The sequence below is a fragment of the Abramis brama genome (assembly GCF_963993115.1).
Source record: "Abramis brama genome assembly, contig: SCAFFOLD_68, whole genome shotgun sequence".
In the NCBI taxonomy this organism is placed as follows: domain Eukaryota; kingdom Metazoa; phylum Chordata; class Actinopteri; order Cypriniformes; family Leuciscidae; genus Abramis; species Abramis brama.
Genome location: NW_028155932.1, coordinates 53,682 through 197,860, shown reverse-complemented (window position 1 = coordinate 197,860; position 144,179 = coordinate 53,682). Strand labels below are relative to the sequence as shown.

General features: G+C 41.4%; 4 protein-coding genes across 6 annotated transcripts in view; 1 reads left to right on the top strand and 3 right to left on the bottom strand.

Annotated features, from left to right (window-relative positions):
* Positions 1-6,256, bottom strand: part of LOC311077260 (uncharacterized protein) — a gene marked incomplete at its 3' end in the record, with an annotated part of 12,740 nt that extends 6,484 nt beyond the window's left edge. Inside the window, exons 1-4 of the mRNA XM_084139092.1 lie at positions 5,896-6,256; positions 5,098-5,131; positions 3,150-3,238; positions 1,385-1,528 (exon numbers count right to left, since the gene is read on the bottom strand). Of these exons, the coding sequence (XP_083995218.1) occupies positions 1,385-1,528; positions 3,150-3,238; positions 5,098-5,131; positions 5,896-5,931 (303 nt within the window). The 5' untranslated portion in view covers positions 5,932-6,256. The remainder of the gene's footprint in view (positions 1-1,384; positions 1,529-3,149; positions 3,239-5,097; positions 5,132-5,895) is intronic.
* A 26,195-nt stretch (positions 6,257-32,451) lies between these two features.
* On the bottom strand, positions 32,452-133,334 carry LOC311077261 (stonustoxin subunit beta-like). 3 transcript variants are annotated; one of them, XM_084139094.1, is made up of 7 exons: positions 133,197-133,309; positions 74,717-74,829; positions 74,530-74,605; positions 58,084-58,176; positions 53,969-55,699; positions 33,368-33,406; positions 32,454-33,152 (listed from the first exon to the last, which is right to left on the bottom strand). In XM_084139094.1, the coding sequence occupies exons 2-7, from the start codon at positions 74,804-74,806 to the stop codon at positions 32,614-32,616; spliced, it is 2,568 nt and encodes an 855-aa protein (XP_083995220.1). In that variant the 5' UTR covers positions 74,807-74,829; positions 133,197-133,309; the 3' UTR covers positions 32,454-32,613. The 3 variants fall into 3 exon arrangements, with proteins under 3 accessions (XP_083995221.1, XP_083995220.1, XP_083995219.1); XM_084139093.1 differs by having other exon boundaries at positions 74,512-74,605; positions 133,197-133,308; XM_084139095.1 differs by lacking the exon at positions 58,084-58,176 and having other exon boundaries at positions 32,452-33,152; positions 133,197-133,334.
* LOC311077263 (E3 SUMO-protein ligase ZBED1-like) lies at positions 37,420-44,242 on the top strand. Its single transcript, XM_084139097.1, has 3 exons — positions 37,420-37,553; positions 37,632-38,715; positions 38,816-44,242. The coding sequence occupies exons 1-3, from the start codon at positions 37,428-37,430 to the stop codon at positions 39,139-39,141; spliced, it is 1,536 nt and encodes a 511-aa protein (XP_083995223.1). The 5' UTR covers positions 37,420-37,427; the 3' UTR covers positions 39,142-44,242.
* On the bottom strand, positions 65,300-67,198 carry LOC311077262 (putative nuclease HARBI1). Its single transcript, XM_084139096.1, has one exon. The coding sequence runs from the start codon at positions 66,914-66,916 to the stop codon at positions 65,891-65,893; it is 1,026 nt and encodes a 341-aa protein (XP_083995222.1). The 5' UTR covers positions 66,917-67,198; the 3' UTR covers positions 65,300-65,890.
* Positions 133,335-144,179: the final 10,845 nt, after the last annotated feature.

Sequence of the window (144,179 nt, the reverse complement as noted above, 5' to 3'; positions counted from 1 at the left end):
ACCATTGAGTCGAGTCATTGCTGATAGAGATATATGTCAAGAAATCCGATCAGACATGAAGCTGTGCGCTTAAAGAAACACAAGATTATAATATGAACAAAAGAAAAAAGATCGCAACACAGGTTTCTCATTTGCTCTGCATTCAGATATTATTGGCGCTTTTTTCGCAGAGACTCATAGCACGAGCGTGATCATCTGATGAGTGAATAACTGTTTCTTTTGACAGTCATCTAAGAATGGGGGGAGGTGGGCGGGTTGGATGAGCATCCCTATTGGACGAATCTATTGGTAATGACCATGAGCACAGTCTGTATTTGCATCAAGGCAGGCAAGAACCTGAGAGGTCTGATGATTCACCAAACACCGGTGGCATGCTTGAGGAAGGGACAAGTGGAGCAATGCAGTAGCAAGCATTTCAAGTTTCATGGTGCCGACTACAGAACCTGGTCAGACGGAGAAGGACTCACCCCATAACCTCCATGCAACACGAGTCCCTATACAAAGCAGAAAGTCTGAACAGCGTCAGGTTAAGTGACCTGCCGCTAAGTAAAAGGAGAGCCTTTAGTTGGATGAGGATGTAGAGAATATCCTAGAGAAGACATCGAGGGGCAATGGGAAACTCCAGACTATGTGCACACTCATAATGAACATGGGCACAGAATGTTTCGGTGTCACTGAAGAACAGGTCAAAAGTGATCTAGCTAAACCTATCAGAAGTATCTCCTCAGGGAGGACTGCTCACCACAGCACAGGACTGGCAGCGCCATGTTGACCTAGGAAGGCAGCTTCAGTTCCCAGAGAACATCGCATATCACACGGCTCAACCATCGGTAGCGAACATCGGTAGCGAAACCAAGTGGTTTTGATAGAACTAACTGTCCACTAAAGACAGGACTGAGGAAGCCAGCGAGTTAAAAAAGGCAAAATATGAAGAGCTCGTCTCAGTGTGTTGGAGCAATGGCGGGAGATCTCGGTGCGAGCCAGTTGAAGTTGGATGTCAGAGCTTTACTGGGAAATGAGTTCAGCAAACTCTAAAACTTCTTGGTTTTAAAGGGAAGAAGAGCTATCAAGAACATTCATGAGGCTTCTGAAGAGGCCTTGCAATGGGCGGATCCGTGGCTTTATTTTGGGGAATCTGTGGCTCACTGTCTAGGGTGCAGACTGAGCACTGTGACCTGGGCTCAAAATCTAACCCAGGCCCTCTACTGCATGCCAACAAATTACCAATTTGTGGGCCAACTGCTGACTAGAAGGGCCTGCTGACTGAAAACGGCAAGCTCAAAGTTATGATGTTGAAAAATGCCCCAAAGTTCACTTGTTTTACGAACATAAGAATGACCTAGCAACCAAAGGTACATAAACAAAAGCATTTAATACAACTAACCTTTGTTTTCATGCTCTGATATAAAAACATGGTCTTCTCCCGTTCATCATTTACAGTTTTTGTGTGCCCCTTCATGTAGCGTTCTTCACAAGCATTGTGATGTGCTCTAAGTTTCTGGAGGTGACCCAAGTGACAGCTTTGAACCTACAAAACAAACAAACAAAAACGTTTTTTGGAAGCTTTTCTTTTGCCATTTATGCTACCTCCAGAACTGAACCTTCAAATGAGGATTTATTGTTGACAGCAAACATTCAACCAGATGAGCCACAGGGGATCCCCTATATTCCACTGGACAACTCATAAAGAGCAGGAAAATAAAAGGATAAAATATAAAAAAACTCAAATTAGAAATGTCTTAGTTATGGATACAGTGTCCTGTAACACAATTGTGTTTGTCCGGTAGGGTTCAGTTGGTTGCCTGACACATACTTTTGCTGGCTTGGTGGTGCAGATTGCCTTTTATAATAGCTTGGTTGAGGCCTACTTCGAACGCTGACTGATTTAACCATTTAATCTAGAACTAATTCTTGAGATAAGGGACAAAACATGTCCTACACACAAAAGCCCTCTTTATGTTAAAAATAAAGAAATTAATCAAAATTAAAATACTTAAAAGTTCAATCTAAAGGAAATCTGGATACTCAGGACATTCAATGCTTTTAATTTCTTTAGTATTATTTTAAATACATGCGCTATGTTTGAAAAACACATGTAATTTAGCCTGTCCTCAGCATGAGGTCATAATGTAAAACTGCCAAACAAAGTGTTTAAAAATGCAACAAATTCAAAAATATCCATTTAAATTGAAAGACAGAGATATGTAATATATCAAACAATACAAATATATAGTTAGTTATAGTTAGTACATGTAGTTAATTAATACTACTCAGTATAATGTAACTACGTCACTTTAAAATAAAGTATAATAATTTTGGTTTTGCAACATGGGGAATTATTGTATTAATTTTATTTACATATATATTTGGCCTGATTAACATGCCTTATATACATCTTTACATCTACTGTCACCATGAATTCAAAATTTATGATTCTTATTTTTAATGGAATATTTTTATTATAAATAATTAATTCGTATCACCACAATAGCAAACCCTGATGTAATGGACTTCAAAGACAGAGTGAACATGTACAATGGCACTGCTTAATTAATGCAGGTCAGGCACAAATAAAATGTACGTAATTGTTGCTATTTATAGACAGACTACAGATACTTTGATTCACATTGGGAACATTTCTGTTGCTGCTACAGGGCGGCACATAATAATGCTTACCGTTACACAACCTAACATACACTTCTTGTGTTCTGTAAATAAATAAATAAATAAATACACGTTTTTCTCCTTTTAGTGGTACCGTGTGTCTTATTTTGGAACTGGAAGGATTGCTGTATAAAAATTAGTTAGTTGTCTTAATTTGTTGTCTTGTCAATCAGTTAGTCAGTCAGCTCCTTTACTGAACGCAATAATTACATTATTACAGACTTTACACTGCTGTTGGATGAATCAAATTAAAATAGTATGCTTTTTAATGCGTCTAACGAAGTTATTTCATTTTCAGAAAAACCTGTTCTCTTATATGGTTCATTAGCTGAGACCTTTGTCTAGAAATACATCAATTTATAATAATGTAGTATTAAATAATAAAAAGTAAAAACTAACTTCTAAAACTGTTTTGTCCCTTACCTCAACCATCAGTTATTTATATATATATATATAGTATATGTCTATCTGTGGATATAGCCTACCTTTGTCTTCTCTTCTGTCACATCATCTGTCACATCATCTGTCACATCATCTGTCACATCATCTGTCACATCATCTGTCACATCATTCACTGCAATGTAAATTACAAAGACAAAAAAAAAGTATTGTTATTTAAAATATTTTTCCATTTTACTTCCTCCTACTATAGACCTTATGCGACAGAGAAACAAGCGCACAGCATCTTTAGAATATTGTCTTTGAACTTCCGTTTTTGCGGTCGCTCTGTATATCTCTATGGCATTATGTCCAGGAGTAATTAGATTTTGACATGGATTTACTTAATGTAAAGTTAACGAAAGTTATCATGAGGATTGTAATGTTTAAAGCAGGTGACTTAACAAATGTAGAACGGGAAGATTTTAAAACAAGTCGTTCATTCATAAATACACAAGATCGCTGTGAAAATACAGACCGGAAGACAAAAGACAACGAGCGCAGCGCTGAAAAGGGGCGGAGCTACATAAGGTCTATAGCAGGGTTCACCAATCTCGGTCCTGGAGGGCCGCTGTCCCTGCAGAGTTTAGCTCCAACCAGCTCCAACACACCTGTTTGAAAGTTTCTAGTATGCCTATTGAGACCTTGATTAGCTGGTTCAGGTGTGTTTAATTGGGGTTGGAGCTAAACTCTGCAGGACAGCGGCCCTCCAGGACCGAGATTGGTGAACCCTGGTCTATAGCAGTGGTTCCCAAACCTGTCCTGCCGGCACCCCAACACTGCACATTTTCTTTGTCTCCCTAATCAAACACACCTGATTCAACTCATCAGCTCATTAACCCATGTGATAATGAGCTGATGAGTTGAATCAGGTGTGTTTGATTAGGGAGACAAAGAAAACGTGCAGTGTTGGGGTGCCGGCAGGACACTGGTCTATAGGGTTAGGCTTAATACATTTAAAATAAGTATCAAAATAAGGCTGATATCAATGATATCAAACCTATAGTTACCACAAATTTAATGTGAACTGTGACTTTTAATTTCATACAATGATAAAAAATTACAACAAAACAAACTTAACTACAGTACCCACTGAAATTGACAGTACACAGGACAACATGTTGTATTTACTCGACACGTACAGTTAAGTAATTATATCAATGTCCAGTTACTGAACCATTACTAACATGTCAGAGTTTAGGGATAATTGCCCAAATTTATTTAGCCATTAGAAATTAATTTTCACCAACGATGAATGCATGTAAAAATACATTTGTTAGATATCAGCGAGGTATTATCTTTATATCGAACATGAAAAGTACACTTTTGGTTTCACAATAACATGATCATATGGCTAGACATATTTATATTGTTTAATACCACAGTACCAAATCTTTTGTCCTTTGAAAGCGTTTCAAATGTTTAACAAAAAAGTAAAAATACTGAAATGTTTTTTTAAATGAACTTTTTCACTAAAATAAGCAGATATAATCACCTACTTGCCTTGATTTCTAACAGATTATCTGTTTTCTTTTTTAATTAAACTGTAAAGACAATGTACAGATCAAGTTATAACAAAAAATGTAAGTTTACAAAAATCAACCTTAGATTGTATTAATTACTACAATCATTCCTTAATTACTTAGTGATAATGTAGTGGCCTCTAAACTTCTATTTAAACTGACAGGTTATTAATTAAAACATTATTTACCTGTAAACAAAAGATAGCAGATTAAAAGATTGAATTTCATGCACATCCATGAACTTGGCATGGTGTTGCAAGAGAATGAAAGGAGGGCGCATGGGGGGCTATGATGGATATTTACTTTTCTCCAAGATTGTGCTTTTAAAAACCTTGGTTACTCTGTCTCATTAAGCTACATATATAAGCTTTAAGAATTAATCTATTTTAAGTAATAAATGACGCACTACAATTTGAAATACCACAAATGAGTAAAATGTGTTTTGTAGCCTACTATCTTCTCATTATCTCACCTGTGCATCCAGAGCTGCCATTCGTAACATTAGTCTGCAAGCACAAGTGTCATAGACAGTCAGACATCATGGTCAAACATCACATTACACTGTATTTAAAACTGCAATGGTACAATTTGACAATATATTAAAGTAATTGACATTGTAACATAAACCAAAACAATTTCATACTGAAAATAAATGCCATTTATTGTCTGGTCTTGAAAACTGCATTACAGAAGTAGAAAAAAAATTGTTCTGAATTTATTAAACTTCCCTCTTGCTTTTGTGAAACCCATTATTGATGTTTAGTGTGATAAAACGCATGAATCTCAGGCCTGGCCTCAGACTCCTCGTGGCTGCACGTTTAGGCCGCAAAAGATGAAACTCCTGGCCATCTTACATTAATGTTACCAACAGTGAGCTAATCTAGGTTAAGTAACAGGGACGCAAAATATGTCTTTCAGAAGTTACATAAAGACAACAACATTTTAAATTAGGCGAAGATTTAAAGCGGATTACCGCTAAAAATGCAGTCACCTATGCAATCCTATCTGTGGCCTTAAAACATGAGCTTAAGACTCTTAGGAATCTAAAGCCCTAATGGATATATTATTATTAGACTATCATTATTTTCATTTTGGTACATTAATCTATACTTTCTGCAAAGCTGCTTTGAGATTATGATTAATGTGAAAAGCGCTACAGAAAATAAAATGACGTGACATTTACGTTACGATATATGTGCAAACAATATGCAAGTTAAATAAACAGCACCATATTATTTTGAGAACCTTGTACAAAAGGTCAAAAACTTACTTTTTCGTCGGATGTCTCGTCTCCTCTCGTCTCCATCTCGCCGTGTCCGTCTCATCCCTGCCTCTCGAGCATCTGAGTGTGTCGCAGGTGTGAGACCCCCAGCAGAGTGGGGGAGGGGGAGAGGCGACGGTCGCGGTGGGGACTCGAACCTCAGGTTCTGTGTGATCTGGGTCAGCCATTACTGACACTCGCTCGTGTTAGACCCAGTAGAGTGGGGGAGGGGACGGTCACGGTGGGGACTCGAACCTCAGGTTCTGTGTGATCTGTGTCAGCCATTACTGACACTCGCTCGGCGCACCATCTATATATATATATATAGCTATGTTTATTACCCGCGCTTTTTATTTTTTCTTGTGCGGTTTTTGTATTCTTTTAAAAAATGATGTATGCACATATATGCTCTGATTATATAGTGTATAGGATATATGCTGTTATAAAAGAAATACATTTTCTGCTCAAATTCAGATATAATGTTTTTTTGTTAAGTACAAATAAAATGACAGAATGTAGATGTTAAAATACATATTAAATGTAATATTAAAAAAACAACACATTAATGAATGGAACCAATTTGGAACTATTAAACAACTCACAAAAAGATTAACATTCATAAAAATAAAAACTATTACAAGACCTTGTAATCAACAGAACAGATATTATTTTGACCCTCTGAGAGGACATCAAATAAGTAAAATAGGTTTGAAAGAAGTGAGGCTTGTCTTAAGTGAGACCACACTCTGGATACGAGGCCTCCACACACGCTAACGTCCTTTAGAAACTGTCTATACTGATTCTGAAACTCTTTAACTGCATTCTCCTCACGACTGTTAAAATAACAACAAACATCTTCACAGAAAGTGCTCTCCTTGCTCATACTGTTCAACACAATGACTGAAACCATGTATTGCTAGCACTTCTCCTGCTACTGCTTTCTCTTAAGACACACTGCTTGTTGTATTCCTCATTTGTAAGTCGCTCTGGATAAAAGCGTCTGCTAAATTAATAAATGTAAACGTAAATACGCTCACCTAAACAGCAGTTCGCCAAGTAGAGGAGAATGGAGAAAGACTTTATTTGCAAACTACATCAATTAACTGTCAATTCAAGTTAAAAATACTATAACGTGATTTAATTTATGGTAAGAATAACACATAGTAAAAATAAATCAAACGATGATGCGGTTTCTCCACACTGGGACACCCTTCTGGCTCAGCCACTGGTTCAGATTCTCCCACAATTACATGAAACTATTTACAATAACACCTAACTTAAACAGAAATAAGAGTGTGTTGTAGACATTTACGTTTGCATGTGTACTGCATACATGTACGTGCATACATCCATACACTGGTGTGTGTTAGACTAGTGATTATGACACAGTGCTCATCATTTCCAGGATCTGAGTTCACCTTGTCAGAGTAGCCATGATGATTTAGCACCTGTGGTCACCAGCATCTGGACCCAGAGGTCAATGTGCTGCTAGAGTTAGGGTTAGGGTTAGGGTCAGGGTCAGGGAGAGGTACTGGTCCACCACATCCAGATGCTGACAGCACCTCTGCTTCATGCCCTGCTGGCTCTATTATCTGCTCTGCTAACACGACTGTTGGTGATGGTCAGTCCTCCACTGTGGCCTTTAGCTGTTCCTGCTGCTCCTGCTGTGACACTGGGAACGGGAGCGCAGACGCTGGCACATGCTTACCTCAGCATCACAGGGGCATTAGCCATGTTCTTAGCAAGCGATCATTGCCCCACTTCTGCTTTACTAGCAGCACATCTGGATGCTGGATCAGTATTTCTACATCTGTTTATCTCTCACTCTGTGCTGTTCACTTCCTTCAGCTTCATGAGAAGAGCTGTGTCTGGCCCGTTCTCCCACACTGAGCGCTCTTCTGCTGAAGAGTCCTGCTAAAGCAGTGTCAGTCTCTCTCTGTTAGCTCAGGGCATCTAGTAAAGCACACGGTGTGGAAGACTACTGATAAACTGTGAGATATGAGGTATGATGAGGGTGTAATGTGCTGCTCTGTTAGCCTAGCGGCTAGCATTTACCAGAAAATAAAGGCATAAAAATAGTCTGTTAGTAGTTCTAACAGTTAGTAGATTTGAAATAACAGCAGCTGCCAATTTTAGAAACAAAGATTGTATATTGTCAGGGCCTGATAATTTATATATATATATATATTCAAGTTTATTAGTGATCTGTTGAAAGTGAACTCTTTGATTCTGTTTAATGTATGCAGAAAGGTAGAAGTGTATTCCAGAGTGGAAAAACTGTATTATCATTTACTGATCATGATTTAATTAGATTAGAATTAAATGATAATTACATATTACAGTAATTATATAATAATGTATTATAATTACATGAACAAAATCACTTTGGAGTGTTTTTAACCTAAACTGACAATTAATTGATGTAGATTTAGTAGATAATCCCCCCATACAACAGTCCACACAGAGGCGAGACTGAAACCCCGGAGCTGGCAAACCTCGTTTGATTTCTTTCCTATTGTCATCAATAATGAGTATATGAATATAGAAAGATCCCTGATAAATTACATAAATGGCATTTTTAACAGATCTGTTATATTCTAATCATTTGATTCCTTATGAGGAAATATAACAAAGAATTAGATTTTTTAAAGAATCTAAATTAAAAAAATAATATTCTGTTTGTGGCTCAGTCTATCCAGAATTTTCATTCTAGTGTATCAACAGTAAGTTTATTTAATTCTGTTTATTTTATAAATTAATATAAATAACTAAATAGTACACTAATATCTAGTATAAATACATATAATTAAAACCCCTATTAACTCATATCTTACTTTAGTGAAAATACTTTGTTTAATTTTATTATTGACCAATACCCCCAATAGGGCGCTAGAGAGTGACACACTTTTCCAGAACAATGTGACTCGTGGGGACGGCAATACTCTGTGTGACCACCAGGGGCGCATAGATACACACTCACACAGATTTTTGTCTTGAAAACGGTCTTCATGAGGACTTCAGAAAAAACTGCATGGGGCGTGTCCAGACACTGTCTGGGAGGTGCCTATGGGGCTTTGCCCGTGGGGACCTCAATTTAGGTCCCCACGGTGACACGAGTCCCCACGAGTCTGTGTGCATTCAGGTTGAAGTCCCCACCGGGATAGAAAAACAAGAACACTGATGTCTACATGAGGAAGACACACACCGTCACACACACACTGATGACTATATGAGGAAGACACACACCGTCACACACATTGATGTCTATATGAGGAAGACACACACCGTCACACACACTGATGTCTATATGAGGAAGACACACACCGTCACACACACACTGATGTCTATATGAGGAAGACACACACCGTCACACACACTGATGACTATATGAGGAAGACACACACCGTCACACACACTGATGACTATATGAGGAAGACACACACCGTCACACACACACTGATGACTATATGAGGAAGACACACACCGTCACACACACTGATGTCTATATGAGGAAGACACACACCGTCACACACACACTGATGACTATATGAGGAAGACACACACCGTCACACACACTGATGACTATATGAGGAAGACACACACCGTCACACACACACTGATGTCTATATGAGGAAGACACACACCGTCACACACACACTGATGTCTATATGAGGAAGACACACACCGTCACACACACACTGATGACTATATGAGGAAGACACACACCGTCACACACACACTGATGACTATATGAGGAAGACACACACCGTCACACACACTGATGTCTATATGAGGAAGACACACACCGTCACACACACTGATGTCTATATGAGGAAGACACACACCGTCACACACACTGATGACTATATGAGGAAGACACACACCGTCACACACACTGATGACTATATGAGGAAGACACACACCGTCACACACACACTGATGTCTATATGAGGAAGACACACACCGTCACACACACTGATGACTATATGACGAAGACACACACCGTCACACACACTGATGTCTATATGAGGAAGACACACACCGTCACACACACACTGATGACTATATGAGGAAGACACACACCGTCACACACACACTGATGTCTATATGAGGAAGACACACACCGTCACACACACACTGATGACTATATGAGGAAGACACACACCGTCACACACACACTGATGACTATATGAGGAAGACACACACCGTCACACACACACTGATGTCTATATGAGGAAGACACACACCGTCACACACACACTGATGTCTATATGAGGAAGACACACACCGTCACACACACACTGATGACTATATGAGGAAGACACACACCGTCACACACACACTGATGTCTATATGAGGAAGACACACACCGTCACACACACTGATGACTATATGAGGAAGACACACACCGTCACACACACTGATGACTATATGAGGAAGACACACACCGTCACACACACACTGATGACTATATGAGGAAGACACACACCGTCACACACACTGATGTCTATATGAGGAAGACACACACCGTCACACACACTGATGTCTACATGAGGAAGACACACACCGTCACACACACACTGATGTCTATATGAGGAAGACACACACCGTCACACACACTGATGACTATATGAGGAAGACACACACCGTCACACACACACTGATGTCTATATGAGGAAGACACACACCGTCACACACACTGATGTCTACATGAGGAAGACACACACCGTCACACACACACTGATGACTATATGAGGAAGACACACACCGTCACACACACACTGATGACTATATGAGGAAGACACACACCGTCACACACACACTGATGTCTATATGAGGAAGACACACACCGTCACACACACTGATGACTATATGAGGAAGATACACACCGTCACACACACACTGATGACTATATGAGGAAGATACACACCGTCACACACACTGATGACTATATGACGAAGACACACACCGTCACACACACTGATGTCTATATGAGGAAGACACACACCGTCACACACACACTGATGACTATATGAGGAAGACACACACCGTCACACACACACTGATGTCTATATGAGGAAGACACACACCGTCACACACACTGATGACTATATGAGGAAGACACACACCGTCACACACACTGATGTCTATATGAGGAAGACACACACCGTCACACACACTGATGTCTATATGAGGAAGATACACACACCGTCACACACACTGATGACTATATGAGGAAGACACACACCGTCACACACACTGATGTCTATATGAGGAAGACACACACCGTCACACACACACTGATGACTATATGAGGAAGACACACACCGTCACACACACTGATGACTATATGAGGAAGACACACACCGTCACACACACTGATGTCTATATGAGGAAGACACACACCGTCACACACACTGATGTCTACATGAGGAAGACACACACCGTCACACACACACTGATGTCTATATGAGGAAGACACACACCGTCACACACACTGATGACTATATGAGGAAGACACACACCGTCACACACACACTGATGTCTATATGAGGAAGACACACACCGTCACACACACTGATGTCTACATGAGGAAGACACACACCGTCACACACACACTGATGACTATATGAGGAAGACACACACCGTCACACACACACTGATGACTATATGAGGAAGACACACACCGTCACACACACACTGATGTCTATATGAGGAAGACACACACCGTCACACACACTGATGACTATATGAGGAAGATACACACCGTCACACACACACTGATGACTATATGAGGAAGATACACACCGTCACACACACTGATGACTATATGACGAAGACACACACCGTCACACACACTGATGTCTATATGAGGAAGACACACACCGTCACACACACACTGATGACTATATGAGGAAGACACACACCGTCACACACACACTGATGTCTATATGAGGAAGACACACACCGTCACACACACTGATGACTATATGAGGAAGACACACACCGTCACACACACTGATGTCTATATGAGGAAGACACACACCGTCACACACACTGATGTCTATATGAGGAAGACACACACCGTCACACACACTGATGACTATATGAGGAAGACACACACCGTCACACACACTGATGACTATATGAGGAAGACACACACCGTCACACACACTGATGTCTATATGAGGAAGACACACACCGTCACACACACTGATGTCTATATGAGGAAGATACACACACCGTCACACACACTGATGACTATATGAGGAAGACACACACCGTCACACACACTGATGTCTACATGAGGAAGACACACACCGTCACACACACTGATGTCTATATGAGGAAGACACACACCGTCACACACACACTGATGACTATATGAGGAAGACACACACCGTCACACACACTGATGACTATATGAGGAAGACACACACCGTCACACACACTGACGTCTACATGAGGAAGACACACACCGTCACACACACACTGATGTCTATATGAGGAAGACACACACCGTCACACACACACTGATGACTATATGAGGAAGACACACACCGTCACACACACACTGATGTCGATATGAGGAAGACACACACCGTCACACACACTGATGTCTATATGAGGCAGACACACACCGTCACACACACTGATGACTATATGAGGAAGACACACACCGTCACACACACTGATGACTATATGAGGAAGACACACACCGTCACACACACTGATGTCTATATGAGGAAGATACACACACCGTCACACACACTGATGACTATATGAGGAAGACACACACCGTCACACACACTGATGTCTATATGAGGAAGATACACACACCGTCACACACACTGATGACTATATGAGGAAGATACACACACCGTCACACACACTGATGACTATATGAGGAAGACACACACCGTCACACACACTGATGTCTATATGAGGAAGACACACACCGTCACACACACTGATGACTATATGAGGAAGACACACACCGTCACACACACTGATGTCTATTTGAGGAAGACACACACCGTCACACACACTGATGACTATATGAGGAAGACACACACCGTCACACACACTGATGTCTATATGAGGAAGACACACACCGTCACACACACTGATGTCTATATGAGGAAGATACACACACCGTCACACACACTGATGACTATATGAGGAAGACACACACCGTCACACACACTGATGACTATATGAGGAAGACACACACCGTCACACACACACTGATGTCTATATGAGGAAGACACACACCGTCACACACACTGATGTCTATATGAGGAAGATACACACACCGTCACACACACTGATGACTATATGAGGAAGACACACACCGTCACACACACTGATGTCTATATGAGGAAGACACACACCGTCACACACACTGATGACTATATGAGGAAGACACACACCGTCACACACACTGATGACTATATGAGGAAGACACACACCGTCACACACACTGATGTCTATATGAGGAAGACACACACCGTCACACACACTGATGTCTATATGAGGAAGATACACACACCGTCACACACACTGATGACTATATGAGGAAGACACACACCGTCACACACACTGATGTCTACATGAGGAAGACACACACCGTCACACACACTGATGTCTATATGAGGAAGACACACACCGTCACACACACACTGATGACTATATGAGGAAGACACACACCGTCACACACACTGATGACTATATGAGGAAGACACACACCGTCACACACACTGACGTCTACATGAGGAAGACACACACCGTCACACACACACTGATGTCTATATGAGGAAGACACACACCGTCACACACACACTGATGACTATATGAGGAAGACACACACCGTCACACACACACTGATGTCGATATGAGGAAGACACACACCGTCACACACACTGATGTCTATATGAGGCAGACACACACCGTCACACACACTGATGACTATATGAGGAAGACACACACCGTCACACACACTGATGACTATATGAGGAAGACACACACCGTCACACACACTGATGTCTATATGAGGAAGATACACACACCGTCACACACACTGATGACTATATGAGGAAGACACACACCGTCACACACACTGATGTCTATATGAGGAAGATACACACACCGTCACACACACTGATGACTATATGAGGAAGATACACACACCGTCACACACACTGATGACTATATGAGGAAGACACACACCGTCACACACACTGATGTCTATATGAGGAAGACACACACCGTCACACACACTGATGACTATATGAGGAAGACACACACCGTCACACACACTGATGTCTATTTGAGGAAGACACACACCGTCACACACACTGATGACTATATGAGGAAGACACACACCGTCACACACACTGATGTCTATATGAGGAAGACACACACCGTCACACACACTGATGTCTATATGAGGAAGATACACACACCGTCACACACACTGATGACTATATGAGGAAGACACACACCGTCACACACACTGATGACTATATGAGGAAGACACACACCGTCACACACACACTGATGTCTATATGAGGAAGACACACACCGTCACACACACTGATGTCTATATGAGGAAGATACACACACCGTCACACACACTGATGACTATATGAGGAAGACACACACCGTCACACACACTGATGTCTATATGAGGAAGATACACACACCGTCACACACACTGATGACTATATGAGGAAGACACACACCGTCACACACACTGATGTCTATATGAGGAAGACACACACCGTCACACACACTGATGTCTATTTGAGGAAGACACACACCGTCACACACACTGATGTCTATATGAGGAAGACACACACCGTCACACACACTGATGTCTATTTGAGGAAGACACACACCGTCACACACACTGATGACTATATGAGGAAGACACACACCGTCACACACACTGATGTCTATATGAGGAAGACACACACCGTCACACACACTGATGTCTATATGAGGAAGATACACACACCGTCACACACACTGATGACTATATGAGGAAGACACACACCGTCACACACACTGATGACTATATGAGGAAGACACACACCGTCACACACACTGATGTCTATATGAGGAAGACACACACCGTCACACACACACTGATGACTATATGAGGAAGACACACACCGTCACACACACTGATGACTATATGAGGAAGACACACACCGTCACACACACTGATGACTATATGAGGAAGACACACACCGTCACACACACTGATGACTATATGAGGAAGACACACACCGTCACACACACTGATGACTATATGAGGAAGACACACACCGTCACACACACTGATGACTATATGAGGAAGACACACACCGTCACACACACTGATGACTATATGAGGAAGACACACACCGTCACACACACTGATGACTATATGAGGAAGACACACACCGTCACACACACTGATGACTATATGAGGAAGATACACACCGTCACACACACTGATGTCTATATGAGGAAGACACACACCGTCACACACACACTGATGACTATATGAGGAAGACACACACCGTCACACACACTGATGTCTATATGAGGAAGACACACACACCGTCACACACACTGATGTCTACATGAGGAAGACACACACCGTCACACACACTGATGTCTATATGAGGAAGACACACACCGTCACACACACACTGATGACTATATGAGGAAGACACACACCGTCACACACACACTGATGTCGATATGAGGAAGACACACACCGTCACACACACTGATGACTATATGAGGAAGACACACACCGTCACACACACTGATGTCTACATGAGGAAGACACACACCGTCACGCACACTGATGTCTATATGAGGAAGACACACTTCGTCACACACACACTGATGACTATATGAGGAAGACACACACCGTCACACACACACTGATGTCTATATGAGGAAGACACACACCGTCACACACACTGATGACTATATGAGGAAGACACACACCGTCACACACATTGATGTCTATATGAGGAAGACACACACCGTCACACACACTGATGTCTATATGAGGAAGACACACACCGTCACACACACTGATGTCTATATGAGGAAGACACACACCGTCACACACACTGATGACTATATGAGGAAGACACACACCGTCACACACACACTGATGTCGATATGAGGAAGACACACACCGTCACACACACTGATGTCTATATGAGGCAGACACACACCGTCACACACACTGATGACTATATGAGGAAGACACACACCGTCACACACACACTGATGTCTATATGAGGAAGACACACACCGTCACACACACTGATGTCTATATGAGGAAGACACACACCGTCACACACACTGATGACTATATGAGGAAGACACACACCGTCACACACACACTGATGACTATATGAGGAAGACACACACCGTCACACACACTGATGTCTATATGAGGAAGACACACACCGTCACACACACACTGATGACTATATGAGGAAGACACACACCGTCACACACACACTGATGTCTATATGAGGAAGACACACACCGTCACACACACTGATGTCTATATGAGGCAGACACACACCGTCACACACACTGATGTCTATATGAGGAAGACACACACCGTCACACACACTGATGACTATATGAGGAAGACACACACCGTCACACACACACTGATGTCTATATGAGGAAGACACACACCGTCACACACACACTGATGTCTATATGAGGAAGACACACACCGTCACACACACTGATGTCTATATGAGGAAGACACACACCGTCACACACACTGATGACTATATGAGGAAGACACACACCGTCACACACACACTGATGTCTATATGAGGAAGACACACACCGTCACACACACACTGATGACTATATGAGGAAGACACACACTGTCACACACACACTGATGACTATATGAGGAAGACACACACCGTCACACACACTGATGTCTATATGAGGAAGACACACACCGTCACACACACTGATGACTATATGAGGAAGACACACACCGTCACACACACTGATGACTATATGAGGAAGACACACACCGTCACACACACACTGATGTCTATATGAGGAAGACACACACCGTCACACACACTGATGACTATATGACGAAGACACACACCGTCACACACACTGATGTCTATATGAGGAAGACACACACCGTCACACACACACTGATGACTATATGAGGAAGACACACACCGTCACACACACACTGATGACTATATGAGGAAGACACACACCGTCACACACACTGATGTCTATATGAGGAAGACACACACCGTCACACACACTGATGACTATATGAGGAAGACACACACCGTCACACACACTGATGACTATATGAGGAAGACACACACCGTCACACACACACTGATGTCTATATGAGGAAGACACACACCGTCACACACACTGATGACTATATGACGAAGATACACACCGTCACACACACTGATGACTATATGAGGAAGACACACACCGTCACACACACACTGATGTCTATATGAGGAAGACACACACCGTCACACACACACTGATGACTATATGAGGAAGACACACACCGTCACACACACACTGATGACTATATGAGGAAGACACACACCGTCACACACACACTGATGTCTATATGAGGAAGACACACACCGTCACACACACACTGATGTCTATATGAGGAAGACACACACCGTCACACACACACTGATGACTATATGAGGAAGACACACACCGTCACACACACACTGATGTCTATATGAGGAAGACACACACCGTCACACACACTGATGACTATATGAGGAAGACACACAACCGTCACACACACACTGATGACTATATGAGGAAGACACACACCGTCACACACACTGATGTCTATATGAGGAAGACACACACCGTCACACACACTGATGTCTACATGAGGAAGACACACACCGTCACACACACACTGATGTCTATATGAGGAAGACACACACCGTCACACACACACTGATGACTATATGAGGAAGACACACACCGTCACACACACACTGATGTCTATATGAGGAAGACACACACCGTCACACACACTGATGACTATATGAGGAAGATACACACCGTCACACACACACTGATGACTATATGAGGAAGATACACACCGTCACACACACTGATGACTATATGACGAAGACACACACCGTCACAACTGATGTCTATATGAGGAAGACACACACCGTCACACACACACTGATGACTATATGAGGAAGACACACACCGTCACACACACACTGATGTCTATATGAGGAAGACACACACCGTCACACACACTGATGTCTATATGAGGAAGACACACACCGTCACACACACTGATGTCTATATGAGGAAGACACACACCGTCACACACACTGATGACTATATGAGGAAGACACACACCGTCACACACACTGATGACTATATGAGGAAGACACACACCGTCACACACACTGATGTCTATATGAGGAAGACACACACCGTCACACACACTGATGTCTATATGAGGAAGATACACACACCGTCACACACACTGATGACTATATGAGGAAGACACACACCGTCACACACACTGATGTCTACATGAGGAAGACACACACCGTCACACACACTGATGTCTATATGAGGAAGACACACACCGTCACACACACACTGATGACTATATGAGGAAGACACACACCGTCACACACACTGATGACTATATGAGGAAGACACACACCGTCACACACACTGACGTCTACATGAGGAAGACACACACCGTCACACACACTGATGACTATATGAGGAAGACACACACCGTCACACACACACTGATGTCTATATGAGGAAGACACACACCGTCACACACACTGATGACTATATGAGGAAGACACACACCGTCACACACACACTGATGTCTATATGAGGAAGACACACACCGTCACACACACACTGATGACTATATGAGGAAGACACACACCGTCACACACACACTGATGTCTATATGAGGAAGACACACACCGTCACACACACACTGATGTCTATATGAGGAAGACACACACCGTCACACACACACTGATGTCTATATGAGGAAGACACACACCGTCACACACACTGATGACTATATGAGGAAGACACACACCGTCACACACACTGATGTCTATATGAGGAAGACACACACCGTCACACACACACTGATGACTATATGAGGAAGACACACACCGTCACACACACTGATGTCTATATGAGGAAGACACACACCGTCACACACACTGATGTCTATATGAGGAAGACACACACCGTCACACACACTGATGACTATATGAGGAAGACACACACCGTCACACACACTGATGACTATATGAGGAAGACACACACCGTCACACACACTGATGTCTATATGAGGAAGACACACACCGTCACACACACTGATGACTATATGAGGAAGACACACACCGTCACACACACTGATGTCTATATGAGGAAGATACACACACCGTCACACACACTGATGACTATATGAGGAAGACACACACCGTCACACACACTGATGACTATATGAGGAAGACACACACCGTCACACACACTGATGTCTATATGAGGAAGACACACACCGTCACACACACTGATGACTATATGAGGAAGACACACACCGTCACACACACTGATGTCTATATGAGGAAGACACACACCGTCACACACACTGATGACTATATGAGGAAGACACACACCGTCACACACACTGATGACTATATGAGGAAGACACACACCGTCACACACACTGATGTCTATATGAGGAAGACACACACCGTCACACACACTGATGACTATATGAGGAAGACACACACCGTCACACACACTGATGTCTATATGAGGAAGACACACACCGTCACACACACTGATGTCTATATGAGGAAGACACACACCGTCACACACACTGATGTCTATATGAGGAAGACACACACCGTCACACACACTGATGACTATATGAGGAAGACACACACCGTCACACACACTGATGTCTATATGAGGAAGACACACACCGTCACACACACTGATGACTATATGAGGAAGACACACACCGTCACACACACTGATGACTATATGAGGAAGACACACACCGTCACACACACTGATGTCTATATGAGGAAGACACACACCGTCACACACACTGATGACTATATGAGGAAGACACACACCGTCACACACACTGATGTCTATATGAGGAAGACACACACCGTCACACACACTGATGACTATATGAGGAAGACACACACCGTCACACACACTGATGACTATATGAGGAAGACACACACCGTCACACACACTGATGACTATATGAGGAAGACACACACCGTCACACACACTGATGTCTATATGAGGAAGACACACACCGTCACACACACTGATGACTATATGAGGAAGACACACACCGTCACACACACTGATGACTATATGAGGAAGACACACACCGTCACACACACTGATGACTATATGAGGAAGACACACACCGTCACACACACTGATGACTATATGAGGAAGACACACACCGTCACACACACTGATGACTATATGAGGAAGACACACACCGTCACACACACTGATGACTATATGAGGAAGACACACACCGTCACACACACTGATGACTATATGAGGAAGACACACACCGTCACACACACTGATGTCTATATGAGGAAGACACACACCGTCACACACACTGATGACTATATGAGGAAGACACACACCGTCACACACACTGATGTCTATATGAGGAAGACACACACCGTCACACACACTGATGACTATATGAGGAAGACACACACCGTCACACACACTGATGTCTATATGAGGAAGACACACACCGTCACACACACTGATGACTATATGAGGAAGACACACACCGTCACACACACTGATGACTATATGAGGAAGACACACACCGTCACACACACTGATGTCTATATGAGGAAGACACACACCGTCACACACACTGATGTCTATATGAGGAAGACACACACCGTCACACACACTGATGACTATATGAGGAAGACACACACCGTCACACACACTGATGACTATATGAGGAAGACACACACCGTCACACACACTGATGTCTATATGAGGAAGACACACACCGTCACACACACTGATGTCTATATGAGGAAGACACACACCGTCACACACACTGATGACTATATGAGGAAGACACACACCGTCACACACACTGATGTCTATATGAGGAAGACACACACCGTCACACACACTGATGTCTATATGAGGAAGACACACACCGTCACACACACACTGATGACTATATGAGGAAGACACACACCGTCACACACACTGATGACTATATGAGGAAGACACACCTGATGACTATATGAGGAAGACACACACCGTCACACACACTGATGACTATATGAGGAAGACACACACCGTCACACACACTGATGACTATATGAGGAAGACACACACCGTCACACACACTGATGACTATATGAGGAAGACACACACCGTCACACACACTGATGACTATATGAGGAAGACACACACCGTCACACACACTGATGACTATATGAGGAAGATACACACCGTCACACACACTGATGTCTATATGAGGAAGACACACACCGTCACACACACACTGATGACTATATGAGGAAGACACACACCGTCACACACACTGATGTCTATATGAGGAAGACACACACACCGTCACACACACTGATGTCTACATGAGGAAGACACACACCGTCACACACACTGATGTCTATATGAGGAAGACACACACCGTCACACACACACTGATGACTATATGAGGAAGACACACACCGTCACACACACACTGATGTCGATATGAGGAAGACACACACCGTCACACACACTGATGACTATATGAGGAAGACACACACCGTCACACACACTGATGTCTACATGAGGAAGACACACACCGTCACGCACACTGATGTCTATATGAGGAAGACACACTTCGTCACACACACACTGATGACTATATGAGGAAGACACACACCGTCACACACACACTGATGTCTATATGAGGAAGACACACACCGTCACACACACTGATGACTATATGAGGAAGACACACACCGTCACACACACTGATGTCTATATGAGGAAGACACACACCGTCACACACACTGATGTCTATATGAGGAAGACACACACCGTCACACACACTGATGTCTATATGAGGAAGACACACACCGTCACACACACTGATGACTATATGAGGAAGACACACACCGTCACACACACACTGATGTCGATATGAGGAAGACACACACCGTCACACACACTGATGTCTATATGAGGCAGACACACACCGTCACACACACTGATGACTATATGAGGAAGACACACACCGTCACACACACACTGATGTCTATATGAGGAAGACACACACCGTCACACACACTGATGTCTATATGAGGAAGACACACACCGTCACACACACTGATGACTATATGAGGAAGACACACACCGTCACACACACACTGATGACTATATGAGGAAGACACACACCGTCACACACACTGATGTCTATATGAGGAAGACACACACCGTCACACACACACTGATGACTATATGAGGAAGACACACACCGTCACACACACACTGATGTCTATATGAGGAAGACACACACCGTCACACACACTGATGTCTATATGAGGCAGACACACACCGTCACACACACTGATGTCTATATGAGGAAGACACACACCGTCACACACACTGATGACTATATGAGGAAGACACACACCGTCACACACACACTGATGTCTATATGAGGAAGACACACACCGTCACACACACACTGATGTCTATATGAGGAAGACACACACCGTCACACACACTGATGTCTATATGAGGAAGACACACACCGTCACACACACTGATGACTATATGAGGAAGACACACACCGTCACACACACTGATGACTATATGAGGAAGACACACACCGTCACACACACTGATGACTATATGAGGAAGACACACACCGTCACACACACACTGATGTCTATATGAGGAAGACACACACCGTCACACACACACTGATGACTATATGAGGAAGACACACACCGTCACACACACTGATGTCTATATGAGGAAGACACACACCGTCACACACACTGATGACTATATGAGGAAGACACACACCGTCACACACACACTGATGACTATATGAGGAAGACACACACCGTCACACACACACTGATGTCGATATGAGGAAGACACAAACCGTCACACACACTGATGACTATATGAGGAAGACACACACCGTCACACACACTGATGACTATATGAGGAAGACACACACCGTCACACACACTGATGTCTATATGAGGAAGACACACACCGTCACACACACTGATGTCTATATGAGGAAGACACACACCGTCACACACACTAATGTCTATATGAGGAAGACACACACCGTCACACACACACTGATGACTATATGAGGAAGACACACACCGTCACACACACTGATGACTATATGAGGAAGACACACACCGTCACACACACACTGATGTCTATATGAGGAAGACACACACCGTCACACACACTGATGACTATATGAGGAAGACACACACCGTCACACACACACTGATGACTATATGAGGAAGACACACACCGTCACACACACACTGATGACTATATGAGGAAGACACACACCGTCACACACACACTGATGTCTATATGAGGAAGACACACACCGTCACACACACTGATGACTATATGAGGAAGACACACACACCGTCACACACACTGATGTCTATATGAGGAAGACACACACCGTCACACACACTGATGACTATATGAGGAAGACACACACCGTCACACACACACTGATGACTATATGAGGAAGACACACACCGTCACACACACTGATGACTATATGAGGAAGACACACACCGTCACACACACACTGATGACTATATGAGGAAGATACACACCGTCACACACACTGATGACTATATGAGGAAGACACACACCGTCACACACACTGATGACTATATGAGGAAGACACACACCGTCACACACACACTGATGACTATATGAGGAAGACACACACCGTCACACACACTGATGTCTATATGAGGAAGACACACACCGTCACACACACTGATGTCTATATGAGGAAGACACACACCGTCACACACACACTGATGACTATATGAGGAAGACACACACCGTCACACACACACTGATGACTATATGAGGAAGACACACACCGTCACACACACACTGATGACTATATGAGGAAGACACACACCGTCACACACACTGATGACTATATGAGGAAGACACACACCGTCACACACACACTGATGACTATATGAGGAAGACACACACCGTCACACACACACTGATGACTATATGAGGAAGACACACACCGTCACACACACACTGATGACTATATGAGGAAGATACACACCGTCACACACACTGATGACTATATGAGGAAGACACACACCGTCACACACACACTGATGACTATATGAGGAAGATACACACCGTCACACACACTGATGACTATATGAGGAAGACACACACCGTCACACACACACTGATGACTATATGAGGAAGACACACACCGTCACACACACACTGATGACTATATGAGGAAGACACACACCGTCACACACACACTGATGACTATATGAGGAAGACACACACCGTCACACACACACTGATGACTATATGAGGAAGATACACACCGTCACACACACTGATGACTATATGAGGAAGACACACACCGTCACACACACACTGATGACTATATGAGGAAGACACACACCGTCACACACACTGATGACTATATGAGGAAGACACACACCGTCACACACACCTGATGTCTATATGAGGAAGACACACACCGTCAACACACACTGATGACTATATGAGGAAGACACACACCGTCACACACACTGATGACTATATGAGGAAGACACACACCGTCACACACACTGATGACTATATGAGGAAGACACACACCGTCACACACACTGATGACTATATGAGGAAGACACACACCGTCACACACACTGATGACTATATGAGGAAGACACACGACACCGTCACACACACTGATGACTATATGAGGAAGATACACACCGTCACACACACTGATGACTATATGAGGAAGACACACACCGTCACACACACTGATGACTATATGAGGAAGACACACACCGTCACACACACTGATGACTATATGAGGAAGACACACACCGTCACACACACTGATGACTATATGAGGAAGACACACACCGTCACACACACTGATGTCTATATGAGGAAGACACACACCGTCACACACACACTGATGTCTATATGAGGAAGACACACACCGTCACACACACTGATGACTATATGAGGAAGACACACACCGTCACACACACTGATGACTATATGAGGAAGACACACACCGTCACGTCACACACACTGATGTCTATATGAGGAAGATACACACCGTCACACACACTGATGTCTATATGAGGAAGACACACACCGTCACACACACTGATGTCTATATGAGGAAGATACACACCGTCACACACACTGATGTCTATATGAGGAAGACACACACCGTCACACACACTGATGTCTATATGAGGAAGACACACACCGTCACACACACTGATGTCTATATGAGGAAGACACACACCGTCACACACACTGATGACTATATGAGGAAGACACACACCGTCACACACACTGATGACTATATGAGGAAGACACACACCGTCACACACACACTGATGTCTATATGAGGAAGACACACACCGTCACACACACTGATGTCTATATGAGGAAGACACACACCGTCACACACACTGATGACTATATGAGGAAGACACACACCGTCACACACACTGATGTCTATATGAGGAAGACACACACCGTCACACACACTGATGTCTATATGAGGAAGACACACACCGTCACACACACTGATGACTATATGAGGAAGACACACACCGTCACACACACTGATGTCTATATGAGGAAGACACACACCGTCACACACACTGATGTCTATATGAGGAAGACACACACCGTCACACACACTGATGACTATATGAGGAAGACACACACACCGTCACACACACTGATGACTATATGAGGAAGACACACACCGTCACACACACTGATGTCTATATGAGGAAGACACACACCGTCACACACACTGATGTCTATATGAGGAAGACACACACCGTCACACACACTGATGTCTATATGAGGAAGACACACACCGTCACACACACTGATGTCTATATGAGGAAGACACACACCGTCACACACACTGATGTCTATATGAGGAAGACACACACCGTCACACACACTGATGTCTATATGAGGAAGACACACACCGTCACACACACTGATGTCTATATGAGGAAGACACACACCGTCACACACACTGATGTCTATATGAGGAAGACACACACCGTCACACACACTGATGACTATATGAGGAAGACACACACCGTCACACACACTGATGACTATATGAGGAAGACACACACCGTCACACACACTGATGACTATATGAGGAAGACACACACCGTCACACACACTGATGTCTATATGAGGAAGACACACACCGTCACACACACTGATGTCTATATGAGGAAGACACACACCGTCACACACACTGATGTCTATATGAGGAAGACACACACCGTCACACACACTGATGTCTATATGAGGAAGACACACACCGTCACACACACTGATGTCTATATGAGGAAGACACACACCGTCACACACACTGATGACTATATGAGGAAGACACACACCGTCACACACACTGATGACTATATGAGGAAGACACACACCGTCACACACACACTGATGTCTATATGAGGAAGACACACACCGTCACACACACTGATGTCTATATGAGGAAGACACACACCGTCACACACACTGATGTCTATATGAGGAAGACACACACCGTCACACACACTGATGTCTATATGAGGAAGACACACACCGTCACACACACTGATGTCTATATGAGGAAGACACACACCGTCACACACACTGATGACTATATGAGGAAGACACACACCGTCACACACACACTGATGACTATATGCACACTGATGACTATATGAGGAAGACACACACACCGTCACACACACTGATGTCTATATGAGGAAGACACAAACCGTCACACACACTGATGTCTATATGAGGAAGACACACACCGTCACACACACTGATGTCTATATGAGGAAGACACACACACCGTCACACACACTGATGTCTATATGAGGAAGACACACACCGTCACACACACACTGATGTCTATATGAGGAAGACACACACCGTCACACACACTGATGTCTATATGAGGAAGACACACACCGTCACACACACACTGATGACTATATGAGGAAGACACACACCGTCACACACACACTGATGACTATATGAGGAAGACACACACCGTCACACACACACTGATGACTATATGAGGAAGACACACACACCGTCACACACACTGATGTCTATATGAGGAAGACACACACCGTCACACACACTGATGTCTATATGAGGAAGACACACACCGTCACACACACTGATGACTATATGAGGAAGACACACACCGTCACACACACTGATGACTATATGAGGAAGACACACACACCGTCACACACACTGATGTCTATATGAGGAAGACACACACCGTCACACACACACTGATGACTATATGAGGAAGACACACACCGTCACACACACACTGATGACTATATGAGGAAGACACACACCGTCACACACACTGATGTCTATATGAGGAAGACACACACACCGTCACACACACTGATGTCTATATGAGGAAGACACACACCGTCACACACACTGATGACTATATGAGGAAGACACACACACCGTCACACACACTGATGTCTATATGAGGAAGACACAAACCGTCACACACACTGATGTCTATATGAGGAAGACACACACCGTCACACACACTGATGTCTATATGAGGAAGACACACACACCGTCACACACACTGATGTCTATATGAGGAAGACACACACCATCACACACACTGATGTCTATATGAGGAAGACACACACCGTCACACACACTGATGTCTATATGAGGAAGACACACACCATCACACACACTGATGTCTATATGAGGAAGACACACACCGTCACACACACTGATGTCTATATGAGGAAGACACACACCATCACACACACTGATGTCTATATGAGGAAGACACACACCGTCACACACACACTGATGACTATATGAGGAAGACACACACACCGTCACACACACTGATGTCTATATGAGGAAGACACACACCGTCACACACACTGATGTCTATATGAGGAAGACACACACCGTCACACACACTGATGACTATATGAGGAAGACACACACACCGTCACACACACTGATGTCTATATGAGGAAGACACACACACCGTCACACACACTGATGTCTACATGAGGAAGACACACACCATCACACACACTGATGTCTATATGAGGAAGACACACACCGTCACACACACACTGATGACTATATGAGGAAGACACACACCGTCACACACACTGATGTCTATATGAGGAAGACACACACCGTCACACACACTGATGACTATATGAGGAAGACACACACACCGTCACACACACTGATGTCTATATGAGGAAGACACACACACCGTCACACACACTGATGTCTACATGAGGAAGACACACACCATCACACACACTGATGTCTATATGAGGAAGACACACACCGTCACACACACACTGATGTCTATATGAGGAAGACACACACCGTCACACACACTGATGACTATATGAGGAAGACACACACCGTCACACACACTGATGTCTATATGAGGAAGACACACACCGTCACACACACTGATGACTATATGAGGAAGACACACACTGTCACACACACACTGATGACTATATGAGGAAGACACACACCGTCACACACACTGATGTCTATATGAGGAAGACACACACCGTCACACACACTGATGACTATATGAGGAAGACACACACCATCACACACACTGATGACTATATGAGGAAGACACACACCGTCACACACACTGATGTCTATATGAGGAAGACACACACCGTCACACACACACGCTGATGTCTATATGAGGAAGACACACACCGTCACACACACACTGATGACTATATGAGGAAGACACACACCGTCACATACACACTGATGTCTATATGAGGAAGACACACACCGTCACACACACTGATGACTATATGAGGAAGACACACACCGTCACACACACTGATGTCTACATGAGGAAGACACACACCGTCACACACACTGATGTCTACATGAGGAAGACACACACCGTCACACACACTGATGTCTATATGAGGAAGACACACACTGTCACACACACTGATGTCTATATGAGGAAGACACACACCGTCACACACACTGATGTCTATATGAGGAAGACACACACCGTCACACACACTGATGTCTATATGAGGAAGACACACACCGTCACACACACACTGATGACTATATGAGGAAGACACACACCGTCACACACACTGATGTCTATATGAGGAAGACACACACCGTCACACACACTGATGTCTACATGAGGAAGACACACACCGTCACACACACTGATGTCTACATGAGGAAGACACACACCGTCACACACACTGATGTCTACATGAGGAAGACACACACCGTCACACACACTGATGTCTACATGAGGAAGACACACACCGTCACACACACTGATGTCTACATGAGGAAGACACACACCGTCACACACACTGATGTCTACATGAGGAAGACACACACCGTCACACACACTGATGTCTACATGAGGAAGACACACACCGTCACACACACTGATGTCTACATGAGGAAGACACACACTGTCACACACACTGATGTCTATATGAGGAAGACACACACCGTCACACACACTGATGTCTATATGAGGAAGACACACACTGTCACACACACACTGATGACTATATGAGGAAGACACACACCGTCACACACACTGATGTCTATATGAGGAAGACACACACCGTCACACACACTGATGTCTATATGAGGAAGACACACACTGTCACACACACACTGATGACTATATGAGGAAGACACACACCGTCACACACACTGATGACTATATGAGGAAGACACACACCGTCACACACACTGATGACTATATGAGGAAGACACACACCGTCACACACACTGATGTCTATATGAGGAAGACACACACCGTCACACACACTGATGACTATATGAGGAAGACACACACCGTCACACACACTGATGACTATATGAGGAAGACACACACCGTCACACACACTGATGTCTATATGAGGAAGACACACACACCGTCACACACACACTGATGACTATATGAGGAAGACACACACCGTCACACACACACTGATGACTATATGAGGAAGACACACACTGTCACACACACACTGATGACTATATGAGGAAGACACACACTGTCACACACACTGATGTCTACATGAGGAAGACACACACCGTCACACACACTGATGTCTATATGAGGAAGACACACACCGTCACACACACTGATGACTATATGAGGAAGACACACACCGTCACACACACTGATGACTATATGAGGAAGACACACACCGTCACACACACTGATGTCTATATGAGGAAGACACACACCGTCACACACACACACTGATGTCTATATGAGGAAGACACACCGTCACACACACACGCTGATGTCTATATGAGGAAGACACACACCGTCACACACACTGATGACTATATGAGGAAGACACACACCGTCACACACACTGATGACTATATGAGGAAGACACACACCGTCACACACACTGATGTCTACATGAGGAAGACACACACCGTCACACACACTGATGTCTATATGAGGAAGACACACACCGTCACACACACTGATGACTATATGAGGAAGACACACACCGTCACACACACTGATGACTATATGAGGAAGACACACACCGTCACACACACTGATGTCTATATGAGGAAGACACACACCGTCACACACACACGCTGATGTCTATATGAGGAAGACACACACCGTCACACACACACTGATGACTATATGAGGAAGACACACACCGTCACACACACACTGATGTCTATATGAGGAAGACACACACCGTCACACACACTGATGTCTATATAAGGAAGACACACACCGTCACACACACTGATGTCTATATGAGGAAGACACACACCGTCACACACACACTGATGTCTATATGAGGAAGACACACACTGTCACACACACACTGATGACTATATGAGGAAGACACACACCGTCACACACACTGATGACTATATGAGGAAGACACACACCGTCACACACACTGATGACTATATGAGGAAGACACACACCGTCACACACACTGATGTCTACATGAGGAAGACACACACCGTCACACACACTGATGTCTATATGAGGAAGACACACACCGTCACACACACTGATGACTATATGAGGAAGACACACACCGTCACACACACTGATGACTATATGAGGAAGATACACACCGTCACACACACTGATGACTATATGAGGAAGACACACACTGTCACACACACACTGATGACTATATGAGGAAGACACACACCGTCACACACACTGATGACTATATGAGGAAGACACACACCGTCACACACACTGATGTCTATATGAGGAAGACACACACCGTCACACACACACGCTGATGTCTATATGAGGAAGACACACACCGTCACACACACACTGATGACTATATGAGGAAGACACACACCGTCACACACACACTGATGTCTATATGAGGAAGACACACACCGTCACACACACTGATGTCTATATAAGGAAGACACACACCGTCACACACACTGATGTCTATATGAGGAAGACACACACCGTCACACACACACGCTGATGTCTATATGAGGAAGACACACACCGTCACACACACACTGATGTCTATATGAGGAAGACACACACCGTCACACACACTGATGTCTATATGAGGAAGACACACACCGTCACACACACTGATGTCTATATGAGGAAGACACACACCGTCACACACACTGATGTCTACATGAGGAAGACACACACCGTCACACACACTGATGTCTACATGAGGAAGACACACACCGTCACACACACTGATGTCTACATGAGGAAGACACACACCGTCACACACACTGATGTCTATATGAGGAAGACACACACCGTCACACACACTGATGTCTATATGAGGAAGACACACACCGTCACACACACTGATGACTATATGAGGAAGACACACACCGTCACACACACACTGATGTCTATATGAGGAAGACACACACCGTCACACACACTGATGACTATATGAGGAAGACACACACCGTCACACACACACTGATGTCTATATGAGGAAGACACACACCGTCACACACACACTGATGTCTATATGAGGAAGACACACACCGTCACACACACTGATGACTATATGAGGGTTTATTACACAGTTATTTTGACATGATATTGCAGGTACAGAAGTTCAGCTGTTATTAATGTAATGAAGAGAGAATAAGAGACTCTAGAACATCTCACTGTTACTGATTTATCTTGCAGCTCAAAGCATTATGGGTAGAATCTCTCTACAGGCTAGTCTCATTCATCAACAGTTTCAATGATGCACCAATAACCCCAAACCCCGGATAGAGCGGCTGAGTGAATGTGGTCTCCTCTGTGTGGATGAGGCTCATAGTGTCTCCGTCGACGCTGTAGAAGGACAGAGTTCCTGCACTGGGATCCACATACACTCCTACTCTACGACTGCTGTACACTACATAGTGACGAGTCTCTATGCCATTGTGTTTGAAGTAGTACATGGTGTCAAAGCAGAACAAACTCCAGGACTGAGCATTAGCTCCAAACTTACACTCAGTATGCCATCCCTTCCTGCTGATGCTCTTATATGACACTGATATAAACACACCATACCCACTCCACTCAATCTCCCAGTAGGAGCGTCCACTCACACTCTCTCTACACAACACCTGCCACACATCAAATCTGTCTGGATGATCAGGATAGGGCTGAAGCTCTGTGTCAATGTTACTAATCTCTCTGTTCTCCTCAGACAGACGGAGGACTTTACTCGCTGTGTTCAGATCCAGAGTGAGCTGAAGGTAATCTGATGGAGATAAAACACATCACAATCAGGAGTTATGAATCTGATCTTCTAATGAATCTGAACTCTTCATGTTCAATATATCATCAGTGTCTCGGTGCAGTTCAATCATCATTCACATGATCAACTCTAAAACTCTTCTGTCATGTGTTCTTTCAGCTTCTACCGGAAGAACATGAACACACTCAGTGAGTTTCTCTGCTTGTTTTCTGACTTACACTGAAGGAAGTCGCTCCTGGTCTTGGGAACATCTGTGGCTGTGGAAATCAACAGACATGAAGAGTGTGATTATCAGGGCAAGAGAAAGTGATCCTATTTAAATGTGTGATTTTAACAGTAAATATCAAAAGTTTCCTTCATGTTCACAAATGCATTGCTGTCATCAATAGTGTCTACTTAAAGTCACAGAGTATGGGGATTTAATGTCAGATATACAGGTTTAGTTATTGGCTTAAAGCACGTTCAACTCGTTCAAGTATTTGCAATAAGACAAACTGACAACAGAGAATACGGTGAGTTGTGTTGTCTGTAATATTGCTGTCATGATGTGGGGAACTAATTCATACAGTATATTAAGCTTTAATCTGCTAAAATACTGAATCTGTTCTCATCTTTCTCATTTTATCATTGAACAGCCTGGTTGTTAATACATAGGTATTAATAGGTAATTTTCAGAGACACAAAAATGTAAGTTTTTTGTACATGTGGATAGATGCTAAAATGTATAATGTGGACGTATCTGCAACATTTAGACGTAGCATTATTACGCTTTTACAGCTACAGAACGTCACATATTTACAAATCTTTCATAGCATAAAGATATCTGTAAAATTTTCCTTTTTCCTAAACATACCCTTTTTATACAGAATTTAAACAGAATAAAACGTAATGAAAGGAGATGTGGCGGAATCTGGAAAATTACAATTTTAGAAACAATATAGCATTAAAAAGATGTTTTGAGCCGCTAGGTTAGGCCGCTACACCTAACACATAACCATTTCTTCAAACTACGTAACGTTATGAAGAAAAACACAACAGACAGACAAGTGTAATCACAATCATTTATTTATTGTGAAAATGTCAAAAGCGCCACCAAAAGTCGTTTATATGACGATGTGTCAGTTGCAGTATGGATTCTAAAGATTAGGATTACAGCAAGCAAATAAAATTGATGTCTTTTGTGAATTTCTGTTGTGTTTTGGTGTTATACGAGCGTATGGGACGCTCAGAGGGTTCGGTAAGCACTAGTAGAAATGGTGGTGGGAGTTTCCGATTAGAGAAACTGGAGCAAGAGAGCAGAAGGGTTTCAGTAGGATTATTTCCTTTACAATGAACTTCTGCATGCTTTGCATTAATAATGATTATTATTAAAGAATATAAATAATGATATTTGTATTTGTTAAATATATTATTTATATTAATCATAATCATTTTGTTTTCAAGGATGACTGAGGTCTTTCTACATTGGGCTTAAAGGAGAAGTTCACTTTCAAAAAAATGTTTTGCTGATAATTTACTCACCCCTCGTCATCCAAGATATCCATGTCTTTCTTTCTTCAGTCGAAAAGAAATTAAGGTTTTTGAGGAAAACATTCCGGGATTTTTTTCTTCATATAATGGACTTCAATGGCAACCAACGCTTTGAATGTTCAAATGTCCATCTCAATGCAGCTTCAAAGTCTCGACACGATCCCAGTCCAGAAATAAGGGTCTTATCTAGCGAAACGATCGGTCATTTTCTAATATATATATATATATATATATATATATATACACTTTTTAACCACAAATGCTCGTCGTGTACCTTCTCTGAGATGCGCCACGCATTGCGTCATCACGTTGGAAAGGTCACGTCATCTATCTAAGTTATTTGTCTGTGTACTCCGGTTCATGAAGGCAGGGAAGGGTGAAAAACTCCATCTCATTTTCTCCTCCAACTTCAAAATCATCTGACATCTTTGTTTTAATTTATTATTATTATTTATTTTTTGTGACCTTTCCAACGTGATGACATAATATGTGGTGCATCTCAGAGATGGTACAAGATGGGCATTTGTGGTTAAAAAGTATATATACATATATATATATTTTAATTTTAGATGATGACTGATGGTTTCGCTAGATAAGACCCTTATTTCTCGACTGGGATCGTGTCGAGACTTTGAAGCTGCATTGAGATGGACATTTGAACCTTCAAACCGTTGGTTGCCATTGAAGTCCATTATATGGGGAAAAATCCTGGAATGTTTTCCTCAAAAACCTTAATTTATTTTTGACTGAAGAAAGAAAGACATGGATATCTTGGATGACATCGGGGTGAGTAAATTATTAGCAAAAGTGAACTAATCCTTTAAGAGTGAACAGGTTGTAACAATCAGCCTAATCGGTAGAGTTACATGAGCTAAAAATGGGGTCAGATTAAACTGTGTGAGTTTAAGTGTTTTCAAAGATGAGACGACAACAGAAATAAAGTGAATAAATGAAGTGTATTTACAATTTCCACAAGGAACTTAAAACAACACAATACAACATGGAAGCCTTAGGCTGTTAAAAGCATAGTCCATTGGTTCCATACCCTAAAACAGTCCTTAAGAGTCCTTGCGTGCTGTAAGTCCCAATGTGTAAGTGTCCACCGGTGTATATACAATCCAACTGTAGTGCTAATCCAATGAAAGTGATGTGGTTTGCTGGAATGGTAAGTCCTTAAAAGCAACTCCTCAATCCAGCTTTGGTCCTCATGACAGAGACCCCATTTGTTCTTCTTCTTCTTCTTTTAGAGTTTAACTGGCGGTTGGCAGACCAACTTAAGGTGCATTTACCGCCATCTACCGGACAGGAGTGTGGTCGTCGAGAATAGTCAGAGGGAATTATTCACCTATGCGCATACCTATTATATTAATATGTACATATTAAATACGGTTGAACAGCCCCGTATTTTTGAGAAACCTCATAACTTGATTTTTAACACCTTTAGATACATCTCCTAATACATTAACTAAAGTAAGCGCTTTCCCTTTTTTAAATAGGACTGATGTTAAACAACTACGCTCTTCCATGTAATTATTACACTCTATTAGGACATGTTCAGCTGTTTCTGGCTGTCCGCAATAATCACAAACTCCTGTCTGATGTTTCCCTATACGGAACAAAGATCTATTGAGACCCGAATGGCCAATCCTTAAACGTGTCAGCACTGCCTTTTCTCTCCGACTTCCATCCCTAGATCTACCCCCTCCCACATTTCTTTGCACACAGTAAAGATGTCTGCCAGTGTCATTACTATCCCACTGCTCTTGCCACGTCCTAATCACTTTTTCCTGAATAATAGAGAGTAGTGATGTGACATATGAACCGAGGCGTCGGAGCGTGTGTCGAGAAAAAATGGGCGTGCCAGATGAAGCCGCGATTCGAGGCTTGTATTGTTTAAGTGAAAATCACGTGACTGATGACAAACGAGGCCTCGGTTTGTGTGGATTTGCATCGGTTCGGTCTGAGTGTCGCTTCCGGATAAAAGGGGTTCGAAACTCGCGCCTCTTTGTGGGTGTTGTCAGGAGTTGTAGAATCAGTTGTAGTAGAATCAGAGAGTCAGAGAGTTAGAGTCAGAGAGTTAGAGAGTTGTGTCATCGTCGTTATTGTGTCATATATGTGTTAGGGTTATATATTATTACATTATATCAGGTTAGATTAGTTATAGTATATTGTTATTGTTAATTATAGTATAGTATATATTAGTATAGTATAGTATATAGTATAGTATATATTAATTACATAAGATTATTTGGATTGCTTTGGATTTTTGGACCTGGACTGGACTGCTTTTTGATTTGGATTGCCCTTTTGGATTTGTTTGCTTTTTTGACCTTTTTCCTTGCAATGGAGCCAGCAAGAAAGAGGAAAACCTCCCCAGTCTGGGAGTTTTTTGAAATGGTTGGTCAGAATAAGGTATATGTATTATTATTATAAAACAACATTCTGTCTTGATATTAAAATTATCCTCACTATATAACTGTATTATATTTCATGTCTATTAATTTATGTTTCAAGGTGAAATGCTTGCTGTGCCTGAAGGAGCTGACATACAGCAATAACTCCTCCTCCATGCTCAGGCATTATCGAGCACTGCATGAGCATGCACAAACTACTACCAATCCACAAAGTAGTCAAAGTAATTAATAATACTATATATATATATATATATTTTAAAACCAACATTTAAAAAATATTTCAGCCTCCTACAATACACATGCATTGTATTTTATTATAGATTCCAAAAAAGAAATGGTGAATGAGGCCCTGGTGAACATGGTCATCAAGGACTCCCAACCCTTTTCCATTGTGGATGATGATGGGTTTAGGGAGCTCCTGCATGTGTTGGATCCAACTTATGTTATCCCAACGCGAAAGGTATGTGATTAATAAAGTGGTTCATAATTTTTTAACAAGTTACAAGTATTTATTTTCTGCAATTATTTTTATTCACAGGCTTTGAAGGTCATGGTTGAGCATAAATATAAGGAGGCTAAGGAGAAGGCCAGAGAGCAGCTGCAGAAAGTTGCAGCTATAAGCCTTACCTCGGACATGTGGACATCCCTAAACATGGATGCCTACCTAGCAGTTACTTGCCATTTTATAGATGACAATGACAAGCTCTGCACTATTTTACTTGGTGTAGAGCATTTCCCTAACAGCCATACTGCTGAGAACTTGGCTGCTGGACATACCAAGCTCATGGAGGAGTGGGGCATAAAGGATAAAGTGAAGTGCCTGGTAACTGATGCTGCAGCCAACATGATAGCATGTGTAAGGTCATTGAATGTTAGGCATGCAATATGCATTGCACATGCTCTAAACCTTATTGTGAGGAAATCTTTTGATGACATCAGCACCTTCAACGACATTCGATCTAAATGCAGGAAACTTGTGACCTACTTCCGAACCAGCACTACAGCAAAGGAGAGACTGGCCCAAGTACAGGAGCAGATGGGGAGACCAGTTCTGAAAATGATAATTGAAGTGGACACTCGCTGGAACAGCACTTTTAACATGCTGGAACGTCTCTATCAGCTGAGAGAGCCAGTGGGGGCACCCCTGGCCTCTCTAAAGACTGACATCACCCCTCCTACAGCCCTGGAGTATGAGGCAGTCCAGGAGGCTTTAGATGTTCTTGGCCCTTTCCGGCAGGCTACAGTAGAGCTTTCGGCAGAGAAAAGGGTGTCTGCCTCCAAAGTGATACCAATGATGAAGATGCTTAATCACGCTGTAACGAGCAAGCTAGAAGGCCTCAATTCTAATCTAACAAAGCAGCTGGGTGACAGCCTTGTACGGAGGGTCAGGGAACATGCAGTAAATTTGGAATCAATAAGTGTGATGACCATGCCCACGTTATTGGATCCCAGATTCAAAAAGCTGGGATTCTTAAGTCAAGGGAAACTCCAAGAAGCCATATCAAGACTAAAATCTGAATGCGCTACTGTTATCAGAAGTTCTGGTCTCCATTCTGCTTCCACCGACACACCCCCAGCTCAGCTACCAGCCTCTTCAGAAGCAGGTCAATCTTCAAACAACAGTAAGTAGTATATGTCTTTGTTGTGTGAATGTTCACATTAGTGTTTAGTACTGTGAACCATTGTTAATGGGGTTTTTTTTCTTTGTACCTTTATTATTAGGTGACCTTTGGCATCTACTGGATAGCACGGTTCATCACAGCAGAAGGAGTTCAAGTGCAACAGCAGATGCTACTGTAGAAGTGGACCGATATTTAACAGAAGTGAATCTCACAAGATCTGAGGATCCACTACTATATTGGGCTCAACACAAGCTGATGTATCCTCATTTATATCAGCTGGCACTGGTGTTTTTATGTTCCCCTGCATCCTCTGTTCCATGTGAAAGGATCTTTTCCAAGGCTGGAGAGGTTTTGTCCAAGAAGAGGAATCGTCTAAACCCCAACACACTTGAAAAGATTATGTTCCTCAATAAAAATCATTTGTAATTCTTCCTTCACCCACCTCAAACTGCAGTGTTGCAGTTTGCTCCTCTATATCCCCAGTCCCATAAGCACAACACTGCACTAAAACTAGTAACAGTTCAACGCACAAAACCCCCCAGAAACAATTATTCATCTTTCCCACCCCACACTTTTCTGTTGGTTTGCTTTATTACACTCCCTCCACCATAAGCACTGCACTCAACACAATCTCACTTTTGTTGTTCATACTGTCACTATCCAAACAATTTATGAATAATTAATGAACTGTGTGTGACAGTAGTCTCTGCACAAGTAAATTCAGACAGAGAAAAAAACATATTTTATTTTATACTCAGGCAAAAATGTCTGCTCAGGTCTTTTTATTATTGCAAATGAAAGGTTACAGACATTAACAGTGAGAAGAAAGTAAAAAAAATACATAAAACGGGATGGGGGGGGGCTGGGGGTTACTGGTTCAGAATGAATTAATTTGTCTGCTATTTCTTTGCACAGTAGCTAGGTGTCACTAGTGAGCAATGTTGAATGAAGCTTCGAGTAATGAACCTTTAGCTGAAGCAATGGCCTGCGAGGTCTCAGTGGTTCAGAAAGCCTCATTTTGCCATCACTAATAGAGAGACCCCATTTGTTTGCCATGCTGCTTCCTTTATGCTGGCTATTTCCTGTTTCCTGTCATGTGATTGCTCACATGACAGGCAGACCATAATCATTTAAAGACATACACACATAAAACAGATAAGAGGTTGAATTACATTAACTAAAATTGGGGTCAGATTAAACTGTGAGAGTTTGTGAAGTGTTTTAAAAGATGAGACAACAACAGATATAAACGGCATAAAAGTGTATTAAACAATATTCACAAGGAACTTAAAACAACACAATAAATACAAGAAAACTAAGTCTGTTGAAAGCGTGGAGTCCGTGGCACCATACCATAAAACAGTCCAAAGAATCCTGGTGTATTGCTTGTCCCAAAGTGAATGTGAGTAATGTCCACAGGTGTATATACAAAGTCCACAGAAGTGATAATCCAAAGTGCTGGAAAGGCAAGTCCACTGAAGCAACTCCACAGTCCAGTTTGCTGGTGATCACCTGGTTGTCTAGTGAGCAACGACCTCCATTGTTTGGCATGCTGCCTCTTTTATGCTGGCTATTTCCTGTTGTCTCATCTTTTAAAACACTTCACAAACTCTCAGTTTAATCTGACCCCAATTTTAGTTAATGTAATTCAACCGAGAAGGCTGAACGTTACAAGGTTTTGTGTTTCAAGTTGATTATTTTTTGTTTTTGTGTGTGTGTTTTGATTATGATTGTTGTTGTTTGTGTTTTGATTATGATTGTTGTTGTTTATTTATTTATTTATTTTATTTTCATGCCAGCTATATCATCTGGTGCTCTTTAGTCTGTTTTAGTTAAATTTTCTGTTTTAATTTTATTTTTATTTTTTTAAATCACAGCTTCATCATTGGAATGGTACGAAACTTGGTGACTTTTATGGCATTTGGAATGTGAACACACAAAAACATTGAGGGCATGGTTCGAGCAGGCTAAGTGGTCATACAAAATGTAGTCACACTTGTGCTCTTTGATAAAAAATGACCGACCATAGGAAATTAATGTGAAATCAACAAAAACACATTTGTACAATTTGTACAGTCTACAAATCGGCCACGATGCAGAAAAAAAGTGCTCAGCAATGAAGGGGTGAAACTCTAAAACACCAATAGTGCAAAACAGACACACCCACTCACACACACACACAAACACACCCACTCACACACACACCCACTCACACACACACTCTCTCACACACACACACACACACACACACACACACACACACACACACACACACACACACACACACACACACACAAACACACACACACACAAACACACCCACACACCCACTCACACACACACTGGCTGGTGTGGCTGTAATAGAACAAATATGTAAAATGAAATCAATAATTCAACCACAATGCAGTAAAAAAGTGGACAGCAAGGAAGGAATTACATTCTAAAACATCAATCGTGCAAAACAGATACACACACACACACACACACACACACATGCACACACAAATACACAATTATACACACAAATGAACTGGTAGGGCTACTACCATCCAGAAAAAAATTAGTCAGAAGACTGAAATAAGAGGTTAAAATGAGGTCAGATCCAGATGGATTAAGCTGTGATAAAGCATTCCTGTTTATTTTTGTTACCTTTTTATTAAAGTTTAATGTTATGTGTAACAAAATGTCTCTGTATTCAGGTTTGGCTGTAGTTCTAATAATGCAAAAACGTGTACACTTCAAATCAACATAAAAAAAGTATTATTTGAGAATTTCTTTAAAAAAAAAAAAACATTCAAATCCACCTTACAGTTTTTCTCAATTGCTTAAAGGGTCATTCCACCCATTTGAACATTGTTTTTAATTTAAAGTGGGTCATATATGTAGTCGAAATGTAAAATACATTTTGAATTTGGTGCCTTCGTGACCGAGGAAAGACAAAAAATAACTTCAGGACGCATTTGTATGAAAGACAACAACTCCCACAATGCACCACATTGCACAGCTCCGCAAGCCACTCCCACTAATCCAGAACAGCGCATATCTGCCTAAAAGAGAATCACTCTTCCGTCTACAAGGCTTGACATTCATTTCACACAAAATGTCTAGTTAGTTGGCGAACTCATTAGTGCATTACTCCTCGTTTGTATTTCTTTCGAAAAGGTGAATTATTGCATGGTACCTGGATGCAGTGTTGCCAACTTAGCGCCTTTGTCGCTATTTTTAGCGACTTTTCAGACCCCCTTAGTGACATTTTTTCAAAAAAGCGACTAGCGACAAATCTAGCTACTTTTTGGACAAACCTCAGTAACCTCTAAATGTTGCCAGCATGAGTCCTGCGAGCGTGAGGTTTGCGTTCTCCTTGCCGTCACACACCTCTCTCTGCGTCTACCCTGTTCAGTGAATGGCTGAGAGAGGAGCAGCAGCACGGCAGCTTACAGACGTGAATGAGCAGTGTTGTTTCACGGACTTATCACTTTGTTTTATATTTAAAGAATTTAGTTTAACCATTTTATTTTCCTTTCTTTTCTCGTGCTTATCACTTGCATACTCACTTTAACAGTGCTTTAGTTCACCCAGTTCCCGAACTCTCTCAATTCAGATAATTTTACACATATAAAAAATAGTCATTCAATAGCTACTCATCTGACAAAACAATATAGTAAATTAGAACAGCTTTATTGGATATTCGGCTATATTATATTATTATGTTATACTAAAATACAGTATGTGATTGTGAGCATGATTTTAATGAGAAAAAACATTAGGCAGGCACAACGCAAGTACGCCGTGATGACGTCATGAATATGCTAATGTGACATCATCTAGCGACATTTAGCGACTTTTAGGGGAGGCGTTAGCTACTTTCCTTTGAAAATAGTTGGCAACACTGCCTGGATGTTCAGTCAGAACATATGCGGTGCGATAGTTCACAACACAAACGTCCGTGTCCTCGTCTGATTCAGAGATTTCGTCCAGGAGAAATTGTCATCGTTGAAATTCTTTGCTTCAGACGGACTCTATCTCTGTGTTCGTAGCGGTTCGTAGTTGCATAGTGAGATCACCGGCGCCACCAGTCCGCCCTAACTCGAGCCAGTCCGGGCTCCTCGTCCGCGGCAGGCAGGTCTTCTGCCTCGGCTGCTCTTCGCTATAATGCAGCTTGTAAAGGTATAGCCACAAACACCTGTTTCAAGCATCAGACTTCCGAAATCCTCTTCTTCTATATCATATTAAGCACTCTCCACCGCTATTGTCAAAACTTTACATCTGTCTCCACAGCGCCTGTTAGCTTATCTTCAAACAAGATGGAGGATATTGCTTTCAGTTTCAGAGAGTAAAGTCCCACCCACTGATCTGTAATAGGTCTGTAGCGTGAGCGGTTCCCGCCCCCTGGGAAAGATGAGGAACGATGTCTGTAGTCTCAACAGAAATGACGATTTTTGCGTCATTGTAGGAGGAAGTGTAAGAGGTAAATAACGGATTTAGGGGAAAATGAGAAAGTGTTACACGACCATTCAATAGTATGACTGGGTTTCTAACAATGCAAAGCTTAATGCAAATGGGTGGAGTGTCCCTTTAAACACATTTCTTGAAACTATGCCTCGTATTCTCAAAACTGTAAACACAAATCCATAACGTCTCACCCAATTCCCCAAACATCCTATTTTCAAGTCAAAATGAAGCTCTACACTCAAAACCATTCACTCTTGCTGAAAAACCAAACTTTGTCCTCAGACACACACACAAGCCCTCAAAATCACACACATTGCAACATATTCTTACACACTGGTGCAATAAATTCAAAACAACATTTCCAAAACTAGTAAGTTATGTTGCTTGTGGTTCCCCCATCACAAACCTTTTCACATGATGAACACAAAAGACAACCAATGGATACACTGGCACATTTTTATTTACACACACAAAAAAACACTTTTTTTTTTTTTACTCTCTCTTCTAATTTTTATTTATTTTTAATGTACTTAAAAATACAGTACAGTACAGTAAGATGTGTGTGACCATCGTATGACAGTAAAAGAGCACACACAAACCTTATTCTAATATGGAATTGTATTGGAATGGTAAAGAGTGTTGGTCGTGACAAGAGGGCCTCCACTCAAGGAGACAACATGATGAACATCTAAGAATGTTCCACATATGGTTGAAATACCATCATTTGCCTAGAAAGAAAACATCCTGGGAGTCAAGACTATAAAGGAGAAAGGATGCCCTCCCTTCACTCTCACTCTCTGTGCCACTCTGTGTGACTGTACGACTGCTGGCCTTTTCTGGCAAGAAAATACACCTCATCAAAGACTATTGGAAATGTTTGTCTCTTCTTCAGTAATAGAATTTTGTTTGTCACCACACCTCCCTGAAGGTTCTCGAGGCGACGGTGAAGCGACTCAGATTTGGCCTTACTCATAGCCCAGCCTCCCTCATAGTCACACCATTGACTAAGACATGGGCAACTAGAGTGGCTTGAATTTCATCTGAGACTGATTATCTTCTTGCCCTTCCTCCTCCTGATTCGGGCCCTTTTATCTATCTGTTGAAGGATCTGATTGATGTGTGTTCAATTTTGACTCTTAGTGTTTCCACCTGGGTAATTGTGTGCTAACTGAGCTGAAGCTGTGCTGACCTGAGTGAACAATATTGAATGCTAGTGCTTTATACATGACCACATGGTCTAAGCAATGAGAAATGAAGGGATTTGTGTGTAGAGAGTTGCAGTGACAGTTCAACAAATTTGACTCATGTGTCAAAACAGTGAATAGTGTTTATAGTTTAGTGAAATGGGTGTGCTTTTTGATAAATGGCATTATGGTTTTGAAATTTTAGTTCAAAAGCCTGGTTATAGTGTTAAAGCAATTGAGAAAAACTGTAAAAGTAAGTAATTTTGTCCAAAAACTACTAGAGAATTCACAAGCCTCTCCATAGAGACCTATACAGGCATCTTGTGGTAACACCATGAAATTACAACAGATGGCGTAAATCTGCCTTCTAAAATTGATTTATATAATCATATATAAATTTATGATTAATTTTTATATTATACTCTATATTAATCTGAAATACTCCATTAAGTGAAAAAATAAAATTGAAAAAATGTGTTTTTAAATTATTTTCAATGGCAAAAATGGACCATAATTTTTGCATAAACATGAATAATAACCATTAAATCCTCTCAAAATACAATTTTACATTTTACAAATTTTACAAAATAGAACAATTTCAGGTGTCTGGTCACTTTTGACCGTGAAGAGAATAAGTGTGACTCCCAAACGAGGAGCACCAGAGGGTTTTAAATGTCCTATTGGTTTTCATACAGAGAAATGTACGTGTCACTTGCTCAAGGCTTTGTATTGTTTATTGTGAATGTCATAGGATTAAGTATAGTAGCCTACATTAGACATCAAATACATAATATACTCTGCGTCTTTAAGGACTATTTGTAACAACATGAACAAAGGAATAATACGTTCATATATACAGTCAAGTGGGAAACACTTTACAACATGTTGTAACAATCCACCCTCAAAAATTATTTTTAAACAGCAGTGTTACTATAAACGCACAAGGAGATTCTTTGAAATGAATACAATAATGACGAATATCACCAAAGCTTCAATAATGTCACCTACATCAATGCTTTCTCTAACATATAAATTAGCACGAGCAGATGTATGATAGTGAATAAGTCACACAGCATAAAAGATAACAATAATACTCAGACGGCGCTGAACACCATAAACATAAAACACACAAAACAGCTCAATTGAATGACGCGCTGAGGCCATCCTTAAAAATATTTTGGTTTGCAGTAACAGCAAAAAAAAGAAAAAAAGGGTCGGTAGGTAGGTATATATTTTTTTATATATAAAAAAATAATATAAAAAAGTATTTTTTTTTTAATAAAAAATAGGGGGGGGGGGGGAACGAACATTTTTCACCAATGTCTAGGGGCTGTTTACACCAGGCCACTTCATGCGTTTTCTCAGATCGGATTGCAATCTGATTTATCAAAACGATTCCATTTACACCTGGTTACATAGGCTAAATGTGTGTGTTTTTTGCGGATATAAATCCGATCTTCAATTCCCGCTATATGCAGATTTAGGAGTGCACGTCACCGAAAGCAACAGTTATGAGACGCATTATTTTATTGATCATCAGCTAAAATTTCTGAATCAAAGCCCGCAATAAGAGAAAGCGGAAACAGCCCTGGTAAGATCATTTAGTTTCTTTACATTTAATGAAGATGATTGTGTGTTATGCGTCAGCGACTTACTTTCACTTTGATTTGCGATAGCACGTTGATGCTCAGCTTCATCTGCGGCGATGCGTGTTGCAGTAGCGTCGTCATATCTGACAATAACATGACATATAGCCTATAACACGCTCTCACATGTTTATTTTTTAATAAACCATATTCAACAACATATAAAAATGAAATAATCTTTAGAGTAAAGCCGCAGCCATCATTACCAAGCGCGAACCATTGACAGTGAATGAAACGAAGCGAACTTAGCCTACAGGCCGTATGTGATGCGTAAACCAATGGTGTAAACATAATCATAGATGACGCGCCACGGGTTTTTATTTAAAAGAAAGAACGTAGCTTATGTTTGTATGTAGGTCTAGGCAATTTATATTCACAATACTTAACTATTATTTTATTGCATTTGTATTAGTTGTTTGAAGAGTTTAAAAAAAAATCGGTCGGTCTTAACGCAAGTTTACAACCGGCAAGTCGGTCGGACTAAAAGGGAAAAAAAATAAATAATTGGGTCGGTGCTAAATTGACAGGGTCGGTCGGGTTACGGCAAACAAGAATATTTTTAAGGATGGCCTGAGCGCAGTATATTATAATGAAACAATTATCCCGTACACTCACCACCTTCAAACACCCTGTACAGGAAAAATAAGTAAAAAAAAATGTCCGGGTTGCCTCATGAGCTCGCTACAGTCTTTCCAACCGGGAAACGTTTAATCCATTAGTCCATGGGAATGATCCTCGATCGGAACGAGACAAAAAAGTAATGCACACACACACCAAAAAAGGAAAAAATTAGTCCGTGAGAATAATCCGTTTGCCAGAGATGTGTACACGAGTGAAAAATCCAGGTGGTTGAATAATTTTCTGTCCTCCCTCCACCATTAAAGCAGTCTCTTAAAGTAACGTTTGAAAATGCTATCAAACCATAAGGAACAAGCTTTAAATTGAAAACCGCTTCTCCCCTCTCTTAAAAAATCGATGTCTTTGGAGCTCCATCGATTGATTTATAATTCTTGATTTCTCTTTAAACTCACTTACAACGAACATTTTCTATTTTTCCTCACCTCATAGTTACAACGCGGACTGTTGAGCAGACGCGTCTCAAGCCTATTAGTGATCCAACGTCGGATACTCTTATAGGTTACTCCTGTGGATCGCGGCTGAACGCGTCTTCTCCACACTCACTTACAAACAAACATTTTTTCGCCTATCGTGCGTCTACTCTACCACTAAAAAGACGGATTATATCCAAGACTTCAGTCATAAATTAGTATTAATATTGATAGCATCACTGGTAGCGTCGTTGCTAACTTAACTTACTGTCCATCTGTTAAAATGGCGAATATATCAGATGTAAGTAGTCTACCTTTTGGTGCAGGTGAGGACACATTTGAGCTACACGCGTTGCAGTCTGAGCTGGAAGCTGTTGAGAAACAGATCCACGACCTTTTAGTGAGAAAAGCCGAGCTGATAGACCGGCGGTTAGCTCTTGAAACATCACGCGCCGATGCACACAAATCAGTGATCAACGTTACTAACCCGCTGACTCCAACCTCGTCTACTCCGTGCGTTACTCAGCATCGGTCACGAGCGTCGAGGCCGCGATCAGCCATGGTCTCGTTTACGCCGGCTCCAACATGCCACCACGAAGCCTGGATATTTCCGCAGCGGAAGACGCGAGTCAGGTCTAGACCAAGAAAACTCTCTCCGACCCTCCCGGTTTTCGAGTTATCCACACAAAACCGCTTCTCCCCTCTTCGCGAAACAGAACGCGATGCTGTGATCATCGGTGATTCCATCGTTCGACACGTACAAGCTACGTTAAATAAAAGTAAGGTGCATAGTCACTGCTTTCCTGGTGCTCGTGTTTCTGAAATCGCTGCTCACGTTCCCGAGATTCTGAACGAGCGCGTCGGAACTGTGGTCCTGCACGCGGGAGGGGCCGACATCAGGCTGCGACAGACAGAGGTTCTGAAGAAAGACTTCAGGAATCTGATCGATACGGTACGCAGCACATCGCCTGATATAACGATCATTGTGTCAGGACCGCTTCCCACGTACCGACTAGGTCATGAAAAGTTTAGTAGATTATTCGCGCTAAATGAATGGTTAATGTCATGGTGCAATGAGCAGAAAGTGCTCTTTGTAAATAATTGGAATCTGTTTTGGGAGCGTCCTAGGCTTTACCGTGCCGATGGCTTACACCCAAGCAGATTCGGATCGGATCTTCTGTCAGATAACATCTCCAAAATGTTAAATACCTTTTGACTAGTAACCAAAAGTTCAAATCATAGTCTCTGCTGCACCAAATTAACTGATATAAATAGTGTAGAACATTGCATAGAAACTGTGTCTATTCCTCGTTTAGTGAGATCAAATAATAAATCTACTGCAGGATCTAGAAAAAATCGAATTGTTATTAAACCAGAAAATGTTGCTATTAGTAAACAAAAACAATTTCTAAAGCTAGGTCTTCTAAACATTAGATCACTCACACCTAAGGCAGTTATTGTAAATGAAATAGTCACGGATAATAGCTTCGATGTCCTTTGCCTTACTGAAACTTGGCTTAAACCTAATGATTATTTCGGTCTAAATGAGTCTACTCCATCAGGATACTCCTATAAGCACGAACCCCGTCTGATTGGTCGTGGCGGCGGTGTTGCAGCGGTCTATAGAGATATTCTCAATGTTACTCAGAAAACGGGTTATAAGTTTATTTCGTTTGAAATACTTGTACTAAATGTTACGCTCTTAGATGTTAGAAAAAAATCCATATTATCTCTAGCCTTGGCTACCGTATATAGACCGCCTGGGCCTTACGCTGATTTCCTAAAAGAGTTTGCAGATTTTCTCTCAGATCTATTGGTCAATGTAGATAAAGCATTAATTGTTGGAGATTTTAACATACACGTAGATAATCCAAATGATGCGTTAGGGGCTGCGTTTATAGATTTATTAAATTCCTTTGGGGTCAAACAAAACGTCACCGGACCAACTCATCGTCTTAATCACACACTCGATTTAATTATATCATATGGAACCGATCCAACCGATATAGATATCATTCCACAAAGTGATGATGTCACTGACCATTACTTGGTAACTTGCATATTACGTACTGCTGTAATATGTCATGCGGCGCCGCGTTTTCGACCAGGCAGAACAATCCTTCCATCCACCATAGATAATTTCTCGAGTTGCTTGTCTGATCTGTCTCAGCTGCTGCCTGAACCCAAACAAACAGATGAACTAGAAGAACTAACTAGCACTATGAGCACCATTCTCTCTAGAACATTGGATGTTGTTGCACCTGTTAGATTAAAAAAGGTCACAGAGAAAATTAAAGCACCATGGTACAATAATACTACGCATGTTCTAAAGAGAGAAACCCGTAATTTAGAGCGTAAATGGAAACAAACTAATTTAGAGGTCTTTAGAATCGCGTGGAAAGACAGTATGTCACGTTATAAAAAGGCCCTAAAAGCGGCCAGGGCTGAGCATCTCCGCAAACTAATAGAAAACAACCAAAACAATCCTAGGTTTTTATTTAACACCGTGGCTAGACTAACAAATAAACAGACGTCACCCGAACAAAATATCCCGTTACAGTTTAGTAGTAATGATTTCATGAACTTCTTCACTGAGAAAATAGAAAACATCAGAACCACAATTGTAAACGTTCAATCCTCAATCGCACCTTATAATTCAGCCTCAATTTTCCCCCCGCAAGAACAATTACAGTGCTTTACAACTATAGAACAAAAAGAGTTAAATAAACTTATCACTTCATCTAAAACAACAACATGTTTATTAGATCCTATACCAACTAAACTACTGAAAGAAGTGTTACCTGTAGTAGAAGAGCCTCTCCTCAATATTATTAACTCATCTTTATCTTTAGGTCATGTTCCAAGAACATTTAAACTGGCAGTGATAAAACCTCTCATTAAGAAACCACAATTAGACCCGCATAATCTAGCAAATTATAGACCCATTTCAAATCTACCTTTTATGTCTAAAATACTAGAAAAAGTTGTGTCCGCTCAACTGGGCTCTTTCTTGCAAGAAAATGATATCTATGAAAAGTTTCAGTCAGGATTCAGGCCGCATCATAGCACTGAAACTGCGCTCGTTAAAATCACAAATGATTTACTTTTAGCTTCTGACCAAGGCTGTATCTCAATACTAGTTTTACTTGATCTAAGTGCTGCGTTCGATACTATAGATCATACAATACTCTTAGATCGACTACAAAATTATACTGGTGTTCAAGGACAAGCATTAAGCTGGTTTAGATCATACTTATCAGACCGCTACCATTTTGTCTATTTAAATGGAGAAAAATCGATCATAATTCCAGTAAACTATGGAGTGCCGCAGGGATCTGTGTTGGGCCCTCTATTATTCTCAATATATATGCTGCCACTTGGAAATATTATAAGGAAACATGGAATTAGTTTCCATTGTTATGCTGATGACACTCAAATATATATTTCATCACGGCCGGATGAAAACGATAAATTATCCAAATTGACAGAGTGTGTTAAAGATATAAAAGATTGGATGACGCGTAATTTTCTATTATTAAATCCAGACAAGACAGAGGTAATACTTATCGGTTCAAAAAACCGCCCACAGAACCTCTCACAATACAACTTTGACATCGTAGGATGTCCTGTTACTTTATCCTCTACAGTAAAAGACCTGGGTGTTATACTCGATTGTAACCTGTCTTTTGAAAATCATATTTCGTATGTTACAAAAACAGCCTTTTTCCACCTTAGAAACATTGCTAAGCTACGTAATATGCTATCAGTTTCTGATGCAGAAAAGTTAGTTCATGCATTCATGACCTCGAGACTAGATTACTGTAATGCTTTATTAGCCGGTTGTCCTGCATCCTCAATAAACAAGCTACAGTTAGTCCAAAATGCAGCCGCTAGAGTTCTTACTAGATCAAGAAAATATGATCATATAACACCGATTTTATCATCACTACATTGGTTACCTATAAAGTTCCGTATTAATTACAAGGTATTGCTACTGACTTATAAAGCCCTAAACGGCTTAGCTCCAGTCTATTTAGCGGATCTTCTATCACCCTATAATCCATCGCGCTCTTTAAGATCAATAAATTCAAGGCTTTTGGTCATACCTAGGATATCCAGATCCACCAAAGGAGGGAGAGCATTTTCACATTTGGCTCCAAAACTCTGGAATAGCCTTCCTGATACTGTTCGTTGCTCGGACTCACTCTCCCAGTTTAAAACTAGATTAAAGACGCATCTTTTCAGCCAGGCATTCATATAATATTGTTAATCTCACAGTTTCAAACTACAATCCGGCCTCTAGTTCATAAATGCCAGAGGAGAACTGGCCCCCGACTGAGCCAGGGTTCTCCCAAGGTTTTTTTTTTCTCCATTAGGTCACCTGATGGAGTTTTAGGACACCATTAGGCCGCTTGATGGAGTTTTTTCGGTTCCTTGCCACTGTTGCCTTTGGCTTGCTCAGTTGGGGATATTTTGGGGATATTTTGGGGATATTTAATTTTATTCTATCAATCAATAAATTCCACTAGAAACAAACTTTGTTGTATTATTTTATTTTAATACTGTGAAGCTGCTTTGATACAATCTGTATTGTGAAAAGCGCTATACAAATATACTTGATTTGATTTGATTTGATTTAAATCTTATAGCTGCAACAAAAATTGCTGGCGCCATGAAATCAAACACACCTCTCTCCCTTCCTGATTCACCCTCCATTCATAAGCTTAGGCACGCCTTCATAGTAAGTGCGGGCGGCCGAGCCTTAAAGAGACATCCCCTCTTACCAACATACACAGTGGAAGCTAAGCATATCACACAGGAATACACAGGAGTATCATTCATCATACATAAACATTATGTGAACCAATATAATACCTCCTGAGCAATCATAAGCATTTCTGTTTTCAAGGGAACACTTAAATTAATGTGACAGTGTCACAATGTTACACATTTAATTATAGCCACACATGCTAGGAAATATGGTTGTCAATGCAAACATTGACTGTGAATGAAGCGAAATATATATATTGTAGCAACAATGACATCTGCTTTTCGCATTAAGTGATCATATGATGGCAAGACACATCGTCTTGTGTCCGTACTGGTTAATAATTGCCCCACGAGGACCAATTTGCCAGCGGTAGTTTGGCTGGCCTCGTGACATTCCACACACACACACGCACACAAAAGCCCTTTGAGTGCAACTTCATATAGAAATATGGCTCTTGAATGTATACCTTCCGATATGTATGTGTGATTAGCTTTACGTTATAATAAAAGTGTGGTTTGCTAGAGTATAGGTTTGAATCCTAAATGTTCATTGAAAGGAATTCCTCAGTCGTGTCTTGTTTTAACCCTACCTCAGACCATAAAACTTTACGACCCAGGAAAGCAGACATTCCAACGCACACACACACAAACACACTCGTGGACTTTGAAACATACACTTCCACACATGCGATCCAATAGCCATGTTTTTGGTATAATTTCCATGGCAGATTGAGATTTTCTATGTTCTATCATAGAAATCAATGTACTCTTAAGATGCTCAGAATCCTACATTAGAAATGCATATCTGTATTTCCCATATTCTGTACACCATGTCTGGTATCATTCTAATCGTAGTGATCTCACTGAATTGCATATATGTATGAGATTACAATGAAATGTATTCTTATGGGTATTATCTTTTCTGAAAGAGAAAATACGAATTCCATCTCTCACATGACAAAGTCAAAGTAGGCGTTTCTTCTTCACACAAAGAAAATGTTCCCGCTGTCAGATAAGGAGATCTGATTGGCTGTTGTCAGCAACAGGAGGGTGTAAACAAGTGTCTTTAAAAAGCAAGAGACCCTGTTTCCGCTTCTCTCTCCTCCGGTCCCTCGCCTCTCTGATCCCTGCTCTGATTCCTGCTCTCATCTCCTGCTGCCGCCCCAGCGCAGCGTTTCTCCAGGAACATCTGAAGAAGGCCCTGGCCTTCTCTATTCGAACGAACGCATGTTCGAGTCATAGATTTCCCTCTGCAACTAAGATTTCCGGCCTCTCCCATCCCGGGAGACGAACTTTCTCGGTAACATTACAGTCAGTAAGCCTTTTAAACTTCCGCGGCACTGGAAGACGCAGCGGAAACAGGACACCGCCCTCGCTTTCCTGCCTCTCAGCATCACCCGAACAGAAGACAAACTCGCAAGTATATTTATCTGATAAAAGCTGTTCCAGGTGTCTCGTGAACCTAGGTTTCTGTATGTAATAATTACTAGCTCTTCTCTTCTCTTCTCTTCTCTTCTTTCTTTCTTTCTTTCTTTCTTTCTTTCTTTCTTTCTTTATTTCATTTTATTCTGGTCACGTATTTTCTTGTTTGGTTAAATGTGTGTTTGTTTTATTGCTTGTATTTTTACGTACGTTTGTATTTGTAGCTCATATAATCTTTAGTTTTACATGTATTAAAATCCATATATCCTTTTAACTGTCTCTGTATTTGAAAGCCCACTTTTATAAAGTCAATGAGACAAAAGATCTTGCTACAAGCTCGATATATATATAGACTACATTGAGTAGTTTTAATTAATAAACTCAGAAAGTTTGATGTTCGTGGCCAGAAGATAAAACTTTCTTGGAGTTTGTAAAGAGATACCCCTTCTTAACTGTGATAATCTCACCTTTATTCGCTGGACGAATAACGATCAGACCAGTTACAGAACAAGGTAATCTCTATAATTGATAAAATAAATGTACATGCGACTTATGAATTACGACCATGAGTCATAATTATTAATATTTCCAAAATTCCCTATATTCTTGAGCTAATTCAAATTAACCAAGAGTCGTTATTTGTTACAATATATATATATATATATATATATATATATATTTAAAAGATAAATATTAATGCAAAAAAAAAAAAAGTGCATATGACACTTACCTAAAGACGGTATGGGGCCGATAGTGTCACTGGCTTCACTCACTCCCACTTTACCCACTATCCTGTAGCGGATCGAGTACTGCTTTCCAGACTCCAATCCAGTCAGATTAAAGACTTCATCAACTGTGTTTATGATAATCCACTGTTCCTCAGCACCAGAATCTACTTTCACCGGCTGGTACTCCACTCTGAACTGCACAGTTTCTCCAGTTGGGGACTTCTGCAGTTTCAGAGTCACACTGTCCGGCAGGACCTGCTTCACTTCTGGTGGAGGAGGCTTCGACACAGGCTGGAACTGTGTGTCTGTCAGCTTCCCTGATTCATACAGATAGATAGAGGAGCCAGGACTGGAGGGATCGGAGATGGCAGAAATAATGAATCGATATCTCTTTTCATCTTTATTAGCCTCTGAAAAACTTCTGAAAAGAGATAAGTTCTTTCTCATCTTTGAGGTGACATCAGGATCGTTGAACCACTTTCTGACAGATGCTAACATGCTAGAACGCGGTTTCATTCCCACATCTAGCCCTTTAAACTCATCAGATTCCAGAAACTTCTTCATGGCTGAAAGATACGAGTCTTCATACTTCAGAGATGTGAAGGTCAAGCACACCACAACATCAATACTAGGATCAAGGAGGATGGTGTTGAGACTGTTTGAGTCTTCAGTATTGATTCCCTTCAGTATTTCAGTGTGAGAACTTAAGAGGTTAAGTTCAGCCTTTGCATGATCTAACCACTGGTTAAGCATGCTAGCATTAAAGGGGGAGCTGTAGTGGATCTTTAGGATGTCTTCCAATGAATTTTGCTCCATCTCTCCTCCTCGTATAGCAGGCAAGACCTTGGCCACTTCTTTCAGGAGCACTGTTTTGTAAGTGCTAAGAGAGCCCTGAAATAAACGGAGCCTCTCTTTGATGTCTTTGAAAACATTTACCAGAGTTTTTCTGGAGAGGTCGTTGCATGTCCTCTCTACTTCTTCCAGCCCCTCTATTATATCTTCAGTGTTGGCAACCAGAAGTGTGCTAATTTCTCTCTCCAACTGAGCTGCTTTTGTATCCAGTAGAGAAAGAGGATAGAGCCAGACTTTTATTGGAACTGCATTCTTTGTATTCTCCTTCAGTATAGTGGGGAGCTTCTTGTACACCTCTAGGGCCTCCATGTAAGTGGTGGGGTTCTGCTCAAGACGGACGTCACCATAAAATGTGCAGGCAATATTTTCAGACACTTTCTTTTGAGCATCTGTCATATTTACAGCTCCGTGTCCCTCAATGGAAAATTGAGGAATATTCTTGACCATGACATTCAGTTCTCCCTCAATCTCCTGCTTTTCTTCATCTTTTGAAAATGTCCGATCAAACACCATGACGGCCTGAGCTCCGTATAGTACACCTGTGACCACATGAGTTGCAGTTTTCTGGTCAAAGACCTGAGGGTAGGTGATGTGTCTCACTCCCAGATGGCTCATAATGAGCTGTTCGAATCTAGAGGTTTCACTGTAATACATTGTAACTCTGGACTGTTGGTTTGAGGATTTGGTGTCACGCAGGAACTTGGCAGATCCTCCCACCTCCACCAGCCCTCCTAAGAAGCTGGCCTTCAGGGAAGCACTCACATCCAGGAGAATGGACTTACTGGAGAGAGAGTCGGCGCTACTGAACTTCAAATCTGTCCTGGACTGTGGACGACTGTCCAAATCTTCTCTCAATGATTTCTCATCCCACAGAGTGACACCTGAAATGAGAAATTACTTTTAATAATAATAATAACCTTTATTTTCTATAGCGCCTTTAAATGTACATCTCAAAGCGCTGTACACAAACAATTAAAACAACAAAAAAACAGCACACAAAAAGACATAATACACTGTAAATTAAACATAAAAGACAATAAATCAATTAAAAGCTAACCTAAAAAAAAGCTGAGATTTAAAAATACCAAAATATTTAGCTTGCCTAATCTCAATCGGTAGAGAATTCCAAAGTTTTGGAGCTAATGAAGGAAAAGCCCTATCTCCCATTAATCTTAAACGAGTTGAGGGAAGAGTTAAAAGATCAGTTTCCGAAGAATGAAGATCACGTTTTGGAGTATATGGAGTTAAAATCTTGGTCAAGTATTGAGAAGTCCACCCTAAAACTAATGGGAAGCCAGTGCAAAGACTCCAAAACGGGAGTAATATGGTCTCGTATATTAGTTCTAGTAAGGATTCTAACAGCCGGATTTTGCAAAACCTGCATTCTGGTTTAGGTAGCTTTTGACACACCATACCATGACACACCTTTTGACACACATTTTAGAGTGATGTATGTGGAAGTGATGTACTGTTGAAGGAACATGCAGGTTTTATAGTGTTGTTACACAAGAACTGGTAATTAGTAGGGATGCATCGATACCACTTTTTCCAGAACAAGTCCGATACCGATACTCCCATTTGTGGTACTCGCCGATACCGATACCGATACCGAAACCGAAAACCGATACCTGTATTTTCACTGCATTTCTAATTTTGAAATGTATTAGAAGAATATAAATAATATTAGTTGTCTTAATTTGTTCATCAAATATATACGTATTTCCTTCAGTTATTTTTCATGCTTAATTAAGCCGGCTAAAATGCATTGTATGAGCTTCTATTATTTTCAATGTTCATTCTATTGCTCTATCATATTGCTCTATCATATACTTATCTTTCACTTTAGCACATCACATATTTAGAGCTGCTCCAGAAGGGCAAACGTCCTGTAATAATGTAGGGAACCGAACTGGGAGTCAGAACTCCAATTGAATCTCTCTGAGAACTTCTGGGAGGGAGCCATGGGGGTTGTTAACTCGTCATCCAGCTGCGCTAGACTGTCACTAATACAATTTAAAGTCTTCCACAGGCTACACTATAGTAAGGACAAACTATCAAAGCTCTATCCAGACAAATTTGATGAGAATTGTAGTAGATGCTCGCAGGCTCCATGCAATCTTACCCACATGTTTGGGCATGCCCCAAGTTGTCTGAATTCTGGCGACTATTCTTTAAAACAATTTCAGATATATTAGGCATAACTTTAACTCCAACCCACATATCGCTATTTTCGGCAAGCCCCCAGACGGCCTCCGTACCACAACCATTCAAAATAACGTAATTGCCTTCGCCTCTCTTATTGAGAGAATTTTGTTATTGTGGAAGTCTCCTCGACCACCATTAATCAAAGTCTGGCTACACGACATTTTAGGTCTTCTGAAACTGGAGAAGATCAAATTCTCACTTAGGGGGTCATCTGGCAGGTTCTATACTCAGTGGAGACCACTACTTAACTATCTAGATAAGCTGCCAGCTCGGGAAGTCTCTTTGTAGAGTTCCACTGTATTGTTATATCTGTACTATTCCCTCTGATCTGGACAGCCTTATTTTTTTTATCCTCATTATACCCTCTGTTGTCAGTGTTGCTTTGTCTGGACACTTTGGAAGAAATTGAATATGTTCTATATGTTTGCATTTTCTTATATTCATAGAATCTTAGAAACATGATAGTAATTAGAATAAGGTAACAAAATGCATGAGGATTGATAATTGTGCCACATTATTAGAGTAAAGAACTGTTATTAACCCTTATGAATGCATGTCTGACCTTGTATACGTGACCTGACAAAAAGTTGACGTGTGACTAAGTATGACTAAGACAGTGGGTCTCTATTTAAGGGTATAATATGATAGACAAATCTAAACAATGTGTTAGTTATGGCTGAGAGATATCTTCATTTATCCTCGAGAAAATAGTTTGGGGGAGCCAGGACTATAAAGAAGGAAGGATGGCCTCCTCTCATTGTCACACTCTGCAGGCGCTCTGTGTGACTGAATGACTGCTGAGCTTTTCTTGCAAGAAAATAAACCTCAAAGACTATTGGAAATGTCTGTCTCTTATTCAGTGATAGAATTTTGTTTGCCACCACAACACAAACAGTGTTTACACGCTGCCTGGTATCGGCCGTTGGTATCGGAGTATTTTTACGAGCACGAGCACATGAGTTCAGTATCGGTATCAAAGCATTCCTGGTAATTAGTGACGCAAGATTTGATGAAGAGGGGAAAATAAACTTTTATGTATTTATTTTAGGTTGGTAAGCACCTGGAATTAAGGTATCCTTGCGGCAGTCATACAGCATACCAGGATACAGGGATCTTCCTAGAGCTGCCACTTCAATGGTCTGTGATGCCAGGGCTGCAGTAAATAAATAAAATGTAATATTTATACTTAGAATATTTTATAATACATATTAACAAAATTACATCTAATTATAATGAATACCATTTATCCTTTTCCCCACCAGCATTTTTGAAAAAAGTTGCAAAGGAGTTTGTACATATGCAGGGCTGTAGCTAGAGGATTCGGGGCCCCCTGAAAAAAATATTGATGTGGGTCTTGTCCCTGAAAGGTAACATCTCATAGATTTGATCTCTCAACTGAGGATGTTGAGACAGTTTTGAGTTCCAGAGCTCCCACCACAAGACAATCGCGTGATCTAAAATGGCCGAGTTCCTATTTGGGATCTTTCTGTGGCCCTGGAAAGATTTTTATCAGATGCTCCCATTTGAGCCCTTAGAGTCAGCCTCGGAGAGGCTTCTCACTTTTAAGGTGGCTTTAAAAAAGTAGGAGATCTGCAGGCCCTGTCAGGAGCTTCCTCCTGCTTAGACTTTGCCCCAGGTATGGTCAGAGATATTTTGCAAACCTTCTCAAAACCTCAAAGTAATGTAAGTAACTATTCGATTATATTTGTGTTAACAGTGAACCTGAACAGCGTTACCTGTATCCGTGACATATGTGCATGCCCGGACATGTCCTGTAGTGATCGTTCTGTGTTATTCAGACCAGTAATATTATATAACTTGTGATTATTCATTCTTTATAAAGATGCAGATCAGTGTTATGGGTTATGAATGATGTCCTGATGATGTGATGTTGATCTGTTAAGCTGTTATAATATCAAACGAGGGATTAGCATCATGTTTGTTTGAATGCTGCTCATATGTGCCACAAGGCTATCCATATATGGGCAATGTATTTTATTAATGACAAATAATCGCTTATGGTGTGTATTTTTCTGTTTTCTGTTTATACATTTCTTTTCAAAAGAGACGGCCAGGTTACCTCTTTTCTTTTTCGGGCTGTACACCCAAACAGACTCGCCAGCCTGGAAGTCCCTTCATTTATTCGATAGAAGGATTGGACTGTAATAGGTGATGATTTATTATTTCTAGCTTTCCTCAATGGGGTGTCGATCAGAACACACTGGATTCGATCAGTTCCATGCAAAGGAGGTTTATTGTTGACAGTTTTGGTTATGCACAAAACAGCAGTACACAGGTTGCTTAAAGTAGTTAGATGTGTGTGTTTGTGGTCTACAAAGGGAAAGAAATAAAGATATATATTAACAAATGTCTCTAGTATTATTATACAAACATTACTTCCAAATCTACATTTCTCAAATAAAGAATTATCAGGTTCGATTCTATATTAAATAAAAAAATCAATATACAAGCAACGAAAATATGCAACACCGCCACCCGGTGGTCAGAAATGGCATAACATTCAAAACCGAAACTAAATCTGAGGTAATTTAAATGAACGGCACATCATCATAAAGATTGCGTCCTTAAACTCGAAATAACAAGAGTTTCAAATACTAATGTAACGATCACACATACATATGTACAAATCAAACACTGGGTGCAATATAAATATTATAAATTGCAAGAAATATCGAACATGAACGGCACATTCACAAGCCCTCAACCTCACGCGATTAACGGATTCATCTCTCTTAAACATGCATCACTTTATGAAAGTATGACATCAAGGCTTTACAGCTCCTTCACAAGTATTGATCATCACCAAACTAGGTAAACAGTCAACTTACATATATTTATTGACGCACTTTGCACACACAGTCTTGCTTGCACAGTCCCGCTCGTCTGCTGATGATGACTGACAGTAAGTAGCGCATGCGCACACGACTCGGCCTTTCCAACACTTCCCTTGCTCCTAACATCATAGTTCCTCTTCTGTCTCAGGCCAGCCTTTTTAAATTGATCCCTAGCAAACACATGGGCTGTTTCCATCCGATCCTGCAATTTCTTGCATACTCTGGTACAGGGCATGTCTGGGGGCTTTCCAAACAACAACTCTGGGGGGGGGGTCAAAAGCTCACGCCCCAACACAAGCAAAGCAGGGGTACAAAGTGTGGAGTCCTGTACTACAGATCTGTAGGCCATGAGAATGAAAGGGAGGTGAGTGTCCCAATCCTGCTGACGGTCAGCTGTAAGGATGGCTAGCTGCTGGCCCAAGGTCCTATTAAATCTTTCAACAAGGCCATCACTTTCGAGGTGCAGGGGGTTGTGCTAGTTTTCTCCATGCCAAGCCGTTCACACAGGGCCACAAACACCTTGGATTAAAAAATTCTCCCCCGATCACTATAAAGTACCTCTGCCACACCGAACCTGCTGAACATCCCCTGCACCAGTGCATCAGACACCGCTTCCGCTTCTTGGTTCGGTATCGCATAGGCCTCAGGCCACTTTCTAAAATAGTCCATAGCAGTGAGGACGAACTGGTAAAGTCAAGTCACCTTCATTTACATAGCGCTTTTAAACAGAAAATCTGGTGCACACACATTGACGAACACAAACGCGATGGGAGGGTGTTCTGTGGTAGTGGGGGAGGGGCATGAGAGTTGTAAACATTCAAAAGACCCCTCAATCTGCCAGACTTGCCGACTGCAGCTTTAAGTATCTGTATTATTACTTTTTATTAATATTCATTATCATTTGAAATCATTGTATTTTGTGAATCATAGTGTTCTTGAATACATGTGTGTGAGAGAGACATTGGGACAAGCTAGACTGCATGAATGGGGGAAGAGAGTGTGTGATGAAAGAGTTAGAGACATGAAATGTGTCTGCAGTGTTTCCACCAAACCATAGGGATGAGATATGCATTCCATGTTAATAGAATCTATGTTCCTCTGGTAATGTGTATGTTCCTCTGGTAAAATAGTTTTTTTTGGTCATTAGCATATAAAACCAAACCTCTTTGTCCAGAGGAACAGAGAAGCTGGAATGAAGACCTTTGTTTGGTCCATTGTAACTCTCTCCTATGTCTTGCAAATATGATCAAATAAGTCAAGTCAAGTCACATTTATTAATATAGCGCTTTTTACAATACAGATTGTTTCAAAGCAGCTTTACAGAGATAACAGGAAAATAATTGCAAATAGTGAAGTTAAAGTTAAGTTACAGTCCAGCTTAACCCTCTGGGGTCTGAGCTGTTTTCTGGGCCCTGGAGGTGTTCTGACATGCTCTGACATTTCTGGTTATTTCTGTTACTTGTGACATTTTCATGGCTAAAGTCTAATTACACTGTATTCAGCACAAACTCTGCTACGATAATATATCAGCAGCATGTATGTAAAAGTTTGTAGTTTTGAGATAATGACATTTATGCGTGGTTTGTGAAAATATAAAAAAAAATTCTCACTGAAATAAGGCCATGAAACCCATACTGATTTTTTCTTCACAAGACTTTTGAAAATTGTATCACGTAGCCTAGAATATTTGCTCTAAAACTATGTGAAAATCACCCTGACTGCTCATTCAGATAAGACAATATATTGATTTAAATTTTTTACGACGTGTTTTGTGTGAAAAAGCTTTATGCGGAAGGTCATTAATATATATTGTTTTCACACCTGAGAAAGACAAAGACCCTCCCCTAACGGCCCTATTAGGAGCTATCAGGCCCTGTCATTCTGAGCAACCTTGCACAATACTGTAAATGAGGAGATTTAAAAAAGAATGGCTTTTAAATTGTTTGGATTTATTTACAACACAACATAGTCCAAAGATACACACAACAAATGCCAAAAAAGCACTTATTGAAAACAATGATCCAAAGACAGAGACCTTTGTGCCATTCCTAAAAACACTGTACATACCTTTCATTTCCAAGGTGTTTGATTTTCACTTTACCATGTTCATGTTCACTGAAGTCCTCAGTGGCATCTGGGCCCTGAAAAAAAAAAGGTGAACATACTGATATCAACAGAAAGGCCTGCACGATTTTGGGAATACATTTTAGATTTTTCTGGTTAAAATTGCTTTTTAAAATTCACAGAATACACACACACACACACACACACAAATGTTTCCAACAATATATAATATAATGAACACCTGTTTGTTGTGCCTTGTAGGCATAGGCTATGCGCAGTGCTGGATAAAATAACAATAACCTGTAGCAGTATAAATCTTCCAAAAGATTTCAGTAACAACTAAGCTAGAGAAAAATATATTGATTATCATGTTACTTCAAATGTTTCCATTCGTTATGATGATATGAAATGAGATAATAGTAAAAACATGAAGCCGTTTGCTTTTCAAACGCTATCGCGCTGCAAAATATGATACATTCAAACGCGATTGCGCTGAAAAATATGATACATTCAAACGCGATCGCGCTGCAAAATATGATACATTCAAACGCGATCGCGCTCAAATATAAAACATTATGGTTACCATATACATATCTACGTTTGAGCAGATATCCACAAACACAGTAACAGTAAACACGGGTCTAAATATTATAATATTCACCATATATCTAGCAACAGTTCAACTGCAATGTGAAATTTATGCAACAATAGCAAACTAATATGTAAGAATTTCTTACCTTACATCTTTCTTGTCTTCAAATCGCGTTCTTCTTCTTCTGATGTAAATCCAATGTAAGCTCAGGCGCGTCTAAAAACAGAGACTTGTAAAGTGTTTTGGTGTTTTGTTTTTGAGGTAGGCCTAATGAGCGCGATCGCGTTCCATGTGGAGATTTGGATCTTTTGCGCAAGTGGGCGTGGTAAATTAAAAAAATAATGAGCAAGCGTTTGAGAAGCTGGACATCTTGTTGGTTTTATACAAATTACTTAAACAGAGAATATTTGTTTTCAGTTTGAATCCGATCATTTAAAAGTACACACTTAAATGTTTATAAAGGTATATGGCTCATAAACGTGTGACAAGTATTCGCTGAGTTTTGTTTCAGTTTATAGACCGCGACGGAGAGGCAGAACGCACACCCTGTTTATTTTCTTTATTTTACAAAAGCACAATGTTTTGATTTGATTGTAAGTGGACACATACAAAAGTAGAAATATCACAGATTCTTTTTTTATATTTCTTTTTTCTGTATGACCATAAATGACGGAGTAATTTAAGTTTATAGTGCTACAATATGGAGAAAATCCAGCAAAACGCGCCCGCGCATTTGTCGACCTCAGATGCTTAATTGGAAAATGGAATCAATCAAATACCTTGGAGTAGAAATAACACAAGACTTTTTGGATATCAACAATAAAAATTATAAGCAAGTTCAAGACAATATACTAAAGGATATAGAGAGATGGGCCACTTCACCCTTAGTTTTTAGTTCCAGGATTGAAATAGTAAAAATTTATATTTTACCCAGATATTTATATTTATTCCAAGCACTCCCAGTAGAGGTCACTCAAATGCAATTTACAACTTGGGATAGAATAATATCCAGATTTATTTGGGAAAGTAAGAGGCCCCGGGTGAAGTATGGAACTCTTCAGTTACCCAAAGAGGAAGGAGGGATGGCATTACCAAAGTTAAGAGACTATTATTATGCGGCACAATTGAAATATGTATATGGTTGGTGTAATCCAAATAATGAAGGTAAATGGAAAGCGATTGAAATGGGGACAATGAAACAGCCAATTCAAAACTTCCTTGGAGATAAAGACACATATAAACAAAACAAAAGCTGCCTAGATGTAATAACTAATCATACATTTAGTGTCTGGTATAGAATACTTAAGAGGTATAAACTCCAAAAACACGCAGCAAAATTAAAATGGATAGCATATGATAATAAATTTATGCCGGCTAAATTAGATTACAGTTATAAATACTGGATAACTAAGGGAGTCACAGCCTGGTGTGTTTTGGAGAACAATGGGAAGTTGGAGAGTTTCCAAAGTCTGACACGGAAATACCTATTTGGCAAACAGGATTTTTTTCGTTATCTTCAAATAAGAGACTATTATAGGAGAGAGATTCAGGTGGATCCCTCCATAGAAGAGAGCGGCGTTGTTCAAATAATGGCAAAAGCTTACAAAGACAGTAGTATTAAGATCATTTCTGCATTATATAAAGCCTTAATAAACAACGATAAACACACAACTCAAAAAGTGAAATTAAAATGGGAAAAATAATTTAACATAGAAATTGATGATATGGATTGGCTAGACATGTGGAAATCACATCATACAACAACCGGCTCGCGGACATGGAGGGAATTTGCCTGGAAAAACCTGATAAGATTTTTTATCACACCCAAATTAAAAAGTAAACAATTACAGAGGCAACAGATATGTTGGAGAGAATGTGGGGAGACAGACGTTGACCATTCACATATTTTTTTGGAAATGTCTGAAACTTCTAGGCCCGGTTTCACAGACATGGCTTAGCATAAGCCAGGAGTAGGCCTTAATGTGTACTAGTTAAACTGGGGCATTTAAGTACCTTTCATGGACGTGGCTTAAAATAAGCTTAGTTAGTCTGAGACTACAGAGTCCTGGAGTAAATTAAGTAAGCTTAAATGAAAACACCTGGGATAGGCCTGATTAAGTTGAGTATAAGCACATGCCGTTGGGCTGATGGTGCTCATAAAAACCTGGAATGGACCAGAAAACATTATTATCGGTGTACATTTTGACACAAAGCAATGGCAGATGCAAAAAGAATTCGTTCCAAAAACTTCAGTGAGTATGAAAAAACACTACTGAAACAAATTTTGACCAACCATCCAGTTATTGAAAGTAAAATCCACACTACTGCTAGTGAGCAAAAGAAAAGGAGTGCTTGGAATGCAATTTGCAATGAATTTAATGCAAATGAAAATGCAACCACAAGAACAATACAACAACTTCAGGTGAGATTTCTTCATTATTATCATTGCTCATTTCTCATATTCATATTTTTGGGACAATTTATAATGAATGATTTTTGCCTGTATAGACTCTGTGGAAGAACCTTAAACTGGCTTTAAAATGACAGAATGCAGAGATCAGAAGACAGCGATTTACTACTGGTGGTGGACCACCAAATAAAGACAAAACTGATGAATTGAGTGACTTGCTGTCTGGAAAAATACAGCACCAGCAACCTCTGGATGGTATACCAGATGATGATCACTTGAACAGTTCAGATGAAGATCTGAGCACAAATGGTATGTTAGAAAGAAATTGATTTCTTCCTTTGGTACATATATTCCACTCTGTCAATTTTTATTCTTCTTTCATTGTAAGGATCATGTGAATTTATTTGTGCCTCTGTTTTTCCCCACAGAAGAAAGGAATCTGAACGGGTTGGAAAAGCCAGAGCACAGTGATTGTGTGCCTTCCACATCTGCTCCTGCATCCCTGAGAAAAGATGCTGCCACCACCTTTCAGCAGAGAACAAGCAAGATGACCATCCATGAAAAGTTAGCCAGAGAATTTCATGAGGAAAAAATGAAATATCTGAAGGAAGAACATGAAATGAAAATGAGAATTCTACAGGTTGAATTGGATATGAAGTTGGAAGAAAGAGGTATGATCCAAAAACGATACAGTAAGGAGGCAATTGTGATTACCAGCCATGGTGAACAATATGATGTATAAACAATAAAAACAAAAATAAACCTTTTGTCATTTAGATATTCATGACTGAGTGTATTTAAACAACCACAAACTACATTTTCAACCAGTATTGGTTTAGTAATTTTTTTTTATTTTGCTGCACACTATTTTAATTTTGTACAGAACAAAAATTATCAAGGCAAAATAAGGCATAATGAATACATTCCATATTGAAATACATCTCATCTAGCTGAAGTGCTGCAATGTGAAAGCAACTCTGTGTGCAAGTCCTCGTTGGTCACTGGCTTCCTCAGTCATGGGCACATCTGCTTCATCGTCATCTTCCATTGGAGGATCAGGACAGCAGCGCTGCTTCAGGTAGTTGTGCAAAACCGCTGTAGCAATGATGACCTTGCAGCATCTCCTTGGCCTGAAGCGAAGTGTATTACGTAAACACTGGAATCGATTTTTCCATATTCCAAACATGCGTTCAACCATGCCTCTTGTTCGGATATGAGCTCTGTTGTATCTTTGCTGCTCAGCTGTTGTGGGATTTATGTATGGAGTGAATAAAAAGTTACTCTGACCATATCCACTGTCACCAAGTAGAAGTCCACTATACTGTCCACTCTGAAACTGAGCACATAATGAAGAGTTGACAAAAATCCTTGAATCGTGAGTTGAACCTTTCCAGCGCGCAACAATGTTTGAAAACTCTAAATTAGGTGTGCATACACCCTGAACGTTGATAGAAAACCAGTTCTTATGGTTCCTGTACTCCTCAGCATCAGGGGTTGATGGACACTTGACAGGAACATGACATCCATCTATACAGCCAATGACACCTGGGAAGTGCCCATATTCATAGAATTGCACTTTATATTTGGCTTGGTCAGCAGCATCAGGAAACTTTATGTAAAGACTCCTCAGTTCACAAATGGCTCTGCTGACTTTGTGAACTATTCTACACACAGTTGCTTCACTGGCACCACACAAATCACCAGTTTCACGGTGAAAGGTCCCGGACGCAAAAAACCTCAGTGTGAGCAGAACTTGGAGAGAAATGGGTAAAGGCCTTCCTCTCAGAGACAGACAGGAAAGTCTAGGCTCAAGCAAAGATATTATCTCCACTGCATTTTCCTTGGACATACGAAAGCGGTCTTGAAAAGCTGTGTCATCAAAGTAATGTAATGGATCACTCCTATCCACAAGTACTCTGGCTGGCCTCTGTTGTGCATGTTGGTTTTCATTTAGATATTCCAAATATTCCATGCTCCCTCACAAACAGTACTAAGCAGGAGTTAAACCTGCCTCTTTGAAGGATTAATTTAAGATTCAATTTAGTCATAGACTAGCTATAATCCTTCCTCTTGCAATCGGCTTTGTTTAATCCAGAACAGGCTAAATCTTTGACTATTTTAATATATATCTGTGCAAGTCGCTTTGAGTTAAGACAGCTCAAGTGGGCAGTTTAGTCTGGGACTAGGCTTAAGCCATGTCTGTGAAACCGGGCCCTAGAGTTTTGGGAAAATACTTGTACTGTCATGTGCCAAGTCTTGGGATATACAATTCCTTTGAAACCTGAGGTTTTATATTTGTGTAATTTTGGTGATAGTATTATTCATAAATGTGATGAATATTTGGTGAAAATAATGTTGATAGCAGCAAAAAAATCTATCACAAGAAAATGGGGGAAAGCTACGGTGCCATCAAAGGAGCAATGGATAACTACTATTGAGGACATATTCCTAATGGAGAAAATGACATACAGACTGAGACTACAGGAACCACAATTGGAAAAGAAATGGAAAAAATGGTCACTGCACAAGCAAAGTAATTAACAATGATGTAAAACCCAGTCATGTTAATATTGTTATTGTTCTGTTTCAAAAAGTTCAATAAAATATAAGTTAAAAAAAAGAAAGAAAGAAAGATAGATAAGTTAGTTAGAAAGATAGATAGATTAGTAAGAAAGAAAGAAAGATAAGTTAGTTAGAAAGATAGATAGATTAGTAAGAAAGAAAGATAGATAAGTTAGTTAGAAAGATAGATTAATTAAAAAGAAAGAAAGAAAGATAGATAAGTTAGAAAGATAGATTAGTTAAAAAGAAAGAAAGAAAGAAAGAAAGAAAGAAAGATAGATAAGTTAGTTAGAAAGATAGATTAGTAAGAAAGAAAGATAGATAAGTTAGTTAGTTAGTTAGATAGATAGATTAGTAAGAAAGAAAGATAAGTTAGTTAGAAAGATAGATAGATTAGTTAGAAAGAAAGAAAGATAGATAAGTTAGTTAGAAAGATAGATAGATAGATAGATAGATAGATAGATAGATAGATAGATAGATAGATTAGTTAAAAAGAAAGAAAGAAAGATAGATAAGTTAGTTAGATAGATAGATTAGTAAGAAAGAAAGATAGATAAGTTAGTTAGTTAGTTAGAAAGATAGATAGATTAGTCAGAAAGAAAGATAGATAAGTTAGTTAGAAAGATAGATAGATTAGTAAGAAAGAAAGAAAGAAAGATAAGTTAGTTAGAAAGATAGATAGATTAGTTAGAAAGAAAGAAAGATATATAAGTTAGTTAGAAAGATAGATAGATTAGTAAGAAAGAAAGATAGATAATTTAGTTAGAAAGATAGATAGATTAGTCAGAAAGAAAGAGATAGATAGATAGATAGATAGATAGATAGATAGATAGATAGATAGATAGATAGATAGATAGATAGATAGATGGAAAGGTTTTGAAGATAGATAGATAGATAGATAGATAGATAGATAGATAGATAGATGATAGATAGATAGACAGATATATAGATAGATAGATAGATATTAGTTAGAAAGAACATAGATAGCTTAAAGCTTAAAGATAGATAGATGGAAATGTTTTGAAGATAGATAGATAGATAGATAGATAGATAGATAGATAGATAGATAGATAGATAGATAGATAGATAGATAGATAGATAGATATTAGTTAGAAAGGACATAGATAGCTTAAAGCTTAATTGAATATCAATGGCTTCTAGCAGTTTACATTAAACATAGTTCAAACAGACATGGACTTTTGGTCAATGAAAGTCTATGGGATTTTTATGATTTTTAATATTAATTTTTAAGAAAACCGTAACTCAAACCAGTCTGAAAAGATATAGCACACTAAGTCAGAACAGTATGAAGGTCTGATCCGAGTTTGGAGTTTGTAGCTTGAACGGTCTAGGAGGAGTTGGTGTCCAAAAATTTGCTGTCAGAAAAATAAGAAGAAGAAGAAGAAGAAGGAGAAGAAGTAGTTTAAATAGGATTTCAGTAAATTGGCTCTCTCAAGCCAACTTAATAATAAGTTTAAATAGGATTTCAGTAAGTTGACTTTCTCAAGCCAACTTAATGATCACTATTAACTGGATGAAGCCTAGCCCCCCTACAATTGCCCAGTGGATACAAAAATCAAGCATGTCCGTACAATGGAAAATGTGACTGCTATTTTACAGTTAAAATTACCTGTGTTTGTAAGAAGATGGTCTCCTGTCATTCTAGGCCTTGATTTAGAATAATAGCTTAAACATACTGTGATATTCAATGATGTATTTACCCTGCTTCTATGTAGTCAATATGTCTCTTGAACATAGCTCAACCACAAGGTGACCCGCTTTTTTTTTTTTTTTCAACCTCTCATGGAGAGAGTGTTCCTGTATTGCATAAATTGCCAGCAATGTTTAATATGGGCAATAAAGTTACAAAAAAAAAAGTGCTGGAAGTTTCATTTCGAGGAGCAACGGATTCAGCTGAGGAATAGGTCAGTTCTATATTTGCTTTGTTCTAATCGCAATAGTGTCTGTACACGCAAAAATACTGTTTAAAGGTGCTGTATGTAACTTTTCTACTAAAATGAATCCTTTTTTTATTGCATGTGTGTGAAGGGGTTGTAATCTCACATTAAAATGATCCACTTTGCAGGTTTTGCTATTACCTTGGAAAGCAAGTATTCTTATATTTATGTGAAGGTGCCGGGTCGGATTTACCGCGAAATCCAGTGACGTGACCTGCACGCATGCTCCCGAGCCTCTCGCCTCGTCCAGTCTACTTACTTTGCACTCAACAGCGACGACACTGCAACTTATGACATGGACTTATGACTTATGCAACTTATGACATGGACTTATGACTTATGCAACTTATGGCATGTCTGATACACTAAGAAACGACCTGCTCCCAGCACAACACAGACTCCAACACAAACTCCACATATTGATAAAAAACAAAATTTTTCTGCTGAAGCTCGTAAGGCCAGATGTGAATCGGACGAACTTCGGGTGAAAACACAGATAAACATAGGCAGGGCATTTGAATCATGGAGAGACCTTATCTACAAACCTAGAATGTACATTTCCTGAAGAAAATGTGAAGTGGTGCTTGCAGTGGCACAATTCGGCACGGTTGATAGGGTTCCATATACTTTAGTTTTTACAAAGAAAGATTACACTGGAAATATTGTTACAATTTTAATTGTTGTTGTAATTGTATAACCTTTTTAATAAAATAGCACAAAAAAAATAAAAAAAATTATATATAAATATATATACAAGGATAGATGTAAACGGTGCTTGCACGGTGCTCACTGGTGTTCCTCAGGGATCAGTTCTAGGCCCTCTACTCTTTAACATTTATCTATCTCCACTTGGGCATCTGTTGCGATCGCTTGGTCTTAATTATCACTTTTATGCTGACGATACCCAAATCTACATCCATTCTAAATCTGGTGAAGACATTGATGCTTGTTATCTTTCTGGCTGTATTTCTGAGATTAAAGCATGGATGAATAATAATTTTCTTTGCCTGAACAGCAGGAAAACTGAGATTATGCTTATAGGTTCCCGTCATCAAATCCGCAAAGCGGCTCCATTGTCCCTGTTTGTTGATGGCTCTGTTTTAGAGACTCATAGTAAGATGAGGAATCTTGGTGTAATTTTTGACACCACCCTCACTTTTGATTTCTTTGTCCAGAGTACTGTGAAGGCATCTTTTTTCCACCTCAGAAATATTGCCAGGCTAATGTAACGATCACCAGCTGAAGTGCCCTCGAGAGCCACCAGAGGGCACTCCACAATAGACTATGATCACTTCCTCACAAACTACATTTCCCATAACTCACTGCCCGGACTCATCAGCACTCATCATCTCATTCACCTGTCTTATCACCTTGTTTCACTCACACCATAAATACCTGGTTTTCACATTCACTCAGTGCGAAGTCTTGTAGTACTGTTACTGCATTTCTGTTATTTACAGAACCTCTCACAATACAACTTTGACATCGTAGGATGTCCTGTTACTTTATCCTCTACAGTAAAAGACCTGGGTGTTATACTCGATTGTAACCTGTCTTTTGAAAATCATATTTCGTATGTTACAAAAACAGCCTTTTTCCACCTTAGAAACATTGCTAAGCTACGTAATATGCTATCAGTTTCTGATGCAGAAAAGTTAGTTCATGTATTAATGACCTCGAGACTAGATTACTGTAATGCTTTATTAGCCGGTTGTCCTGCATCCTCAATAAACAAGCTACAGTTAGTCCAAAATGCCGCCGCTAGAGTTCTTACTAGATCAAGAAAATATGATCATATAACACCGATTTTATCATCACTACATTGGCTACCTATAAAGTTCCGTATTAATTATAAGGTATTGCTACTGACTTATAAAGCCCTAAACGGCTTAGCTCCAGTCTATTTAGCGGATCTTCTATCACCCTATAATCCATCGCGCTCTTTAAGATCAATAAATTCAAGGCTTTTGGTCATACCTAGGATATCCAGATCAACCAAAGGAGGGAGAGCATTTTCACATTTGGCTCCAAAACTCTGGAATAGCCTTCCTGATACTGTTCGTTGCTCGGACTCACTCTCCCAGTTTAAAACTAGATTAAAGACGCATCTTTTCAGCCAGGCATTCATATAATATTGTTAATCTCACAGTTTCAAACTACAATCCGGCCTCTTGTTCATAAATGCCAGAGGAGAACTGGCCCCCGACTGAGCCTGGGTTCTCCCAAGGTTTTTTTTTCTCCATTAGGTCACCTGATGGAGTTTTAGGACACCATTAGGTCACTTGATGGAGTTTTTTCGGTTCCTTGCCACTGTTGCCTTTGGCTTGCTCAGTTGGGGATATTTTGGGGATATTTAATTTTATTCTATCAATCAATAAATTCCACTAGAAACAAACTTTGTTGTATTATTTTATTTTAATACTGTGAAGCTGCTTTGATACAATCTGTATTGTGAAAAGCGCTATACAAATATACTTGATTTGATTTGACTTGATTTGATTTACCCGTGTTTGATTCTTGTATCGCTGACCTTGGACTGTTTCACCGTTTCCTGATTGTTTCTCTGCCTGGCCTGACTTGGATTGTTTATTGGACTCTGATAATTGCTGCCTGCACTGATCTCTGCCTGTTATTCGGATGTTCTCTGTGTTTCCTCCATTGATCTGTTCACTGTTGTTGACCCTGCCTGTACGACTACTCTGTAATAAAGCTGCATTTGGATCTTCACCTTCGAGTCTCGGAGCAGTTCATAACAACTACGCCCAATGCTAAACTTATCTGTCGCTGAAAAACTGATAAATTATTTTGTGGTCTCGCGGCTGGATTATTGTAATGCAGTTTTAACTGGAGTTTCTAAAACCACTATTAATAAACTGCAATATGTACAAAATTCTGCTGCCCGGATCTTGACGGGAGCTAGGAAATTTGACCATATTACTCCAGTTCTGAAGTCCTTACACTGGCTCCCGGTCAGGTTCCGTGTTGATTTTAAGATCATGATGTTGACCTACAAGGCATTACACGGCTTAGCTCCACAATACTAATCTGGTTTATTAACCACTTACACTCCAAATCACCGACTGCGCTCCTCACAGGGTAATCTGTTAACTGTTCCACAAACGCACCTAAAATCTATGGGCGACAGGGCTTTTTCTGTCTATGCTCCTACAATTTGGAACTCTCTCCCCCCTGAACTTAGGGAAGCACAGACTTTTGGCATTTTTAAAGCTCTTCTCAAAACACATTTCTTTAAACTTGCATTTGAATGCTGATGTCTTATTGTGATCGTTTTATAGTTATTTTTATATTGCTGTTTTTGTTTCTATTAATTTTTACTTGTAGTATTTCCCGGTGGACTGTGATTTTATGTACAGCGCTTTGAGAAGCTGCTTTTAAAGGCGCTCTATAAAATAAAGTTTATTATTATTATTAAACAAAATCTTAAAAGGTCAATATAAGCCTTCTCTTTAAATAATTTTTATTGTGTTTTATTAGTGACACATTTGGGTAGAGAATATATTCCAAATCTGAAATTACAGTATGAGAATTAACTGCACAATTACTAGAAATGTTTACCTTGGAGATTATACAATTTGCGAGCACAATTTGTGGAAAAAACAACAACAACAACTTTGAACCAATTATTTATATATATGTATATATATATATATTGTCCTTGCATTTTTTCTTGTGACTCAGTCACACACCTGAATGAAAGTCTCATTATGTATGCAGGCTCATTATGTGGGTCGTTGTCTTCTCAGGTGTGAATCACGCCCACTCGCATATTGCCTTTCCAAACAAAAAGTGTCTTACAAAATTTAAAACAATGTATTGTTTTATGTGAATGATTAGGCAGGATGATTTTCAAACTCTAGGCGACAAAGTGCATTATTCAGAAGTCTTGTGGACACATATTTAGTATGTAATAACTTAGGTGGTCACCAATTTTAATGTTTAAGCCATGAATGAAATAAAGGCTTTTTATATACTGTATTATATTTGCTTTTTAACTTTTTTCTACTTACTTCGAGTGCCTTGGAGTTCCTAAGTTATTAGATTTTAAGTATCCCATACAACCAAAAAGCACAGAGATTTTACACCCTGAAGCAGCACTTCTTTTGCATTCTTTGCTCTGACATAATTAGTATGTGTTCTGTGGCCTTATTTCAGAAACTTTTAGTTTTAGTTTTTTCAATAACCATGCATAAACATTATTCTCTCAAAAATACAAACATGTACATACATGTTGCTCGCATATTATGGTAGCCTAAATAGAGTGTAATTACACCTTTGCCATTCATATGTTTATAAGCAACTGAAAAAAGCACAAATGTCAGGGCATGTCAGAACATCTAAAGGACCCCAAAAACACCTTAGGCCCCAGAGGGTTAACTACAGCTTGTGCTGTGCGCTGTGCAAAGTGATCTAAAATACTTTTCCTTTAACCCCAGTTAGGGTTCTGATTTTTCACTTTCTCCTTCCTTACTTTAAATTTTTCTCAGCTGAATTTCACCGTCACTAGTTTAGGAGTAGTCCTTGCTGAGTGCTGTCGGCTAAATTTGCAGTTACCTTGTCAATTAAATCTAAATTTAATTACATGTAAACTGCGTAGCTAAATAAGAATTCTTATAGTAAGGAGAATTTTCATCAGCATGTTGACTGAACTTTTGAAGGGACACACACACAGTGTGGTCTTGAACACACAGCAGCTGTGACCCACTAGGGATTGTTGGTCCAAGCAAATCAAAAGGTCAGTCACTAGTGCTTTTGATTATTCCCAATTCCAGATAATTCCTGCTGTTTTGATAACTTGCTTAAGCCCTTTTTGTTTTATTTTATTTTACTTTGATAATAATAGCTGTCAGCTATTCACTTGTCTATTCTTTCATTTATTTGATTTATTTACATTTCCCCTCTTGTTCTAATGTGGTTCCATTTCCCAAAGGGCCCAGAAAGGAACCAGAGACACCTTTATTTTGATTTTGTCCCTGTGATATTGTTGATTATTGCACATTCACATTTTGTAACAACATTTCAATCTTACCTGGAGATTTTTTGTTACCTTGGTCTGCTAAGAAAAGTCCTCTGGTGTCTTCATTTAAAATCTGAAGCTCATCTGCTTTGGGTTGTAACACTTCCTATTTTTTAAGGAATGGTTCATAAAATCATTTTCTAAACATTTTGTATCCTTAATCTCATGAAATACATCTGGTTACACATCCACATTTTGTCTGAGGGAGTGCACTTACCTGTGCATTCACCGCAACTAGGGTTGCCAACCATAGATATGTACAGTAGATGTAGCTCAGCCTCTTCAGGTACATCAAAAGTGCCGCCATCTTGGAATCGTCAACCAGGAGACCTGTTTGAATGTCAATGTGAAGGAGATGCCTGTCACAACCTTGTCTTGTTTAGTTTCATTGTCCTATTCTGTTTCGTTTTCCCTGTCACCGTTTTAGCAAATCACCGTGCAGTATTAAAGGGGGGGTGAAACACTCATTTCCAGTCAATCTCATGTTAATCTTGAGTACCTATTAGTACCTAGTATTGCATCCTTCATATCTCCAAACAGTCTTTAGTTTTATTATATTTATAAAAGAAAGATAGGCTGTTCCGAGTTTTTCCGGAAAATACCGAGCGGCTTGAGGCGTGCCGTGTGGGCGGTGCTTATGCGCCGATAGCTAACAACACACGGACATTTGAAGCAGTTTTACTCACAGTTCCAACACACGACCGTTAACCTTTATCGTTGGGACTGCTCCATCCTTAAGCATTAGATGATCTGCAAATCCGGCGTCGAACTGGCCTTGTTTATAAAACAATCATCATCGAAATGCAGGGAACAAACAGTCCTGTGACTGCAGCGAGCACAGCGCTTTGATGGTTTTGCTCTCCCGCTCTGGTCTATGGGTGCGCGCGCCCTTCCGGGAGAAGTGCCCCATATAAGGAAATTCCGCCCCATCTGACGTCACACATGCCCATACTCGAAAAAAACTTTCCGAAACTTGTGACAAACCGGAAGGAGTATTTTTGGCACAGAAATACTTCATCAAGCGTACAACTTAATTTTTGAAACTTTGTCCATGTTTAGCATGGGAATCCAACTCTTTAACAGTGTAAAAAACTCAGTATGCAGAAAATAGTATTTCACCCCCCCTTTAAAGTAAAATTAAAGCTGACACTTTTTCACAGAACCTTGCTAAAGCAGTACATTACAGTGGTCGAATCAAGTCACCTTCAATTATATAGCGCTTTTAACAATATAGATTTTTTCAAAGCAGCTTTACAGTGATAATAGGAAAATATAGCTGCAAGCAGCAATTATCGGGGCCAAGCACAATCAGATGACAAGACATGCCAACATGTCTGAAAGTGTCAGCCCAACTGCAACAATGAGCAATTAAAGACATTTAAAGAGGATTTTTGGCAAAATGCCTGAAAAATCATAGAAACAGTAAATAAAAATATGATTTAATGGATTATCACTTTCGACCAATAGGTGGCGCAGTTACAAAACTGATGTGATGTGGTCAGAGTGAAGTGACAATGACACATACAAAGTTTGGTGTCAATATGTCAAGGCATTGCAGAGATAAAGCCTTAATTAGTGCTATTAGCATCATGCCTCAACTTTGCTGCTGTGCTATACAAAAACGGTTTTGTCTATCGACACGAAATCCATAACTTTTATTCGGCACAGTCTGGAGATGATACGATTTGATTTTGGTGAAAATCGGACAAACGATTTAGGATGAGTTCGAAAAAGTAGGTTTTGACTGTAAATCAAGATGGCGGACAGGAAGTTTGGCCAAATAAGGAAAACTTGGTATCTATGTTCTCGGCTTGACCCAGGTAATCTATTAAGACCAGTGGCATTTCAATAGCCAGATGTATTCAAAAGTTATTAGCCTTTTTGGAAATTTTGTTATAACTTTTGACCACTAGGTGGCACTGTCTCGAAATATTTTGGGTAACTTCAGACGATGGTGCTGATGGCACGTTCTGAGTTTCGTAATATTACACCAATGCATTTGTTAAGAATAGCATTTTATTTCACAAAACTGTATTGAAGTCAATGGGAATTTCATGTTTTGTTCTATTATAGCGCCACCAAGAGACCCAGTCCCACAATTTTTTTGTATGTGTCCTCAGAGTGAGCCCATACATATATGTGTCGATTTTGGTGCAAAAATCTCAATTTGCTTCGGAGTTATAGACATTTATATGAAAAAACACGTAAAAAATGACTGACACATGACTTTGATTGGAATTTACTACCCCTAAACATCAATATTTTCGCATTAGGGATTTGGCATTTAGCTATCGAACCTATGTTTCCAAACTTCTGATGGTGGTTTCGTCTCGATCGGACAAGCGGTTTCGAAGATATAGCCAAATGTTTTTTAAGCGCTAAATCACAACGCTACACAAACCGTAAGGTGAAACCTAGCATGTTTGGTATCGTTGGACTCGGCAAGGATTCAAGAGTCTAATGAGATGAGTCTCGTGAAAATAAGTCGACCACAATTAAAGTTATAAGCATTTGAAAAAAAAAATTAACCACTAAGTGGCACTGTTTCGAAACTTTTCAGGCTCCTTCAGGGCATCGTGCTGATGACCCATACCAAGTTTCGTAACAATCCGTTCATGCGTTCTTAACCCCCAGAGGTCGGCGGTATCGCCGGCGATACCAGCTCGCTTTTTTTTTAGCAGTGTAAAAGAAACTCAAAAATACTCGGTTGACTTTGATTTTCCATTGGAGTTTCATACATCAATCGATTCTGTTAAATGTGTATTATTTTTGTGTATACTCACAATAAAAACAAAGTGTTGTGCTTTTTGCCAAATAAAGAAAAATAAACACGAAGCGAGTTCTGCCTCCTCTCTGTCAGTGTAGTCCATTCTGAAACGCGTCCGAAAATGAACCATAACTCAGCGAAAACTCAGTCAAACAGGCATTCAGACATACAGGCATGAAGCTTGAATTCTCTTCTTTTAAACGAAGATATTTTTTTAAAAAACAAATATTCACAGTTTATGTAATATGTATGCAAAGAGAGAGATGTCAGTCGTTCTCATCTCAGCTAATTAAGTTTTAATGTGCTCCGCCCACGGAGAGCACGCGCTATTCAAACGCAAATGTGAGCCGATCCAAACAATCCTGTAAAACGCCCATCAGCTGGATAACACACACCGCGAGTTCACTTTCAGACTTATGTACTTTACGATGCTGTGAGGAATAATACTGTCTTGATAATAATCCTGCAAAAATTTACCTCAGAAGTTCTGGAAGTATCATTTCGAGGAGCAAACGGATCCCGCTGAGGAATTAGGTCAGTTCTGTTTGCTTTGTTCTAATCGGAATGAATGAACGCAAAGATGCGTGCTGTTGTGGAGCTACTACAGCTGGCAAAAATACTGTTTTAATATGAATCGCGAATACAAAGAAAGATTACACTGGAAATATTGTTATAATTTTAAATGCTGTTGTAATTGTATAACCTTAAAAAAAAAAAATATATATATATATATAGGCTATATATATATATATATATATATATAAGGATAGATGTAAACAAAATCTTAAAAGGTCATTATAAGCCTTATCTTTAAATAATTTTATTATGCTTTATTAGTGACACATTTGGGAAGAGAATATATTCCAAATCTGAAAATACAGTATGAGAACAATTAACTGCACAATTACTAGAAATGTTTACCTTGGATATTGTACAATTTGCAAGCAAAATGTGTGGAAAAAACAACAAACCAGTTATATATTGTCCTTGCATTCTTGTGGCTCAGTCACACATCTGAATGAAAGGCTCATTACGTATGCAGCCTCATTATGCGGGCCCCATTGACTCCTCAGGTGTGAATCACGCCCACCCGCATATGGCCTTTCCAAACAAAAAGTGTTTTACAAGATTTAAATCAATGTATTGTGTTATGTGAATGATTAGGCAGGATGATTTTCACATAATTTTGAAGAAAAAATTCTAGGCAACGACATCCATTAGTCAAAAGTCTTATTTACATATATTTAGAATGTGTTTTATGGCCTTATTTCAGAAACTTTAGTTTTTTGTTTTTTAAAAAACCATGCATAAACATTATTCTATCAAAAATACAAACATGTACATGCAAGTTGTTCACATATTATGGTAGCCCTGTTTGTGCTAAATAGAGTGAATTTACACCTTTGCCATTAATATGTTTATAAGCAACTGAAAAAAGCACAAATGTCAGGGCATGTCAGAACATCTCAAGGACCCCAAAAACCCCTCAGACTCCAGAGGGTTAAAATACAGCATTTTAGCACAAAATTCAAAATGTCCAACAGTCAAAATGGCCGATATGATACAATTGGATATCAGTCGACTCGGCATGTTGCCCTGAATCTAACGAGACCAATTTTATGATTTTTTGACAAACTGTTCAGAAGTTATATGCAAAAATAGCCATTTTTCATATCTCTGGACCAGTAGGTGGTGCTGTGCCAAAACACAGCATGTAGCCTCAGGTCATGCTTGTGATGACATCTACCAAGATTGGTCTGAATACGATAAACTGTTGCGGAGATACAGCCTTACGTCTGTTTTTGCAAGCGCTACGTAAAATTTGTTCAAACGGTTATTGAAAACGGTTTGACGAATCAATTTGAATTCCATAACTTTTTGTCAGCACTGCCTGAAGATGATCTGGTTCAATTTTCGTGCAAATCGGACAAATCGTCTAGGACGAGTGCGAAAAAGTAGGTTTTTCGAAAAATTCTAAATGGCGCCCATATTTTTATGATGGAAAATGACGTCATAGGGTGCAATCGAATCGTCATGAGCTCAGAAATCTCAGAAAGAATTTTGGTGATTGGCCTTACGGTTCAAAAGGTTTTAGCGTAAATATGAGTGAAACTTTGGACAGGTGGTGGCGCTAGAGGGAATGACTTAGACACACTAAAATTGTGCACTTAATGTTGGGACTGTCCTCTATCAGAATGTCAAACCATTACAACTTTCCCGCAATCGGTTCTATGGGCTGCCATAGACTCCCAGAGCGGAAGAAGAAGAAGAACAATAAGAACGGGAACAGATACAATAGGTGCCTCCGCACCTTCAGAGATTGTAACAGAGATTGTTTTGGCTTTATAGCAGCTCTAGAATAAATTTATTGTCCAGCTAAAGTTAGTTTGATTGATTCACTTCCGTCACAACGATCATTAGTTATTAACATAGGGGCCGCTAACACGACACCGTTCTAACAGAAAACCCTTAAGTTCTCTTTGTTCAAGTTCAAGTTCAAGACCTTTATTTGTCCCAGAGGGGCGATTAATTTTGCTGCAGTAGCAAAGAAATTAACATACAGTACATGACAACAAAGCAGCAACATCATTGAAAATAAAATACAAGATCAGACAAATGGATCAATGAACACCACAAACATTTATAGCTGACTAAAGCGGGAACCAGAAGGCAGCATTGTAAATTCTGCATGCAGGGGGTGAGAACTATCAGACATGATGGATTCAGCCTTTTTAAGTACATGTCTATTGTACAGTTCAGTTAGTTTTATCTGCTGAATCCTGATGATTTTGCTGCTAACTTTATTTACCATTGCTAATGTGTTTTTCCGTTGTAAACTAAGAGAAGCATACCAGCAAATACATGAAAAAGTAAAAATGGACTCAATAAAAGATTTATAAAACAATGTCATCAGGGATCTGTCCACTTGAAACTTAGCTAGCTTTTTCAGACAGAAGAGACGTTGCTGACTTTTCTTACTCAGCATGTCTGTGTTTAGTTCAAAGGTCAACTTGTCATCAACGATGATTCCCAGATACTTGTACGACTCAACAAATTCAACCTCTTTTCCATCTATAATCGTCTTTTCAGGAGTTGGATGGTGACGTCTAAAATCAATGCACATGTCCTTTGTCTTTGTAACATATAAGTCTAAAAAAGCTTCTTTGCACCAGTTTAAAAAACATGGTAGTACCGGGCCGTAAGATGTTTCAGTGGTGTCCATTAAACCTAATATGACTGTGTCATCTGCAAACTTTACAATATAGTTATTAGTCAGTTCACTCCTTTTTCAGTTGGTCAGTTCAAAGCAATTTTTATTGCTTTGCACAAACTTTAAAAACACGAACCTTTGAGAACGCTGATGGCGTACACATGTGTATTACGTTTAGTCTATAGGTATGCGCGTTTGAATATATATGTACGCAGGTGTGTAGTCCTTTACAAACCAACCCTCAACAAACTACTTGAATCCTAGGTAGATCTGTTTCCTTTTTAGCACCAAAAGTTTGGAACAGTCTTCCTAACATTGTCCGAGAAGCAGACACTGTTAGGTTTCAGGGTGGATGAAGTAGGAGATGAACACGAAGGAGATTAATTCCAAGGTTTTAATTCTCAATATTCACAGATACAAACAAAAACAGGGAGCGTGTGCTCAGACAAAGATAACCTTAACATTAAACAAACCTAACGTAAGCATAAACATTGACCGACAACTGAAAGGTGAAAGACAGGAACTTAAATACACAGATGATAACGAGTGATGACAGGTGACGGTGATGAACAAAGACTAATTAACTAAACACAGGTGACAGAACTGAACTACTGATGATGAACTAAACAGACCGGGAAAAACAGGACTAAACCAAAATCAACAGAAGACAGGGGAAAACGATAACAGAAACACTAAAACAGAAATCAAAACTACAACAGTACTCCCCCCTCCCGGTAGGCGCATCCTCGCGCCGTAGAAAGACAAAAGGGGTGGGGGGGGTGGGGGGGTGGGAGGGTGGGAGGGTGGGGCCCTGGAGGCTGACGGGGGAGACACGGCAGGAAGCCTCCAGGGCGGAGCAGACTGTGGGCGTGGCCACGGCGGAGCAGACTGTGGGCGTGGCCACGGCGGAGCAGACTGTGGGCGTGGCCACGGCGGAGACGACCCCTCGGGCGGCCACGGCGGAGCGGACCCCTCGGGCGGCCACGGCGGAGCGGACCCCTCGGGCGGCCACGGCGGAGCGGACCCCTCGGGCGGCCACGGCGGAGCGGACCCCTCGGGCGGCCACGGCGGAGCGGACCCCTCGGGCGGCCACGGCGGAGCGGACCCCTCGGGCGGCCACGGCGGAGAGGACCCTTCGGGTGGCCGTGGCCCCTCAAGTGGCCAGGACGGAGGCCTGTAGCCCCCCCCAAAAAATACTTGGGGAAAGTCCCGGGTCTCAGAGAGGGCTCTGAGCTGGGCGGAACCAGCGGCGAAGTGGGCTCTGAGCTGGGCGGAACCAGCGGCGAAGAGGGCTCTGAGCTGGACGGGACCAGCGGCGAAGAGGGCTCTGAGCTGGACGGGACCAGCTGTGAAGAGGGCTTCGAGCTGGACGGGACCAGCGGCGAAGAGGGCTTCGAGCTGGACGGAACCAGCGGCGAAGGGAGCTTCGAGCCGGGCGGAACCAGCGAGAAGAACCTCTCTGCAGGCGTGATGTTCTCAGTCTCTAGCTCGACGGCGGGCTCAGCTGCACCGGCGCGAAGTGCGGGCTCGGCTGGACCGGCGTAAAGTGTAGGCTCGACTGGACTGGCGTATTCAATGGTTTTTCTGACTGACATGAAGGCTGGGTCGAACATCTTCAAAGCCAGGTCTGCACTGTTCGACACCAGCTTACGAGCTCTGGGGCAGAAAAACCCCGCAATCAATCTCCCCATCCTCTTTCTTCTTTTTTGGGTCGGTCAATCTGTTAGGTTTCAGGGTGGATGAAGTAGGAGATGAACACGAAGGAGATTAATTCCAAGCTTTTAATTCTCAATATTCACAGATACAAACAAAAACAGGGAGCGTGTGCTCAGACAAAGATAACCTTAACCTTAACCTTAACCTTAACATTAAACTAAACAAACCAAACCAAACCAAACCTAACGTAAGCATAAACATTGACCGACAACTGAAAGGTGAAAGACAGGAACTTAAATACACAGATGATAACGAGTGATGACAGGTGACGGTGATGATGAACAAAGACTAATTAACTAAACACAGGTGACAGAACTGAACTACTGATGATGAACTAAACAGACCGGGAAAAACAGGACTAAACCAAAATCAACAGAAGACAGGGGAAAACGATAACAGAAACACTAAAATAGAAATCAAAACTACAACAGACACACTCTGTCAGTTCAAAGCTAGACTAAAAACACATATCTTTGACCTAGCATACACATAACAAGTCAAGTCAGTCAAGTCAAGTCATCTTCATTTATATAGCGCTTTTAACAATGTAGATTGTTTCAAAGCAGCTTTACAGAGATAAACGTATAATTTAAGGTAACAGAGAATGTTTTGGCTTTATAGCGGTTCTTTAATAAAGTTATTTTCCAGCTAAAGTTAGTTTTGATTGATTCGCTTCCGTCACAACGATCATTTGTTATTAAACTAGATGTACCGCATGGCGGTACAAAATATGACCGCCGCTCAGGCCTGCACTGGCTTTCCACAAAAATAAATGACGTGGAGCAATTTGGCTGTATTGCGTGTTTATGTATATAAGTTGTATATTTTAAAAGACTGTCTGGAGTATTCCTGTGGATCATGGATAATTTAGAGTTTTGTAATTATTTGCCATTACTATTTAAGTTTTATATCAAAAGTCATTAGTTTAGACACTTAACATCCATAATGTGAAAATGTCACATCCATAACAGTGGTTAACAGTAACACTGCGCCGAGATTAGTGTGTGCTTCACCTCACTGTGTGTTCACTGTGTGCTGAGTGTGTTTCACTAATTCACGGATTGGGATAAATGCAGAGACCAAATTTCCCTCACGGGATCAAAATAGTATATATACTTATACTTATACATACTAAGTATGAAAAATCTGTGTTTGTTTTTTTTCAAAGGACCCTCCCATTCAATTTATACAAACCTCTACCAAACGGTTGAGGTGCCTGTTGATGGTAAAAGTCAGTTATCTGACTTTGGCATGGGTTTGTTGTGTTTTACTGAAATAAAAAACATTTTTTCCCCAAAAAAGTGGTTTTATCTTGTAGCCCTGGTCCCAGAGTTTTAAAAAAAACAATGTTAACAAAATTAAACTCATTCCCACTGTACCTAGTAGAACACTTAAGTAAATGTCCCATTGAAATTAATGGGATTTTATGGATTTAGGTGAAGAAAGTGTACACATAATACATTTTGGTCTGTACCATGAAGAGAAAACTGATTCAACTATATAAACTATATATTTTCTGAAAGCGTAGACTCTCAGGATGTGATCTAACATGGCATGAAACATGTCCCACCCACGTCATTAGTATACTGCCCAAGCATAACACATTGGGTATTGGTAAATCGGGTATATGGCTGATACCTAAAAAAAGTAGTAGTATGTGCATGTCTGTCTGTGTGTGTGTGTGTGTATGTGTGTGTGTTTGTGTATGTGTGTGTCTGTGTATCTGTGTGTGTCTGTGCATGTATGTGTGCGTGCGTGCGTACATGTGTGTGTGTGTTTGTGTGTGTGTGTCTGTGCATGTGGATTTGTATGTGTGTGTATGGGTGTGTGTCTGTGCCTGTGGATGTCAGTGTGTGTGCATGCTTGCGTTTGTTTGTATTCCTGCATGTGTGTGTGTGACAGTATCATCCTAAACCAGCAACCCTTCACTCAACAGCACCATCTACAGGCCGATGAGTGTACAGTCACTAAATGTGCACATAAATGAATTTATTTTATACCCCCCCATGGATGAAATTCTACGAAACTTAGCATACCCCCAGAGGATGTCAAGTTAATCATACACATGAAATATGGTACAGTTCTGAACATCTCCACTGAAGATAGGGGCGATTAAAGCAGAATAATATTGCATTTTAATTTTTTATGGGAGGGGCGCAAATCACAAATGAGTGATTATGGGCTAGGTTGATGTGGGCCCTTAAGACCAACATACCATAAAAATGTCTTCATCCTCGGTTCCACGGTTCAAGTAGTTATTTAGTAAAAACTGCATTTTTTGGGTTTGGGGGGGCCCAGCGCGGGGGGGGGGCCCAGCGCGGGGGGGGGGGGGGGGGGGGGGGGGAGTGGTCCCCGGGAAACCAAACGAAATTTTTCCGTAAAAGTCTAGTGGGGCTACATGCCCACCAAATTTCATGTTCCCCGGTGTTTCGGTGTCCCTGGTATCGTTGACGGAAAATTCAGTAGATTGACGGGAAAAAAAAACTAAAAAACTTTGACAATCGATTGTGGGCTAGGTTGATGTGGGCCCTTAAGACCAACATACTTTGCAAATTTCTTCATCCTCGGTGCCACGGTTCAGGTAGTTATTTAGGAAAAACTGCATTTTTTGGGTTTGGGGGGGCCCAGCGCGGGGGGGGGAGTGGCCCCCGGGGACCAAACGAAATTTTTCCGTAAAAGTCTAGTGGGGCTACATGCCCACCAAATTTCATGTTCCCCGGTGTTTTGGTGTCCCTGGTATCGTTGACGAAAAATTCACAGGGGGCCCAGCGCGGGGGGGGAGTGGCCCCCGGGGACCAAACAAAATTTTTCTGTAAAAGTCTAGTAGACCAACATACCATAACATTTTTTCATCCTTGGTGCCACGGTTCAGGTAGTTATTTAGGAAAAACTGCATTTTTTGGGTTTGGGGGGGCCCAGCGTGGGGGGGGAGTGGCCCCCGGGGACCAAACAAAATTTTTCCGTAAAAGTCTAGTGGGGCTACATGCCCACCAAATTTCATGTTCCCCGGTGTTTCTGTGTCCCTGGTATCGTTGACGAAAAATTCACGGGGGGCCCAGCGCGGGGGGGGAGTGGCCCCCGGGGACCAAACGAAATTTTTCCGTAAAATCTATAGTGGGGCTACATGCCCACCAAATTTCATGTTCCCCGGTGTTTCGGTGTCCCTGGTATCGTTGACGAAAAATTCACAGGGGACCCAGCGCGGGGGGGGAGTGGCCTCCGGGGACCAAACGAAATTTTTCTGTAAAAGTCTAGTAGACCACCATACCATAAAAATTTCTTCATCCTCGGTGCCACGGTTCAGGTAGTTATTTAGGAAAAACTGCATTTTTGGGGTTTGGGGGGGCCCAGCGCGGGGGGGGAGTGGCCCCCGGGGACCAAACGAAATTTTTCCGTAAAAGTCTAGTGGGGCTACATGCCCACCAAATTTCATGTTCCCCGGTGTTTCGGTGTCCCTGGTATCGTTGACGAAAAATTCACGGGGGCCCCAGCGCGGGGGGGTAAGTGGCCCCCGGGGACCAAACGAAATTTTTCCGTAAAAGTCTAGTAGACCAACATACCATAAAAAATTCTTCATCCTCGGTGCCACGGTTCAGGTAGTTATTTAGGAAAAACTGCATTTTTTGGGTTTGGGGGGGCCCAGCGCGGGGGGGGGAGTGGCCACCGGGGACCAAACGAAATTTTTCCGTAAAAGTCTAGTGGGGCTACATGCCCACCAAATTTCATGTTCCCCGGTGTTTCGGTGTCCCTGGTATCGTTGACGAAAAAATTCAGTAGATGACGGAAAAAAAAAAAAAAAAAAACTTTGACAATCCCTATATGACCGCTTTCGCTAGCTACGCTAGCGGCGGTCATAATTAGGGGCCGCCAAGACGACACCATTCTCACTACACAGACTTTAAACGCGAACCTGTGAGAAACGCTGATGGCGTTCACATGCACATTAAAGGGATAGTTCACTTTGAAATTAATTTTTGATATGTTTTAGCTTACCTCAAGGGCATCCAAGATGTAGGTGTCTTTGTTTCCGCAGTAGTTTCAATTTTGATATTTTTAGGTCAAACCGTTCTTGTCTGTCAGTCATATAATGCAGGTCGATGGTCACTGTCTCAAAACACAAGCACACAGTCCAAATTAAAACAATTCCCCATCGTCCAAATGAAACAATTCCCCATCATAAGTACACATTGATGGCCTAAGACACGAAACGAGCGGTTTTTGTGAGAAAACGAACAGTATTTATATCGTTGTTATCTCTTGAAAACAGCACACGTCCAAATGATCTGACGGCGCGGGCGGGTATAGATATATACATAGATGTCGCCTTGGCTACTGCAGTTCATTGGAACGAAACCGTAGCCAAGCGACATCTAGTGTGTATACACTAGATGTCGCCTTCGCTACTGCAGTTCATTGGAACAAAACCGTAGCCAAGGCGACATCTATGTATATATCTATACCCGCCCGCGCCGTCAGATCATTTGGACGTGTGCTGTTTTCAAGAGATAACAACGATATAAATACTGTTCGTTTTCTCACAAAAACCGCTCGTTTCGTGTCTTAGGCCATCAATGTGTACTTATGATGGGGAATTGTTTCATTTGGACGATGGGGAATTGTTTTAATTTGGACTCTGTGCTTGTGTTTTGAGACAGTGACCATCGACCTGCATTATATGACTGACAGACAAGAACGGTTTGACCTAAAAATATCAAAATTGAAACTACTGCGGAAACAAAGACACCTACATCTTGGATGCCCTTGAGGTAAGCTAAAACATATCAAAAATTAATTTCAAAGTGAACTATCCCTTTAAGAATTGGTTCTATAGTTATATGCGTTTGAATATATGTGCGCAGGTTTGTAATTCCCTACAAACCAAGCCTAAACAAAGTACTGGTGTTTCCTTTTAAAGGTCCCATTCCATGGATTATTTTTATTATTTTATCATGTTTCCAGGGGTGCCCTTATAATGTTAGTATGTTTTTTAGATCAAAAATTGTTATAATTTAGAAATAAAAGGCATATTTCCTAGCCTGATTTCATTCCCTGGTTTGAACACTCTGTTTGAAGGGGCGTGTCTGCTGTGAGACTTCAGTGTAAACGCCCACTGCTGTGATTGGCTGACATGCTTGCATAGGAAATATCTGGCATTACATGTGGAACTATCTGGAAAACTTTTACTATTACAGCTATCATACGTTTTTACTATTACAGCTATCTGGATTAACGAATCGTGAGAAGTTTTTTAAGTATTTAGATCTATTTCAATCACATAAAAAATTGCAGTGAGCATTGAGCAGATGACAGCCTGTTGATCGCGTGAAAAAAGATCTTATCATTGCAACGCAGTTTCTGCACTCACTAATGATTTCACCAATGCAAACATGAGGCATATAAATACAGTAAGAGCTTCGTTGTGCAGTGTAACAGCGTCATTTATTTCATAACGAGTTTTGGCAAGTGTCCAGATAAACTCGCGCTGTGTGATTGATTGACAGCTTGGACGATTGGAAAGGGATTGTTCTTTGATCGCTTTCTGTATATTAATCACAGTTTAAGTAAGATTATTTTCATCCTACTAAGAGAAACGATGTTAAGTTGATCGCTACTTCCATATTAAATCACTACTTACCGCTTGCTGGAATATAGTTGAAATTGCCCCCTTCGTCAGTATGAGACGCTGAGAGAAGCCTGCTTGATATTATCCCAGGTTACAAAAACAGTCCGTGGTGAAATGGACAGAGCAAACTAACAACTTCGAATTAAACTTTTGCGGTATCCGATTATAGATAAACATCAACCGTCTGTTGACATTTCGCCATCAATACGCCTGTGTTCCTGTGGGCGGAGGTAGTCTAAACACGGTTCTGGTGATGTCACTAATGAAGGAAGTAGAGGGGTGTAGTCCAATCGAGCCGTTTTTTGTAGTCAACTTCTGTTAAATAAAATATCTCGCTTGGCATTGAACTTTGAGCGTTATAATTTTACAGATATTATTTATACTCTAACAACAACATTACACACTAACTAAACTTTGAAACATGGAATCGCATGCAACGGGACCTTTAAATTTTAAAATATATATGGTGATGCGATCTACCATTATGGCTGTATTAGGGGCGGACATACTAAGTTCCCTTTCAGTCAAGAACGTCAGACATAATCGACGTCAACTGAAATGGGATCACATTGGTGTGCGAGATCTGCATCTCACACTCCGCCCCACGGCGCGGGTATAAATACGGAAGTAGATGCACGCGCCACTTGCCTTTCGCTTTGGAGCCGAGCTTCATGTTTAGGTCTTCTGAAGAGTGTTGTTATACAACAAGCGAGTGTGTCGGTGCTTCTACTGGAAGTCTCTCCCGGTGTTGGTGTTTACAGTGCAAGTGCAGTGGTGAATGCAAGCTTTTAAGCTCTCAACTGCTGTTCTCACAGAACCCAAATTTCTGTTTGTTTGTTTGTCTGACGGTCGGTTGAGGGCAGAGAACGTGAGTGCTTCACTGGTACAGGCTGAACCATCCCTGTAGCAGTGTTGCCGCCGTCATTCCCCTGTGTGCTCAGGCACTGGTGAGAGTTCTCACTTTCTGAAAGAGCAACGCGGGTGCATTTGCGTCTTTTTCAATATGACATTCTGCTAGTGAGTTTCTGGATGCGGTCATTAGCCCTAACCGCATCGTTAGGGTTAGGGTCTTTAGCCCTAACACAAAGAGTTTGATAGCAAAAAAATGATTTATGACGCATTATATTATGCTGAAAGTGTTTGGTGACAGTGGGAGGGGCCACGCTCCTTTGAAAGCTATAAAGCTGAAGGGAAAAGAGACAGTAGTCATTCAAAATCGCCTGATGAGAGCTATGGTCAGGTTCGAAGCGCATCGCGAGATGTCCCTGAATGATGCAGACTGTAAAACACAAAATGGCTGCCATCATTGAGTGTGTGGTGATGTAGCAGAGCCGAATATATTTTTTCTCACAGTTTACACAATTGGTCTGTTTAAATGTTTAAATGTCTCCCTTCGTCCAAACAGACGTTTGTATCTCGTATTTATGCCCTTCTCACTTCTTCTCTAAACCTACCCTTCATTTTTCTTGCATCAAGCCCACATTGGCGTAACCCATGGCGATTTAGCCCTCATTTTTGTATTTTTATACATCTCTCTGGACATTATGTTGGTCCATTCTTTTGTTTGTGTTTGAAGCGGCCAGTTGTTCGATGGCCAGTGCACATCCAAGCTTAGACCTCAGGTCTGGGCTTTGGAAATTTATTTTCCCTAACCAGCGAGTGCCTCATGAGAGAGCGTGGGGTTCGCATCCTCAACTATCTCGACGACTGGCTGATACTAGCGCAGTCTCGGGAACAGCTATTACACAGGGATTTGCTGCTCCAGCATGTCAGCCAGTTGGGTCTTCAGTTCAACTGGGAAAAGAGAAATTCACCCCCGTGCAGAGGATCTCTTTTTTCGGTATGGAGCTGGACTCGGTCCAACAGATGGCATGCCTCACAGAGGAACGTGTTTCCAGTCGGTGCTGAACTGCCTGAAGTCAGTCAAGAGCAGAACAGTGGTTCCACTGAAACTCCGTACTCGTCCCATTGCCAGTTGTTTTATTCCCGGACCAAGGGGACCCTCGACATGGATGCGCCTGCCCACAGCTGGCCCCGGGGCCTCAGCAAGTATGCGTTTCCCCCAGTGAGCCTTATTGCACAGCTACTGTGCAAAGTCAGGGAGGAAGAGGAGCAGGTCTTGCTATTTGCCCCTTATTGGCCCAACCGGACCTGGTTCCCTGAACTAGTGCTCCTCTCGACAGCCCCTCCCTGGCCCATTCCTCTGAGGGAGGACCTCCTCTCTCAGGGACGGGGCTCCGTATGGCACCTGCGTCCAGACTTCTGGAAAATCCATGTCTGGTCCATGGATGTGACACGGAGGTTCTAGGTGATCTACCACAGTCAGTCGTAGACACCATCACTTTTGCGAGAGCACCCTCTACAAGGCATGCTTACGCCCTGAAGTGGAACCTGTTCATTGAGTGGTGTTCTTCTCGCCCCGAAGACCCCGAAGATCTTCGATCAGTTCTGTGCTTTCTTTTCCTGCAAGATGGGTTGGAGCAAGGGCAGTCTCCCTTGACCCTCAAAGTGTAAGTTGCCTCTATTGCCGCACATCACGATGCATTGAATGGAAGATCTGTGGGAAGGCACGATCTGATCGTCAGGTTCCTGAGGGGAGCCATCCATCCATCCATCCATCCATCTTCTACCGCTTATCCGGGGCCGGGTCACGGGGGCAGCAGTCTAAGCAGGGATGCCCAGACTTCCCTCTCCCTAGACACTTCCTCCAGCTCTTCCGGGGGGACACCGAGGCGTTCCCAGGCCAGCCGGGAGACATAGTCTCTCCAGCGTGTCCTAGGTCTTCCCCGGGGTCTCCTCCCGGTGGGACATGCCCGGAACACCTTCCCGGGAAGGCGTCCAGGAGGCATCCGGAAAAGATGCCCGAGCCACCTCAACTGACCCCTCTCGATGTGGAGGAGCAGCGGCTCTACTCTGAGCTCCTCCCGAATGACCGAGCTTCTCACCCTATCTCTAAGGGATCGCCCAGCCACCCTGCGGAGAAAGCTCATTTCGGCCGCTTGTATCCGGGATCTTGTCCTTTCGGTCATGACCCACAGCTCATGACCATAGGTGAGAGTAGGAACGTAGATTGACTGGTAAATCGAGAGATTCGCCTTACGGCTCAGCTCCTTCTTCACCACGACAGACCGGTACAGGGACCGCAGTACTGCAGAAGCTGCACCGATCCGCCTGTCAATCTCCCGTTCCATCCTTCCCTCACTCGTGAACAAGACCCCAAGATACTTGAACTCCTCCATTTGAGGCAGGAGCTCTCCACCAACCTGAAGCGGGCAAACCACCCTTTTCCGACTGAGAACCATGGCCTCGGATTTGGAGGTGCTGATCTTCATCCCAGCCACTTCACACTCGGCTGCAAACCGTCCCAGTGCATGCTGGAGGTCCTGGCTTGATGAGGCCAACACGACAACATCATCCGCAAAGAGCAGAGATGAAATCGTGTGGTCCCCAAACCTGACCCCCTCCGGCCCCTGGCTGCGCCTAGAAATTCTGTCCATAAAAATTATGAACAGAACCGGTGACAAAGGGCAGCCCTGCCGGAGTCCAACACGCACCGGGAACAAGTCTGACTTACTGCTGGCAATACGAACCAAGCTCCTGCTCCGGTCGTACAGGGACCGGATAGCCCTTAGCAAAGGGCCCCGGACCCCATACTCCCGGAGCATCCTCCACAGGCCGCCGCGAGGGACACAGTCGAATGCCTTCTCCAAATCCACAAAGCACATGTGGATTGGTTGGGCAAACTCCCATGAGCCCTCCAGCACCCTGTAGAGGGTATAGAGCTGGTCCAGTGTTCCACGACCGGGACGAAAACCACACTGTTCCTCCTGAATCCGAGGTTCTACTATCGGCCGGATTCTCCTCTCCAGTACCCTGGCATAGACTTTCCCAGGGAGGCTGAGAAGTGTGATCCCCCTATAGTTGACAGCTCCGCCCCTCTCTTCACCCGACTGTCCAAGACATACGGCCGGAGGTCGGATGAAACGACCACAAAGTCGATCATCGACCTCCGGCCTAGGGTGTCCTGGTGCCATGTGCACTGATGGACACCCTTATGCTTGAACATGGTGTTCGTTATGGACAAGCTGTAACTAGCACAGAAGTCCAATAACAGAACACCACTCGGGTTCAGATCAGGGGGGCCGTTCCTCCCAATCACGCCCCTCCAGGTGTCACTGTCGCTGCCCACGTGGGCGTTGAAGTCCCCCAGTAGAACGACCCAGTTGGAGCACTTTCCAGCACCCCTCCCAGAGACTCCAAGAAGGCCGGGTACTCTGCACTGCCGTTCGGCCCGTAAGCACAAACGACAGTGAGAGACCTATCCCCAACCCGAAGGCGTAGGGAAGCGACCCTCTCGTTCACCGGGGTGAACTCCAACACATGGCGGCTGAGCTGGGGGGCTATAAGCAAACCCACACCAGCCCGCCGCCTCTCACCATGGGCAACTCCAGAGTGGTGAAGAGTCCATCCTCTCTCGAGGAGTGTGGTTCCAGAGCCCAAGCCGTGCGTAGAGGTGATCCCAACTATCTCTAGTCGGAATCTCTGAACCTCACGCACAACCTCAGGCTCCTTCCCCGCCAGAGAGGTGACATTCCATGTCCCTAGAGCTAGATTCCGTGTCCAGGGATCGGGTTGTCTAGGCCCCCGCCTTCGACTGCCGCCCGATCCACTTAGCACCGGCCCCTTACGGTCCCTCCTGCAGGTGGTGGGTCCACGGGAGGGTGGCCCCATGTCGCTCCTTCGGGCTGAGCCCGGCCGGACCCCATGGGGGGAGGCCCGACCACCAGGCGCTCGCATACGAGCCCCAACCCCGGGCCTGGCTCCAGGGTGGGGCCCCGGCTGCGCCATACCGGGCGACGTCACGGTCCTCGTTTTTTTTGTCATCATAAGGGTTTTTGAACCGCTCTTAGTCTGACCCGTCGCCTAGGACCTGTTTGCCTTGGGAGACCCTACCAGGGGCATATAGCCCCAGACAACATAGCTCCTAGGTTCCCTCCCTGAGGGGAGCAAGGAGATTAAATCCACCTCTATACCCTCTTGGGACTTATCTCTGGTGCTAACCGCACTGCAGAGACCTCCCTTTGAGCGACTGCGGGCAGCAGAGTTAAAAATTCTGTCTCAAAAGACAGTCCTCCTGCTTGTTTTGGCCTACATTAAGAGGGTAGGGGACCTGCATGCATTTTTGGTCAATGAATCGTGCCTGGAATTCGGGCCGGCCAACTCTCACATTGTCCTGAGACCCTGGCCTGGATATGTGCCCAATGTTCCTACCACTCCCTTTTGGGACCAGGTGGTGAACCTGCAAGCGCTGCCCCCGGAGGAGGCAGACCCAGCCCTGGCTTTTCTCTGTCCTGTCTGTTCCTTGCAGTTATGTGTGGACAGAACGCAAAGCCTCAGGACCTCAGATCAGCTCTTCATCTGTTACGAAGGCCAGCAGAAGGGAAAGGCTGTCTCCAAGCAGAGGTTGGCCCACTGGATGGTGGATGCCATTATCTTGGCGTATGAATCCAAAGGTAAACCCTGTCCCCCCGGTCTGCGAGCTCACTCCACAAGGAGTGCAGCCGTTTCCTGGGCATTGGCGCAGGGTGCCTCGCTGACAGATGTCTGTAGAGCTGCAGGCTGGGTGACACATAATACGTTCACTAGATTATATAGCCTACGTGTTGAGCCGGTTGCTTCCCATGTGCTTGCAGCGCCATTCTCCTCCTATGGACTGGATAATGGCTGTGCCATTTCTGCTCCAGTTGAGTTCCCTTTAACCGAACCCTGTTGAATTCCTCCACACTCCTTCGACATTGGACGTGGCGGAGCGTCCGGTGCTAGGCCTACCACTCGTAAGCATTAGTGGAACCTGTGTTAGGCTGGGTCCATATGTTGTGATCCCTACGGTGATCCCATATGTGTATTCTTCCACGGTACGGCTCCCTATGCCTGTCAATGCGCCCAGCCTATATGTGTATCCTCCACATGTTACCTCCCTACGGGCAAGATGTGGCTTCCGTATGGTACCCTTCCTTCCTTAGACAAGGTACGCTTTCCCAGTGTTATCCAAGTCTAAACTGAGCGGGTCTTGTTGAACAGCAGTGACTTCCTGGCCTAAGCCCTGTCCTATCCCCGCTAAAGATGTCAGGAGGATCAGGAGGCTTTTGTCTAGGCACTGGAAGGTGGCAGCTTTAGTGGTGTTTTCAATGGGGGATCCCATTTCAATCGATGTCGACTATGTCTGACGTTCTCGACGGAAAGGGAATGTCCTGGTTGCGTATATGCAACCCACCGTTCCCTGAAGGAGTGAGATGCAGATCTCGCACACAAATGTGCATTGGCTCGTTCTAAAGATACTCGAAGATGATTGGCTCCCTAGCCTGATCCCATTTCAGTTGATGTCGACTACGACCTCCGTTCCCTCCTTCAAGGAACAGTGGGTTGCATATGCAACCAGGACGTTCCGCAGGAGATGAAAAGGAGATGAGACTGGAGATGAAAGGAGATAAAAGGAGATGAGACTGACATCTAACTAAGCGCGTCCATTTGGAGATTCTGGAAGTGACATCAATTCCAGTGCGCCATGTGTACATTCAGGAGGTAGAAGCTACTGGTGGAATTGTAAACTGTTTATTTAGACTTGAGACTTGTTTCATTTACAGTGTGGCTGAGACGTACTTCAGACACGTTGAGTGAATTCTTAGCTGCACGAGAGTAACTTGCACGACCTCGAATGCGTTTGGCAGAGTTAGTCACCATCCGCAGGTGTGTTATGCTGGTTTAATATTTGGGTCAACAAACTATATTTTCTTAACTTTTTAATAGGGATACGGGGGCCAGGAGGTGTTGCAGCAGGCTTTGTGGGGCACTGCTAGACTTTATACGACACTTTTAGGATATATGGATCGGTCTCTTCGATCAATCTTTTGCTTCTAACTGAAACTACGCATTTACTGTGGCTTTGTATGTCTAGCTATATGACTATTTCATTTTAACAAAGAGGTTCATAAAGACGATGGTGGTGACCCGAGGTGACGCATTTAAATTTATTATTTTAAGGTATTTATTGTCCATGGGACTTGTGGTAGGGTACAGCGGCGAATATCTATGTGTTTGTCAGCATTTTTGTGGATTCTTTTGTGAATGTGTTTGCTATTTTTGTTTATTGATCTTTTTTTTTTCTTGTTTTTTCTTGTTTGTTCTCTTACGTGTCTTGACAAATGTTTTTTTTTATATAAATGTGAATCTGCGACTACACTTGAAAGGGCGTTGATGTGCTGGTGACTGGTAATGGGCGCCCGCTAGTGAGCCGGCGCCATCATTGTGTGATGACCGAATTCCTTCTGGCAGCACGTGATAAACATTCATTGACTGATTATTTGGAAACTTTATAGGAGTTTGTTTGTGTCTTATATTGTTTTCTTTTCCCTTAAGAATTGGGGTGCCAGTATTAGCCAGAGTCCTCTGTGTGTTGGTTGTCCGGCTGTTGGTCTGCAGTGTTCACAACAGGTGCTGTGGTGTGAGGTAGCACGCTTGGTCGCCGTGTTAACTAGATAGGCTAGATGAATCCCCCAGTTCTGAAGTGGTATTATGTGTGTGTGTGTGTTTGTGTCAAATTTTATATGATTAATGTATTTATATATCTATTTGTATCAGTGGTGGGCCGTTATAGGCGTTAACGTGCTGCGTTAACACGAGACTGTTATCGCGCGATAAAAAAAATATCGCCGTTAATCTATTCTCCAAGTTGCGTTGGGAGCTGGCTAATACTACACAAGCTATGATGACGCAATCTACCCGCGGCCACGAGGAACACCCGGCTGCAACGCATATTCGTCGTCATCTTAAGTAAACACGGCTGAAAGTGAAAGCTGGTGAAAAAGATCGGTGCAATGAGCAGCAGCAAACTATATAGACAGAGTGTGTGAGGTAACAGTTCGGTAAGTTAACACGCGACTAATCCGTTCTGCCACCTCAAATTCAAAACGAAACATATCACTGAATACCACCGCGCGCGTATTATTCCCAATATATCTTAGTGGTGTAGCACATAATCTCTGTCTGCGCCCGATTTTAAGAATCGTTGTTGTGTTTCTTTTTAACTGAAAAGACATCAGTTAGACAATATTCTAATTTTAAATTTGGGGTTTCATAAGCTCCAAGCCATAATAAACATTAGACCTACTTAAGTCTCTGCAGCTAGTGTACTTACATTTTATTTATCTGCAAAATTATGTTGTATACTTACAGTTTTGCACAATATATGTTCACAAAACTACATACACCCTTTACAAAAAAAATAAAATACATTTAGCAGTTGTTTAGCAGGGTCTGTGTAACCTGTTCTGAAATGGTTTTATTATAATCGTTATCGCAAGAGGCTGCAATGTATATCACAATATAGATTTTAGGCCATATCGCCCATCCCTAATTGATAGCCTATAGTAGTTGATAATAACATAGGCCTACCTAATGTTGCCTACGGACGGTAACAGTACAGTAGTAACCTTTACAGTCTATGAGTAGAACAGCTTTCTCAATCAGTTTGTGATGCATTTTGGAAACAGGAGATGAGCCCCTGGTCTAATGCGCCACCTGGCTTGAGAAACCCGTTCTCAAAGACTTACTTTTATAGTCATTATTTGGGTAGCACACATATTCTGAATGCCTTCGGCAGAATTCAAATGAGCCATTTTAATCTAGATTAATCTAGATTAATTTCAAAATTAATCTAGATTAAAAAAATGTATCTATGCCCACCTCTAATTTGTATATTAAAGAGACCAAGTCTGTATTTTATTCGATTGTGTTTTTGAATAAATTGTATTAAACATTCCAAAGTTGTCTGATACCTGGCGCAGCGTGTCTGTGTGTCTGGTGCATTCGATGTACCTGTGGGTCCCCGGCCTAAATTTCCATAGTCTATATTTAGTGCCAAGATTGGTGTTGTCTTAAATACTTGACAGCCAAAGTGCCACATATATACTGAATGTGACAGGTTGAGTTTTTAATATTTTCTCTGGCTCTTGGTTCATTAGAATTAGTTTTTTCATCTTAATGGTAGTGTAACTTAGCCTAGAAATCTAGACGCACCCTAGCGGCAGCAAAATGTATTTTGCAGCCAGGTGGGTCTAGACACTCTCAATAGACCTTCTAGCTGCAAAAACCTAAATTGGGTCAGGCCAATCACGTCGCTTATAGAGTAGGCGGGGCGGGCTTAACATATGACGACAGAGTTGCGACGGTTACCTGCCTGCGACTTGAAAACAAAGAATGACGGCTGCTGGAGAACAGTCTTTCGAATCGGCTTTGTCCGCGACTCTGGAGGACTTGGAGTTAAGTTTTTCTTTGAGAAAAGAGCAAAGAACGGCACTTAAGTCATTCTTTAAAAAAGGAAGATGTGTTCGTCGTTCTGCCGGCCAGATATGGCAAAAGTTGAATGAATCTATCAACTAGCTCCGCTGTTGGGAAAACGCTCTGGTTGGTTGAAGCGCTGTCCTATTGCGTGCAGAGGGAATTTGAAAGACAGCCGTTTATCCCGCCCCTCGGAGTGAGCGTGTCTATGGTGAGTTGCCAGACTAAACATCTTGATGTAGTCTGGCTTGCCAGGCTAAGTGTAACTCTCTAATGGGAAGAAACGCCTGCAACACTGTGATTGACATTGAGCCAATCAAGTACCAATCAAATTGTAGGGAAATTATGAAATGTATCATGTCATTTACGCCATGGTCCTATTTCATTAAAAACTGTTGTATTATTTTTGCTGGTGGGATTCTCTCTGAAAATTGTCTGAGATCCACCAGCCAAAGCATATTCAGAGGCATTGTCTGGAGTCTTGTCTAGTCATTTCTGCACTGCAAGTTAGGGATTGGAAACTCAAAGCCAGTTGTCGACTGTAGACGCAGTGCAGGAGTATAAAGATTAAAGGGACTAGATGCCGTCAAACTCGAAGCCAGTTGTCTACTGTAGAAGTACTACAGATACTAGAGATATACAGTTGGTCCTCAACCAGAATGCCTATTACCGCCGCGCCAGCCACCGCGGCAACACTACCGCGGTAAAAATAAACCAGTCGCATTTCAAAGTAATTTGCGAAATGACCGCCAGATGGCGCAAAGGGATATTGTGCAAAACAGCAGCAATTGCTGCATTTTTTTTCAATTGCCTTAAGTGGAGTTAATGTCAATTTACAGTAAGGATGAAATACTACAACTATGGTAAACAGAATAGAAAATTTTTATAAGGCCAGAAAAATAGAATAACAAGTTAAAAACAGAGACGATAACAATATAACCTGTATTTCATATTGTAGGCCTAGATGTCGGTGGGCAACAAGCCTATTCCCCGGGGAGCAGTGCGATAAAACACACACACACACAAAAAACCCCCCACAAAAACAAATGTAATACCAAAAATAACAAACAAAAGTAAATTATGTGCAATGAAGCTGATTATTTGTTCTATTCTATTGAGGAATGAGACGAATGAAGAGCGTTTCCCGCTCGTGTGAGCGAACGCACATTGGAACGTTTGGTCATTTTGCATCGAGTAAAGTCATGATCGAGTGGTAGAACTTGCGTTTCGATCATTTAGATGACACGAGTTCAAATCCCGAACCAACTTGAACTACTGTAATTTTTATATTAGCCTATTAATGCATTTTATAGCCTATTATTGATGCAGAGAGATTTGTCTAGTTCTAAAACTCTGTTACACCATAGTTTTTTTGCTTATATTTATAAAATAAAATTACCATGCATTTCCATTTTACACTAAGGAACAAATATTATACAATAACTTTACATCTGTAGCCTATAATAATTCCAATCGTAATTTCAAAAGCAGTTCTGTAAAAAAAAAAAAGAAAATTATATATATATCAATGCTAATTCAATAGACCATATTAAATATATAAAATAAAGATATTCAACAGGCACGTTTAAACGACAAACAATAAAATCAGAACCAGTATTCTGTTGCGTTCATGGTTCCAGTGGCCGTAATGCATGCACGGCTTTTCAAAATGTCACAAATCGTTTTGAGATTGTTTTGAATGAAATTTTGAAGTTTATAATTAAGTGTTTTGTAGGCATGTGCCGGTATCAAATTTTCATGCTGCGATTAATTGATTGAGCTTTTATCACGGTATACGGTATTATCACGATATTTGAATTGCTATAATTATTAAAGGTTAAAAATGAACAAATTAAATTAAATACAATTTGGTTTTCATTATAATAAATTATGACACAAGTAAAAATATAATACAAATGTAATATAGTGCACATATTTAGCATAATACTCCTCTCTATAGCTATTTTTTCTAGTCAACTAACGTGTTTGGTCATTAAATGGCTTTCCTAAGGTAAATGTAACGTTCTGTGACATAATTGTTCACCTGCAGTTTTATTGACCTCTTTCCGTGGTTGAAAAACACTGATTGATCGATTTTATGTATGAGGCATATATACCTTTCGGTAAGCTGTACTGTATCTTTAAATAAAAAGTAACAGAGGATCGGTTTACTTGAACTGAGGCACTACAGCAATCGGTCACGTCACATTTACAAGCACCAAAACGGTATTTATTGTCTGAATTTCGTAATAAAATGGACAGAACCTGAGAGCTGAGAATTCTTTTCATATCAAAAGTAACCTGCTCTGTCTTGTCTGTCGGTGTCAGTGTCCTGTTTGCTCCGTGATTTTTCTCTGCGTGAGAAAATGGATGTGTGGCGCGAGAGCGTGTGAAAAGTGTAGATTGCGTGAGTCTCACGCTGAATGCGTAGAGTTGACAGCCCTGCTTTTAGAAGGGGGATAAATCGTCGGCAGCGTTCCTCCTTCCGCCATGCTTCTTCTCCATGTGAGGATTGTTTACATTAGACTAGAGTGCGCACTGGGCCGCATGCACACAGCGCTTCTCCATGTGAGGATTGTTTACATTAGACTAGAGTGCGCACTGCGCCGCATGCACACAGCGCTTCATGTGGGGATGCGCACGTGTTTCACGCAGCATATATGCAGGTGTTTGTTTAAGCGGTTGATGGAAAATAAGCTAATGCGCGTTCTATAAATATAAATTCTGATCTATTATTTTTCACGTATTTTGAAGTGCCCACGATAACAATATCGTGCATATTCATTACTGCGATTTATCGCATTACCGAATACCGGCACATGTCTAGTGTTTTGGCACACCACGACAAGTGGCGCTATGCATTGTTCTGAAGTCGGGTTTTATTCTGGCATGTTGAATTAGTGTTCGACAAACGCGGCGGCGCGTTCATTTGGATTATTTTACTCATAACAGCTCAAATAACTTAATAGGCTACTCTGTAGTTTTTCGGTCATACAGATAAGAGTAGAGCACCCTACATCGTTCAAAACTGCTAATGTCTAGAATAGCGATTTAAGTGTGAATTCCAAACTCTTTGTTTTAAGTCAGTCTCAAACTCAGAGCCTGTGGGGGTTGGAGAAGGCAGTTGCTTGCTTTATCGTGGGGGTGCAGGACCAACCCGAATAGGTGTTAATGTTCCGTCTTTCATATGGAGAGTGTCGGATAGCCAGCCTGATGAGCAGGTAAAGGCAAAATTATTTTAAGGATAAATATCAACATCTCCAAAAGTATATATCTTATTAAATGATTAATATAGTAGTTTTATTTATTGTATTTAAAGGTTTTCCACACACAATTTCAATTTAGCTGATATAATTCGCGATCAACCTCGTTTTAGGTGAATTCAGCAAGGCATGCTGTATCTTTGAAGCAACAAAAGCAATTTGTTACAGTTTTTTCTTTCGTGATTTGTGTGGATGACACGCAGCGACATATACAGTATTATCAGCTGTATGGTGTGTTTTTACCCTGAAATGTTTAATTTCGAGAGAGACCCGCGCGCGCAGTGAGGGAGACAAAAGAAACTTACTAAAAAGAGATCCAGCGCGAGAGAGAGGGAAAGAAAAACGCCTGTTCTTAATTTATGTTGCTTTGAACTATTTTCATTTTGTACTGTTTAAATTTTTTAACTTAGCTGCAATTTCGTTGGTAATAGCCTACACATGTAAAATGTCGCAAGAATGAGATGTGTTTCTTATTTTGCATCGCAAAAGGGAATAAACTTTAAACTCGATGCAACCCTGTTTTAAATAAACTGTCCCGACACTTTATTTAAACCTTGAAATGTGCAATGGGGTTTCAAACGTAACTAATTTTAGTGTTCTCTTGCATTTTTTTTTTTTTTTTGGTGTGTGTGTGAAATCAATTGAAATTCTTTTTCTGATTTGTTTGATCTGTTTTGAAAAATGTCTTCCGTTGCTATGGCCAGGTATCACTGTCACTCAATTTCGTGATTGATTCACGGAACAATAATTTAGCAGATTAAAGACGAGCTTCATCATCTTCATTTTCTGCTGCAATCGGCTGACAGTCTTCCTTCATCAGATGTGTCGTCTTTGCAGCGGCTCAAATGGAATGTAGCAAATTTGTACTGTACAATTGATAATTAAACAAAGCATCAAGAACGGTAAAACATAAACGCTGTCGGCTACACTGAGATTCGATCTCGGATCGCTTGAAGCTCCGCGAGGTTCATATTGATGCGTTGACCACAGAGCTATCGTCTGAATAGGCTACAATCAAATTAACGTCTGCTCTTGCAAAGCCTCGTTGATGTAGCAGCCTGATATTTTTCATTATTAAATGTATTAAATTTCATTTCAGTAATTTCAGTATTGTGATTATGAATTCGTTAAATGTTTCATTTTAATTGATCTGCTACAATTGTAAAATTAAGCTTAAGCTTTTGTAAGCTTGTTTGTAATTGTAAGCTTTCAATCGCTCTCAATGAGCCGCAGCGCGGCGGCAGATTACGCAATAGAAAGAATAAACTTTGCAAAGTCTGTGATTGTTGCGCCTAATTTATGTTGCTTTGAACTATTTTCGTTTTGTACCGTTTTAATTGGTTAGCTTGGCTGCAATTTCTTTGGCAATACAAATTTAAAATGTTGCAAGAATAAGATTCCGTGTTTCTTATTTTGCATCGCAAAGGGAATAAACTCTAAACTTGCGCAACCCTGTTTTAAATAAATAAACTGTCCCGACACTTTATACCTTGAAATGCTCGATGGGGTTTCAAACTTAATTAATTTTAGTGTTCTCTTACATTTTCATTTTTTTATTGAAAGCAATAGCCTACTGTATTGAAAGTCTTCTATTTTTTCAATCTGTTTTGAAAATGGCCAGGTATCACTGTCAGTCATCTCAATTTCGTGAATGATTCACAAAACAATAATTTAGCAGATTAAATATGAGCTTTATAATCTTCATTTTCTGGTGCGATCGGCTGACAATCTTCCTTCAAGTTTTGTCGTCTGTGCAGAGGCTCTACTGGAATGTAGAAAATGTATGTTGTAGTGTAGCCTACAATCGATAATTAAACAAAACGCTTGACTTTAATAAACAGTTACATATTTAAGCATCAAGAACGGTAAAACGTACACGCTGTCGGCTACACTGAGATTCGATCTCGAATAGCTTGAAGCTCCGAGACTCATGTTGATGCATTGACCACAGAGCTATTGTCTGAATGCTGTTCAGTTAACGTCTTATGGTGTTGCAAAGCCTCATTAATGTAGCCTCATATTTTTCTATTGCAATGTTTTATGTTGAAAATGTTTTCATTATTCAATTTATTCAATTTGATTTCAGTAATTTCCGTATTGTGATTATGAATTTGTTAAATGTTTCATTTTAATTGATCATCTGCTACCAGCTTTCAATCGCTCTCAATGAGCCGCGGCGGCAGATTACGCAATAGAGAATAAACTGACACTTTGCAAAGTCTGTGATTGTAGCGCCGCTTAGCGGTAAGAGGCTGCAAATACACACCCGCAATTTACCGCCGGAACGGCGGCGGTAAAAGTATTATTCTGGTTGAGGACCAACTGTAGGTATCAATGTCACAGTGTCTGTTGTGTTTCCACTGGATGTCCACTAGAGGTCCCTTCCTTCCTTTCTGTCTCCATTCATCCTGGAACCACATTTCCCATAATCCTTGTTTGTTCCCATCACTTGTGATTACACCCAGCTGTTCCCATTTATGTTGTTAGTGTCTGTGCATAAATACCCTGTTTGTGTTAGTTCATGTTACGGAGTCATTATTGTATGTCACTTGTCTACACTAAGGTCTGTTTCTAGTCTGTTCTCGTTTTTGTTCTTGCTTGTTTTGTTTTATTGTTATTCTGACGGATTAAATGGTTTTTGACACTGGCATGGACTACTACGATTCTGATTATTATAACTTAGACGTTTGCATGGATGGCGATGATTTGGACTGCCCTGAGTACTGTGTTGCTGCATTTGGATCCACCCATTTCTCCGCTAGCAATCATGACAGAATGACTCCGTCATCAAGTGGATCCAGCAGCATGAACCTTCTACAGGCTTTTGCGTTTGTGGCCCGTCAAAGGGAGGAGGCCATGACGCTCAGGTTTCCCAAGGACTTTTCGTCCAACGACGGAGAGTCGTTTAGAGGAGAGCGTCTGGCCCGGTTTTCGGGGACCCGTGGAGCTCGCAGAGGAGGAAGTAGTAGAGGTGAGTCCCGGACTCAGTCTCTACTTCGGTCTTCCTTCGACCATGGGTCAGTGATACACAGACCAGAACACCCTTCGCCGCTGGTCCTGTCCCATCCTGAACCTACACCTCGCCAGAAGGGACGACGGAGGAGGAGGAAGTCTTCCTCCGTGACTGTTCCGGTGGTCCCGAGTCCGGTGGTCCCGAGTCCGGTGGTCCCAGTTCCGGTGATCCCAGTTCCGGTGGTCCGGAGACGGAGGAGGAGGAGGAGAAAGGCCTCCTTAACAACCTGTCTGGTGGTTCCTAACCCAGAGACCATCCCGGAGGTGACTGCCATCTCTGACACGCCGCCCAGACTGCCCGAACAGCCCGCTGTTTCCCTGGAGGTCGTCCCCGAACAGCCTGCTGTCTTCCCGGAGGATGTCCCAGAACTCCCCATCATCAGTCCTGCCATGGCCAGGAGGGCTGTGTTCCTTTTTTATGCAGTGGCGGTACTGCAGGCGTGGAGGAAGCACAGGACGTCTGCCGATCCAGAGACTGTTCCTGAGCCTGTGTCTTCAGACAAGATGGCCGCCGCCGAACCTGTTCACGTCACGCCTGCCGAGCCTGGGTCTTCGGACAAGATGGCCGCCGCCGAGAGTGTTCACGTCACGTCTGCCGAGCCTGTGTCTTCCGACAAGATGGTCGCTGCCGAGCCTGTTCACGTCACGCCTGCCGGGCCAGTGTCTTCGGACAAGATGGCCGCCGCCGAGCCTGTTCACGTCACGCCTGCCGAGCCTGGATCTTCGGACAAGATGGCCGCCGCCGAGAGTGTTCACGTCACGTCTGCCGGGCCTGTGTCTTCGGACAAGATGGCCGCCACAGAGACTGTTCACGTCACGTCTGCCGAGCCTGTGTCTTCGGACAAGATGGCCGCCGCCGAGCCGGTGGTGTCTGTGTCTGTTCCTGAGCCTGAGCCGGTGGTGTCTGTTCCTGAGCCTGAGCCGGTGGTGTCTGTTCCTGAGCCTGAGCCGGTGGTGTCTGTTCCTGTTCCTGAGCCGGTGGTGTCAGTTCCTGAGCCTGAGCCGGTGGTGTCAGTTCCTGAGCCGGTGGTGTCTGTTCCTGTTCCTGAGCCTGAGCCGGTGGTGTCAGTTCCTGAGCCTGAGCCGGTGGTGTCAGTTCCTGAGCCTGAGCCGGTGGTGTCAGTTCCTGAGCCTGAGCCGGTGGTGTCAGTTCCTGAGCCTGAGCCGGTGGTGTCAGTTCCTGAGCCTGAGCCGGTGGTGTCAGTTCCTGAGCCTGAGCCGGTGGTGTCAGTTCCTGAGCCTGAGCCGGTGGTGTCTGTTCCTGAGCCTGAGCCGGTGGTATCTGTTCCTCTTCCTGAGCCGGTGGTGTCAGTTCCTGAGCCGGTGGTGCCTGTTCCTGTTCCTGAGCCGGTGGTGTCAGTTCCTGTTCCTGAGCCGGTGGTGTCTGTTCCTGAGCCTGAGCCGGTGGTGTCTGTTCCTGAGCCGGTGGTATCTGTTCCTGTTCCTGAGCCGGTGGTGTCTGTTCCTGTTCCTGAGCCGGTGGTGTCTGTTCCTGTTCCAGTTCCTGAGCCGGTGGTGTCTGTTCCAGTTCCTGAGCCGGTGGTGTCTGTTCCAGTTCCTGAGCCGGTGGTGTCTGTTCCAGTTCCTGAGCCGGTGGTGTCTGTTCCAGCGCCGTGGCCGCCCGAGGGGTCGTCTCCGCCGTGGCCGCCCGAGGGGTCGTCTCCGCCGTGGCCGCCCGAGGGGTCGTCTCCGCCGTGGCCGCCCGAGGGGAAGTCTCCGCCGTGGCCGCCCGAGGGGAAGTCTTCGCCGGGGCCACCTGAAGGGTCGTCTCCGCCGTGGCCGCCTGATGAGTCATCTTCGCCGTGGTCGCTCGAGGGGACGTCTCCGCCCTGGCCGCCCGATGGACTACCTGTTCCACCCTGGCCACCTGAAGGGTCGTCTCCGCCCAGACCACCCGAGGGACTATCTGTTCCGCCCTGGTCGCCTGAAGGGTCGTCTCCGCCCAGGCCGCCCGATGAACTGTCATCCCCTGTGTCCATTCCCTCCCATGGTCCTGGCCCTCCGTCCCTCCCCCTGATCCCCCACAGTTCCACCTCTCTCCTGGACTTTTGTCGAGTTTTGTTTGCTGTCGTGGAGCGTCTGGTAGCCGCTCTGTAGAGGGGGGGTTATGTCACAGTGTCTGTTGTGTTTCCACTGGGTGTCCACTAGAGGTCCCTTCCTTCCTTTCTGTCTCCATTCATCCTGGAACCACATTTCCCATAATCCTTGTTTGTTCCCATCACTTGTGATTACACCAGCTGTTCCCATTTATGTTGTTAGTGTCTGTGCATAAATACCCTGTTTGTGTTAGTTCATGTTACGGAGTCATTATTGTATGTCACTCGTCTACACTAAGGTCTGATTCTAGTCTGTTCTCGTTTTTGTTCTTGCTTGTTTTTTTTTTATTGTTATTCTGACGGATTAAATGGTTTTCGACACTGGCATGGACTACTACGATTCTGATTATTATAACTTAGACGCTTGCATGGATGACGATGATTTGGACTGCCCTGAGTACTGTGTTGCTGCATTTGGATCCACCCATTTCTCCGCTAGCAATCATGACAATCAAGTGTCGACTGTAGGCGCCCCAATTAATTAGGAGTCAGCTGTGATACTGAAGCATAACAGAACGGAACGGGGAGTTTATATATATGTTTTTATATATATATTTTTAAGAGTTGTGATTCACTGATTTGATGTGTGTTTTTGTCCTTTCTGTTAATTTTGGATATATTAGTGTTGGGTAACTGGTTGTATTTAACAGATAAACTGTCAAGGGTATATCTTTCTTTTTCTGAAAGCTTTTAGTGGAATAAAGATTATTTTAGTGAAATAAATGTGTATTTTTTGGAAGTCACGTCTCTGCCTTTAAATCCAATTCGAACCAGCAGGGTCCTTTCATGTTATTGTGACCACATTCTGGTTTAACCCTTGTATGGTGTTCGGGTCTGTTGGACCCGTTTTCATTTTTTATCAAAAGAAAAAGGATACAATTAATTATTTTTTCAAACTGAGACTCATTGGCCTTGGCTAATTTTCTGTGAGGAATATATATCAGAACACATTTTTAATGAAAACACACTGTACACCCCCCCCTACACATTTATATTACACACAGGATGTTTGGGTCCACTGGACCCGGGGCTAATAAAAGTGTGGAAATTGTAGGTCCTGTGTACCTTTACTCTGTCCTCCTCCTGTCAGGGCCTGCTGTTAGTGTGTGTATGTTCTTGTATATGGTTTATGAGGACACAAATGTGTATAATGACTTGGGTATTACAACGTAAACATGGTTTATGACGACATCTGTGTCAAAGTTTTCTGTGATTGGTAGGTTTAGGGGTAGGGTTAGTGTAGGGGGATAGATTATACAGTTTGTACATTAGAAAAACCATTATGCCTATGGAGAGTGACCGTACACCACATATCCAAGTGAGTGTGTGTGTGTGTATGTGCATGTGTATGTGTGTGTGTGTGTGTGGGGGTGTGTGTTTTGTGTGTGTCTGTGTGTGTGTTGTGGGTGTGTGTGTTGTGGGTGTGTGTATGTGTCTGCATGAGTGTGTGTGTGCGTGCGTGTGAGAGAGAGATTGTGTGTAAGTGTGAAAGAGTGCAAGAGTGAGTTTTGTGCTTCTACTCCTGCCATTCCCACACAAGGTTGCAATTCTTAAATGTGATCTAACAAAGGTAGAGAGAAAATATTGACCATATATGCTGTTTATATTGCTTGTAATTGGGATGAAGTAAACATCTGTTGAGTATTTTAACATAACATTTTTGACTGTGTTGAATTAAAAACCCAAAAATGCAGCGGGTCCACCAGACCCATGAACACTGGCTGAGTAACAAAAATATGAACACCACACAAGGGTTAATCTCTTTTGGGTATTTTGTTACTTTTTATTTTCCTGTGTGATGAGAACCTACAGTAGGTGGCTTAGTTGGGTTTTCTTAAATACTTATAGCCACAGGTTAAAATATTAAACGCAATTAACGCTGCGTTTTTTCTGTCATGCTTTGTCTAGCGTTACATTATATGATCACACTTTGATCAGACAAAAGAGAATGTGCTGCATGTGAATGTCCTGTCTTTGTGACACACACACACAGGATGCACAAAGATGTGCTAGTATCGTGCTGAGGTTGCTGAATTTTCTTCACATTGTAGAACAATAAACTTAAATTACTCTGTTTATGGTCATACAGAAAAAAGAAATATGAAAAAAGAATCTGTGAGATGTCTACTTTTGTATGTGTCCACTTACAATAAAATTTTGCTTTTTGTAAAAAAATTTGCTTTTGTAAAATAAAGAAAATAAACAGGGTGTGCTTTCTGCCTCTCCGTCGCGATGAACTTTTTTTTTCTTGAGCACGTCTATAAACTGAAACAAAACTCAGCGAATACTTGTCACACATTTATGAGCCATATACCTTTATAAACATTTAAGTGTGTACTTTTAAATGATCGGATTCAAACTGAAAACAAATATTCTCTGTTTAAGTAATTTGTATAAAACCAACAAGATGTCCAGTTTCTCAAACCCTTGCTCATTATTTTTAATTTGACCACGCCCACGCACGCAAAAGAGAATAGGCTTGTTTGAGATGCGCCTTGCCTCGCCTGAAATGTATGCGAGAGTAGGCGGCTGCAGTGAGAAGAGGAGTGAAAAAAGTGCAGGCAAGCCGGACAGATCTCTCTTCTCGCAGTGGATCTGACACCTGCCAGATCAAAGATGGATATCGTGCGTTATTTAATTCCATTCCAAATATCAATATTTTTTTCTTTATTAATAATAATAATAATAATAATTTGTTACATTTATATAGCGCTTTTTCTGAGACCTCAAAGCGCTTTACATAGAAGGGGGAATCTCATCAACCACCACCAATGTGCAGCATCCACTTGGATGATGCGACGGCAGCCATATTGCGCCAGAACGCCCACCACACACCAGCTTACTGGTGGAGAAGAGACAGAGCGATGAAGCCAATCAGTATATATGAGGATGATTAGGAGGCCATGATAGACAGAGGCCAAGGGGCAAATTTGGCCAGGATGCCGGGGTTATCCCCCTACTCTTTTCGAAGCACATCCTGGGATTTTTAATGACCACAGAGAGTCAGGACCTCGGTTTAACGTCTCATCCGAAGGACGGTTTAATACAGACAAGTATTGTCTGTATTGGCTTTAATACAGTATTGGTTTTAAAGGCTGTGAGTGTGTTTGTTTGCTTCGGTGCTGTAAGCTCCGTCTTAGCCTTGTATTTCTTTGTTTTGAACCATCATTTACTACCATTTCTAGTTGTTTATACTACTACATTCTACCCAACATCTCAGATTAAACTGACATCGCTAGCTTCTGTTATTAGTACTACTAGCACAAAACGCTAGTAATTCGCTAGCCTGTTAACGCGCCACCAGTGCGCTCAGCTATTTTTATTTATTTATTTTTCTCTCGCGCGTCCGCGCCTTTGAGTTCATAAAAGCTCAGGTGAGTAAGAATCACTCAACAAACACGGTGAGTAATGTCTTGTCCTGTTATTGTCACCTGCACTTCATGTCACATGTTTAGCATAGCCTTCTCTGTCGACAATATAGGATTTATATGTGATAAATGTAAGGAGACAGTTAGGTTGACAGAGAAGATTTTAGAATTAGAAACACGCATCCAAACTTTAATTGAGGATAGTAAGAGTGCTAGAGCTTCAGATGTTTTGGATGCGCATAGCATAGTGAACACTTTACATGAGTCGGTTGCGGCTGAAGTAGAGCCTGTGCAGCCGGGCAAATGGGTGACAGTGAGGGATCGCTCTAGTCGCGGATCTAAAAACCACTCTTCTGTTCCGATTACCATAACAAATCGATTTGCCACGCTCAGTGAAACACCCACTGAAAATGATTGTGCCCTAGTTATTGGCTATTCTATTACACGGAACGTGAAAATAGAGACACCAGCCACCATAGTCACATGTTTGCCGGGAGCCAGAGCGCCTGACATCAAAGCAAATTTAAAAGTGCTGGCTAATGCTAATCGTAAATTCTCTAAGATCATTATTCATGTCGGCACTAATGATGTTCGACTCCGCCAGTCGGAGATCACCAAAATTAATATTAAAGAGGTGTGTGAACTTGCAAGTACGATGTCAAGGACTGTAATTTGCTCTGGCCCCCTTCCTGTTCGCAGGAGTGATGAGATAGTCAGTAGATTGTGTTCGCTTAACGGTTGGCTGTCTCGGTGGTGTCCGCAACATAATATAGAATTCATAGACAATTGGAAAAGTTTTTGGGGCAAACCTGACCTGTTGAAAAGAGATGGTATTCATCCCTCCTGGGATGGTGCTGCTCTTCTCTCTAGTAATATGGCTCATAGTCTTAGAGCTCAAGCATGACAATCTGGGGCTCAGGTCAGGAAGCAGACAGACTGGCTAAACCGACCGTCTGCTAGCAGCCTCGCGTCACCAAGGTCAGATAAATCCCATCACATAGAGCCTCTTTCACCTAGCTATCATCATATAGAGACTGTGTCTGTTCCCCGAATTTGGAAATCCAAAAAACGTTTTAACCCATCTAAGGTTAAAAATTTAATTGATGTTCAACAAATAAAAAACAGCTATAATACAGATGAGCAAATGCTAAAGCTTGGGTTGCTGAATATTCGATCGCTTACTTCAAAAGCATTCATTGTTAAAGCTGCAGTCGGCAAGTCTGGCAGATTGGGTCGACTTAGCAAAATTTTTAATGTTTACAACTCTCATGCCCCTCCCCCACTACCAACGAGCACCCTCCCATAGAGGTCGTGTTCGTCAGTGTGTGTGTACCTGATTTTCTGTGAACGCGCGCGTCTCTTCAGCATCAATCAACACCATGGACTCGGAGGTAGGCTGCCCTGGCTAATCTATCCATAGATAGCAATAACCGAGGATTTGGAAGCTTGTTATTAGATTTACTCTCCGCCATCACGCTTCGTACAATCTTCAGGCGAACTTCAGGCGACAGGCGTGTGCATGTGATATTGTAACGTGCGCGTCTGCGCGAGGGAGAGAGGATCTGTGGCGTGTGCACGACCTGTGATTGACAGTCAGATCTCACACCCCCCTGCGCTGATTGGACCTGATGAAGCGGGAGCGGTGGATTTTTGCAAAACAAATAACACGCTCCAGGTGGAGTTAGAAGCTCGGGTTTTTTTCTAAAACCACTATATTTATGTTGTTCTGTCGGATTATAGTGTCGATTACACTAAATATGATAAAAAAAATGTTGCAGACGGCAGCTTTAATGATATGATTTCAGATAATAACCTAGATGTGCTGTGTTTGACAGAAACCTGGCTAAAACCAAACGATTACATTACTTTAAATGAGTCCACCCCGCAAGATTACTGTTATAAACATGAGCCTCGTCTGAAACGCAAAGGGGGTGGTGTTGCTGTAATTTATAGTAATAGTTTCAAAACCACTAAGAAATCAAGTTTTAAATATAATTCTTTTGAAGCATTGGTGCTTAATGTAAAAATATATAGTGTAAACGATAAATCACGTTTGAGATTTGTGCTGGCTACTGTATACAGGCCACCAGGGCACCATACAGACTTTATCAAAGAATTTGCGGACTTTCTATCAGAATTAATATTGACTGCAGATAAAGTACTAATTGTTGGTGATTTTAATATACACATCGATAATGAAAAAGATGCAGTGGGATTGGCATTTAAAGACATTGTAAATTCAATTGGAGTTAGACAACACGTGTCAGGACCTACTCATCGTCGTAATCATACTCTAGATCTAATATTATCACACGGAATAGATGTTGATGCCGTTGAAATTCTGCAGCAGAGCGATGACATCTCAGATCATTATCTAGTCTCGTGTAATTTGTATTTAGCCAAGGCTGCAAAGCCAACTCCATGTTTCAAATATGTGAGACCTATCACTTCTGCTACTAAAGATTGTTTTATTAATAATCTTCCTGATCAGTTTCATCATCTCAGCATCCCAGATAGCTTAGAAGAACTCGATATTGCAACAGAAACTTTTAACTCTCTCTTTTCCAGCACTTTAGACACAGTTGCTCCGTTGCGCTTAAAGAAGATTAAAGAAAATAGTCCAACGCCGTGGTACAACGAGCACACTCAGGCCCTTAAGAGAGCAGCCAGAAAAATGGAGCGCAACTGGAAGAAAACAAAACTAGAGGTATTTCGCATTTCATGGAAAGAGAGCTCAATTACTTACAGAGAGGCTTTAAAAGCTGCTAGATCTGCTTATTTTTCAACCCTATTAGAAGAAAATAAACATAATCCTAGGTATTTATTTGAAACGGTGGCTAAACTAACGAAAAATAAAGCTTCAAGCCCAGAAGTTTCCAAGCAACACAGCAGTAATGACTTTATGAACTTCTTCACTTATAAGATTGATAATATCAGGGAGAAAATTATAACTATGCAACCGTCTACTACAGTATCGCATCAGGCAGTGCATTGTAGTCTCCCTGAGGAAAAATTTGATTCATTCGTTGCTATAGGAGAGGAAGAATTTACTAAACTCATTAAATCATCTAAATCGACAACATGTATGTTAGACCCTATACCGACTAAGCTACTGAAAGAGATGCTTCCAGAGGTCCTAGATCCTCTACTTAATATCATTAATTCATCTTTGTCTCTAGGATACGTACCAAAAAACTTTAAGCTGGCTATGATTAAACCGCTTGTTAAATAACACCTGAATTTATATAGCTGTATATATAAAAAAAAATTATGTGTGTTTTTGCCTTTAAGTAGATGGTAAATAATGTTGAGATTATCAATTTCACTTTTGCACAACAAATAAATAGAAATTTTGGTATGTTGCAAATTTGCGACAACAGGCATTTAGGGTAATTTTTTTTACAAAATGGTAAAATTAATAAAACACATTTTCCCATCTCAGGTATGTAGATTTTATTCATGGCACAAAGTTGTTAGAACTTATAAACTTTAATTGACAAATTAATGAATCTTGACAACAGCAAGAAACAAAACACTCTCCTACTCCCTAACATTGACAGTATGACCGTAGTTTTTATACATTCTATGTTACACTCTGTTTAACTCTTTCCTTGTTTCTCCAGTGCATACATTATATATTCTTATAGTGTTATATCCTAACATGCTATTTTTTGTGAAAAAAAAAAAAAAAAAAATGTTTTGCCTGAAACCATCTAAATACAGCATTATTATAATATGTAGCCATTAGCCCAATCCAGCCGTTATGGCCCAATGTCACAAATTTGCTACAAACAGAAATCTACAAAGTACGTAAAAAATATTTGTCACATGAAGTCTATATGAATAACATAGCTATAATAGGTGGGTTTCAGTCACGTGATTATGATGACGCGCGAAGGCGGGGCGATTTCAGATGGAGGGCAGGAAGTAAACACGGAGAATACGTCTATGGAGGAAACCGTTGCGGAGTGTCCGTATTGTCCCTTTAGCCGATTTTTTGACCGTCCGTTTACACGTTTTTTCAACTCTGACCCATATCCGATTCATGTGTTTACACTTCCCATACTATCTGAAACATCGCGCATGCTTAAAGAGTTAAATAATCTTACACAGATGGACGAACGCGAAATATGCTTGATGCTAGCTCTGCGATATATGCGAAGTTCGCCAAACATCATCATGATTATGAGGCGGAGGAGGACGAAAAGTGCCATCATTGCACATATGCTTCAGTTATTGTGTGTGAGAGAGATCTCAGGACTGGTGGGAGCATATTGTGTTTAAAATATTGGCTTTAACCGCGGAGACGTTGCCTAATGCCTCAGAACATCCGATCTGCCTGTTTACATGACAGTCATTGGCACATATCCGATTTATTTCCACATATGAATGAGGCCTGAAACCGATCTCGAAATATCCGAATGCATGCGTTTTTTTTCCTGTTTACACTGTCATAGAACACATCGGATCTGTGTCACATATGAGCAAAAAATCGGAATTGGGTCACGTTTCACTGACAGCAAATGAGTAAGTAAATGAGCATTTAACGACAACCTAATGCTATATAAACACAGACACAAAAAACACGTTGGCTAGCTAACATACCTCCGACGAAGTGATCGCTGCAGACACGGGCATTAACAGACTCTGCTCCTCCCGACCGCAGACGTAACTTACGTTAAAAATCCACTTTTTACGGCGTTGTTCTGTGAGCTTTTTACATTTCTCACTTTTATGAGTGACAATCTTCAGTACTCTATAAAAACCCTTTCCCTTTTCTCGATTAGAACTATTGGAGCAGCCGTAAACTACACAAAACATTGGCATTTTTCAGACGGCAGATCCTCAGCTATTTCACTTCCTGCCCTCCATCTGAATTTCGCGCTCTCGCGATGCAGCAGCGTGACGTCACGTGAAACCAACCTATAAGCTGGTACATATTTTTATCTTAGCACAACTTAACTCATTTTGGGCAATTTCTCCACATTTGCGCCCTTGATATGCGGATTTTGCAAACCAAAATATTAACTTCGGTGAACCGGATGTAGTTCCCACTCCGACCGCTCCTACGAGAAACCAGTGCGTGCAAAATGTTCCTAGGTATGTATCGAATATGCACAAACAGGCATTGGGGGAAAACACACGCTATCTCGCCTGCAGTCTGAATGGAAGTGGTTTGTTGCAAATTCGCAACAGTGGGCGTTAAGGGGTTAAAAAAACGCAACTTGATCCTACAGAATTAGTCAATTACAGGCCGATCTCGAATCTACCTTTTCTGTCAAAGATATTAGAAAAGGCAGTATCCTCACAACTGTGTTCCTTTCTTGAAAGAAGTGATATCTGCGAGGATTTCCAGTCAGGATTTAGACCGTACCATAGTACTGAGACTGCTCTCGTTAGAGTTACAAATGATTTGCTCTTATCATCCGATCTTGGTTGTGTCTCTCTATTAGTGTTACTCGATCTTAGTGCTGCATTTGACACTATCGACCACAACGTTCTTTTAAACAGACTAGAACATTATGTTGGCATTAGTGGAATTGCACTAGCATGGTTTAAATCATACTTATCTGACCGTTATCAGTTTGTAGCAGTAAATGAAGAGATGTCTCATCGATCACAAGTTCAGTATGGTGTACCACAAGGCTCAGTACTAGGACCGCTGCTGTTCACTCTGTACATGCTACCCTTAGGAAACATGGAATTAGCTTTCACTGTTATGCTGATGATACTCAGCTCTATATTTCTTCAAAACCTAACGAAACTTATCAATTCACAAAATTAACGGAATGCATAGCTGATATAAAAAATTGGATGACTCGTAATTTCCTACTTCTAAATTCTGAAAAAACAGAGTTTCTAATTATTGGACAAAAAACTTCCTCACGTAATAACCTAGAATACTGTCTAACACTTGATGGCTGCTCTGTTAAGTCTTCGTCGTCGGTTAGGAACCTGTGTGTGCTCTTTGATACCAATCTTTCCTTTGAAAGTCACGCGTCTAGTATCTGTAAAACTGCATTTTTCCATCTTAAAAATATATCTAAATTACGCCATATGCTCTCATTGACAAATGCGGAACAATTAGTTCATGCGTTCATGACCTCAAGGCTAGATTATTGTAATGCTCTACTGGGTGGTTGCCCTGCACGCTTAATAAACAAACTACAGCTAGTTCAAAACGCAGCAGTTCGAGTTCTTACCAGAACCAGGAAGTATGACCATATTAGCCCAGTTCTGTCAAAACTGCATTGGCTCCCTATTAAACATCGCATCAATTTTAAAATATTGCTGATTACTTACAAAGCACTAAATGGTTTAGCTCCGCAGTACTTGAGCGAGCTCCTAACGCATTATGACTAAAACGTCTATTGCGATCTCAAAATTCCGGCCAGTTGATAATACCTAGAATATCAAAATCGACTGCTGGCGGTAGATCCTTCTCCTATTTAGCACCAAAACTCTGGAACAGTCTTCCTACCATTGTCCGGGAAGCAGACACACTCTGTCAGTTCAAAGCCAGATTAAAGACACATCTCTTTGACCTAGCATTCACATAATACATTATAGACTTCTATAATTTAATGTTAGGATGCATAGATTAGGTCAGCCGGAACCGGGAACACTTCCCATAAATCCTGATGTACTCGTTACATCATGAGAAGAATGGCATCTACGCTAATTTTAGTGTCTGTGTTGATCCCGAGGTTTTCCCGCAGCCTGCCGGATCCAGGCCGTATCCAGATCTGATGAAGGACCTTCGCCTGGACCCGATGACAACGCAGTGCTGAAGTGCCAACTAGTCTCTCCCTATGGAGGATCCCACTACCACTATACAGATAAGGCGTTGTCGGGAAAATTCGTTTCGCGTTCCTACCCCAAAGCAACAAAATAAAATAAAATTCTTTATCAAAATTGATAAGGAAAGACAAGTACTTTGTTTAGGCTTGGCTTGTAGGGAATTCCAAACCTGCGTATATTCAAACGCACATAACTATAGAACCCATTCTAAATGCGCATGTGAACGCCATCAGCGTTTCTCACAGGTTCGCGTTTAAAGTCTGTGTAGAGGGAATGGTGTCGTCTTAGCGGCCCCTAATTTAATAACAAATGATTGTTGCGACGGAAGCGAATCAATCAAAACTAACTTTAGATGGAAAATAACTTAACTCTGCTATAAAGCCAAAACAATCTCTGTTACCTTAAATTATACGCTTAGCTCTGTGAAGCTGCTTTGAAACAATCTACGTTGTTAAAAGCGCTATATAAATGAAGATGACTTGACTTGACTTGACTTAATACAGATGTCACAGGTTAACCTGGTGACTCTATAAACTTGGACTTACAAACACACCCGTTTCACTAATACTGTGCATTGCCGGCAATAGTTACATCTGTGTACACATCAGGAAAATGTTATGGAGTTTTTGTTTTGTTTAGTCTATAGTTTTCAACTCTTGGTAAATTTCCTTTAAAGATGTTATTATTTTTCTAAAAATAACAGAATGCCAGAACATATAATGATTCATATAATAATTACTTTTATTTTTCCACATAATTTCCACAAACCTTATTGCAGTTAAACTTCCCGGTTCACACTCTGTACAACCAAACCCATAATCCAGGTTAATCTATTTTTTATAGAAACAGCCACATCACTTCCTGTGGAAGATACCATTCTGGTGTGATGTCAGAGGGGGAGGGGATTTAGAAACAGTTGCTTTTGCAATTTAATTTGTTGTTAAACTCTTTCTCTGTTAATGGTTGTTGTTTAACCTGTTTGGAAGGTTTAAGTGTTGTTTTGGGTGTTTATATTATTTAATTTGATCATTACAAACTAAAATGTTTGTACATGTGATTGGTATGCTCTATAGGAGGGGCTTCAGCCTATAAATAGGCTTGCTGGCTGAAAGGATTTCAGTTAATAATTTGTTGAGGTGTTTGTCTGGTCAGAACTGGGGAGCTGCAAGAGGAGCATTGTTGAGGATTTATCAGTCTCTCATGAGGTCTTCACTTGATTATGGATGTTTATCATATATGGGAGCAGCCGAAAGTCACTTGATTAGGTTGGACAGAGAACAATCACAAGGGTTACGTATTTGTTGTGGAGCTTTTAGATCGTCTCCTGTTGCTGCTTTGCAGGTTGAATCTGGAGAACTTCCGATGCGGTTAAGGAGAGTCAAGCTAATGTATGCGTACTGGGTCAATCTCCAGGGCCATAGTTGTGTTCACCCAGCAAAAGCTGTGTTGCAGGATTGTTGGGAACATCAGAAGTCTAACTACTATAGCTTTGGGTGGATTGGAGATATTAAAGCCCAGAATGTAGGCCTGACGCAATTTAAGTTCAGTTCGACTGTACCATGTTCATCTATACCTCCATGGATGTTTATTATGCCAGTAGTGGACTTGCAGCTACAACTGGCATTGAAAAAGGAAAGTAGCGGTACCCCAGAATGGCTTGTTGTTCAAAATTATTTTGAGCAGTTTAAAGAACACCTTGTACTGTATACTGATGGGTCTAAAGATCCCAACAATGGCAGAACAGGAGCGGCAGTGAGTATTCCACGGTATAACATCAAAATTAAAAGAAGAACATCTGATTATCTTTCAGTGTATACTGTGGAACTTACTGCCATTGTTTTAGCTCTTAATTGGTTGCTTATGAAATGTTTTGGGGGCATAAACAGAGCTGTAGTTGCCTCAGACAGTCAAGCTGCATTATTGAGTATAAAAACCGGAAAGTCATGCAGACTAGATCTATTAAACAAAATTTACTATATATTGTTTCAGCTGCATAGTAAGAATGTTTGTGTTCAGTTTGTTTGGGTCCCTGCCCATGTAGGTGTTGATGGAAATGAAGAGGTGGATATTCTAGCTAAACAGGCCTTGAAATTGGATGTGGTTAACATCAATGTCCCAATGTGCAAAGCTGAAGGGAAATCTATTATTCAGGAAAAAGTGATTAGGATGTGGCAAGAGCAGTGGGATAGTAATGATACTGGCAGACATCTTTACTGTGTGCAAAGAAATGTGGGAGGGGGTAGATCTAGGGATGGAAATCGGAGGGAAGAGGCAGTGTTGACACGTTTAAGGATTGGCCATTCGGGTCTCAATAGATCTTTGTTCCGTATAGGAAAACATCAGACAGGAGTTTGTGATTATTGCGGACAGCCAGAGACAGCTGATCATGTCCTAATAGAGTGTAATAATTACATGGAAGAGCGAAGTTATTTAACATCAGTCCTATATAAAGAAGGGAAAGCGCTTACTTTAGTTAATCTATTAGGAGATGTATCTAAAAATGTTAAAAATCAAGTTATGAGGTTTCTCAAAAATACGGGGTTGTTCTACCGAATTTAATATGTACATATTTATATCATAGGTATGCGCATAGGTGAATAATTCCCTCTGACTATTCTCGACGACCACACTCATATCCGGTAGATGGCGGTAAATGCACCTTAAGTTGGTCTGCCAACCGCCAGTTAAACCTAAAAAGAAGAAGAAGAAGAAGAAGGATTTCAGTTGAAATTAAATACAGTAAGGCTGAAATTAAGAGTATTGTTAAGGATAAACTGAGAGGAAAGTGGCAGAAGTTGTGGGACAGTGAACCAACTGGTAGACATTTTTACAATATTCAAAAGAATGTGGGAGGGTGCAGAAACGTACATAGGAATACTCAGGAAGAAGATGTGATCTCTAGGATGAGGCTAGGCCATACAGGTTTGAACAGCACCTTGTTTTTAATGAAAAAACATGCTGATGGCACGTGTAGTGATTGCAATACTCAAGAAACTATAGAGCATGTGATAGAATCCTGTAATAAGTACCAGTATGAGAGGCAGAAGTTACTTAGGTGTCTTGAAGCTGAACAAATACCCTTAAGGATTAGAGGGTTATTACAGAGACAGTCTGAAGAAACATGCTACAGCTATCTGTTCCTTTTCCTAAGAGAAACGGGTCTATTAAGAAGAATATAATTGCTTTAGTAATTTATTTATTTATTTATTTATTTATTTTATTATTTTTTAATTTTTTATTATAGAGAGTAAGTAGTCCAGATCCACACTCCTTTTCAGAAGGTGGCGGTAATGCACACCATTCGTTGTTTGCCAACCGCCAAATAAACAGAAGAAGAAGAAGAAGAAGAAGAAGAAGAAGGATTTCAGTTCTGATTGTGGACTCTAAGACTGAGCAGCGTTGCGAACTTGGGCCATTTGGTTTAGCCAAAATTAGCACATTGTTGCTGTTTTCTTTTCCTTTTGTACAGTTTTTATTTATTTTTGTTTTCTCCTGCACTGTAAATATTTATCACCTTCCAATAAAACACCATTTTTGGATTTTGCATTTTTTGTACAGCACGTCATTTCCCTTTTCCACTCCAACTGGTTGGCCTCCCTACAACAAACATGTGTTTTTATTTATTTTATTTATTTATAAAAATTAAATTGCATAACCCAAAGAGATCGCACTGTCAGATAGTTTAGGAATATTCACACATAACATATAGGCTACACATAAAACATGATATTAGAGTTTTAAAATCAAACATTTTAAAAGAGAACAATACATCACAGTTGTTTAAAACAATGAGCATTAAGCTGTGTCGTCAGCAAGTCGTTTCCCATCATGCTTTTGATCAGCGCAGTCGGTGGAGAGCAACTGTGCTCGACTGCAGAATCCCACACGTGCGCCTTGCGCTCGCGAGAGGTTTTTGACATACGTTAGCCTGACATCAGAGCAAGGCGGACCGCACTCGGACACATTTCTAACCGGCATGCATCTCGCGCTGATCACCGGTGATCGGTTCTGCGCAGATTTTGCTCATCTCAAACAAGCCTATTGACACGCAAATCGTCCATGCGTCACACGAACGCGCTCGTTACCTCAAACACAGCACCAAACTTCACAAGTCTCTGCTTTTCGTCGAGTTTGGAAGACACGCCGTGAGTTTACATTGAATTTACCTCAGAAGAAGAACGCGATTTGAAGACAAGAAAGATGTAAGGTAAGAAATTCTTAATTATATTAATGTTATTGTTGCATAAACTTCACATTGCAGTTGAACTGTTGCTAGATATATGGTGAATATTATAATATTTAGACCCGTGTTTACTGTTTAATACTGTGTTTGTGTATATCTGCTCAAAAGTAGATATGTATAATATGGTAACCATAATGTTTCATATTTTGGAGCGCGCTGTGCGTTTGAATGTTTCATATTCAAAATGCGCTGGGCGTTTGAAAAGCAAAACGTACCAAACCAAACATTAGGCTTTGTTTTTACTCCAATCTCATTTCATAACATCATAACGAATGGAAACATTTTAAGTAACATATGATAATCAATATATTTTTATCTAGCGTAGTTACTGAAGTGCTCCTTTTCAATGATATATAGGCTGCTATAGGTTATTGTTATTAATATTTTATGCAGCACTGCGCGTAGCCTATGCCTACAAGGCACAACAAACCTGGTGTTCATTATATATTGTTGGAAACATTTGTGTGTGTGTGTGTATGTGTTCTGTGAATTTTAAAAAGCAATTTTAACCAGAAAAATCTAAAATCTATTACCAAAATCCCCCCCAAAAAAACCCAAAAAAACATTTTTTACAGGGACCAGATGCCCCACTGATGAGTCCTGCTGACTTCAACATTCACATGAGTCTCTGTACATGAACATGGTAAAGTGAAAATCAAACACCTTGGAAATGAAAGGTATGTACAATGTTTTTAGGAATGGCACAAAGTGCCATTGCATTGTATGCATTGTAGCCTCCCTGAGGAAAAATCCCATCACATAGAGCCTCTTTCACCTAGCTATCATCATATAGAGACTGTGTCTGTTCCCCGAATTTGGAAATCCAAAAAATGTTTAAACCTATCTAAGGTTAAAAATTGAATTGATGTTCAACAAATAAAAAACAGCTATAATACAGATGAGCAAATGCTAAAGCTTGGGTTGCTGAATATTTGATCGCTTACTTCAAAAGCACTCATTGTTAATGATATGATTTCAGATAATAACCTAGATGTGCTGTGTTTGACAGAAACCTGGCTAAAACCAAACGATTACATTACTTTAAATGAGTCCACCCCGCAAGATTACTGTTATAAACATGAACCTCGTCTTAAACGCAAAGGGGGTGGTGTTGCTGTAATTTATAGTAATATTTTCAAAACAACTAAGAAATCAAGTTTCGAATATAATTCGTTTGAAGTGTTAGTGCTTAATGTAAAAATATATAGTATAAATGATAAATCAATGTTTGAGATTTGTGCTGGCTACTGTATACAGGCCACCAGGGCACCATACAGACTTTATCAAAGAATTTGCGGACTTTCTATCAGAGTTAGTATTGGCTGCAGATAAAGTACTAATTGTTGGTGATTTTAATATACACATCGATAATGAAAAAGATGCATTGGGTTTGGCATTTAAAGACATTGTAAACTCAATTGGAGTTAGACAACACGTGTCAGGAACTACTCATCGTCGTAATCATACTCTAGATCTAATATTATCACATGGAATAGATGTTGATGCCGTTGAAATTCTGCAGCAGAGCGATGACATCTCAGATCATTATCTAGTCTCGTGTAAATTACATTTAGCCAAGGCTGCAAAGCCAACTCCGTGTTACAAATATGTGAGACCTATCACATCTGCCACTAAAGATTGCTTTATTAATAATCTTCCTGATCAGTTTCATCATTTTAGCATCCCGGATAGCTTAGAAAAACTTGATATTGCAACAGAAACTTTTAACTCTCTCTTTTCCAGCACTTTAGACACAGTTGCTCCTTTGCGCTTAAAGAAGATTAAAGAAAATAATCCAACACCGTGGTACAACGAGCACACTCGGGCCCTTAAGAGAGCAGCCAGAAAAATGGAGCGCAACTGGAAGAAAACAAAACTAGAGGTATTTCGCATTTCATGGAAAGAGAGCTCGATTGCTTACAGAGAGGCTTTAAAAGCTGCTAGATCTGCTTATTTTTCAAACCTATTAGAAGAAAATAAACATAATCCTAGGTATTTATTTGAAACCGTGGCTAAACTAACGAAAAATAAAGCTTCAAGCCCAGAAGTTTCCAAGCAACACAGCAGTAATGACTTTATGAACTTCTTCACTTATAAGATTGATAATATCAGGGATAAAATTATAACTATGCAACCGTCTACTACAGTATCGCATCAGGCAGTGCATTGTAGCCTCCCTGAGGAAAAATTTGATTCATTTGTTGCTATAGGAGAGGAAGAATTTACTAAACTCGTTAAATCATCTAAATCTACAACATGTATGTTAGACCCTATACCGACTAAGCTACTGAAAGATATGCTTCCAGAGGTCATAGATCCTCTTCTTAATATCATTAATTCATCTTTGTCTCTAGGATACGTACCAAAAAACTTTAAGCTGGCTATGATTAAACCGCTTGTTAAAAAAATGCAACTTGATCCTACAGAATTAGTCAATTACAGGCCGATCTCGAATCTACCTTTTCTGTCAAAGATACTAGAAAAGGCAGTATCTTCACAACTGTGTTCCTTTCTAGAAAGAAATGATATCTGCGAGGATTTCCAGTCAGGATTTAGACCGTACCATAGTACTGAGACAGCTCTCGTTAGAGTTACAAATGATTTGCTCTTATCATCCGATCGTGGTTGTGTCTCTCTATTAGTGTTACTCGATCTTAGTGCTGCATTTGACACCATTGACCACAACATTCTTTTAAATAGACTAGAAAACTATGTTGGAATTAGTGGAATTGCACTAGCATGGTTTAAATCATACTTATCTGACCGTTATCAGTTTGTAGCAGTAAATGAAGAGATGTCTTATCGATCACAAGTTCAGTATGGCGTACCTCAAGGCTCAGTACTAGGACCGCTGCTGTTCACTCTGTACATGCTACCCTTAGGAGATATCATTAGGAAACATGGAATTAGCTTTCACTGTTATGCCGACGATACTCAGCTCTATATTTCTTCAAAACCTAACGAAACTTATCAATTCACTAAATTAACAGAATGCATAGCTGATATAAAAAATTGGATGACTCGTAATTTCCTACTTCTAAATTCTGAAAAAACAGAGATTCTAATTATTGGACAAAAAACTTCCTCACGTAATAACCTAGAATACTGTCTAACACTTGATGGCTGCTCTGTTAAGTCTTCGTTGTCGGTTAGGAACCTGGGTGTGCTCTTTGATACCAATCTTTCATTTGAAAGTCACGTGTCTAGTATCTGTAAAACCGCATTTTTCCATCTTAAAAATATATCTAAATTACGTCATATGCTCTCATTGACAAATGCGGAACAATTAGTTCATGCGTTCATGACATCAAGGCTAGATTATTGTAATGCTCTACTGGGTGGTTGCCCTGCATGCTTAATAAACAAACTACAGCTGGTTCAAAACGCAGCAGCTCGAGTTCTTACCAGAACCAGGAAGTATGACCATATTAGCCCGGTTCTGTCAAAACTGCACTGGCTCCCTATTAAACATCGCATCAATTTTAAAATATTGCTGATTACTTACAAAGCACTAAATGGTTTAGCTCCGCAGTACTTGAGGGAGCTCTTAACGCATTATACTCCTTCACGTCTATTGCGATCTCAAAATTCCGGCCAGTTGATAATACCTAGAATATCAAAATCGACTGCTGGCGGTAGATCCTTTTCCTATTTAGCACCAAAACTTTGGAACAGCCTTCCTACCATTGTCCGGGAAGCAGACACACTCTGTCAGTTTAAATCTAGATTAAAGACACATCTCTTTGACATAGCGTTCACATAATACATTATAGACTTCTATAATTCAATATTAGGCTGCATAGATTAGGTCAGCTGGAACCGGGAACACTTCCCATAAATCCTGATGTACTCGTTACATCATGAGAAGAATGGCATCTACGCTAATTTTAGTGTCTTTGTTTATCCCAAGGTTTTCCCGCAGCCTGCCGGATCCAGGCCGTTTCCAGATCTGATGAAGGACCTTCGCCTGGACCCGATGTCAACGCAGTGCTGAAGTGCCAACTAGTCTCTCCCTATGGAGGATCCCTTTCCCACTCTACACATAAAGCGTCGTCGGGAAAACTCAATTTGCGTATCTACCCCGAATTAATAAAATAAAATAAAATTCTGAATCAAAACTGTAAGGAAACACCAGTAATTTGTTTAGGCTTGGTTTTTAGGGAATTCCAAACCTGCACACATATATTCAAACGCACATAACTATAGAACCCGTTCTTAATGCACATGTGAACGCCATCAGCGTTTCTCACAGGTTCGCGTTTAAAGTCTGTGTAGAGAGAATGGTGTCGTCTTGGCGGCCCTAATTTAAAAACAAATGATCGTTGCGACGGAAGCGAATCAATCAAAACTAACTTTAGCTGGAAAATAACTTTATTAAAGAACCGCTATAAAGCCAAAACAATCTTACGTTAAATTATACATTTATCTCTGTAAAGCTGCTTTGAGACAATCTACATTGTTAAAAGCGCTATATAAATAAAGATGACTTGACTTGACTTGACAAAGGTTTCTGTCTTTGGATCATTGTTTTCAATAATGTGCTTTTTTGTCATTTGTTGTGTATCTTTGGAACATGTGTTGTAAATAAATCCAAACAATCAAAAAGCCATTATTTTTTTAATCTCCTCATTCTTTGTGCAAGGTTGCTCAGAATGATAGGGCCTGATAGCTCCTAATAGGGCCATTAGGGGGAGGGTCTTTGTCTTTCTCAGGTGTGAAAGAAATTAAATATTCATGATGTGATCACGCTTTTCACATAGTTTTGGAGCAAATATGTGACCCTGCCTGTGAAAACCCAGCTAAAGTAATTTTTTTGTGATTCAGTGTTTTTTACATAAAATCATCCTACACAATGTAAAGAACATTCTGTGAAAATATAACCTTGATATCTTTAATATTGACTGAGTAAGGCCATGTCAAAGATTTGCTAAAATTCGGCCTCAGAAAATCATATTTTTGAGAAATTCCAATTTAAAGATAAGTTATTTTTAAAACTGCAACACATTTGATCCATAGTTATCCTGCATATGTGACTTATAACACATTAAAGCTGAGATTCTCCCCTTTTTAGTGATATATGACACATCAGTGGAAAAATTCTTAAAGTTTTGTAAAACAGATCTATTTATTATGATGTACATGTCCAAAAAGCTAAAAGCATAAAAACATTGAAACGAATGGGGGTACCACAAGAGCTTGATCATAGCAACAATTACCATGTCAATTCAGTGGAATGATTTGTATAACTTAATTAGTAAAATTAAATATCAGTGAAATGTCAATAATATATCAATTAAATAACATACCATTTCTCATTCTCTGAAATTATCATTCTCTTACTGGCCCACGGTGTAACATTGAGTAAATCTGGAGTAAAAATAATAAATAAATACAATTTCAAGGGATAGTTTACCCAAAAACTACAATTCTGTCATCATTTACTCACCCTAATGTTGTTCCAAACCTGTATGAGTTTCTTTCTTCTGCTGAACACAAAATAAGATATTTTAAAGAATGTTTGTAACCAGACAGTTGACAGCACCCATTGACTTCCATAGGTGCCGCCAACTGTCTGGTTACCAACATTCTTTAAAATATCTTATTTTTTGTTAAACAGAAGCAAGAAACTTATACAGGATTGGAATAACATGAGGGTGAGTATGAGTATGAGTAAATCATTTTTGGGTGAACTATCCCTTTAACAGGTCAGTCTCAAACTTTGTACACATTCTAAAATTGTCTAGATGCAAAATAAAATCCTGAGTGACAGCAACTCTCCCTCCTTGAAAAATAAAGAACACTTTTCCCCATTGAAATACTTGCAGTTGCAAGAGAAACTGATTTTCAGTTTCACATCTGGACTTCCAGCATTCGAAGCAAATTCTTCTTGCTGGTGTTCCCTCTTCATGTTCGCCAGACAAATAGCTTGGGGTTCAATCACCAAAACTGGCTTGTCCTCCTCATCATGTTGGTCACTGCCTGAAAAAGCAAAGATCATTTTTTTTCAATTCAAAGCAAGATACCTAAAACATGATTGTGTAACATGCAAGAATGAGAAGTGGGTTTAATTCCACATTTAAAATGGATAATGAAGCATTTTATATGAAAATATCAGAAAATATTTTTTCAGTTTAGTCAGACTGGATCTGATTAATTGAGGGGAGGGCATATAGTAATAAGAAACAGCCTATAGGTGGTAAGCAGACTTCAATTCAGAGTGTAATGAAACAAATAAACATCATGCCATAAACGTAATAAATTTAAACTGACTAAATCCCAATCAACAAATGTAATAAACATTTAAATCCACTATTTTTGCATCACAGATATGTGTTAGCATTACATTGGCTGGACACTGACAGTATACATTTACATATTTAGCATAAAAAAATAATAACAACTTACTGTCAAATTCCTCGTCAGTTTCATCAAAGAAGTGTCCTGTTCATCATCACAATCATCCTCCAGAAAATAATCCGCAATAAAACCGGTTAAATCATAATTTGGGGCAATTCCACCGAGATTAATATCAAGCTAACGTTAGCTGTTTAATCAAGCAGCTATTTTCCGTTCCTGCTCATACTTCGGTGTCGCCGGCGAAGCCATGGCCATGTCAGATGTCAAAACAACGCATTACGTTACCATCATCCAGCAAATAACACGTAGCAGGCCAAAAATGTCCTTAAAATAAGTTTAATATTATTGGCAGAATACTAAGCTACAAAACAAATAAGCAGTTCTTAAAATATTGGCTATGACAAGAAAAAATCACCACAGACGAAACCCGCGGCTTAAATCTCTCTCTTTTTCCTGATTACCGGCGCTCGCGGATTGATATTAAAGTCTGTTTTTACTCTTTCTAATAGAAAATACACAGAAAAGAAGTTCCTGAACCGATTGATATACAAATCAGCAGTGTTGTTGCGCGAAATAAACCCAGAGACGACTGAAATCAATGTTTAGGAAGCCCACGTCCGTTTATTTTTTTTGCGCAAAAGTATAACGTAGTGTCAATAAAATCATTAATTTCAGTATTTATCATGTTATAAATTAAAATGTAAGTATTGCATCTCAAAACCATTGGTATAATCTATCATTTACAGCAATAAACACACATGGACTATTTTTGTCATTTTTATGGCTATGACTACTTTGACGCTCGTTAACTCATAATTCGATTCTGCGACTTTAGCCGGGGTTTCACAGGCGGGGTCACATATTCTAGGCTACGTGATGCAATTTTCAAAAGTTGTGTGAAGAAATAATCAGTATGGGTTTCATGACCTTATTTCAGTGACAATTATTTTTTTTCACAAACCACGCATAAATGTCATTATCTCAAAACTACAAACTTTTACATACATGCTTCTGACATATTATTGTAGCAGAGTTTGTGCTAAATACAGTGTAATCAGACTTTAGCCATGAAAATGTCACAAGTAACAGAAATAATGTCAGAACACCTCCAGGGTCAGAAAACACCTCAGACCCAAGAGGGTTAAGAAGAGATTGTGTGTTTGCACTTTGTGAGTATTGCCAGTTTATCTGCCTCACTAGGCGTTTCCATTGATTTCTGCCTGATTATCTTGTGTATGATTCTGCCTGATTTTCTGATTTACGCCTGTTGGATTACCCCTCTGTTCTCGTAGCCTGTTTTGGACTGATGACTGTGTTTGGACCTCTTGCCTGTTTACTCAGCTCTGCCTTTTGGATTACCCTTGTGTATGTTGCTAGATTGGACTGCTATTGTGATTTTGACCTCTTGGTAGTCCATCGATAACGATGATGACGATACTTTGCACAGCTCATCTATTGTGGACTCGTAGGTAGCTGTAGAGTCCAATCCTTGAACGGCACAGCCGTTCACAGTAGGGGCATGGGAACTGTCCTAGTTCAGCAGGTGCAAATGCAACAATCTTCCTCCTTGCCCGGGCCGCAGTGATGTGTTCACGGCGTCTCACCTCAAAGGTGCATTGTGCCTGCCTTGAGAGTGTACCCCAGCCAGTTCTGTCTTGTGCACGGTGCTCTAGCTCTTTTGGGGGGATCCCAGCAACTGTCATGTTGGACTTTACACAGTCTTTGAACCTTTTGCGTGGTCTGCCTTGCTTGCGTTTGCCTGAGCAAAGCTCACCATATAGGAGCTGTTTTGGCAATCTGCTGTCATCCATGCGGATGACATGCCCTGCCCATCGAAGCTGAGATTTCAATATCATGCCTTCGATGCTGGTTGTCTCGGCTCTGTCCAGGACCTCGAGGTTCGTTTTGCGGTCTTGCCAGCAGATGCAAAGAAGTGACCTCAGGCTGCGTATGTGGAACTGTTCCAGCTGTTTCAGATGTCTTCTGTACAAGGTCCATGTTTCACATCCATACAGGAGACCGGTGAGAACAATAGCCTTGTACAGTTTCACTTTTGTGGTTAGTCTGATGTTGTGCTGGTTCAATACACGTATTTTCAGGCGGCCAAGGGCTTGACTTGCTTTGCATATACGAACACTGATCTCCTTGTCTATTGTTCCATCGCAGGAGATAACACTACCCAGGTACTTGAAGTCTTCGACTGTCTTCAGTTCTGTCCCATCGATGGTGATAGAGGGAGGAAGGGCATTGGATACGGGGGCTCGTTGTAACAAGACCTCTGTCTTGCCCAGACTGACGGTCAGACCAAAGAGACGGGAGGCTTCTGCAAACTTGTTGACAATGCACTGGAGATCAGGCTCTGTGTGCGCCATGAGAGCACAGTCGTCGGCAAAGAGTGCTTCAAGTATTTTCCTCTCCACTGTTTTTGTCCTGGCGTTCAGGCGTTGAAGATTGAAGAGCGATCCGTCCAACCTGTACCTCAAAAATACCCCATGTTCAAGGTCTCTGACTGCATGGTTCAGCACACATGTAAAGAGGACAGGAGCCAGGACACAGCCTTGTTTTACGCCATTGGCAATGCTGAACGGTTCTGATGTTTCACCACCAGAGAGTACCTGGCCAGTCATGTCATCATGGAACAGTTTGATTAGGTTCACGAACCTGTCTGGGCATCCAAGCCTTGCCAGAATCATCCAGAGGGCCTCTCTATTGACCGTGTCAAACGCCTTGGTCAAATCTATAAAGACACTGTAGAGGTCCATGTTCTGCTCAATGCATTTTTCCTGTTCCTGCCTGACTGTGAAGATCATGTCAGTAGTGCTACGACCTGGGCGGAATCCACACTGAGACTCTGGTAGGTTGACCTCTGCTATGTTGGAGATTAGGCGGTTGAGAATTACCCTAGCCAAGATCTTCCCGGCAATTGACAGAAGAGAAATACCCCGATAATTGCCACAGTCAGCTCTGCTACCCTTGTTCTTAAAAAGGGAGACAACTGTGGGAGCTTTGAAGTCTTTTGGCATGTCCTCTTCTATCCATATGCTGGTAAGGAGGGCATGGAAGGCCTCAACTGGACCAGCAGACTTAAATATTTCTGCTGGGATTCCATCCATTCCAGAGGCTTTACCTGGGCTGGTTTGCTTGATTGCATTTATGACCTCATCCATTGTTGGTGGGAGATCATGAGCTTGGACTATAGTTCTTTGGGGGATCTGGTTCAAGGCATCAGGATCAACAGTGGAGGGTCTATTTAGCAGGTTGCTAAAGTGTTCTCTCCATCTTATGTTGATGCTGTTCTTGTCTCTCAGCAATGTAAGACCATCTGCAGACAGGAGAGACGTGGGACCAGGTTTAGCTGGTCCATATACTTGTTTGATGGCACTAAAAAACATCTTAGAGTTGTTAGTATCAGCATATCTCTGGACCTCTTCAGCCTTTCTCTCCCACCATTCATTTTGCATGTTGCGCAGCATAGTCTGTGCTTGTCTCTGGAGATACCAGAAACGATCACCCTTAGAGGTGGATGAGTTGTCATTTTGCCACTCAATGTAGGCTTTCCTCTTCTCTTCCAGGAGGTTGCCAATGATCTCATCGCTCTCATCAAACCAATCCTGGTGGGTACGTTTCAGTTTTCCAAGAGTTGAATCTGCTGATTCTGACACTAATATTTTGAACTGGTTCCACTTTTCAGTTGTGCTTCCCGTCAAAGGGCCAAGGGAGCTAAATTGCTCATCCAGATGGTCAGCAAACTCTTTGCGTTGCCTTGTTTGCCTTAACTTTGCAACATCAAAGGTTTGTCTAATGGCTTTCGGCTTGTTGCGGTGTGTGGGTACAATGTGGAGTGACAGGATGGTCCTGACCAAACGGTGATCCGTCCAACATTCTGCTCCACGCATAGCCTTTGTGATTTTTACATCACGGATGTCTCTCTTACGACAGATAGCATAGTCTATCATATGCCATTGCTTGGCTCTCGGGTGCATCCATGTTGTTTTGTATTTATACCGCTTGCCTAAAGAGAGTGTTGGTGACTGTGAGGTTGTTCTCTGCACACTTACTCAGTAGCCTTAATCCATTGGAATTCATTTTACCTATGCCATGCTGACCAAGTACTCCCTTCCAGATTGTGTGATCATTGCCAATTCTGGCGTTGAAGTCTCCCAGCAGGAGTAACTTGTCATTTATGGGAGTGGCTTTCACATGACTGTCCAAAAGGCTGTAAAAGCTGTCCTTGGTGTCATCACAACTTGTCAGGGTAGGTGTATAGGCACAAATGATAGTGATGTTTTGGTTGTGGTTGAGAGGAAAACGAAGTTTGATCATTCGCTTACTAATGCAATCCGGAAGGTCCGGGATTTGGCGCAAGAGGTTAGTTCTGATTGCAAAGCCAGTTCCGTATATTTGGTCTTCGTCTGCTTCTTTGCCTCTCCAGAAGAAAGTATAGCCACCTTTGAGTTCTGCAACTGATCCTTCTCCTGCAAGTCGAGTTTCAGTTAAGGCAGTGATGTCAATGCGGTAGCGTGCCAGTTCTCTTGCAACAAGGGCCGTTCTCCTCTCTGGTCTCATGGTGCTCTCTCTATCCATGAGGGTTCAGATATTCCATGCTGCGAGAATTAATTTTCTTTTTGTTGTATTTCGACCGCTAAAGGGGGTAAAACTGCCAGCTGCGGTATGCTGGCCAGTTTCATTAGGACAAGCAATGTTTGGGACACCTTTTCTAGTCCCCTCCTTCATGCGAAGGTGAGCAGTGCAAATCCTAAAATGGACTGCTCAGTCGCTCGGGAGGCTGCCGAACATCTTTGTTGTCCTAGATCAAAGATGAGCGACCACATGTCCACAGGCCGCCTGCGTGCAGGTTTGAAGCTATAACTCCCAGTGGTTACCTCCACCTGTCACTTTCGCCCCTCCCCTATCGCCGCAGGACTTTTTTGTGAGTTGTGCAAAGGACCTGTGTGGGAGTTTTTTGGTGGTTGTGATTGAGCCGTTGCACAGGGGCAGAGCCACTCTCTCGGCCTTGGAAATCCTAGTCCAGTGGTACGAAGAATCGTCACGACTGGAGACTTCCTTGGCTGCAGTGGATGACCGTGACCTCTTGAGTGCCTGGACACGCCCTAAGGTCTCCACAAGACCCTTGCAGTGCGGCCTTCCTGGCCGATGGATCCCTAAATAGATCTCCTACGCCTAGTCCACCGGAGCTGTCTTCACATGCTAGGGCAGGCATATCCCTGTCTCACCGGGGGTTTAAAACCCGTCGGCTACCCTCACCTAGTTCAGCCGGCCCAGGCGGTGGTCGCTGCCGCATGCAAGCAGCTTCTAGGACCCATAGGTGAGAGCTGGGCGTAGTTGGGGACCAATAGAGGATAAGCCACCCCTCGAGAGGAGTGTGACTAGCTTTTTCCTCTTGAGGTGCTACCCCAACCATACAACCCCTACCCCCTACAACCCCTACCCCTTAATGTTTCTGTCTCCAAAACCTGCTGCTAATAAACATCCGCAAATGGATTCTAATGCTGCCTCAGCCTCATCGTTACAATCAGACAAAAAAAAAAAAGGACTGAGCTACACCTGTTTGAAGTCAATAGAGTCAGTAAAGTCAATTTTAAGAAAAAATATTAAATTATAAAAATTGAGTTAAAGTTTTCTGAAGGTTCCACAACAAAATCACTAAGCAATCATACTTTACCACATTTGTCAAACACCAAGTCAAAACCCATATCTATAGGGAAAATATATATTCAACTTTTTTATGACCTACTGTACCGCACGGATCAGATGTTTTTCTCCAGCAGTTAACCAAACGTTTATTTAAGACATAACAGATAATGTTTGCGTGAAGACAGATATTTTGAAATACTGTAATTCTGTGTATGTGTGTATTTTGTGTATATTGGGATCGAGTGCTGTCTGAGAGTTTTACATAAATATAAACATTCGCTGAGACACAACCAGAGAAAAACAGTATTTTTCATGGATTATTAAAACAAAAGAAAGATTAATTATAAGGAAGGTAACACTATCAGAAACCCTCAAATTCGACCAAAATTGACATTTTCGCAACTAACATTCCAACTCATTTTGCCAGCACGGGACACACACACACACACACATATATATACATACACACACACACACATACATATATATATATATATATATATATATATATATATATATATATATATATATATACATTGTATTACCCTTTGCTCAACCTTTACTCCAACATATTCACACTGACACTGCCTGTTGATCCCCCATCCCCCGCCTTCGATGCTTTGTACCCCCCGTCTGACAGGCGGGTCTGTGACCAGCACCGAGAACGGCTGCAGGACCGGATGGCTGCTTGCCTGTGCTGGGTTACCTCCATCCCCGACTCCCCTCCCCTGTTGCAAGTCTTGTGTGTTCATGTTGTGTACTGATTATGTGCTAATGTTGCTAAGGTGTTTTTTACTGTTCCCAAACTGTACTCCTTACAGGAGCATAGTCTGGGGGTTGCCTTTTTTTCTCCTCACCTCTCCTCATGTTATGCTGTATTTTTTTCCTTAATGCTCTGTCTTCCTGTCCTGTCTACCCCCTTGTCATATTGTATGTATGTTTGTATGGACAGGTTGATGGCTAGTTTTGCTGGTACTTGTGACTAAGTCAAGTCAAGTCAAGTATATTTGTATAGCACTTTTCACAATACAGATTGTATCAAAGCAGCTTCACAGTATTAAATTAAAATAAAATAATACAACAAGGTTTGTTTCTAGTGGAATTTATTGATTGATAAAATAAAATTAAATATCCCCAAAATATCCCCAACTGAGCAAGCCAAAGGCAAAGGCTAAGTGACAATAAAGGCTACTACTACTACTACTACTACTACTACTACTACTGATATTGTATTAAAATCACATCTTACCTGGAGTCTCTGTTCTTGATATGGTAAGAAGTCAGTAGCAGGACTATAAATATCACTACAGCTTCAGAGGATGTCACATGAAAGAGTGCGTTGTCAGAAAAAAAGTATTCTCAGAAATGTTGAAAAAGGTTGAAGGGGAGGTGGCCCAGTGGTCATTGCCCCTGTGACAATGAAATGCTTTCTGGCAGTATACAATCATTTTGTGTGAGGTACGGAGTAGAATTTATTAAAGATGTTAATTTCTGAAAATTTTATCCAGATCCAATCAGTGAAGTCACACATATCTCATTCATATCATCATACATCATATATCCGTCTAGTTTCATTTGCCCAAAATATATTTGGACACACTCAGAGTCACGAGTTTTTGACCAAAGGAATTAAGGAAACATTTAAGATTCAAAAGCATATGAATGTTATTCCTGCAAGAAAAATAAATGTTAGTTATGATTAATTAAAAAATCCGTCACACCTCCCAGATGAAATTTCTTACTCTATAATATGCTTTTTGCTAACTGTGCTCACCACCTCTCACACACACGTAACTAATAACAAATACATTGTTACACCATGAGTGGCGTCTATAAGAGAGCAATAAACCAGGCGACTCACCAATGTGCGATGGGTTTTCAAACTTAATTCATTCTATTTTTATTTTACATTTTCATTGTTTATTTTTTTAATTGAAAGCAATACTGTATTGAAAGTATTTTTCTGATTTGTTCGATGTGTTTTGAAAAATGTCTTCCGTTGCTATGGTCGGGTATCACTGTCAATCATCTCAATTTCGTGATTGATTCACACAAAAAAATGATTAAAGACGAGCTTCATCATCTTCATTTTCTGGTGTGATCAGCTGACAGTCTTCCTTCATCAGATGTGTCGTCTTTGCAGCGGCTCAACTGGAATGTAGCAAATTTATGTTGTAGTGTACAATTGATAATTAAACAAGATGCTTGACTTTAATAAACAGATACATATTTAGGCATCAAGAACGGAAAAATATAAACACTGTCTCAGCTACACTGAGATTCGATCTCAGATCGCTTGAAGCTCCGCGAGGCTCATGTTGATGCGTTGACCACAGAACTATCGTCTGAATACTGTTAAGCTAATGTCTTATGCTCTTACTAAGCCTCATTGATGTGGCCTAATATTTTATGTTGAATTTTTTTTTTCATTATTCAATTTATTCAATTTAATTTCAATAATTTCAGTATTATGATTGTGAATTCGTTCAGTGTTTCATTTGAATTGATTTGCTACCAGCTTTCAATCGCTCTCAATGAGCCGCGGCGCGGCGGCAGATTACGCAATAGAGAATAAACTGACACTTTGCAAAGTCTGTGATTGTAGCGCCGCTTAGCGGTAAGAGGCTGCAAATACACACCCGCAATTTACCGCCGTAACTAAACTAAACTAAACTTTAAAGTAACTAACAATGCTTAGTTTGTGTGTGGCTGCTTTTCCAAAATGTTTCTTTCTTTTTTTTTCAGTGTTCTTTTCATTTAAAAACATGGTTGTTATATTTTGTTATGTTTTACAATGATAAAACCATGTGAGATTTAAATAAACACTGTTTGAGTTGTTAATACCATGTGTGTCAGTTATTGAAGTTATGTTATTTATTGTAATGGCCTTGAAAACAAGTGTGTTCAGCATTGTGTAAAAAGAGTCCCCCAGGAAATTCAGCCTTCAGTATTCAGGTAACCAGGGGTTAAATTGGGATTTATTATGTGTGGGGGCTCTCCCTAGGGGGGTCCGGGGATATAGGTGCCAGAGAGAAATGCACATTTCATACGGATTACACAAGCAGCAGTCTGTTACGTCCGTGGATCACGGCTGAACGCGTCTTCTCCACACTCACTTACAAACAAACAGGGCGAATATATCAGATGTAAGTAGTCTACCTTTTGGTGCAGGTGAGGACACATTTGAGCTGCACGCATTGCAGTCTGAGCTGGAAGCTGTTGAGAAACAGATCCACAACCTTTTAGTGAGACAGGCCGAGCTGATAGACCGGCGTTTAGCTCTTGAAACATCACGCTCCGAAGCACACAAATCAGTGATTAACGTTACTAACCCGCTGACTCCGACCTCGTCTACTCCGTGCGTTACTCAGCATCGGTTCCGAGCGCCGAGGTCGCGATCAGCCATGGTCTCGTTCACTCCGGCTCCAACACGCCACCACGAAGCCTGGATGGTTCCGCAGAGTCAGGTCTAGACCAAGACTCTCTCCGCCCCTCCCGGTTTTCGAGTTATCCACACAAAACCGCTTCTCCCCTCTTCGTGAAACCGAACACGATGCTGTGATCATCGGTGATTCCATCGTTCGGCACGTACACGCTACGTTAGGTAAAAGTAAGGTGCACAGTCACTGCTTTCCTGGTGCTCGTGTTTCTGAAATTGCTGCTCGCGTTCCCGAGATTCTGAACAGTGACGAGCGCGTCGGAACTGTGGTCCTGCACGCGGGAGTGAACAACATCAGGCTGCGCCAGACAGAGGTTCTGAAGAAAGACTTCAGGAATCTGATCGATAACGTTACGCAGCACATCGCCTGAAACAACGATCATAGTGTCAGGACCGCTTCCCACGTACCGACTAGGACATGAAAAGTTTAGTAGACTATTCGCGCTAAATGAATGGTTAATGTCATGGTGCAATGAGCAGAAACTGCTCTTTGTAAATAATTGGAATCTGTTTTGGGAGTGTCCTAGGCTTTTCTGTGCCGATGGCTTACACCCAAACAGATTCGGAGTGGATCTTCTGTCGGATAACATCTCCAAAATGTTAAATACCATTAAATGACTAGTAACCAATAGTCCAAATCATAGTCTCTCCTGCACCAATTTAAATGATATAAATATTAGTGTAGAACATTGCATAGAAACTGTGTCTATTCCTCGTTTAGTGAGATCAAATAATAATTCTACTGCAGGATCTAGGAAAAATCTAATTGTTATTAAAACAGAAAATGTTGCTATTAGTAAACAAAAACAATTTTTAAAGCTAGGTTTTTCTAAACATTAGATCACTCACGCCTAAGGCAGTTATTGTAAATGAAATAGTCACAGATAATAGCTTCGATGTACTTTGCCTTACTGAAACCTGACTTAAACCAAATGATTATTTCGGTCTAAATGAGTCTACTCCATCTGGATACTCCTATAAACATGAACCCCGTCTGATTGGTCGTGGCGGCGGTGTTGCAACAATCTATAGAGATATTCTCAATGTTACTCAGAAAACGGGTTATAAGTTTATTTCGTTTGAAGTACTTGTACTAAATGTTACGCTCTTAGATGTTAGAAAAAAATCCATATTATCTCTAGCCTTGGCTACCGTATATAGACCGCCTGGGCCTTACGCTGATTTCCTAAACGAGTTTGCAGATTTTCTCTCAGATCTATTGGTCAATGTAGATAAAGCATTAATTGTTGGAGATTTTAACATACACGTAGATAATTCAAATGATGCGTTAGGGGCTGCGTTTATAGATTTATTAAATTCCTTTGGGGTCAAGCAAAACGTCACCGGACCAACTCATCGTCTTAATCACACACTCGATTTAATTATATCATATGGAACCGATCCAACCGATATAGATATCATTCCACAAAGTGATGATGTCACTGACCATTACTTGCTAACTTGCATATTACGTACTGCTGTAATATGTCATGCTGTGCCGCGTTATCGACCAGGCAGAACAATCCTTCCATCCACTATAGATAATTTCTCAAATTGCTTATCTAATCTGTCTCAGCTGCTGCCTGAACCCAAACAAACAGATGAACTAGAAGAACTAACTAGCACTATGAGCACCATTCTCTCTAGAACATTGGATGTTGTTGCACCCATTAAATTAAAAAAGGTCAGAGAGAAAATTAAAGCACCATGGTACAATAATACTACGCATGTTCTAAAGAGAGAAACCCGTAATTTAGAGCGTAAATGGAAACAAACTAATTTAGAGGTCTTTAGAATCGCGTGGAAAGACAGTATGTCACGTTATAAAAAGGCCCTAAAAGCGGCCAGGGCTGAGCACCTCCGCAAACTAATAGAAAACAACCAAAACAATCCTAGGTTTTTATTTAACACCGTGGCTAGACTAACAAATAAACAGACGTCACCCGAACAAAATATCCCATTACAGTTTAGTAGTAATGATTTCATTAACTTCTTCACTGAGAAAATAGAAAACATCAGAACCACAATTGTAAACTTTCAATCCTCAATCGCGCCTTATAATTCAGCCTCAATTATCACCCCGCAAGAACAATTACAGTGCTTTACAACTATAGAACAAAAAGAGTTAAATAAACTTATCACTTCATCTAAAACAACAACATGTTTATTAGATCCTATACCAACTAAACTACTGAAAGAAGTGTTACCTGTAGTGCAGTGGTTCCCAACCCTGTCCTGAAGGACCCCCAACACTGCACATTTTCTTTGTCTCCCTCTTCAAACACACCTGATTCAACTCATCAGCTCATTAACCCATGTGATAATGAGCTGATGAGTTGAATCAGGTGTGTTTGATGAGGGAGACAAAGAAAACGTGCAGTGTTGGGGGTCCTTCAGGACAGGGTTGGGAACCACTGCTGTAGTGGAAGAGCCTCTCCTCAATATTATTAACTCATCTTTATCTTTAGGTCATGTTCCAAGAACATTTAAACTGGCAGTTATAAAACCTCTCATTAAGAAACCACAATTAGGTCATAATACTCTAGCAAATTATAGACCCATTTCAAATCTTCCTTTTATGTCTAAAATACTAGAAAAAGTTGTGTCCACTCAACTGGGCTCTTTCTTGCAAGAAAATTATATCTATGAAAAGTTTCAGTCAGGATTCAGGCCGCATCATAGCACTGAAACTGCGCTCGTTAAAATCACAAATGATTTACTTTTAGCTTCTGACCAAAGCTGTATCTCAATACTAGTTTTACTTGATCTAAGTGCTGCGTTCGATACTATAGATCACACAATACTCTTAGATAGACTACAAAATTATACTGGTGTTCAAGGACAAGCATTAAGCTGGTTTAGATCATACTTATCTAACCGCTACCATTTTGTCTATTTAAATGGAGAAAAATCGATCATAACTCCAGTAAACTATGGAGTGCCGCAGGGATCTGTGTTGGGCCGTCTATTATTCTCAATATATATGATGCCACTTGGAAATATTATAAGGAAACATGGAATTAGTTTCCATTGTTATGCTGATGACACTCAAATATATATTTCATCACGGCCAGATGAAAACGCTAAATTATCCAAATTGACAGAGTGTGTTAAAGATATAAAAGATTGGATGACGCGTAATTTTCTTTCATTAAATCCTGACAAGACAGAGGTAATACTTATCGGTTCAAAAAACCGCCCACAGAATGTCATGATCCTGCCATCTAGTCTTTAATTTTCCCTGGTCTTGAGGCAGGATCATGACAGACCCATGTTTTATGTGTAAGCACATGGCCATTTGTTTGGGCTGTGTGCTTGCGTTGTCTCGTCCCGTAACCCCGCCCCCTTGTTACCCTTGTTACCCTTGTTTAGTCATTATTGCTTTACCTGTGTCACCTGCTGTCATCATTAGTTTCTTCCTATTTAATCCCCTTGTGTTTGCTGTCCTGTGTTGGTTCATTGTGAAACGTGCTGTGATGTTACTCTGTGAATCCTGCCTGTGTTTGCTAAAGTTACGTGTGAGTCATTGCTAAATATTACCTGTGAGCATCTTGTCTTAGTTAGTGTCTAGTCATCTGTCAAGATCATAGTTTAGTTAGTCACCCTCTGCCTTGTCTTGTTTTACCCCATTGTGGGCTTTATTTTCCCCTTTTTGTCTTCAATAAATCGTGTGTTTGGTGTACTCTGTTTGCGCCTGGGTTCTCCTTCCTCATCATCATAACAGAATGATCCGACCAACTAAGAACACAGCAGACAGTGTGTCTCTTCTCAAGTGGCAGTCGGCACTCCGGGAACAATGGTGGTTGTCCTCTCCACCTTCTGCCAAGCTGTCAGTGATCCTTGAGGGTCGTCTGCTAGCCGTCGCTACACATGGGGACCAACCCAGTCCTGCCGCGACTCCTGAGACATCTTCCACGTCCATCAATCTTCATGGTAAGCGTGGAAGGCACCCGTCGTGGGAGTCAGCATCGGAGTCTTCCTGCCCGGAGTCCTCCTCGCCTGCGCTGAGCTCCCCAGTTCCTGTAACGGTTCCTGCTTCACCTCCCTCTCCTGTCACCAGTCTGGCTACCGTCTCCGCTCCGCGACCCAGGAGGAAGAGGAGGAGGAGGGGAGCTTCTGGTTCTCCGTCTCTGCCTCCTCTTGAGTCCGCGATGGCTCTCCAACCTGCCGCTGAAGTCAAGGGCGCTGTCCCAGAGCCCGCTACTGCAAGCGCCGTCCCAGGCGCTGTCCCAGAGCCCGCTACTGCAAGCGCTGTCCCAGGCGCTGTCCCAGAGCCCGCTACTGCAAGCGCTGTCCCAGGTGCTGTCTCAGAGCCCGCTACTGCATGCGCTGTTTCCCAGTCGGTGTTGGGGAGATCCATTCCAGAGACTTGTACCGTGAATGTCGTCTCTGAGTCTTCAGTCATGTCTGCTGAAGAGAAAGCAGCGGCCGATTCCGCTGCAAAGGCTGTGATAGAATCCGTATCAGCTCACCAGGAGATGCCAGTCATCATCGCTGCCAGAACCCTGTCCGAATATTTATCCCGTCTTGTCAGAATTCTTGATGTCCCAGTCAGTCCTGTTTTGTCCCCAGTCCCTGTTCCTAATGCTCCAGAGAGCACCAATCTGAAGCCAGCCACTGAGAGCGCTGATCTGAAGCCAGCCACTGAGAGTGCTGACCTGAAGCCAGCTACTGAGAGCGCTGTTCCTAAGCCAGCCACAGTGAGCGCAGTTTCGAAACCAGTTGCTGAGAGCACCATACCCGAATCTGCCACAGAGAGCGCCGTACCCCAGTCAGCTGCCGTGAGCGCCGTACCCCAGTCAGCTGCCGTAAGCGCCGATCCCCAGTCGGCTGCCTTCGACGCCTCAACTGAATTTGAAGTGAGAAGCGTCGATTCCAGATCGTCTTCCAAGATCTCTGTCCCTGTTCCAGCTCCACTATCGTCTGTTTCACCCCCTGTCTTGTGTCCTGCACCTTCACCTGCCTTGTCCCCCGTCAGGACTCCTGTTTCGTCTTCCTCTGTGCCTGAGTCTGTTGCTGCTGCCACTAATGCAGTATTCCAGTCTGTTTTCCCGGTCTCCCTTGTCACCACTAGTCCCCAGACTGTTTCCCCAGTCACCCCTGTCTCCACTAAACCCCGGACTGTTTCCCCCAAGACTTTTCCTCATGTGTCCCCATCCAAGTCTGCCCGGACCCCTCGCCATCAGCCATCGTCCCGTCAACCTAAGACCCCTAGTCCACCCGTTCACCCTGGACTTGGTGTTTCCTCCACCTCCTTTGCCTTGTTTATTGTTTTTGATTTTGCACCCCAACCCTGTAATTGTTTATTCATGTTTGCCGTTGTTATTTGTCATGTTTTGTTGGTTTGTGTCCTTGTATCAGTCTGTCATGTCTCAGTCTGTCATGTCCTGTGTTTAGTGTCCCCTTGGGGAGCGTCTGGTAGCCGCACCTTAAGGTGGGGGTTCTGTCATGATCCTGCCATCTAGTCTTTAATTTTCCCTGGTCTTGAGGCAGGATCATGACAGACCCATGTTTTATGTTTAAGCACATGGCCATTTGTTCGGGCTGTGTGCTTGCGTTGTCTCGTCCCGTAACCCCGCCCCCTTGTTACCCTTGTTTAGTCATTATTGCTTTACCTGTGTCACCTGCTGTCATCATTAGTTTCTTCCTATTTAATCCCCTTGTGTTTGCTGTCCTGTGTCGGTTCATTGTGAAACGTGCTGTGATGTTACTCTGTGAATCCTGCCTGTGTTTGCTAAAGTTACGTGTGAGTCATTGCTAAATATTACCTGTGAGCATCTTGTCTTAGTTAGTGTCTAGTCATCTGTCAAGATCATAGTTTAGTTAGTCAGTCATCCTCTGCCTTGTCTTGTTTTACCCCATTGTGGGCTTTATTTTCCCCTTTTTGTCTTCAATAAGTCGTGTGTTTGGTGTACTCTGTTTGCGCCTGGGTTCTCCTTCCTCATCATCATAACACAGAACCTCTCACAATACAACTTTAACATAGTAGGATGTCCTGTTACTTTATCCTCTACAGCAAAAGACCTGGGTGTTATACTAGATTGTAACCTGTCTTTTGAAAATCATATTTCGTATGTTACAAAAACAGCCTTTTTCCACCTTAGAAACATTGCTAAGCTACGTAATATGCTATCAGTTCCTGATGCAGAAAAGTTAGTTCATGCATTCAAGACCTCGAGATTAGATTACTGTAATGCTTTATTAGCTGGTTGTCCCGCATCCTCAATAAACAAGCTACAGTTAGTCCAAAATGCCGCTGCTAGAGTTCTAACTAGATCAAGAAAATATGATCATATAACACCGATTTTATCATCACTACATTGGTTACCTATAAAGTTCCGTATTAATTATAAGGTATTGCTACTGACTTATAAAGCCCTAAACGGCTTAGCTCCAGTCTATTTAACGGATCTTCTATCGCCCTACAATCCATCGCGCTCTTTAAGATCAATAAATTCGAGGCTTTTGGTCATACCTAGGATATCCAGATCAACCAAAGGAGGGAGAGCATTTTCACATTTGGCTCCGAAACTCTGGAATAGTCTTCCTGATACTGTTTGTTGCTCGGACTCGCTCTCCCATTTTATCGCTTTACTCAAATTACATATACATATGATAACTAATGTTTCACGTCATAGAGATAAATCCATTGACTAGCGCTGTCAGGCATGTGAAATCACCTTAACCATTGAAATGATACTGACACAGATTTTTTTTCCTATGAATATATGATTGACCAAAAGAATGAAAGTTGTATTATATACTTATCATATACATAATATCATGCTCATAGCCATGCGAAATAGCTCTATATCTCAGACAGGCTGCAGTGTTAATTTAGCATGAAAAGATAGTATTTTTTCAACAACAAATTTTTTAAATTAGGGATGCACCGATACCACTTTTTGACGAGTCCGATACCCAAACTTTAATTTTTGGTACTCACCGATACCAATTACCGATACCTGAATTTTCACTGCATTTGTCATTTTTAAATGTATTAGTAGATAAACCAAAAGAATATAAATCATATTAGTTGGCTTAATTTGTTCATCAAATATATATTTATTTCAGTTATTTTCATGCTTAATTAAGCCTGCTAAAATGCATTGTATGAGCTTCTGTTACTGTCACTGTTCATTCTATTATTGCTCTATCATATTTTATCTTTCATTTAATAGCACAGCACATATTTAGAGCAGCTCCAGAAGGGCTCAGTGCTGAGGATCGGGCCAGTGGTACAAATGTTTAGATACCAGTGAAATATCAATTATTTAATCCAGTTTTGATACTACAAAAACTACCAGACTAATTAATGTGAATTTAAAACATTATTAAAGACAAGAAAGCAATCAGTAACAAAATAAGAACAAATAATCGAATTACAAATAGGACAAATAAATACAATAGAACAAAGAAAGGCTACAAATGAAATGAACAGTGTTTTTAGAGTTTTTCAGGTAGATCTAACAGGTACAGAAACTTGAATAAAGTAATCAAATGTGAAAAAAATGCATATTCATTACTGTATTAATTATATATAGATATATAGCAGTGAGTAATTTATTTGTCCTTTGTTTGATTAATATTAAAACAGCAGCAGGTTTAGACTGCTGTCCGAACGCATGGACCCCATTTGAACATGGCTATGTTCACTTGAGATATAACCGACTTTGTTTACTGGGATACTCACCTAGCCATGCGTATTTACATAAACTTGTGTGAATTCGTACGTTCAAGCGCAAGACGTGAAAGACAATTCAATGCAGTATTCGCGCGTTGTCTATCAAGACGTTGGTTTGTGGAGCGTGCGCTTCGGATGTTTGTGTTTGCGGATTAAACTTTGTGACCTGCAAACGTACTGTAATAATGTAGGGAGCCACTCGTTATACATAAATCAGGTAACAGTTCGTGTTTTACTACTTATACAATTTAGTTTCGCTCGCTCTCGCTCTCTCTCTCGTCAGTTAACGTTAATAATAAGCTACATGCCTCGTTTTATTTTCTTTGCCATTAACTTCCGACTGAACAAACTTTCCACTGATGTCTGTTTAAAGGGATGTGCTCGACCAGCTCGCGCATCTGTGCCAGTGCGCGCTCAATCCACCACGCTTTTATCTCTTATGAGCTTGCGCACCACAGCTATGTGTTACTATACACACGCTGCCTGGTAGGCCTATCGGTTGTTGGTATCGGAGCATTTTTACGAGTACGAGTAGGAGTACATGAGCTCGGTATCGGTGCATCCCTATTTTTAATAATTCAAGCACTTTTCAAGTAACTCTTCAAAAATAGGGCTGTTTTCAAGGGTTTTCCAGGACTTCAATTTCAAAAAGTCAAATTCAAGCACTTTAAGCACCTTGTACGAACCCTGTTCTATAGATATTTCTCAGGTCTGGGCCAGGGCACTTTTTGTACAACCAACGTTGTGCTGAACTTGACAAAATTGATCTGATGCTGCAGCGGTAGTCAGCAGCTCGTGAGGTTTTTTTTCTCTTTTTAAGGCAGTAACGTTAGAAGGTTCTGGAACTTTTGCGCGCTTACACATCCCGCGCAACTACTGATCTCCCAGGAACATTTATTATATATTGCTGCGTACATTTATCCGTGTCGGAGTTCTGAGTAGTAACGTTAGCCTACCTAGATGCGCATGGCATGCGCGAGCGGTGCGCGTTCATGGTCGACTGACAACGAGATTAAGCAGCTGAACAAGAATACGGCCGTGTTCCAATTATTCTCATCTCTGCTCCGCCGAGACAAAATAGACATGCCATTTCAAAAATCTTTCATTTA

Bases quoted from the DNA above. Each gene is read 5' to 3' on its own strand.
- LOC311077263 (XM_084139097.1), top strand. From the start codon at position 37,428: ATGGTGAATGAGGCCCTGGTGAACATGGTCATCAAGGACTCCCAACCC. The intron at 37,554-37,631 runs GTATGTGATTAA...TTTTATTCACAG, and splicing joins ATGTTATCCCAACGCGAAAG to GCTTTGAAGGTCATGGTTGA. The intron at 38,716-38,815 runs GTAAGTAGTATA...CTTTATTATTAG, and splicing joins AGGTCAATCTTCAAACAACA to GTGACCTTTGGCATCTACTG.
- LOC311077262 (XM_084139096.1), bottom strand. From the start codon at position 66,916: ATGGAATATTTGGAATATCTAAATGAAAACCAACATGCACAACAGAGG.
- LOC311077261 (XM_084139093.1), bottom strand. From the start codon at position 74,806: ATGGCGGCACTTTTGATGTACCTGAAGAGGCTGAGCTACATCTACTGT. The intron at 74,606-74,716 runs GTAAGTGCACTC...CTTAAAAAATAG, and splicing joins TAGTTGCGGTGAATGCACAG to GAAGTGTTACAACCCAAAGC. The intron at 55,700-58,083 runs GTGCTTACCAAC...TTCTCATTTCAG, and splicing joins CAAGGATACCTTAATTCCAG to GTGTCACTCTGTGGGATGAG.